We start from the raw sequence: 116,818 nt of genomic DNA, 5'->3' as shown, positions 1-116,818 counted from the left end.
TTTCGATGAGAACAATTATTCTATCCAAAGATTAACTATATTATATAGAAAAATAACTTTAGCTATAAAACAATTACTATATTATAAAAATAAACAATATGATATAGATGATTTAGAGGTCATATAGTAATTTTTTCTATTATATATCACATAATTACTGAAATATAAAAGAGTAACTATATCAAAAGTAACAGTAATTATAACTCTTGAACAATAATAAAGAAAACATTAACTACTTGGTTAGTTGTTTTAGCTACGACATTCTAATTCTTTGCATCTATTAAATAAACCATGTTAAACTCAAATGTTTTTTGAATTAAAAAATACTAATCGACACGTCCACGTGGACCACGTCTCTTTTTTCCACCAACACATCATGTCCTTCCTCTACCACGTTATTGGTTTCCATTGTTGTCAGGATTTTCTTCTTCTCCTCCTGCTTTTGTTTTCCTTGCAGAATTTATTCTTTGCACGATTTCAATTCTGGGTGCATCATCTTTGTATTTCTGAATCAATAATATTTAAACTAAGTTAATAATTTAACATTTAAATATGAAAAAATAACATAGTAACTATGTAAAACGTGTAGTTTCTATTATGCATCATATAGTAACTCTTACAATTAACGATGGTAAAATACTTGTAGAATTGCATATATAGTTATTGTTATTGTTATAGTCATATAGTTACTGTCAAAATAATATAGTCACTTTTATTAATAATAACATGGAGTACAAAGAAAGATCATAAAAAGAACATAATGATAAGATAATAACTATTAAAAACATATAGTTACTATTATACATGATATAGTAACTCTTAATATTAATAATAGTCATATACGAGCAAGGTTGTAGATATAGTTATTGTTATGATCATATAGTTGTTGTGATCATAACATAGTAACTCTTATTACTAATAACATAAAAGACAACAAAGAACATGAAAAGAACATTATAATATACATAAAAAACTATACCAAACATATAGTTACTATAATACAAGATATAATACCTATAAATATTATTGATGGTCATTTAGTCACAGAGTTGCAGACATAGTTGATGTGATAATAATATAGTAACTCTATCCATAATACAGTAACTATATCATTAAAAATATAGAATAACATAAAAACATGCACATAACATAATAAACTAACATAGTACCTATTTCAAAAATATAGTAACTATATAAAACGTACAATAACTATTAAAGAAAATAAACATATGGTAACAAGTCATGATAAAATAAACATAATATCTATTTCAAACATATAGTAACTATATAAATAATATAGTAACTATTGAAGAAAATAAACATATGGTAACACATCATGATAAAATAAACATAGTACCTATTTCAAACATATAGTAACTAATATAATAATATAGTAACTATTGTACACATATAGTAACCATTATAATCACACAACAACTAGCTTAACATATAGTGACTATTATTATAATATAGTAACTATTGTACAAATATAGTAACCATTATAATCATATAGTCACTATCTAAGAAGCAGACAAAAATATACTCGAAATAACATATTACATAATGTAATCGTATATTAACTATTATTTATCAAAAAGTCACTATAAACAGTTTTTAACATAGTAACTACCTTAAACACATAGTTATTGTTTTAAATTTATAATAACTTTCTAAAAAATATAGTAACTATTTTAAACACATAGTTACTGTTTTAAAGTTATAGTAACTTTTTAAAAAATATAGTTACTCCAAAAACTACTACTAACATAAACACAATGAATATTCCAATGACTATTAAAAACATTATTTCGCAACATAAATTAAAGGTAACTATATCATTTATATACTAACTATATGAAACACTAACCCGAATTTCACTTAAACAACAAACACTATTTCTACCTCTTGTGCTTTGCTGCATCAATTCTTAAAGTTCATAGCCTTTGTCTCTTTTTTCTAAATTTAAGGCATTATTTCTTCTTATACAAATGATATTGTAAAGTATTTTTGAAGATTCGTCACTAGATAGTGCAACTTTAGGACCTGGAATAACATGTGATTGATACTTCGTATTATTTTCTTATACAAATATCAAATATATAGTAACTATATAAACCATATAGTAACTATATAAACCATATAGTAACTATATAAAACATATAGTGACTATTATTAAAATATAGTAACTATTGAACACATATAGTAACCATTATAATCATATAGTCACTATCTAAGAAGCGGACAAATACATACTCTAAATAACATAGTACATAATGTAATCGTATAGTAACTATTATTTATCAAAAAGTCACTATAAACTGTTCATAACATAATAACTATCTTAAACACATAGTTACTGTTTTAAACTTATAATAACTTTCTAAAAAATATAGTGACTATTTTAAACACATAGTTACTGTTTTAAAGTTATAGTAACTTTTAAAAAAAGTATAGTTACTCTAAAAACTACTACTAACATAAACACAACGAACATTACAGTGACTATTAAAAACACCAATTCGCAACATAAATTAAAGGTGACTATATCATTTATATACTAACTATGTGAAACACTAACCCTAATTTCAACAAAACAACAAACATTTCGAATCACTCAACAAAATAATAACTATTGTACACATATAGTAACTATTAAAATAATATAGTAACTATTGTACACATATAGTAACCATTAAAATTATATAGTACCTCTTTAAACCATATAGTTACTGTATTACTCATATAGTTACTATTTAAAATCGTGAAGTCACTGATCGAATTCGCGAAGTGAAAACGATACTTCGGTAAAACACAAACATTAATTTCTTCAAAACAAAAAATATTTTCAATTTTAAATAAAAATAGACTTAAAATTCTTTAAAAAACAACAAACCGAGATGTGATCTCTAAAAATTCTTGCGAAGATTTGTAGGCGAGCGCAAATTCTTCGATTCGATTTCGGCAACGACGAACCTCCTTCTTGATCTACTACTTCCTCCAATTTTTCCTCATCAAATAGATCCAATCATAAGAATTATAAGATAATTACGGAAAAAATCGAACAAAACCTAGAAATTTGGGCTAAATTTTGAAAAACATAGAGAGAAAATGAAGAGAGAGAAAATGAAAGAGAATGAACAGAATGTAGATCTGAAATTTTGAAAAATAAAAAAGTTTAAAATGTATATAAAGTGGGCTAGACACAAATCGCATTAAAACTCTTCAAAACACATAGTAACTCTTTAAAATACATAGTTACTGTAATACGCATATAGTTACTATTTAAAATTACAAAATAACTGTCACGTGACAGTTACATATGTTACCCATAAAAATTACTCCGTTGCCCTGATCCACGCTAAGTTAGCATGGACCAGGTTTATATTAGTGTAAATAAAATTTTCTCCCACAATAACAAAATTTCTTTGTGACTCTTACATATTTGGATTCATTGTGTGTGGAGGATGATTTTGAATGAAAACCCATGACAAAAATGATACTTCCTCCGTCTTTTAATACTCGCAACGTTTGTTAGTTTCACGCATGTCAATGCACACCTTTGATCATTTATATCTTAAATTCTCTTTATGCAAAAATTATAAAAACTTGATATTTTGAAAATACACATTGAGACGAATCTAACAAGAGCTCACATGACTATGTTTTATCTTATACTCCGTATAAAAAGCACTAAGAATAGTCAAAGTAGATTATATGAATAGTGGCAAAAGTCCAAACGCTGCGAGTATTAAAAGACGGAGGAAGTATGAAATTAACAAAACAATTTCTAAACTACAATAAACACTCAGAAAAAAGTATTTATTAGCAAACAATAAGCAATGGCTAATTTTCAAACACAAAAACTAGCCGTTAGGCTTTAAAAAGATAATTTTAAGTTTTGGGCATTTGGTGAATTATGTTTTAGAATAGGAGTATTTGGTGAATTATGTTTTAGAATAGGGGTATTTGGTGAAATAAATTTTAAAACAAGGAATGGTGAATTTGAAAGAAGGCTAAAGGAGGACTAACGACGCGTCATTGATAAGGGTAGTTTAGGTATTAAGTCATTTGTAAGAGACATTTGGTGAATTTCTAAAAGTCGATTGGCATTTGGTGAATTCTGCCAAAATTCAAAAGTATTTGATGAAAAATCCGTATTTTTGTATCTTCAAGTGAGGTCTGAACTTACTAAGTTACTATGCATGGAGCTGAGTACACTGTAAATCAAGGCTACATTTTTCATTTGCTCATATAACTTGTTGTACAATAAAATTGCGCTTATTGTACAATAAAATTGCGCTTATATTGAAACATTGTTAACGTACTACTTGAAAGTTGAAACGAATCTCTTGTTGGATCAGGTCTATTTAATTATAAGCATTTCGCACACAATAATTATAAACCATCGTCCTTACATAGTTACATTAATTACGGTACTTGCATTAATTGTTGCATCGTCAAAATTGTACTACAATGAACCTATATATAGATCGAGTAAAGAGTACTTTCTCATTCATGCTCTACTTTCTCTTTACAAATAACTCTTACGTACTTAATTCTACAATTGAGAAAAAATAATAAGTTTGGAATCACGTACACATATCATACCATATGATATATGCGTGATTACACACACAATAGAATAAGAATAATACGTTACAGAGTACTACGTATATAATATTATAGGAGTATATATTGCAACTACTTTACTACTTAATTAAAAGGAGGAAAAACATTGATCATGGTCCGAAGAATTGGAGTCTTCGCAAGGAGAATGATTATGCCTGCCTTCATATGTTGTTATTACCATTCGACAATCTTCCGATAGCCTTTCCACTCTTTTCTTCACCCTACAATTGTTATGTGTGCATCGGTAGTAGCTCCTGTTAATCATACATTCATGGCAATACCGGATTATGATTAATTAATTAATTAATTATTTAATTATTTAATTAATTAGAGATTCCTACGAACAAACAATAATATATAACAATATTCACTAAATAGTGTGGATGTGTTGGCGAACCTATCACACGATAACACGTATTACGCATGTATAGAGTTGATATCGTCCGGGGTCACATATAGCCACCAAACAACGTGTAATTAAGCATCTATTGGTGTTCCATCAATAACTTAGGTTAGTGAATCAATCACCATTATGCATCATGTAATTAACATAATTCATGTGTACCAACTTAATGATTTAACAATATGATCATGATAACTTTAAGAGAGGATATTAGTTATGGGGTCATATAGCCTAAGTAAAGTCCTTCCAAAACCATTTTAAACATCAAGGGAAATTTCCCAAATCATTGTGCGAACTTTATCTCCCATTATTTGTTGGTACGTAAGTAAGTACTACGTAAGTAACATGTCTATTATACAACAAAGTATACCGTACTAATCTTTCATTGCTCAAAGAGCATTATTCCAAGAAAATCCATACGATGTTAGGGGTGATGGATGTTATCCCACTTTTTTTACTAACGTCATAACTGCTTGTCGTATGATCATGTCGTGTGGTCAAGTTGTGTCGTGTCTGTATGTCCTTACACGTCGCCTGGATTGGTCGTGAGTGACGATAGAAAGCATACGAAGGGATAATATGTTTAATGATATGGGCCAAGGGCCAAGCCGCAACGCCGCCTAAGGAGTTGATCAGGTCAAAGCAGTAACGGGAGACTAATCACTACAAAATTATGCATCAATTAGAGATGGATTTTGAGACGGATACAACAAACGTCTCAAAATTTAGACGGATTACTAAATTTCGTCTCTAAATTAAAATTGAGATAGAATTGTATAAGGAGTTTCAAAAATTCCGTCTCAAATTTGTAATGAATTTGCAAGAATTCCGTCTCAAATTATTTTGAGACGCTCTCTATAGAGACGCCCTACTTTCGTCTCAAATCCGTCTCTAAGCATCATTTTGAAACGGATTTGGATTATATAGAGACAAAATTCCTCGTCTCTATAAAATGATTATTTTGTAGTGAATTAAGTAAACCATTTTGCACGAGCGGAAGACGTGGAGGAGTTAGCTGCTCAACTAACCCTTATTCTCTCGGGATACTCTCAATTAACAAACGTAGTTGTTGCCCTAATACTATAAAAGGTCCCAGCCGACGCAGCGTCAAGCACAAGTTCTCTCAAGCATTCAAGCACTTTTACTCTTTCTAACATTCTAGCAATCATTGATAATCATTGCATTTAATTTATAATAACACTTAGTTAATTTTACTTAGATTATTCTTAGGGATTATAGTGGATTGGTGGGCTCATTTCCACCAGCGATTTTTCTCCCTATTCCTGGGTTTTCCGCGTCACTATCTCCTTGTGTCGTCTCTCTCTTTTCTTGCTTTCTTTATTCCTTTACTTAGTTAGTGTCGACACAAGTCAAATGTCGTTCCTTAGACGAAGTTTGGCATAAACAACGGACAAAAATATTGAACGACATCTAGGAGTAAGATGTAAAATATCACTGAAGGAAAACCTTAGACGAACGCATATATATCTAAGGAAAAACAAGTTAATTTTTAATGGTAAACATTAAGGGGGTGTTTGGTTAGCAGAAGTTTGAGGGAAAAAGAGCTTTCTGAAGTGACTTAGAAGTTTGACATTTTGAAAAAACTAATAGGTAGTGTTAGGTTGAGAGAGGTTTGGAAGAGAGTTTTGTGCAAAGTTAATTCTCAAAAGCTCAACACGAGAGTTTTTTGTAGTAAGAGGTTTGAGAAAGTGAATGTGAAATGAATATTTTGTTCTAACATTGCCTAAAACTACAACACTTACCAAATTTAGCATCCTACATTATTTCCCTCCTATAAAATTGCTCACGCCTCCTTCATTTCACCCATTTTGCTACTCGTTTTTTTTTAAAAAAAAATATGTTTTGAAGGGAACATTAATATCGTTTATTTATTCAATGCTTATTTACAAAATAAAAAAAAATAAAAAAAATTAACATAGTAAACTATTGTCTAATATTAATATGAAAAAAAGTACCGAAAACCAAAGTATGTCATTGTCCTTAAAGGTCACGTCATTTCACATATTAAACAACTAACGACTAATTTACCAAGCACTTTTACGCAGGCAGCAAATTCAACCGGACAACTAGTCATTCCAGCTAATACAAACAACTAACCACTAGTCAAACCGGCTAACAACTTATAACAACTCCTAACCAACAGGGCCTGACTTATATAATTAGTAGAATGATTTAATTTGGTTAACTAACATCTAATTATATCACTACAAGAATTTGAGTCATTAATGACAACTCAATAATGACAAGCAAAAATAAAATCGCAAATGTCTTTTGTGATGAGACTAACAACTAAACAAAGAAGGGAACAACCGTCGTAAATGCTTTTTACGATGGGGTAACGACGGGATTTCTGTCGATGACGGTCCTCTTTTATGACGGGTTTGCAATAGAAAATTCTATTACTATTGGCTTTTAGCGACGAAATTTCCGATTCGTTAATGTTAATATATAGAACAATTTCTTATTATGTATCTCCCTTAAATCACGAAGCTATGATAACAAGAGATTGATCGATCAATATGATATGATATATTGATATGATAACATATGCCATACGCAAATGCAAATTTGTAGACGTACTATTTAGTAACAGTACTGTTACATAAGAGTATCTTTATAAAAGAACGTACGAAAAACATGTACAGAATGATGATTAACCGAAGCTTTTTACGAAGAACAACACTGTCGGTCTAGATATAATGAAGTTGTTGACTGAAATGAAATGAGTAACATAGTAGTATATTCTGAATCAACAAACTACAACTACTAAAAGACGACTTATATATGGTTGCACCCACGCACACGCCCACTCCCACTCCCACTAATAAGCTAGGGTTACTACTTGAGTATTTCTACCACTTCTGAGTTCTGACACTATGCATGTCTCTCGATCAACTCTTTGGGTCTTTAAACAAATTATGAAGAATATATATAATGGGGGCTTCACCGAAAAGGCTACGTATACCCCCTGTGTATGGAATAGTGTCATACCCTGGGCTGTGATTGGTTTAGATTTATAAATTTCATGTGGGGTTGTTATTTTAGATTTAAATTTAAATCTCATGTGGGGTTACTTATGTAAAAACAACCAATAGGAGCCCAGGATATGGCACTATTCCATACCCAGGGTATATGTATCAGCTTCCGGGCTTCACCGTTCAATAACTCTCTTTTTGATCGACCAATTATTTTTATAATTTTCGATCCAATCGTTAAAAAAACCTCCCAGCTTTTCACACATTAAAACTCTATTATATAAGGAGCACGTTGTAGTTTTCTTTTTAGGGAGTATATCTCGTAGTATTGTAAGAGGCCATGCATAAAATACTTTCACGAATTATTTATCACTATATTATATTTAGAAAATCTAAATGATTTTCGGACCCTCGATCAAGACAAAATTAGGGATCACTCAAAGGGCACTTTAAATTGATAGATGGACCTTAATTAGTAGTCTCTTTCCAATCGGATCCAGGAACTTATATAGGGTATGCACATTGCTAGGCTTAGAATAAATTCAAATCGTTTATAAATACTCACATATCTCACTAAAACATGCATAGATTGGATTGCTATCAATCTAGATCACCTTGTATTTCATTAATTTGTATGCATCAGAATAATGCATGTACGTTACTAGCTTCTCTACCCTTATTTCCCCATGTAACGATCACTACAAAAAATTGTACCATTAACGATGGGAAATTCCGTCACTAAAGGCCAATAATTGTTGATTAATGACGGAATTTCCTGTCGTGAACCCGTCATAAAAGGGAGTCGTCGTTAATGGAAAATCTCGTCGTTAGCCCGTCGTTAACCCGTCGTAAAAGACATTGGCGACGGTTGTTCCCGTTTTTGTTTGTTTGTTAGCCCCGTCGCAAAAGCCTTTTACGACGGAATTTTTAATCCATCATAATTAAGTTGTCGTTAAAGATACAAATTATTATAGTGAACGTAGATACGCCTCCTCTTTCACTGTGTATAAATGCATAATGCGTATATTTGATAATTGATTAATCCCATAAAAGTTTTTTAGGTGTATTTTATTTTAAGAGAAATTAATAGTCGAAGTTAGACCAGAATAACTAACATTTTAAGTCGCCAAATGTATAGACATATAGAGTACTTTGCACACATCACCGTTTTGAAAGAAAACTACTCCGTACACTAATTTCAATGTATTTTTCCTTCTCAGAAAAAGTACACTTGAGGCATGCTAGTATGCACAAGTTAAGTGCATGAATAATAAGTTGACAAATCACAAGATTAAGCAACTAATTAGTCATCTTAATTGCCCGCAATAAAAGCAACCTAGCTAGCTAATTAGCTGTAACAATCATGCTTCTGTTGATTACACAGTTAGTTATTGAGTGGATCAACACTTCAACGGGCAATAACGTAACATCTCCATAAACAAAACGTCACAACCCTTTCATTTCAAGCTCCATTACTTTTATATATAGGGTGATGATAAAGGTCGCAAGTTGCGATAACATGCATTTAGTTGTCGCAATCCTACGTGTCAGGTTTTAAATGGTACATATGAGCGCCACGTAGGTCATGCGTTATCAAAATATTTTTACTATGAAAATATGTAAATAAGGTAGTCGATACAAATAAGCCGCTCTCCCATCCTCTCTCCCTCTCTTATTTTCTAGGGTTTATTTTCTTGGCCGCCGTAGGACGGAAATAGTCTAATTTCTTCGAAAATTAGACTATTTCCGACCATTTTCCTTCATTTAATTCAGTTATTGTCTCCTAAATTCAATAAATATTCACCATATGGCCGAAGTTTGTCCTTGTTCTTTAATCTCCCTATGGTGGAGTTAGTATTAGTATGTTTGGTTTGTCGTTCAGTGGATTTATGTAGAATTGATTCGTTGGTAAAGTTTTATGCGGGTTCGCAACAGATATCAATTTTTCGAGTACATTCAAATGAATCAAGTAGAAATTAATTTCGCGGCTACAACATATCGTTAGACCCTCTCTGTGAAAAGGCTGCATGTTCCAGCGTTATATACGGGAGACGTTCTACAGTGCAAGATTCATTCAACGACAGTAGTTTTGATGAAGGAAACATTATTTTGATTCAATTTGTCATACATTTGTTAGATCTATACAGATCTTGTAGATGCCGTAGGACTCTTTATTAATGAATAAATTTTCCTTTCAAAAAAAAAAAAGGCAGTCGATACAAAGAAGTAAACAAATATTTCCTATACAAATCATAAATAATTTTTAAAATAAAAAATTACATTATTCAATTTGTAAATTAGAATATTAAGATTTTCCTACCTTTTTTGTAATGTATAATACGTTATACTCGTATAAGTTAAATATTTTAGTTTTCAATTTAAATCATGACACATAAGCATGTCATATCATCATTGTAACATGACTTAAAAACCTTTATCAATTTCGTTATACATTTATACATATGTCATATGCCCTCATTTCAAACTCCGTATAATTATACTTCGTAAATAACTTTTATTAGGTCGATTTCATACATACTCTCTCTGAGGCCATTAGTAAGAGTACGGTATAAATCAAATACTACATACTAATCATCATTAGTTCATAAAATGTGACTCTTAATTCAGGACATCCTTTAAAATAGACGTACATATACTTACCTATAATTTTCGAGATGGGGGTATGCATATATAGGGGCTGTGGCATTATAGCGCGCAAGCAATGGACATTATTGTATATATAATATATGTGCTAATCCATCTGTTCCACTTTCTTATCAATACACAATATATGTATACCACATATTGTGGCCAAAATTGGCCACATGTTTGTACGAATGTTGCTCTTAATCATCTCTCTAACCCAATATATGTATAAATTCAGTGAAAATGTGATCTTGTAACACATAGGATTATTAGGCACCCATGATTTGAAACAATATATACTACATAGATGATGATCATGGAATGATGTGAATCTAGCGCAACCAATTACCTTTTAACCGATAAGAAAGTCTTACAATGATTTTATCTTGTATTCTAAACACTACAAGAAAAGTATTATTAACGATGAGATTTCCCGTCGTAAAAAAACAATTAACGATGGGATTACTTGTCACAAACATGTCGTAAAAGGGGCCGTCATAATTGACTACGCCGTCTCAAATAACATGTAGATCATTTGATTTTTTGGGTTAGGTTATGACGTGTCTAAAGCCCTATCGTACAAATTTTCACATAAAAGATAGGATTTAAGCCCGTCATAAATATCTTGACCGTTAATGAGATTGGTTTTTTTAGTGAAACCAAATTCCCAAAGTTTCCTTTATTTTTCAGTAGTATATATATATATGAAATATCTTATTTCTCAATAGATGCATTGCTTTGAATCACACCTTACATATATTTGTTGATTCACCACCAATATATCTAGTTATAATTTGATATTTAGAGAAATGAAGAGTGAAATTGAAGTATAATGCACACACATGTATATCACAATTATCAAGTAATTAACACATCAAAACATCAATAAATTGACAAAAACTCAAGCAAATTTAAAGCAAATCAAGTCAATTGAATTAAGTAAAGAAATGTGTGTGTTAGGTACCTTGGATGAAGACTATTCTTGACAACTTTCTGACCATATTTGCGCCACTTATAACCATCATCAAGGACATCGACATCACTCCTTGTTTGAAAACAAAACCTTGGCTCCCTTAACTTCCTCCTTATCTTCATCTTGTTCTTTTCTGAGCTTGAGCTCTTCCACCTGTCATTACGTACAATTATTTACATGTTATTGTTCAAACCGCGTCTTAATAATAATCTACAAAATAAATACCCGGCCGGTCCCTTTCAATCCAAATTTATTATCGCGCTTACAATGTTATTTCTACTAGTAATGCGACAACTACATAGCACATGCACGCGCACTATGTATAGCATTGCATTTTGTCACAAGGTTTTACTATTTTACAATATTGACAACTTAGGTAGATATGTTTTTTTTACTATAGCACTTTGGTAATGGATGGTTTTATAATTAGATCAATAAAAAATGTTTAAATTAATCAAATTTGATATATGTTCAAGCTCTACTTCTTAGGGCATTTACGTACTTAATTAAGACAGATCAATAAAAAAAAAAAAGTGGTATTTTTTTTTCTGCTTCTTGTACGTCCGTCATTTATTATCCTCAAATCGAACCAAACACGTAGTATTATTAATTCATTGATTCGCTAACAATAATTGTCTAACTTTTTTTTTTGTTTTCGTTAAACATTTAGCTGAGAGGGAATTGAAAGAAGTTGAGAAAGAAAATGAGTACCAAGAATGGTCATCAGCTCCATCGTTACCGCGACCATTACCATTGGAATTGTTCCCAGCAATACCTGATTTAGGATCTGATAATCCCTCCACCTGAACAATAATAATATCATCATGCAATTCATTGTTAAAAAGTATGTATATACACTACGGAGTACTAAGTATGATCGCAGTACGTATACTCGATCACATAAATACATACGGAATTATGGAGTACTTCGTTTGTACGTGGAAGTAATTAATGTTAATTAGTACGTAGTACTCCTTATCTAATACTACCTCCGTTTCAGAAAGTTCTTTACGGTTACTATTTACACACGGACTCCAATGCAATATTTAACTACTAATATATCCAATTTCGTATGTGAAAAAATCATTAAAAAATTGATATTTTGAAAATACATACCGAGACCAATCTAACAAGATCTTACATGTAACATTTTGATGTATATAAATAGTGAGAATTTACGGTTAAAGTTTTCATATTTTGGACACATATTCTAAAGCGTAAAGAACTTTCAGAAACGCGCTCCCAACTTCCTAAAGAATCGAGTTAACGATCTATATATAAAAGAAAACATATACTTAATTATATGAACTACGGTGTATTAACCTGCTGATCAGTAGTATTACTACTCCATGAGTGTCTGCTGGTGACATAATTATCAAAATGACTAACAAGCCCCTTGGTAGCTGTGGTGGTGGCAGTGGCGGTGTTAGGTGCATCGGAGACGATAGGTGGAGCTCGATGATCCGCGATCTGATACGAAGGCGGTGGTGGTGGCGGCCGTGGCGGTTGATGATGAGTCAAGAAGTTGGTGAGCATGACATGTTGGTTAGGATGATCCAAGCTTATTTGAGGAAACCCTTGTAAATTTGTACTATTATTATTATTATTGTTATTTGTAGAAGTGTTTTCATGGTGGTGAATCAAGGACATATGGAGGTCATAGTTTGGGAAATTGTTGTTGGTGCTTCTAGTATGATCTCTTTCCATTGTTTTATAAAAATCAAATTATCTTTTGATCTTTTTCTTGGAGAGAGAAAGGAGAAGTTGGGTTTTTTCAACTAGTAATAATAAAACCCTTGAATTTAAAGTTATTATGGAATATTTTAGGACACTCACAAATGACACAAGCACTTTGATATACTTGTATACTATTTCAAAAAAGTTACAAATTACTGTTTATGTTCTTTTTGCTTTTTTTTTCTTTACTATTCCTTCTTTTCTTTAAAGAAATAAAACCTAGCTAATACGTAAACACGGTATACATTTTTTGTCTTTAAATATTTATCATATTCAATTCTTATCACGTTTAGGGGTGCATTCTTTTGACCTTAAGTTCCAATCAAGTTGTATAATTAAGTTTTAATTATGTATGTATATAAGCTTACTACGTACTATGTATTTTGTAACTAATCAAGTCCAATAAGTTACAATAGTCTTATCAGATTTAATCAGGTTCATAAATCATCTACTAAAAATAACGCACCCAATAGTCTTAAAATATATGTTGAGTGCTTTTTTTCAGTAGATAAATGTAATATTGGGTGCGTTCTCTTCAAATTCAATAATACTATATTTACAACCATCATGAATCCCTTTGGACGCATATATATATGAAGCTAAAACTTTGGAGCTATTAAGAGAAAGATTAAGAAGGTGGAAAGGGAGCTAGGGGAATGGCAGAAAGGGATACCTGATGCTACAATGCTAGAAAAATGTAACTCACTGACGCGAGAGTTAGACGAGCTGCATAGGCGTGAAGAAACATATTGGTATGCCCGGGCAAGAGCAAACGAATTACGTGATGGGGACAAAAACACCTCATACTTTCATCATAAGGCAAGCTCTAGGCAGAAAAGGAATAAGATTGGTCGATTGAAAGATCCTGAAGGGGTGTGGAGGAGTAGTGAGGAAGACATGCTGACTGTTGTGTCGAACTATTTCACTGAGTTGTTCACGTCGAGCCAGCCTGACATGCTAGACGAGGCATTAGAAGGGATCTCCCCGCTTGTTTCTGATGAGATGAATTATGCACTGGATGAGGTACCAACGGGTGAAGAAATCTACCATGCACTCAATCAAATGCACCCGAACAAGGCGCCTGGACTTGACGGTATGCACGCTTTATTTTACCAAAAATTTTGGCACATCGTTGGCCCTGATATTACAGTGTATGTGCAAAATTGGTGGAAAGGGAACATTGATATATCGGAGATAAATAAAACCTGCATCGTCTTAATCCCAAAGTGTAAGGAACCGGAACAAATGGGGGACTTTCGGCCAATTAGCCTTTGTAACGTGCTATATAAAATTGTGTCAAAAGTGCTTGCCAACAGGTTGAAGGTGATACTCCCGGGCCTCATTTCGCACCACCAAAGTGCTTTTGTGCCGGGTAGACTCATTACCGACAATGCAATGGTGGCGTTTGAGGTTTTCCATGCTATGAAAAGGAAGGGCGAAGGTAGAGCGGGCACCATTGCTTTAAAGCTCGATATGAGCAAAGCATACGACAGAGTTGAATGGGTTTGTGTGGAAAGAATTATGCTCCATATGGGTTTTAGTGGCGGCTGGGTGCAAAGAGTAATGTGATGTCTGTGTAGTGTAACGTATGCTTTCAAGATAAATGGTAATGTGAGTGGTGCGGTGACTCCCTCACGGGGTTTACGGCAAGGCGATCCCATATCGCCATACCTCTTTTTGTTATGTGCAGAGGCGTTCTCCTCTTTACTGACCCTAGCTACAACGAGCGGCAGGATTCATGGTGCGAGAGTGTGCAGAGGGGCCCCCCGGATCTCTCACCTTTTCTTTGCTGATGATAGCATCCTTTTTGCTAGGGCGACGCTTCAGGAGTGTTCTGTGATAGCTGAGGTGATCAGCTTGTATGAAAGAGCATCGGGTCAGAAAATAAATTTCACTAAATCTGAAGTGACGTTCAGCAAGAATGTAGCTGCAACAAGGAGGGCTGATATTTTGAATGTGCTTGGGGTTCGAGAAGTTGCACGTCATGAAAAGTACCTTGGGCTACCAACAATAATCGGTCGATCGAAGAGAGAGGTGTTTGCATGCCTAAAGGAGCGAATATGGAAGAAACTTCAAGGTTGGAAGGAAAAATTATTGGCTCGCCCGGGAAAGGAGATACTGATTAAAGCGGTGGCACAAGCTATCCCCACATATATGATGAGTGTATTTCGTCTACCTGATGGGCTGATTGATGAGATTAACTCCATGCTAGCAAGATTTTGGTGGGGGGCTGACAACACGAGGCGCAAAATCCATTGGGTAAGCTGGGAAAAGTTGTGTCTCCCCAAATGCATGGGTGGGATGGGCTTCCGAGATTTGAAGGTATTCAATCAAGCACTACTAGCCAAGCAGGGTTGGCGAATACTCACCAACACGAGCTCTTTGGTGCACCAGGTTTTCAAGGCTAGGTACTTTAAGAGTTCTGAGTTTACAGAGGCTAATAGAGGGCATGATCCTAGCTTCGTATGGCGGTCAATTTGGGGGGAAAAAGCTCTATTACTAGACGGGTTGAAATGGAGAGTGGGATGTGGGGATAAGATCAACGTGTGGGATGATGCGTGGCTCCCCGGGAATCCTCAAGCCGCGTACCAACGCCCAATGTTAACAGCCCTGCGGATCTACGAGTGAGCGATCTATTGGATGCTCTGACGGGGGAGTGGGACGTGGAGGCTATAACAGCGCACCTCACTGATGAAGATGCTGCCCTGGTGCGTGATATTCCGTTGAGCGTGAGAAGACCGGCTGATGCAAGGTTCTTGTGGCCTGCAGGGGATGGTGTTTACACCACAAAATCAGGTTATTGGCTAGGGAGACTAGGCCACATTCGAAACTGGGTGCAGATGTTCACAGGGGTAGGTAGCAAAGTGTGGAAGGCAATATGGAGTTTAGGAGGACCTCCCAAACTCAGTCATTTCCTATGGAGAGCATGTACTAAGTCACTTGCCACGCAGGGTCGGCTCAAGGATAGACACGTAGCCAACGAAGGATTCTGTATGTTGTGTGGGGCGGACGAAGAATCAATTGTGCATACACTCATTGAGTGCCCGGAGGTACGGCTGGTTTGGGAGAAATCCCCGTTCGAGTTAGTCATGCAGGATGCCCCAAAAACTTCATTCAGGGCCTTATTTGAGTGGTTGGATACCAAATTATCAAAATCTGAACTGATGTCATGCGCTACAATTGCTTGGGCTGCATGGTCCTTCCGTAACTCCGTGGTGTTTCAGGAGCCTTGGAGCAATTTGGAGAGGGGAGTATGTGGTTTTTTAACTCTGGTAGAGGACTATAAGTCCTACGCTGCTGCTGTCTTTAGCAAACCAAGTCTTTCCCTTGGGGTGCTGTCGAGAACGGGTTGGTGCAAGCCGGTGCAAGGAAGTGTAAAGGTCAACGTGGACGCGACGATTTTTGAGGGAGGAGGTGTGGGTTTGGGGGTTGTGGTGAGATCGAGTGATGGAGACATACTGGCTGTAGGGGTACGAAGGTACGGGTCATCTTGGGATGCAATGATGGGCGAGGCGATGGCTGCTCGATTTGGGGTGCTAGTTGCAGAAAAGCTAGCCTATACAAATATTGAACTGGAAAGTGATGCTCTGATTGTGGTGAAGGCAATATGCAGGAAAGAGTTGGGAAGAACTCCAATGGACCTGATTCTGGAAGATGTGTTGTCAATTAGCATGCGTTTTAATTCCTTTTGTTGTAGTCATGTTCGTAGAGCCGGGAATGTTGTTGCCCATTTAGCTGCTAGGCTCTCCCCCTCTAACGGGGTGGAGCAGATTTTTGTAGACTCTTTTCCGCAAGGGATCACAACCTTAGCGGGTTTTGACTTAACTCCGTAATAAATGGCTACGCCCGGTCTTTCCCTCAAAAAAAAATGTGTCAAACTAATTTTTATGTCATCGGTCAACTCTTAATTTTATCATCATGTTGTATTTATTTCAATTTATCAAATCTATGTTATAGAAGGAACGTAAAATAATATTCTTGTTAAGATTTGATTTGTTAAAAAATATTTTTAAGTGATTGAATATTGATTGCATATACATACTCGATCCAGAGTTTTGAAAATGTTTCCACGCATTGTGCGCACCAAAAGCTAGTACTACTATGTAATCTTAGCTATATGATCACACTACAAGAATTTGTATCTTTAACGACAACCTAATTACGACGGGTCAAAAATCCCGTCGCAAAAGCCTTTTGCGACGGGGCTAACAACCAAACAATGACGAGAATAACCGTCGCAAATGTCTTTTACGACGGGTTTACGACGGATTTACGACGGGATTTTCTATTAACGACGACCCCTTTTATGACGGGTTCGCGACAGGAAATCCCGTCGTTAATCAACTATTATTGGTCTTTCGCGACGGGATTTCCCATCGTTAATAGTACAATTTCTTGTAGTGTGATATAAGATAGAAGTCTATATGACTTGGGAAATCTACGAAATGTAGATATCTAGGTTGTAATATAAATAGAGACGTACGCCCACGAATAACAAACCCAACCATATATGATCAAATCACGTCTATGTCATTTGCTCCTATACGACTCTCCGAGTCTTTCTACAAGCTCACACAATTACCAAGAAAGCATTAAGAAGATCTTCTAGATGGGAACATAATTAAATAAAAGTAAGAAGGAAAAAGAAAGATGGGATTGTGTATTAGGGCAGTCAAAATGCAATGTATGCGTAATTTGTTTTTGGTTTCAGAAAATCCCTATTCAAGACTTGTTTGTGCCTGCTGAAAGGACCATATATAAACAGGAACTACCACTTTCAATTATTTTGTATTTTACCACTATTACTATTAATATATATAGATCGAGATAGAGATATGATAGTGACTTGTATTCGAGTGAACCTATATTAGCAACCTACCTACGTTTTCCTCTTCGTTTTTCAACATAGACTCTAATGACCGATACACGAATTGCACCTAGTACTCGTATATGTTACCAATTGCATCGGGGTCAATTAAAAAGAGAGATCGGAGTATAATTTTAACTAGAGACATGTATCCCATAAAGTAAGAAACATCCATTAAGTTCGTCAACTACACAATAATTTTTCAATTAGATCATCTCACAATTTGTGTGTTGTTTTCTAGTGGAACTAATTGTTTCAAGTTAATAAACACCAAATTAGATAGATATGCAGCTATGTGGGGCGTTTCTATAGTTGATGCATATGAAACTTAGACATCATGTTTCTTCATTGTTGCCCTAATGCTTTAATTATTATTATCATTTTTCCAAAATAGTCCATAGAAAATAAAAAAAATCACATAAAAATTTAGTTGTTTTGGACTTCATGTTAACCTTTATTTTAAAATTAATGTGAATAAATAAACCACAATTAGTGGTTGATTAAGATGGTAATGAAGGAGTTTGAGCAGAGGCGGGGGGGAAGCTACGGGGGCGCAATGGCAGGGATGCGGCGGTGATGCGGTTTGTGCAGTGGTGCGGCGGTGGTCGGTGTGTGCAGTGGTTGCGGTGTGTGCAGTGTGTGCAGCGGTGGCAGTGTGTGCAGTGGTGCAGCGGTGGTGCGGTGGTGATTTGGTGGTTGACGGCAGGTGGTTTGGTGGTTGACGACATGTGGTTTTGTGGTTGATGACGGTGGTTTGGTGGTTTTAATCTGAACGTGTATGAAGGTTGAGGTGAGAGGGGAAGGTGAGGGATGGGGGTTAATTTTTACAAGGGTAGTGATGTACTTTCAGTATTAAAATGAAGGCGTTTTTAGCGGAATAGGACGTCGAATAAAAACCCCCAAAAATAATCACAACATCTTGTCCCTATTTACATTGTACTACCTCTGTTCCACTATACATGCAATTCATCTTTTTGCACGTATTTCAACATGATATATATATATATATATATATATATATATATATATATATATATATATATATATATATATATATATATATATATATATATATATATATATATATATATATATATATATATATATATATATATATATATATATATATATATATATAAGTTGATATTTGGGATCCTTGAATTTATGCGAATTTAACAAGATCTCACTTGACTATGTTTTCTCATACATAATGGTGATTTTGTTTGTCAAAGTTGATTGATGAATAGTGCGTAAATGAGAAATAATACATGTATTGTGAAACGGATGTAGTATAATATAGTCTTGGAAATGATCAAATTAATTAACTCTCTGTGTAAAGCTGTTTTTAAGCAATATATATAGTATGAATTTACACAATTATATTCAAATTGAATTTTAGGGGGGGGGAGTAAAATACACTACAAGAATTTTCACCCGGATGCTGAGCCCACCCTGACCATAACTAGGAATCGCCACATGTATATACTATTCCCTCCGTATTTTATCATGAGTTACACTTACCATTTCCGGCCGTATTTTATTAGGAGTTGCACTTCCATTTTTAGTAACTTAATTTTCTACCGCAGTACTTGCTTTAGGGACCACCACTATAAACTCCTTCTTTTCTTTGATTAAAATATTTTTCCATCATCTTTTTTCTATTTGTTTATTACTCCCTCCCCCACTTGCTTTATTATTTTTATTACATTCAACTCTACTTCCTTAATACGTGTGCCGGTCAACATGTGACTTGTAATAAAATACAGAGGGAGTATGTAGTACTTCGTATGGGGATCCCACTAGAAAAGGGTGAGAATCGATCAAACCTCTGTCACAAGGGTGAAGCAAGACCTCAAGTCTTCAACCACTAGGTCAACCCCTGATCTCTGTAGTACAAGTATATGTAATGTGTTGTAATAATTGTGTTTTCAAGGCAAACTACTAGAATAAGAATAAGAACGTGTTTAGAAAATCGTTGCGCCGTGGTAACCAAACCACTGCCTTGAAAACGAGATTCGGTGCAACCAGGGTGCACAATTATGTTCACTGATTCGTTCCCTAAGGTTTACACAACTCTTATCACACAAAGACACTTTTGGGTGATGAGATAGAGCCACATAAACTTATGCCCAAGAGGAGGAAAATGACAGGAGAGGAATAGATAACAAGTGTGTATATTTCTCATGTTGTTTTTCCAAAATGAAAGAGCATATATATAATACTCCAATCAAGAATTGAAGGAAGCTATAAGCTTTTAGGAAAACCAACCACCAAAGGAAGTCCAAAGATCTAAAGAGATCAATGACCATCAAGAATAATAAAATGACTCATAATAATGAGATATTTAATTATCTCCATAAACATGGAGAATAACCACAAAGAACCACTCATCAAAATCAGTAAAAGAGAGGTTACATATGACTTAGTGGAGGAATTAAAACAAACCAAGGAAGCCAAAGAATTCAAGGGAATCCAATACCCATCATCAATAGACTTAAGTATGATTATGAAGAGTTTAATAACCTCCTTAATCAAGGGGATCATCAAACAACTTAACTCAAAATGATTGGAATAGTTAAGTCACTCAAAATATCAACAAAAGGGTTGTTACAAAATAAATCCAAAGAGATAATACCGGACACAACCGAAGAGGTGTTCTCAAAACTGGTCGGGCGCGAGTTCAAACAAAAACCTTCATAAACTACTCCATTCTCAAAACCGGTTGGTTTTCGGTGCAATTTAAGAAATGCCTTTTAACTTCGATTTTCCACTTGTGCTCGAAACCTACCGGTTTTAGAAAACCTGACAAGCTGGTTTTCGACGCACTTTACCTTCTTTAAATTCCAACATAATGTACTACTCCAATTTGTATTCTTTACACTCATCGAGCTAAGGTACATATGATTAGAGGAGGATCTTTCACCGGGATCTGAGCTTGATTTACATAAAAAATATTGATAACGTATTAATTGAATGCATTTATATTCAGTAAGATGCTAAAGTTTTAAACTTTAACCCCCATAACTTATTGGTCAAAATCCACCACTACACACAATATAATAAGGTAATGACGGATTGCTTAGTTAGGGTTTCATCGTGTTCCATAATGGCTCTACGGTATATATTGTTCTTATAATCTCAAGTAATTTAAGCAATCATGAAAACATGCATGGAGTATATAATTATGTGGAAGAAGAAAAAGAGAAGGTGACAACGAAAGACAAGGAAACAAAGAGAATCGTCATATTCTACACTGATTACTGATCTTTTAAAAAAAAAAATCTACACTGATTTGGCCACGTGTAATAGACCCCATCATCTGGCATTGGTTAATGAAATAGGCAAAGCTGGCTATACATAACGGAGTCACTATTTAAAAGTTAACTAGTTTTTGGGTTCGGATTATGTCCTAGTCATTACCTGAAAAACTGTAATTATGCCTTTTTGCAAAATAAAAAAATTATCATACTTAACTCATACTCTTATTCAGTTACTGATTTTATCATCACTTATTACATTTCATTTGCAAAAAATAACACGTATCATGACATAGCCAAGTGAATAACGCATTAGCATTTGAATCAAGTGGTCATGAGTTCGAATCTTGTTAAACTATACATGTGCTGTCATTTTGGGATTTTGCAATATATGTGGATGTTGGAATGACATGCGTCAAATTAAAAGAGGAAAGCGCCACATAACATGGTAAACTTATTTACAAACGCCTTCTAAACAACTTTTTGCAACGTGAGCCCGCCTCCCTTGTATTGCATCCGTCATGGATATTTGGATACATGCGTTCTATCATTTGAGTTCCCGTATTTAAAATAATTTTATTTATTTACTCGTATTAAATGTATTTATATTTAGGTACCGGATCAACAACCAACCCTTATTAGAACTTGTTGCGATTGACATACATAAGTGAACGGGCCTTTAGATGTGAGATGCACAGGTACACAAAGCAGTACGCGTGGATTAGTAGAGAATCCACCTTAACTTACAAGTAGAGGAGGAAAAAGACATATGGCCCTACAATTTATCTTGTTATGGTAATGACAACACAAGTAATGATAATAACATTGGTAAATTTTGAAGACAATAATTGAAAGTTGTAACACTTGTTATTTTGATTATCGAATCATAGTAATGCCAATAAGTACCCTATCTTGAAAATGGCATATGATTTTAACTAGTTTTAAGACTGGACAAAGAAATAATTTTTTTTTTTTAAGTTAAGAAGTGTTTAATGAGTTTTGAGGGGTGAAAAGATAAATTTGATAAATATAGAGGAGTTTTAACAAAATACTAATGTGCATGGCATATGAAAAGAATATTAAAACAAAACTCCTTTGATCTTGCTCAGTTGCTCTAATGGGGCTCAAATCATTTTGACAGCAATAAATGTTTAAAAGTATGAATATCTAGATGATGCTAATAATCTTCTTTTCCAATAATTAAAGTTTTATTTTGTAGCCTATTAATACTTGTTTCAAAATAAAAGGCTTTAGGCTCTGTTTTGTTCGATTTATTTTGACTATTTCAGACAAACTAAGTTCAGTTAAGGTTGGATAAGTTTAGCTAAAATAATTTTAGAAAAATAAATTTTTTTCATACATTTTTCCACACAAATAAGTTTATTTTAGAAAAAATAAGTTTCTTTTCCCAGTTCAAATAAGATCAGTTAAGTTCAAATAATATAAGTTCAGACAAAATAATTAAGTCGAATGTAACAGAACCTTAGTAATTGCAAAATAATAAAAATGATGTGTTTAATTTGTCTTTTACTCCCTCTGTCCATTTTTATTCTTTACATATCCTCTTTTGGATGTCCCGTTTTAATCTTTATGTTTGTAATATTTTCGTTTATATTTAACATAAATGCCCCTAATATTCTATCAAAATCGCGTCAAGTGGTTATTTTAATCAAATAAATTAATTTTTGCATTTAAACTCTCACATTTTTGCAATGGAACATTAAATCTTTCACACTTTTCAAGTGTCAAAGTTTGGATAAAAGTAAAAACATTATAAATTGTCGTAATTTGTATTCTTTAAATAAAAAAATAGAAGAAATCTCAATCCACATTAATTAATCATTAAATCTCATGCATAACAAACGTAATAAAAAGGGACATAAGGAGTAATAAAATCATTAATTAAGAACACGGATTTAAATGCTCCTGAAATTCTCTTGGAAATATTATTCATCCTATATTTCTCTGAGAAATCCTACGTACTCTGTAAATGTTATTCATCCTTCCTAGAAGGTTTGCCCCGATCCTTATATTATTTTCATTGTAAATTGGTTCTGAAATATACTTTTTACTTAAAAAAAAAAATCTAAAGCTTGCTTCTTCTGTTTTGGTGGAAAAAAAAACAAGCTTAATTAAAAAGCTAAAGCTTGTTAAAAGAAGAAACTTTCGACACTAGTAACCGACACCTTTAGATTAAAAGCATTCGCACAGGGGAGTTGGAAATGGTAAGCCCCCGTGCGACCAAGATGTTCATGGTATAACCTAATTCGTTTTTTGTTTGCTTGGAACTTAATTTCGAAATGAGCAATAAACAACCCTGGTTGAATTTTATCAAGCATACGGTAAAAGTAATAAAATTAATATTGCTTTTCAATCAAAAGAAAAAGACTACCCCGTATATGTATAATATATATGTATATATATACATTTTACGTTTAACAAGATTGGACGACGACATACGATTTTTTTAATAATTTTAAAATTTTCTGGTTTTTATTACTAGTTTAGATTTCACAAATTCTTATTTACAAGTGGCGTACAATAAATATTGTATGCCAGAGTAATTCAAAATGCTTAAAAGTTACTCTTCTATGTGGATTAGTTATTTATTTTTTAGTGAATAAATTTTCATTTTAATAAAAAAATAATAATTCAAAATCACTAATAATGTATAAAATTATCCTTTAACGTTTTTAAAATCGGTTGTATTAAACGTTTTCTTCTCTCCCTCTCCTGAGCTTGGCGCGCGTTAAAGGTGCACACTAACGTACGTTGGCCTCCATTGAAGAAGAAGAAGAAGAAGAAGAAGGAGGAGGAGGTAAACTCGAATGTTATTAGCATGGATTCTTCGGGGGATCATTCTCAAGTGTCCTCTCCCATTGTTGATACCATTGTTACGTCGGAAGCTGCTCAAAACTCAAAAGCAAATGGTGATACTCTGGTTTTCGAATCTGAAGAGATTATTCACTCTCCTTTCGTCCATCCATCTGCGGGTATGATTTCTCGCCAACTCCATAATACTATTTTGGAATTGAAACGTGTTTTGGGTATTACTGGTCCTAGTTCATTGCTTGTGAAGTCACAGCCTAATCTGAGTAATGTTAATGTAGGTGGAAGTAATGTTGAAATTGCTAATTCAGTAGTGTTTGTGGTTGTTGATAAGCCTGTAGAGAATGTTAATAGAAGATTACAAATGGGGGAGGATGGGGGTACGGCTAAGGGGCCATGGAAAAGCTTGTTTACTGGTTTGAAAATGGCTTCAAAAGGGGTTTTTTCTGGATTTTGTAACCCCTATGTTTAAGGATGGAAAGAAGGTAGCTCAATTGCCGAAAACTGAACTAGACAAGTTGACAGATAAATGGCAAGCATCCATGGTTATGTATGTGGTAGAAGAATCCCCTATTATTGCTTTTGTGAAGCGATTTATGAATATTGTGTGGACTTTTGTTTCTTAACCTTAGGTGTTCTACCTTGATGATGGTTACTTCATTCTTAAGTTTGAGACTATTGAGGAGAGAAACCAGATTACAACAAGTGGGCCTTATTCTTTCTATGGTAAACCAATAATAGTCAAGCCATTTACTGCTGAGCTTAACTTCTATGAGGAAGTATTGAAGGTGATTCCACTGTGGATTAAGTTCCCTAACTTACCCTTACTTTGTTGGGGGAGTGATTCTTTAAGTAGAATCAGCAGTTTGCTAGGAGTTCCCATGTTTTCTGATGAGTATACCACTAATCAAGACAGAGTTTCCTTTGCAAGAGTGTTGGTTGAAGTGGACATCACTAGCTCTTTACCTGATCATGTGTGGATTGAGGACTCTTATAGGAAGGTTTTCAAGCAATTTGTGTTGTATGACTGGAAACCAGCCTATTGCAAGGCTTATTGTACTGCAGGGCATGATCGTACCAAGGTTTCTAAACCACCTATCTCAAAACCAGTGGTTAAGAAGAAATGGGTTCCAAAGGTTGTTCAATCAGGTTCCTGCCACACAGGTGCAAGTGGCTTCTCATATATGTCTCCACTAATGTTCATACGCCTCCTATGATGGCAACTACAGCTCCATCTAGTGATCCCACTGCATGGAAAATTGTTACTATGAGGAATAAAGGGTTGACTAAAATGAGAACTATGTGCCCTAGCAACCCTTTCACTGTGCTTACAGAGGATTTTGGATTCAAGAAATTAACTGGTGATGATGATGATATAGTTATGGAGGAGGTAGGACTGTCTAAAACCACTCTTTATGAAGAAGGTTAACCTGTGTACCTAGAATGTCAGGGGCCTTAATGATCCTATTAAGGCTTCTGGGGTAAGGCATTTGATTAGAATGAATAGTGTTGAGATTATTGCTTTACCATAAACTAGAGTAAAAGTTTCTAAATTCAATACTTTTGTTCATAAGTTTGTTTGACAGTGGAGTTAGGATCATAACTATAATTTCAATCCTAGAGGTAGGATTTGGGTTGGGTGACAGCATCTAAAGGTGGATGTTAATGTCCTCCTTATCCATGAATAATTTTTGCATTGTGAAATTAGGGACAGGTCTGGTAATGTCTCCTTGTATGTACCTCACTATGGTATATGGTTGCACACTATAGAAACTAGAAAGAGTTCGTTGGGGTCTTTGCTGACTCTTGTGACTAGCATGGGTTCTTATCCTTGGCTCCTTTCTGGTGATTTCAACTCTCCACTTTGTGAGGATGATAGAATCAATGGTTCTCCCATTTCTGTAGTTGAATATAGGGACTTTGAGGAGTTTATTGGTTTGGTTGGACCGTGTCCTATTAGGAGTGTGGGTCATTACATCTCTTGACACAAAGGGCTTGGGGATGATAAGACTGCAAAGTAGAATTGATTGGTGCTTAGGTAATGTTGCATGGATGCTTAAGTACAATAATGTTCATGTGGAGTACTTGAATCCCTCTATTTCTGATCATTCCCCACTAGCTATTGGTTAATTGTCTTCCTAACATACCTGAGGGAGGTAGGCCTTTCAAGTTTCTTAACTACCTTGCTGAGCATAGCCAATCCTTTCACTTAGTGAAGATGTTTGGAGAAGTAATAGAATTCCTGATTCCTTTACGTAAAACCCGTGGTGCAAATTAAAGCTTGTCAAAGTCAAGCTAAAAACCCTTCTTATAGAGGAATTTACTGGTATTTCTGAAAGAATTACCCAGGCCATAAGTGCTCTTGAGGTTGTTCAACATTCTTTAATGAACTCTTCTGATCCTAGTTTACCATTACAGGAAATTGCTTGTGTTGATAATCTAAAGAAGTGGTTGAGAGTGGATGAAATCTAGAATTCAATGGTTGCATATTGGTGATTACAATCATAAATAAATATTATTGGTCAAGTGGTTAGTGACTCCCGATATGGCTTCATTCCTGATAGACAGATTTCAAATAACATTCTTTTGGCTACTGAATTGATAAAAGGGTATAATAGGGCTCATCTTTCTCCTAGGTCTATGATAAAACTTGATTAGAAGAAGGCATGTGATTCGATTGAGTGGTAATTTTAACTAGTGTTATGATTGAATTGAGATTTCCATAAAGATTTGTTGCTTGGCTCAACACCTGCATGTACGTATCACTATTATATTAATTGTGTCATACAATATCCTCATTAATGGGAAGCCTAGTGTTCCTTTCTGTGCTAAGAAAGGTTTTAGGCAAGGGGATTACATGTCTCCCTTTCTATTTGCTATTGGGATGGAGTACCTCACTAGACATTTACAACAAGTGCATTCTCAGACAGAGTTTAATTTTCACCCTAAGTGTGAAAGATTGGAAATTACTCACATGGTGTTTGTTGATGATCTTCTGATGTTCTGTAGAGCTGATCCTATGTCTATTTCTCTCCTTTTTGAAGCTTTCTCTAAGTTTATTAATTATCTGGGAATTTTTTAGACTATGCATTTATCTCCTCATGTTATTCGTTAGCAAACCCTAAAAATAAGTACTCGAAGTCTCCAAATATAAACTCGTAGGATCAAATTAAAAATACACAAAGTATAATAAAAATCAATGTAAGTCTCAGTTTACTACTAGTACTTCAAAGTTGGATTCTCATTATCACCAACTTCATAATTACAAATGAAGTTGGATTCACTCGTGTGAATTTTTATTTTTTTGACAGCCATACTCAAGTCAAGTGTCAAGTGTCAAGTGTCAAGTGTCAAGTGTCAAGTGTAATTACAAAGCGATCAATCAACCAAAGAAAAATTAATCAAATGAGAACAGTTGACAACAACAGAATTGAAAGAATAGATCAAGAGAGAAAGATTGGCAATAAGTGGAAGTGTGGAACAGAACAAACTCCACTGAATTCCATGCATCAATTATAGCATTTCCAATTAAACCTCAAAAGTCTTCACAAATCCAATGATGCTATAGATTGCCACCAGATATTTTTTTTTGAAGGCCCACTATGTCAACCCTTTTTATATTCTAAATTAAATAAACATTGTGTTTGGGTATTCGATTATTGGAGAAAAATATATGAAGTATGAAAATCAAAATAATAAAAATATGTTAAGATATAATGACTACTCCGTAGTTTTTAACTGTTTGATGGTTTAATTGGGAAAATGACTGGAAAGAAAAATATTTTAAGTAATTTTTTAAAAAAAGGAATAGGAAAATCATTATTAATATATCGCCATACGGCATGTACAATAATAATTAGCCCTAAATAATATAGTAATATACTACATCAATATAGTAGTATAATCTAAAACATCAATATGAAATTCTTGATCCAAGTTACTAGTATGCACTCTTTGGAACCGCTTCTTGGATATGGTAGTATTCCAACCATACTCGACTTTTGATAACTCAATATCTTTAATGCGTGGTGTTAGCAATTGAAATCTGATCTTCATCTTGACGTTCTTGATCTTAGCCAGTAATATTTTTCCCTCATACACATAGATTTACGAAATAACCTAAAAAACAAATTTCCTCGAAGGCAAAGAAAAACGCTATCTTTCAAGGAAAAAAAAGTCATCACACATGAAGAAAACGTTATTATAACCTAAAGACAAGCAAAATTAAAATAGTAAAGCAACAAAATAACAAAGAATAAAACGATGAAAAACTGTTGTAATTAATAGGAGAATTTTAAATTTTCCTATTCTTCCACAGTTTTTCTATCAATTTAAAATGGAAAACTATGGAAAACTAAAATGATTCAATTATAGTTAAAATGATTCCACATAGTTCTACACATTTATTTTCGCATAGTTTTCTCTCATAGTAAGTACACATGGTAAAATTGAGGAATAATTATATTTCGATATTTTTTATTAGTTTTCGTTATTGAAAGTTATGAAACACAGTGTAAATCTCTGTCAATTTTTATTGTCTTGTTTGGAATCGTGTAAGTTTCAATGCAAATAAAATCTAGAAATTTTTATTTTTTACCACCTAAAAAAATCGAAAACTTATTGTTTACCACCTAATAAATTAAAACTTGTATTTTACCATCTAAAAAATTAAAACTTAATTTTTACCACTTAAAATGGAAAAAATAGATGAAACCGTTATATGGGGGGCAGAATTCATTCCCAACCTACTTCAGTATCTTCCATGAATTCACCTAATTTTTCTTCTCATTAATTCACAAAATTGACAAAATTCAATGGCAGTATAGAGAGAAGGGTGAAAGAGTTAAAGAAAAGCGCGGAGGGAGTGTAAAAAGTTGGAGGGAAAATAAATTAGTGAGCCCCACATAACGGTTTATCTTTTTTGCCGTTTTCATTGGTAAAAAAATAAGTTTTAATTTTTTAAGTGGTAAAAATAATGTTTCATTTTTTGTAAGTTTTTTAAAAAAATTCCTAAAATCTAATACTTAATATAATATGATAAAAATATATGTATGTGTAATTTTGTTATATTCCTCTCAATTTTATTCACCAAACTATTATTAGGAAGGCAAAACAAACACACAAAACCCGAGAAAGTAATACATACTAAGTGAGTACTCCATATTGGATTAGGAAACGAAAAAGAGAAAGTAGTACATAATCCGTAGTACTAAGTATGTTATATTATAGTTGAGATTTAATTTTCATTCACCAAACTATTGAATAGGAAGGAAAGATACTTTGGATATTGAAGTTTTTAATGTATGTGATTTATGATTTGTTATCTATTACTATAATACTAAAATAGACATTAAAAATGACACATGTCATTTTTTTGGTGCAATTTTTTTCCGCCAAAAACATATTCTTAAAATATACTACGTACTTTGTTTATTTATTTTCTTGCATTTCTTATAAACGGTTTATGTATGGAAAAAAATATATTGGAAATAGTTTAGTCAAATCGGTATATCATTAATGGAAAAGATATTTTCTTAATATTTTGATCAAAATAAGATATTAAAACATATATATAAATATGTAATGCATAGTAGGAAGAAAATTTTATATTAAATGATTATGTTCAAGATTTGTTAATTATACATGAGTTACAGGGGATAAATATTTAATTAAAAAATATGGTTAAACAATAATTTTAGAAATTAGAATAACCGTGCATGCACGGAATATAATCTAGTTATAAATAAAAATAAGATTGTTTTTTTTTTTGGAAAGTGTCTAAGATTGTGAAGTATTGATCTTATGTGAAAAAGGAGGGTAAAAGAATACAAGGTCCTTTTGAGTCAAGTTCCCATTTGGATTTGAAAAGAGGGAACATTGAAAGACTTGAGTGGTGGACTTATAGAAAGAGAGTTTCCATCCTTTCAACACATGACTCGGACATGAAAGATTTTATAAAATCCGCTCATGATTATTAAATTGTATTGACAATTTTACTCCAATGGATATCTTAAGTCGATACTTTCTTATATTCAAAATATAACTAAAATAGTTTTTTTTTTTATGATTTACTTTACGTTTGGAATTTGCACGTAAATTATGAAGGGTAATTATTTAAATTTTAGAATAAAAACGAGTGAATATAGACCCAAAAATAATTGTTGAGATGGAGAGAGAATCATGGTTAATAACTCAAAATAAATATAAAATATTAATAAATAAAACGCATGGGAAGTGAAGAATTTAACGGATTGACTACATTAAGGCAACGCGTTGATGGTGCAGGGGCCTGCACGTAGATCTACGTGCACCTGCACCAAAACACACAAAAATTAAAAGAAAACGCAAAACACAAAAAAAAAACGAAAAAGAACATGAAAAACTAAACAGAAAGAACTAGAGTAAACAAAAAGAACATTAACTAAACCTGAAAAGAACACTAATGTCAAAAACTAAAGAAAATATACAAAAATGAAAATAACATATTCTCTCTCCTGATAACTATAAAAAGAACAACTATTTTTCAAAAAGAACATCGTGTGAAAAATGCAACAGAAAAACAAAAAAAAACATATTATCGATAATATTATTAAATATTAAAAAACTGTAAAAAAGTTAAAAAGAACACAAAATAATTAAAAAAAGAACAACAACTTTTTTACAAAACACAAAAAACAAAATCAAAAGAAAAATAAAAACTCAAAAAAAAAAAACGACAACAAAAAAAGAAAAAAGAACAGAACACATGAAAAAGAACAGCATTTTCTTTTTCCTTATCAAACAAAAGAACAGAATGAAAGGGACGAAAAGAACAACAAATCTATGTTCTTTTATTAGTTGTATTTGTTCTTTTCAAACCAATTACTGTTCTAATTAAAAAGACGAAAACGACGATATTTTGATGCACTTAAAACTAGATCTATATTTTTATTTAAATGTATTTTTGTTTTTATCCCACACATCAGATCTATGTTCTTTTATTAAGTGTTATTTGTTCTATTCAAACGATTTTATGTTCTAATTAAAAAGACAAAGCGACGATTTTTTGATGCACTTAAAAGTAAATCTATATATTTTTTTAAAAGTATTTTTGTTCTTTTACCACGAATCAGACTATGTTCTTTTTTAAGTGTTATTTGTTCTTTTCAAACCATTATATGTTCTTTTTTAACAATCTATGTACGTTGATATAAAAGAACAAACTATGTTGATGACACAGTAAAAGTAAAGTTGTGAAAAAGAACATAACAATCTGAAAAGAACATTAGAGGAAAAAACAAGGAAATGTACCTTAAACACTTGATCAATATTTATCAGGAGCATCAACATTGAACTAGTGTTTTTCTTAATATAATTCACTCATTTTCAACAAACGAGAAACATTAAGAAGGAATTTTAGAGAGAGAATAAGGAGAAAATGTATTTTTTCACTCTTTCATTCACCATCTCACTCTTTCTCTCTCAAAAAATCTCTCTTATGTTGAGAGAATATAAATCCTCTCCCCTCTCTCTCTAAAATGTATTTCTAAAATGACTAATGGTTATGACTCATAAGTACAATTATTATATATATAGTTGCTGAAAAATAGAAAATGAACAAATAGGAAGTAGACTCAAAGAATTGAAGAACAGAGAAGGAGAAAAGAAAATTTGTTAAAGAGTGCATAATGAGAACCGTGCACGTGTTTTTATTTTGTTCTTTTAACAGAGTATTATAAAAAGAACAAATGAAAAGTCTTAAAGAACAAATATAGAGACTAAAAGAACAAGTCAAGTACTTTGTCCCATAATAACATATGATTCGGAATCATCATTTTCATCATTCTGTTTTGAATTATCAAGCACATTATTCATAATATCTGAAAAATAATAGGTTAATATGTATAAAAACAAGAAAAAGAACGCAATCAAAAGAACAAAGGATAAATAAAAAGTAAAAAGAAATATAACACAATAAAATAAAAAGAACAAGTTATGAAATGCAAAAGAAATTAAAAATAATAACAAAGAAGAACACAATAAAATAAAAGAAAAATTATGAAACGCAAATGGTCTATTTTTCTACTGTAATGAAACTGTTCTTTCAATACGAGCATAATGTAACTGTTCTTTTCATTCGAGCATATGTTCTTTTCATTCGGGAATATGTTCTTTTAATACGTAAAACTGTTCTTTTCTGGAAAAAAAAAATCGTAATTACATAATCAAAATCTTCAAAATCAACGATTTCAACGAAATCAGCGTGTTATTACATAATTTGATTCATTTAAATCATCAAATTCATCAAAACACGATTATTACAAAATCAAAATCATCAAAAACACAACTATTACAAAATCAAAATCATCAAAACATGCCATTTGTTATTAAAAAATTGAAAAATTACCTCCCAAAATCTGATTATCAGCTGTAGAATTCAGATTTGAAGAAGAAGAATCAATTTAATTTGATGTTGAAGCAGAAAAATCAACGAATTTTTGGGAATTTTCATTAATTTCTCTCTCTAAAACCCATTTTAGAAAACCTAGTTTACACATTCTCTCTCCTCTTCACAGTTTGAATTCAAAACATAAAACCCAAAAGAATATATATCGCAAAAATAACACAAATCAAATAAAAACGCGATAAAAATAACTGAAAAGAACAGAGCCTTTAATGTTCTTTTGTTCAGGGGAATTGTTCTTTTGTTCAAGGGCATTGTTCTTTTTTCTGGGTATTTTGATGAAAATGCGCGTTTTGTGTTTAATGTTGGTCGTTTTAATCCCGGTGCACCTAGAGCTACGTGCACACGCCTGCACCATTCAAATTGCGACATTAAGGGTGTTATTATTAGCAAATTTTTTATGCCAAATAAGTGTTGTTTCCGAGCTTTTAAACTTTCATACAAAAAGGATTTGAAATACCTCTATAATAAAAATGCATTATTCAATCCAACTCGAAAATTATTGAGTACAAAATTGACGGGTAGAACCATTGAGAAAAAGTATCTTTAAAAAAATGTGGGGTTGGCCGGGATTTTTTTTATAAATTCTTGTACTCCGTAAAAGATTTACATCATCCTTTTTATACCGAGCTAACATATTATTGAGTATAGCCCAATAAGAGTAATCAATAAAGGTCCAGCGATTTGATATATGTTGTCACCAGTTGAAAAGAAATAAGTTACTCCCTCTGCCTCTTTTTGTTATTTATATTTAATATTTTACACGCGTTTTAACAACTAATTAATTTGTATTGAGATTTCTCTATTTTTGTTATTTAAACAAAACTAATTAAATTTATTTATAATATTTTCACTTTTATCAAAATTATGATATTAGAAAAATGAGAAAATTAATGTCCCAATAAAAAAGTGTAATAAATTACATGACCCAGTGAATTTAATTGGTGAAAATAATCATTGGACACAAATTATAATAGAATATTAAAATATTTATGTGATAATATAAAGGAAATTTTGTGAAACACTCTCTTTAAGTTTGGTGGTTTTGTGATTTGCTACCTTATAAAAATTTTATTATATTTAACTACCTTATAAGTTTGGTTTACTAACACTACCATTTGACGTTTTCTGTTAATGTTTTCCGTTGTGTATTTCTTCTATGCTTTTAAATATCTATATTTATTTGTTGTTTTGTTCTTTGCAATATTAAATAATCGTTGTACTGGGTTTTAAAGACGGAAAAAATTAATGACACACGTCAAAACTCTCAAATGGTAGTGTTAGTCAAACAAACCAATCTTATAAGGTAGTAAAATTTAATTTTCTTTTTAAAATGTAGCAATTCACAAAATCCCCCTACTTAAAGGTAGTGTTTCACCAAATTTCCTAATATAAAAGTAAATGCAAAGAATATTTTAGAGCACCCCAAAAAAAAGTAAAGAACATAAAGAGACGGAGATATTACAATACAATGAAATCATAAGCACTTTCATGACAAAATGTAATACTCCCTCAGGTAAAATGTGAGCTTTTTTTCCAAATAGGGCTAGTAAAATGAATGTACTACGTATTAAGCGTACCTATTAGTACTGTACTACTGTGGTGGGGTTTTATATTCCGTACTTGTAGAAAGCCCAACAAATAGTGGTACTAACATTTAACACATTTTGTGGCTTTGGACAGTATCATCAACGATAACCCTCCAGTCCACTTTCCTCACAGCTACCCAAGCCTTTCAAGTTACATTACCACTTGCCATCAATTACCAAACTTTCCTTCAAAAAACAGCTAACTAATTTCCTCATTGAACTTGAAACATATACAGAGTTACCCACCATCAAGGCATCAATCCGTCCGTCCAATATCGAGGGGAAACATGACGTCGAAAAAAGGAAAGAAAATATACACAAGAAGTAAACCATGTTACAAAAGTCATACCGTAATTTACATAGGAGGAAGATCTGAGTCGTCTGACAACCTTCTCTTTACCTCAGTTTTACAGCGAACCTCTCTGAGTTTGCCATCCGTTTCATAATCTCTCTCCATTACAAGGTTGATCCCTTCATCAGAGTACCACCCGACTCCAATGCAAAGGATACCATCTTTGTTGACATCAACATAAGCAGTAACACCACCTGGGAGCCAAAGAACAGCCACGTCCTGCATGTCTATCATCTCTTCTTCTCCAAAATAAGCAGGAATCTCTGGCAACCTTCTCTTTTTCATGCTCTCCATGCAGAGATAAACATAAGGAGGACCGTTGCTTATCTCTGCTTCTGTCTCGTCGCCAAAGATAGGTGTAGCACTCATCTCAAACACCTTCCATGATCCTGTTAGCTCTGATGGCCGTGTTCTTTTTCTCTCAGAAAATGCATTCATATCAAGCTCAACCTCACTGCTTCAATTAGGTTTCAGGGCAAACTGATTATGAAAAGTTCAACGAGTATTCTGATTATGAAATCAACCTACGTTATATATACTTCATATCTTTTATACATCAACGCAACCATCATTATAAGTGTTAGAAAGAGTAGCAGAAAATCAACAATTCTACATAGCAAACCCCAAGTGCTGATGACAAATTCAAGCTGGAAATCTAGTGCAAACTCGTCACAAACTACAGAACAATTGAACAAGTGTCCCCATCTTTTTTTAAGGTTTGATAAAGTGATTGATAAATTTAAGAGTAAAAACTTTCCAGCTCTTATCTTAACACTGCAGATAATGCAAACATGACGGTGATATTCAAGAACAGAAGAGGTACATGTACCTGTGCTCGTCAATGGTAGCAGGACTGGCCCATTGTTCTTCATACACAGCAACCCTTAGTATCTGAATGTCTGCGCCACCATTGCTAAATTCAATAGTATGCACAATACGCAGTCTCTTGTGGCAGCCCTTAACTAAACACTAAGAAAGAAAACAAATTAAAACCAGTTAGGCACTCACTCAAAGATTATTCAGAGAAGCATCGTTTTTGAAAAACCATAAATCTTGGAACATCTAGATTCTGAGTCTAAAGGTTGACCAATGAACTAGAGAATTCAACTAGCAGTGTTATATTATGTACCAGTCACAAAAGATGGCAGTAAACTTTCAAAAGAAAATCTATTTCCTTCACAAAAGCTAAGCATAATAAATTCAACATGGAGCATATCTTAAGATGCTATGGAGTATATCTTAAAATAGGGATACATAATTGACGTAAATATTAATTGCCCAACAACCATATGTGCATATCTTAAAATGCTATACCAAAACCATATCAATCATTCCCAAAAGATAAAGAAAACATGCGTGAGAATACAAGTGTCATAAGAATTAGGCTTCTGGGTTCATGGAATTACTTGTATAAGAAACTCCCTACAAGTCTACAACTATAATTTCCAACTTTTACAATAAAGCAACACCTCAACAAGGTCTACTTGACATCACTAAACCTTAATGACAAAATGTACATGAGTATTTCAGTAAAATCAGAACCTACTTGTTCAAACTTGTATGTTGGTGAAAGAAAGTACTCGGACTCATCAACTTCACCAACAGGAATGTCAACCGGCCCTCTAGAATAAGATCCATCCTGCAGAAAGAACATATAGCTCATCTCCCAGTAGTAGTTAAGAACAAGAGAAAGAAAAACTTTTCTCCTGTAAAGCATCAATCCCACGGCGACATAATACAGCTGAATTCTAATAGCCTAATATACTCCAAGATGAAAGGAAATAAAAAAAAAAAAAATTATTAAAAATCTTGACATTCATAGCTTACTAAACAATACAAGTTTTGTACTAATGACATCCCTAATTGTGGATAAAGAACAAATTAACGATTTCATGTTCAACTAAACTAGTTCTTCAATATCATGCTTCTAGTTTGACGTTATTTTTCAAATTAATTGAGGTTGAGGTGGGTTGTAAGCAACGCGATGTGGTTAAGCTTCTTCCAGTTTCAAAATTGTAGCCGCATATATCAACAACTTCACAGACGATACTATAGTAACTTGGTGAGAAGAACGGATTAAGTGGTAAATATTATCAGAATAACAACAGATCTAGCATGGAAATCACATCCAACATGTTAAAAAATAAGTACAAAAAGATTTTACAGAGGATTGACTCAAAGTTGGGCACAATCATTCAAGAGAAGCGAAAAGGGGCACACATCACAAGGTGTGGGAAAAAGGCATGGCTCAGTTTGCTCTGGTTTGTGGAACAACACACTTGATGTTCAAAGACTAACAGTTATTTTTAGCATTGTGGCGAACTATTCACTAGAATTACCTCTGAACACAAGTGCTGTAAAAAGACTATGCTCTGACATCAACGAAATTTAATTTTAAAATGGTAAAGAGGCTCCTTGTGATTTTAAATTTATGGGTATTTGCCCAAGCAAAGGAGATCAACAAGCATAATTTAATGCCCTTAATTTTGTGGGTGACCTCTCATAGAAACGTGTAACCAATCTTCCCAGATGAAATTGAATACTCCTAACATAAAGTCTTAAACTAACATGCAAGTTCAGGACCAGTCAGGACAATCACGAAAGCTAAGAGGTCTTTCCCATATGTTTTCAATACTTTGCATAAAAGCCAAGGAGGCAAGGACCAGAACAAACTTCTGCTGTTCTGCCAATGGCTATCAGCAAGCAAGACATATAAAGTACTATAGGCAACTTCCTTAGGTGTAACCCAAAATTATATAAGGAACAGGGAGTCTGAGTGACCTTGGAATCCTTACTTCAATCTTTTCTCCCTTTGCTTTACTTTAAGCCTCGGAATGAACTTGTCAGAACCAATCTAGTAGAAGGTAGGATATGTAAACCACCAAACATGCAACGGACTGCAAGAAACTATACCCATATAAATAATATGTGATGATTTTCCATGAGGCTGCAACGGGTATAACAGTCTTGAGGACTATGAGGAGCCTTTACTGCTCTAGGGTGGACTTGCTGATGACTTCTTCTATGGTCCTTCTCAAAGTTGCCTACGAGATTGGATGCTAGCAAGCAGGGCATACTTACAAGTGTAAATGAAGTTCATGAAGGAATTCTAAAGTCTCAAACCCCAATTTAATCTATAGTCAATCTGTGATCATCAGAGTTTCCATTACGGGCTTAAAAACAACTATGTTATGCTAGCCCAACAAGTTAAGGAGGTCTCACAGGTATTTAACCACTTCTCTGCCGAGAATTTCAATAGAGTTCCAAAAGCTTGTCAGAACATAACTATGAGTTCATCAGCTGTTTCTCTGAAGCCAAGAAATAAAATGCCCCAAAAGCAACTAAAAATCAAGATTGTGATTTTCTTGTAACTAAGAGCATACTTCGTATGCAACTAATATGGATGCAAAAAAAAAAAAAAACGCTGTTATAGCCTTATAGGTATCTCATGACATTACTGTCTGGCACTCTGGCCTTCAAAATGAACAATTTAAACGTGAATATTCTGATGGAAAAACCTATCATCTCTAATCTGTCAAATAAAAACACAAATATAATTGTTATCAGGAAACCCATCACAGCATCTTTCAACGTCAGTGAATTTCCAGCATTTCCAAAAGTTTTGTTATCAATATTAATTGACCAGTGACTTGTAGCATCAACCTAGAATCTAATAAAAGAATCATATTTTTGTACACTTCTCTTCATCCACATCATGAGAGGAATGCATTCATTAACACAAATAGAACAAGAACAAATGGAAGTATCTTACATCAAGCAGTAACTAAACTACTAATGTATTAAAGGTGATACTGAGTGGTTTTTAAACATCATCTACTGGAGTACGACACTACGGCTATAACGTAAAATAAGGTATTTCTATAGGGTGAGGAAGGGGTAATGAGAATCTACCTCGAAGAAAACAAGTCCAGGCTCCAACCCCATGATATCTTCTTCCATCACATCACTCTTCAGAAAATCAAAAGACTCAAATTTCGGCATAAATTGATCTGCCTTGCCCTTGTGACTTTTTTCTTTGACACTGTTGCCACTTTCACTTTCACTGTCTCCAATCTCTTTTGCTTTCTCGCCATAAGGATTTAGTGTAACCCAATTGGTTTTCCTCTGGATTTGGGATGTATTCCCTCCAAATTGCGCAGCTTGCATACGAGAAAGAGTATAGCAGTCATACAAATACTCACTCTTACGTCCCAAATCAACTGGCTCCATTTCAGCAGTAATTGGCGAGAAGATTGCTCCAACTCCCTTCCAAATCCCACTTACACTACTCACAAATGTGTTCCATGCTGGTCGAATAACAGGCTCCTGAGAGAAATTAACCATTGAAAGGGTAACCAATATTCTCCAGCAAACCAACAAGAAAGCCAATATTGTTCGTCATCTAACACAGAAAAGCCGAATAAACAAGATAGCCAAAGTTCATACTTCATACTAATTTCCTAGTGCATATTTTATGCCTGGTAAGTATTGCAAGTCTGTAATTACTCTACTTCAGCACAAAAAAAACCTGATCCTTTCCATGTATGCCACTCCGGACTTGTTACACTTGCATTAGGCAAACCACACAATATGATTTTTAGCATACATATTGTCAATGTAAATTCAAGTCACTATTTACAGAATAATGATCAAATTCACCCTCATTTTAATCAAAAATCAACCTAAAATTCTTTGAAAGTCTCCCTGCCGATAAACGTGTGTGATGCACGGGGCGGAAATATATGGTGATCACGGAAACACACATGACATGAGTATTGCCCTAAAACACTCCTTCATAGTAATATTAAAGAATAATCCACAAATTCTAAGGACAAACAACTCAAATTTCTAAATTACATTTATAAATTGACATAATTATATGAAGAATAACAAATAATCACCTGAGTTTGCAAAACATTTTCAACCTCCATCAACATAGCACCAGAAACCATGACATTAGAATCTTTAGCAAGCTTCTTCACTCTCTTACCACTCTTCCCTTTTCCTCTGCTTTTCTCTCTCCTTCTCCTATGATTTTTTCTCTCCTTGTCTTCCACCTCTTTCGCCACCTCATTATCGACACTCCAAATATTGTCCTTCGCCTTCGCCTCAACCTTTACTCTCTCTCCTCTTCTGTCACCGAATTTCTCTCTCCTAGGGTTAGGGTTTGTACCGCTGAAGCTGCAGGAAACCCTGAGAGAGTTATTCCGGTGAGTGAGGCAGGAGAGATAATTCGGAATTGATTGGTGGTGGTGGTGATGATGGTGGGAGTGGGGGTGGTGTCGGAGGTGAAAAACTCCGGCGCAGTTGTTGAATGCGTCGAGAATTCTCGTCGGAGTTTGCATATCAACGGTAGGAGTGATTGAAATATTGACCGCCGGGGACAGTTTTTCTATTTTAATCGATCTTATCTTGGAATGTGGGCAAACGGGTCTTGCAATTTTGGGCTATTCGACTGTCTTCTAGACCCAAAAAAGTGACCCGAATTCGAAAAATCGATCTAATTGACCCAGCGCATCACCCGATTTGACCCAATACAACGGCCCAAAATCAATCAACAATTCAAATTGATCCAAAGCGAAATCAAATCGACTTGAAACGGTTATGTATTACCAAATACATATAACATACGTAGTATGTATTAAAAATAATATGGAAAATTAAAAAATTGTAATAAAATAAGAATAATGGTATACAAAAAGAAAAGGGGTATAAAAAAATAAGAACAATGATACTCCGTATATAGAACAACGGTATAAAAAAATGGTATATAAAGGTCAATTGGCAAATATATATAATACAATCTAATAAAGTTTCCTATTTGTTAATTACAACCTCAAACTTTTAATTTTGCCAATTACAACCTTGAACTTATACATCCATTTTAAATTACAACCCGAAATCATTTTCCGGCAAAAATCACCCGAAGATGATGTCATAATTTTATTAATGCAGGACCGAAGGTATTAACAGGCGGAAGACTTCCAAATTCAGCTCGCTTCTCCGCAAAAAACAATTACATATTATTTATAAAAAAATATATTTTTCGATTTTTTATCAGTTCTTTTTTTTCGCTTTAAATTGTTTAAATTTCTTGTTTTTGATATTTTTTTTACATAAACTATGTAATTGTTTTTTTTAATAACATTATGACATCGTTCTCTGATAATTTTTTCCGAAAAATGACTTCGGGTTGTAATTTAAAATGAAAGTATAAGTTTAAGGTTGTAAATAGACAAAATTAGAAGTTTGAGGTTGTAATTGAAAAATATGAAACTTTATTAGGTTGTATTTGCCAATTTCCGTATATAAAATAAGAATAATGGTATAAAATTTAAGAAAATGATGTTTTTATGTGATGTGAAATTACCAACATACCCCTGTGATGTATTTACAAAAAACATAATTGTGTGTCGTCTCTCCCTTCGCAATCTAAATCTCCATAGTTGCATTCTTGTAAGTACATCATCCAAGAATCCATATACTCCTAGTGTATGTAACTGGATTTTTCTTATACAGTTGGATTTAATTTCTTAAATCAATTATTAAAGCATAATATAAATGGATATTGTTTTAAAGTACTGTACTTTTTAAAACAAATAAAATGATGTCAAATTATGAATTCATTAGGTTTGTATTGAAAGTCACGGTTGATCGAAATTTATCCTAATAAAAATTTATCAGAACCTCGCTTATTTGTGGCAAATTTTTCTTAGTTATCGTGTATGAGGCACAACACTTTACGCAAAATTGAAATGCAAAATGTCGATATCTCGTGACTCTAGTTAAAACCCGACTTTACATATTAGTTACATCATATATGATAGCTCGGTTTATAAAAATAAAAAAATAAGTGTTTCTTTTATTAGTAAAGAAAACCTAGGTAGTACTTGCACAAGAAGCACTAACCTAAATCATCTGATCATATAAATTTCAAACTTTTGAGAACCATAATAAAATAAGAAAAGAGAGCACCATGAATTCCTAAAAATAGATTCGTCGTGATAACACACCTCGCCTCAAGTCCAACCGAAGAAAACTTCATGTACTTTTCACGGAAATTATACTCTAAGAGAAAGAGCTCACATATATTCTCACGAAACTTAATATTTCAAACCTTCAAATGTTCCATAAAAAATCTTTACTAATGCATCGAAGCAACCTATAAAAAAGTTTAAAAATAAAATAGAAGAGCTTATACTCAAGTTCACAGTTAGACAAACAAATCAAAAAATTTCAAGTCCCCGTGACGGGAAATAGTAGCCATCGAAGAAAAATGTGGGGTTGAATGTTGAATATAATGGTAGCCATCACCTAAGAGTCTAAGACTGAAATCAGAGAAGCTGAGAAAAGCCAATGGTGAAAGGTGAACAATGATCACTCACTACAACGATAGAGGATCCCATACAAAACCGACCAAGGAAAAAAGATCAATCCCGGTTAGGGTTACTAGGTTTGAAGAGACAAGGAAACGTCATTTCTTTCACAAACGAGGGTTTTGCCTGAATATACGGAGTAGTTGATAGGAATTTGTGAATTTTGATTATTAAATCTGAAATCTCTATTTACAATACAAATGGGGGCGTGGAGATTCGAACCTAAAATCTATTATACACAGACCCTCAGTCTTAACCACTAGGCCAAGACATCATTGATAAGTTATTTGACTTTTAAGTGTCCCTTCTAAAATTTGTTTACTATTCAGCCTTTATTTCCATTTGTTTAAGTTTAAGCAAGTGCTCCATGTATTTCTGGGAGGTGCCTTGAGTATTTTTTTTCTTCTTTTTAATTAAAGAATAAAAGTAAATAAGTATTGTTGTCATACGGAGTAATACTTTTCTCTCTCTTCGAACTCCAAACCTATACTCTGCATCTCCTTCCTCCTCCTCCTCTTAAAACCCTCTCAAAACCCTAACGATAAAAGCCGCGTCTTGTAGTTGTATCTATAGTCGGCGCCATCTCTGCCAACCACCTCTCCTGCTCTGCTACTGCTATTCTCGGTAATTATCTACAATCAATTTTTCTATTGATCTTATTTGTATTTTTATTGATTAAAAGATTGTAATGTTCTAAATTTTTAAATGTCTTTTGCTGGGTTTTTTGTTAGCTTTTATTTGTTGTTTTGAAATTCGTATTGTAATTTTTTGGTATGTCTCGGTTTTTCTGACATGATGGGTTTCAAATTGTTAATAATATATTTTGTTGGGTTTATTTTGATGTTTTTCATGAGAAATTCTACTTGAAATTCGTATAATCCTTTTTTATTTTTCGTTAATTTCTGGGGTTTGAATGATGCAGTTGTAGAAATGTTTGAAATTAAAACTGCAAAAACTCACAGAGGTAGAAGATTTCTTGAGAAACGAGCCCCAAAAATTGTAAGTTCTTATTAGATTTGCTATAATTTCTTCATTTTTTTTAGTATAGCGAATTTGTGTTTAATTTCTGGAATTTGTTGTTGTTTGGTAGGTTGAAAATGAGAAGAAGACTCTGTTTGTTCATGGTACAAAAACAAGCAATGTGCTAAATTCAGTTTTAACTGAGCTTTATCATCTTAAGAAGGAGAATTCGGTGAGGTATACTAGGAGGAATGACAAAATTAGGCCCTTTGAAGCTGGGGGCGAAACTAACTTGGAGTTTTTCTCTCAGAAGACCGATTGTTCCCTCTTCGTGGTAAGTACACGATTTGTCAGCTTCCAGTTAAATTAATGTGATTGCTGTGTGTTTATTTGATTTAGTTGGTGGCTAATTGTAGCATGTATTGTGGAATGTGAAATTTGTGGTGAGTGACAACGATTGAGGAATTGCGATGTGATTTAATGTGTAAATTTTCACGGGGTGTTCATCAGTTTACACCAGTGCTCAGAAGATGGGGACATTTTTACAATAGCCACAATAAATGGTGGCCACTATAATTGATTGAATTTCAACCTATAAGACTAAACTTGTCCATTCGTATAATTGACTTCAAATATATTAGAACAAAATAAGTTTAGCAATAAAAATAATGAATTAAATTTTCTTCACTTTCATCCCACTCGTCTTTTTGCACTCTATTTCTCTATCTCTCTCCCCTAGTCTTCATTCTTTATCTTTGCTACTAAACCTTACATTTGGAAAGTTATGAATTTAGTGCTCTTCGAGTTAGAGAACTTTTAGGTTCTTCAAATTACAGCACAGAAAATTAGATTTTACGTGACAATTCACATTTAGTACATAGAGAGTACTTTGTAGTTGTTGAAGAAATACAAAAGATCATAGCACGCTCCTATATATTCTTTCACAAGCACCATTTTATATTTGTAGCAAACATCAACGAATTTACGTAGCAAATTCAGAACACTCTCAGATCAAAACTGTAGCAATTGTAGATTACGTACTACTTCTATTAGTCGAATCACTGATAAAATGACGAGAGAAAAGCACCAAAAAAAAAAGAGTTATCTCAATTCGTTTTTCTTTTCCTTTTTTAAGGGAAAATTATTCTTTGTATAATGCCTCTTCTAGGCTTGACCATGGAGAACAGCAGAAAACCGCTCTTCATTCATAATAAATACCACTGTTGTTAGTCGGATCTCGGAACTCCTCCCAAATAAATGAAATGTTTTTTTTACCAATTAAAACAGCAATTGTAGATTATGTAGTACTTCTATTAGCCGAATCACTGATAAAGTGACGAGAGAAAAGCAGAAACAAAAATGTAGTAAGAGTTATATCAATTCCTTTTTCTTTTCCTTTTTTAAGGGAAAGTTACTCTCTACATAATGTATCTTCTAGGCTTGACCATGGAGAACAGCAGAAAACCGCTCTTCATTCATAATAAACATAACTGTTGTTTGTCGGAACTCCTCCCAAATAAATGAAATGCTTCTTTTTACCAATAAAAACATCAATGGGATTTCACTTTTATGTTTAAATGATTTCTATGATATTACAGTACATAGTATTAATTAAATTTTATTAGAAGAATACGAAAATGATAAAGTCTAAAGTCTAAACTCAATTTTGTAATAGTTAAGGGATGTTTAAGCAGATAAGGGGATAAGAGATCGAGAGAGAGACAAAATTCTAGATTGTTGGATTAAATGTGGGTTAATTTTGTTTCATTATTTATTGCACAATTTATTTGTTAACTAGTTTACTAATTTGTTCGAAGTCAACTAAATGAATGGACAAGATTAATCCTAAAGGGTTGAGATTTAAGTAGTAGTAGTGGCTACCATTTTTTTGTAGCCACCTAAAGGCCTCCTCATACGACGTGGTAATGAGTGGTAGTTGAAAAGAAAAAAAAATGCATGGTTGTTAGTATTGGTAGATATCTTGATCATATACATGCGACATTTCATGTTAAATTACACTAATCCCATTATCTTTCTTTGGTTCGTTGTCCCAACTTGCTCTTAGAGTTATGTCTACTACTTTTGTTGGTTTATGTCATTGGGCGTACTCCTCCATGTGTATGTCATTGATCTGTTTACTCTTGCATGTCTTTCTTTCTGAAAGTTACAACGTAATGAATTGGTAATTTCTTGATTAGTTAGAGAGGAATATCTAATGGAAGAAGTGCTTGGGAGGGAAGTCTACTTGGTGCCAAATGAGTTATGAGGCTAGGCAACAAATAAGTTAGTTCAGTTATTAGCAGGCCACGATAGCTGTGAAGGAATATGGTAACGCACAATCACAGAAATCAGTGTCTAATGTCTGATTTTGGCACATGGCCCACATCTTTGCCGTACGACCCAATGCTCATGTGTATGGTAAAATTAGCACTTCTAAGGCTGCTCTATAATGTGACATGACAAAGTTCCAGAAAGAATTTGGACCGTGCTGAATTAATGGGTTTGGAAGGAGCATATAACCACTATCCGGTCATTTAGATTAAATATTTGCCTCTGTAGTTGCAACTTGCAAGTCCTTATAGTTTGTACCCCCAAAGCTATGCACCTAGTTTGCTTCAAATTATCAACTTTTGAATTTTGAATGACATATAATACTCGGTTTAGAAGTTCAAGAACTCAAGAAGGCATCCTTATGTTGTGGTTTAGTGAAGTGATTACAGTTTTGTGGCTAGAGTATGTTGAGAATCTTGATATTAGTGGCTTTGTATTTGAATCGACTGATATAGAAAGAGTGACATTATTTTTGGGACGGTAGTATGAGTCATAAACTTGTTTTCTTTCATATTGAAACATAGGCATTGTTTCGTAAATATAGACTTCAAGATTATGCACTTTTGTTCCAAAAGTGAATGTCATTGTTTCTATATTAGGTCCTTAAAAAAAAGTGTTACAAGTCAAATTGTAGAGATTTGGTGCATTACCCTAATGCCTTTTGTTGGCATGATCGAAAGTTTTGATGCCATCAAACTCTTATGTCTCAAGAATTGTGCCCTCCAGTAAAAAATGGCAAACAAGCATTAGATCTCAAAAGACATGTAACAAAGAGCATTCAGTTTTTGAATAAGGACATGCGCGAATGTCAAAATGAAATCCTTGTGTTGTGTGTTGGTTAAGTGAGTGTAGCGTGGTTAATAGTAAGTGTGGTATGTCAACGATTCATGCATTTTCTTTTTGAATGAACTGATATAGAAATAGTGACATTAGTTTTTGGGACGGACTTATGAGCTATAAACTTTTTTTCATGCTTATTGAAACATAAGCTTAGTTTCGTAAGTGATGACTAAAAGTTTATGTCCTTTTGTTCCAAAAATGAATGTCATTGCCTCTATGTTAGGTCCTTAAAAAAGAAGTGTATCAAGTATAAATCATAGAGATTCATCCTAAGGCCTTATATTGGTATAAACGAAAGAGTTATTGCTTATTTTAAAAAACTATCAAGGTCTGCATAGTCATAAAGTTTCCATGGCATATCATGTCCTTCCATTTCTGAACTTTGCTACTCTCTATAGTCTCCATAAAGCTAAAATAAAGAATACTTGAATTACCAAGTGTTTCTTATCAGAACTGGATGCCTACGTTTATTATTTATCTTTTACTTTGTATATGATGGTGCTAGAGATGTCTGTTGGGCGAGGGTCCTTTTTCGACGGGTAAAGTTGATTGAATGTAGGTATGCTGCTATCTCATATCCTTGGGAACTGGAGCAAAATCACCAGTATGCTTATGGAGAACCTTAGAATTGGTTAATGCTTTCTTGTGTAGTTTTGCAAGGTCAAAGTACAATTGTTACTGAGATATGTTTGAATAGTATTGTTTTGCAAGTTACTATTACAGGCATTCTGTCATCAGCTTCTAGATTATTATTGCCACATAAACCCGCTAAGTCGTTTCTTTGTTTGTTTTTGTATTACTCGGCAGTTTGGTTCTCACTCAAAAAAGCGGCCTGACAATCTTGTTATGGGGCGTTTCTATGATAACCACGTCTATGATTTGGTAGAAGTCGGAGTTGAGAATTATAGGTCACTCCAATCTTTCTCATATGATAAAAAGATTTCCCCGAAGTTGGGGTCCAAGCCTTTAATCGCTTTCATTGGTGAAGGATTTGAGAGCGTTGATGAGCTGAAGCATTTAAAGGAAGTTCTCTTGGAACTGTTGAGAGGAGAGGTACATTAATAAGAACTTTAACATATCTTTTATTATATGTTGTGATCTAATAAGGTGGCGTGACATATGTGTTGAATTCAACTGTTTCAGGTAGTTGAAAATTTGAATATTGCCGGAATCGACCATATCTATGTATGCACTGCTATTACTTCAAACAAGGTGTACCTCAGTCACTGTGCACTGAAGCTAAAGAAATCAGGAACTGTAGTACCAAGAATGGAGTTGGTTGAAGTTGGCCCTTCGATGGATTTGGTTGTCAGGCGACATCGCCTTCCTAATGAAGGCTTAAAGAAAGAAGCAATGAAAATAGCTCCAGACCGCACAAAAAAGAAGGTTAGCTTACATTTCTGCATCATTCTACTGCCTTCTGCAACCTCTGATGCACGATTTCATTAAAAAAACTAAGTGGAGAGGAAAGCGGAGAAATAAGAGAAAACACAGCAGGATTGTGTTTTTTCCTGCTTTCAACACAGTAAATAACATCAGGTCTTGTATCTATTTTAAATGCAGTTGAAGAACGTCAAAGGAGATGTTTTACTGGGCAAGACAGGAAAGATCTATATTCCAGATCAGAAGGTTAGCCTTGCAATTAAATTTATAATATTCTGTTATGCAAAAACATTTGTGTTTTAAAACAATGATGCATTAATACCATGATCTTAATAACATGTGATATTTGGTGTTCAGCTTGGAGAAATGGAGCTTCAGACCAATGCCAAGGGAGTAAAGAGGGAACGCCGAGAAGCAAGGAAGAACAAGGGAGGGTCAGACACACAAGCTTCAAAAAAGCAGAAAGGAGAAGAAGAAGTATCAACCTGAGATCTATCCTATCCCATCACGCTTTCGCAATTTTGACTTGTACTGTAATAACAATTATCCAAACTCTAATCCAAATATTATGTTACTTTTGGGACGTGAAATCTTTCTTTGAATTACAGAGCATCTGGTACTAATTGAGGCGTGTGGACCTTAAGGAAAAGACTTTTTTGAGCTAAATGAGAAGAGATTTGTGATGGTGATGATGATGCGCAAACAAGCAGAAGCAATGTTTGAGTGGGGTAAAATGGGTGGGGTTTATTAGCATCATATCCGACATGGTGTATGCTATCAACAACCCATGTGATTTAAACCCGACGAACATCTCTAGTTTACTTTAAGTAGTTATGCTCTTTTGCATTGTTCAAATCTAATCTAAGGCAATCTCAACCTAACGAGTAACGATAGATCCTCCCACCATCATTTCTATACCAATGGTCCTAAATCTATCATGGGGCATGCCACATTTGTTCCATATTTAAGTATGTTTTATGATTGTTGCATCCCCACTAGGCCACTCTCATCAAACTAGGGGTTGGAAATTCGGAATCGTTGGATGGATTCAACTTTACGTCTTTGTCTATTCGGTAACAAAGAGGTTGATTTTAGTTCGCCTTTATGCTTATGTAGTTATGTGCAACTGATTTTTTTTTTTTTTTTTGACATGAGCTTAAACAAACAAACTAATGACAACTAGAAAGAGACGGAAAATTAATAAAGGACAGAAGAAGAGTAGAAGTCGCTGTCGCCAGGTCATGAGCATGTTGAACTCGTTTCCGATCTACCTTGTTGACGCAACACCAGTTAAAGTTTTTGGCAATCCTCCTAATTTCAGCAAGCGTCCAAATGAGTTGAATGTCCGTCACATCATCCGATCTTAGCAAATCAACCAGTCGTTGAGAGTCTGAAAAAATTGTAACTCTTCCAATCCCAGCCTCAGCAGCCCAACGTAAGCTAAGAAGACATGCCGTAACCTCTGTCTGAAGAGCAGAATCCGCATAACCAAATTGAGCTCCTCCCAGAATTCTATCACTCGGAGTATATTGGTTGTCAAGACACCAACCCATACCTGCATTCCTAGTGTTTTTGTGCCACGAACCATCAATCACGATGGTAGTAATAGGACCATGATCTTCCGCTCCAACTAAAATGACCCTCGAAAACCCTGGAGGAAAAACAGAAATCACCTCTGATGTATGCATAAACCTTAAAAAAGGTTTACGTTGATCTTGCAGAATTCCATGTTGATCCAGGCCAATCTTAATGAAAGCGAGAACAGCTGAAACAGTAGTAGCTTCCTTCCTAAAAATGTGGTTATTCCTAGATAACCACAAACCCCAAAGAGTACTAATAAAATAAATACATCTTGGGCTATTCTTGCCATCCTGGCGTTGGAATAGTCGGATATAAAACAGAAACCACTCTTTGAAAGACATAGTTTCGTTGAATTCTGAATGGATTACTAACGCTCCATTCCTCCAAACTTGTTGCGCTATTTCACAAAACCGGAAGAGATGTTGATTATCTTCATCCCCCATACCACAAAGATCACATATCATAGAAAGTTGAATACCTCTTTGCCCAAGATTAACCTTAGTAGCGATACCATTATGAAGAAGTTTCCACAAGAACAATTTCCATTTAGGAAGAATGTTCATAGACCACAAGGTCTTGAAATCACCATTCCCTATATCAAAGCCAAGTTCATTTGCAACTTCTGTTGCTAGCATAGCGTAGGCTGTTTTAACTGTTAGATTCCCCGATTTATGAAATTTTCAGTAAAGGAAATCTTCAGCCTCATCAGAAGGAAGTTCCATACCTACTATTCTTCGAGCGTCGGAGAACTCGAAACAGGAATTAATTTCCCCATGATTCCAACCCGAACCCACAGGAAGGATGAAATGATGAACCTTCCAATCCTTAGCCTGCCTGAGAGTAACCTTAGAGCTAAAACGGGTGTATCACCATTCACCCATTTATCTCTTCCTGCCACAATCTTCTTCCCATTACCAACTTTCCAAATACAGCCTCTAAGAATGTGGTTGCTGGCTCTTCCAATTCCTCGCATACCCAAAGACAAACCACGACCAACCAAAGAAGCTTGAATTCCAGTCTTTAGGGGTTTAACAAACTTTTTATTAACAACCTCAGCCAACATAGAATTGGGTTTACTATGTAATCTCCAGGCTAACTTCATAAGTAAAGCTTTATTAAGGCAAGACGAACTCCGAATTCCCAAACCCCCAAGCCCTCAAGGTAAATGTAGAATGTTCCTCTTCACCCAATGCATGCCCTTGCTAGCTTTACCAGCCCAAAAAAACCTAGTGATAATAGAGTCAAATTTCGTCGTAATCGACACAGGAACTTCCAAACAACTAAAAACATGAGAAGCCATAGCAATTAGAACTGAATTAATCAAGACTAATTTTTGGCTTTGAGATAGGCAGCACGAATTCCATGCGGAGATTTTCCCTGCAACCTTATCCACTATAAATTGGAAATTAGTGTGTTTTTTCCCCGCAAGATCAATTGGAACCCCTAAATGTGTTCCAAAATTCTGGACCAAATCCATTCTCAAAATGTCTTTTAAATTTTGCCGCTCAGCTGGGGGGGTATTAGGACTAACTTTAAAGAGGGATTTTTGCAAATTTAGTTGTTGACCAGAAATCCCACAAAACCGTTGGAGGATCTTAGAAACAACAGAACAACTATCCTTAGTAGCAGTGAAGAAAAGAAGAGCGTCATCCGCAAAAAATAGGTGGGTCATTTGCGGGGTTCCCCTTGTTATGTTAATACCTTTGAACTGCTTTAAATCATTTCCTAATTGAAGCATTCGAGACAAAATGTCCATGCAGAAGAGAAAGAGAAAGGGGGATAAGGGATCACCTTGACGAATTCCGCAATTTGGTCTGAACTGATCTGAAGTATGACCATTAATTAACACTTTGTAAGATACTGTTGAAATACACTGATAGATTAACTGAATCCAATGTTGCGGAAACCCATACGCTCGTAGAATTTGAAGAAGAAAAGCCCAGTGCACTCTATCATATGCCTTGCTCATGTCAATCTTTAACGAAGCACCCCCTCGACGATGCCCATTAATTTTTCCGATAACTTCGTGACTCAGAAGAATATTATCTGTCATGAATCTACCAGAGATAAACGCATGTTGAGAAGGTGAGATAATGCTGGGAAGAACCAATTTCAACCTTGCAACCATACACTTTGAAGCACACTTATACACTGTATTGCACAAGCTTATTGGCCTTAGATGCCCAGTATTTCCTGGAATATCCCGCTTTGGAATCATAACCAACAAGGAATGATTTCATTCTTTGAGGAGGTAACCTGTATTCAAGAAACTACGAACTGCTTCACAAACCGAAAAACCCACCCTAACCCAATGTTTTTTTAAAAAAACCAGCCGTAAACCCATCTGGACCTGGAGATTTTGAATCATCCATAGCAAACATGACATCCTTAATTTCTTTATCAGTAAAGGTGTGTTCCAGCATAGAGACATGAGCATCTGTGAGACGAGGCAAATCTAACTCCCTTATAACCATCTCAATATCGTCATTATGTGGCAGAACACGATCGCAATTGAAAACATTCTTAAGGGAATCAACCACTAGTCCTTGAACTTGATGTTGCCCCTCAACCCATGTACCATTTTGATCTTTAAGAGTCAATATTTCATTCTTTTTCTGTCTGACCTTAACTCTAGAATAAAGTAGCGATGTTGGCAAATCCCCTTCAGCCACCCAACGTTCTTTCATTCTTTGCTTCCAAAATTGAACCTTGATAGACGCTTCAGAGAAAGCATTGTCAACTTTGTGGCTCTCTCTGCTCAAAACAAAAATATTTACTCCATATTCTATACAATATTTAAAGTTAGCCTATAATGTTAAATTTTATTGATAAAAAACTTTTTATTTATTCTCAATAAAAATCGACATTTCAATTCAAATTCAATCACAATGTATAAAGGTAATCATGTAACCCTTTAAGAAAGTCTATCCATAAAAAATGTATTTCATAATATTCAAAATTTAATCAAAATATATAAGTAAACAAAAATTGAGTAATTTTTATATGAATGTAGAATAAATTTATTGTATATCGAGTGTCCAAGACCTACTTTAATAGCACATGAGCTATCTCACAACGAGCAATGTCATTTTATAATTGTATTTATTATGCAAAACATAGTGTTTTTTTTTTTTTGGTGTTAGCACCGGTTCACCCTTAGGACTAATCCGGATTTGGGGCGAGTTTTGGGTGGATAGGTTATGTGGGGGTTAACCGGTTATGGGTGGTTGTTATGTGGGGGTTAGCCCCGGGTTAGGGGTGGTTGTTAGGGGCGAGCAAGGGAAATTACTGTTGGCTTAGGTGAAGAGGGTAGCAGCTTGTTGTGAAGCAGTGACGGCCGAGGTAGAAACTGCTCGTTACGTCATTTTAGCATGGTCGAGTTTAGCCATGATGGGATAAAAAGTGATTTATGCACCCGGTGCACAATGCTCAATGTCCATTCTATTTGTAAATGGACATTTAGTTCAAATATAAAGAACATACAGTACAAATCCAAATAACAAATATAATTTTTTTTTCACTTGTATGCGTACATTGAAATCATTCTTCATGCTCATTAGGGTGCTCAGTGAGCACTGTGTACTCGACTACTCGAGTATATAATCCAAATTGCGATAAGGTGATGCGCTCAACGTGACTAGGAAAATCGATATGATAGAATACGAATAGTGTATATTGTAAATTAATTTATTTGTAATTAGTTTGTAATTACTAGAATAGGCGAATAGCCTTTGCTAGCTATTTCCTAAACTAGTTATGTATTTATTCTGTAAATTATCAATGAGAAAGCACGACAAGTATACTATCTTATATGTACTCTTTCTCCGATGTGTAATGTGTAAGAGTTTTTTCAATGCTTTTATTATTTCTCATGTTAAGAAGGTAGAGAAAACGCGGTAGCTCATCTTGTTGATGAGATACATAGACCCCGTTTAATTTGACGTAAAATATTTTCAGCTAAAAATGAACTTTTATGGAAAATCTTTTTCAAAGAAAAACACATATCAAAACTAGTTTTCCTAAGTTTGGTTCACTACAAGAGAATTAATAGAAATGAAAAATGGGAGAAGATGAGAGAAGATTGATAGGAAGAAAGAAGGGAGGTAATTAAGGAAGAAATGTGGAAAACTGTTGTCATATCCTTACAAATAGAAAAGTTTTCCACCTTTGAGGAAGTTATGAAAATTTTGTTTTTCATCCCTTGCCAAACAAAACAATGTAAAATGATTGAAAATGGGAAATCGTTTTCCAACAAAACGTTTTACACCAAATCAAAAGAAGTCTTAGCTCAAGGTAGTTTTGAATTGATATGGATAAACTGAGTACTTTAGGTCCTTAATTGTTTACTTTGGCTTTCACATTTGTCAATATATACACAACATTGTCATTGACCATTATCATTATTATTACGTATTACATTAGTCGTAGTACTCCTTGCGTTTCTAAATACGTGCAATATTTTGGCCAAGGCATTTGTCAAGTATAAGTTTGACATTGTGATCGACTGACTGATCGTACTGTTTATTCAACTTATTTCAAAATTATTTTAGGAGTAAAAATTTAAATGAGAAATTATAAGATCATATAAGTTTAGATAAAAATAAGTACGTTCAAAATAAATTCATACTAAAAATTTCAAATAAAAATAAGTTCGTATAAGAAAATAAAAATTCACATAAAGTACAGTTAACTCTGTAGAGTAATTTGTTTTATTAATTATTTTTACTTTATACTACGTAGTGTACTCCGTATAATTTAGATAGGTCAAATTCATTTCAATAAAACTCGCCCTTAATTATTAAATTTTACTCACATAAAATGAGAATGAAAATGAAATTCAATGGTCTTTTTTTTGACAGGAAATTCAATGGTCTTGGTTCTTAGGAAAAAGTCTTAGCCCACACTTGACCACCATTGAAAAAGACCATGGTCAACCATGTGGCCGTTGTCATGTGTTGAATTAGTGACTGATGCAATAAAATAGGTTACCTAAAGTTAGAGCACGTCTACCCTACCCTATTCATTTCTCTTCGTTTTGCTTTACAAATTACAAACTAGTTACAATAAATGATAAAGGTCGCAACATGCGACCTTTAAGCCGTGTCACAGTGGTGACATGGTACGCCTATGTGTCATAAGTGTATTTGAAAACTAAAATATTTAGATTGTATAACCTACATGTTACAAAAATGGTAGGAAAATCATATCTTAATTAATATTCTAATTTACAAATTGAATAATTTAATTTTTTATTTGGGAAAAATAATTCTAATTTGTATAGAAAATTAGAAAAAAATATATACTTTTAATTATTTATATGAAATAGGAATTAAAATGAAAAATACATTTACTAATTTATACTTGGAAAAAAAATTAGGAAACGTTGGTATTGTTGAATGGATATTGAAGGAACAGATGGTATTGTTGAAGTGTTGTTCTTCCTCTGTAGATGAACTTAAAATATGGTGCATGGCTGGGTGTAGTGAGGGTTGGAGATGAACGGCTGTTTTACTACGAAAAAACATAAAACTATATTTTTATTTACATAAAGTATATTATTAGATTATAAATTAGTATATTTTTTAATTAAATTGATGTATTTATTAATTGTTCAAAAATATATTATTAGATTATAATTTTTATTTTTTTAATTTGTAATTTATAAGATAAAAGGAAACATATATTTACTATAAATATAATAAATATATGTTTCCTTATTTGTATCGACTTCCTTATTTATATATTTTTACTGTAAAAATATTGAATTGATAGTAACAAAAAATTGATGACGTGTACCCTACGTGACGCCTACATGTACCAATGAAACGTCGACACGTAAGATTGCGACAATATTTTGTTAGTTATCGCAACTTGCGACCTATATCATCGTCCAAAAAAAATTACACCCTTGTCTGGAATTAGCCAACTCTAATTTCAAGAATGCTTGATGAATAAACTATAAAATTTATAGGCCATTAATCGAGTAATCCTAGATGACTCTCCATTTTTTTGCATGAGAACGAGTTCGAAGTCATACTCACACAACCTAAAATAAAACTAATCTTATAAAAAAAAAATACATAATAACAGCAACAACAACAGCAGCAACAACAACAACATATACAGTATGATATAAGGTGATAACCTATTAGTTATCAATGCAGTCAAAGGAACTTGGAATATCCCATGGAAAGTCCATTATATTATCAAGGACATCCAGGATATTCTCAAAATTTTCGTCGCTTGGGATATTAAACACGTCTTCAGAGAAGTTAATCGAGCAGCAGATTGGATAACAAATGTTGGACATTTAGTTAGCAACACTATGTATATTGAATCGTGTACTAGTCCCAAGTTACTTTCCATTTTAGATAGTGATTACTTAGGAGTATCCCTCGTGCATAGGGGCTCCTAATGTACTATTCTTCTTACCTTTATATATAAAAAAAATACAGTATGATATACATTGCTTACAAAACAATTGGATCTCGGAAGTCCAACAACTAATTGTACTTTAAAGTGATACTAGCATATTACTCCCTCCGTCCCGGAATACTTGCGCCGCTTTTCTTATAAAGTCGTCCCGAATTATTTGCACCGTTTTTATAAATGGTAAAATTTTATTAATATTATATCAACTACCTCTTCACATGTCATTTTGTGGTCTCATGCACTATCTCCCTACCTCCTTACCCCCTTTAAAAAGTTGACATATATCCCTATCTATATTAAAAAATACTCCACTATCAATTACCATCTTATTAAATAATAAGTCAATTACTTTATACAAAACTTTGTGCTGGTCAAAACAGTTCAAGTATTCCGGGACGGAACGAGTATTACATTAAAAAAAAAAAAATCTAATTGAACGAAGTATATTAATAAATAATAGAAGTTGCTTCTAATCTCCTATATACACCAATAATATATGTAGGTATATATTCCCTATACATATCATTATTAGTTTTATAGATACAACATCATTATCTTTTTCTGCATGTAATATAAATTAAACGTTACTAACATTATTGTACAAAATTAATATTTATTTGAATTTTCTTAACTAGACTTTTGGAAAGAGATTAAACTTATATAGTGATTAAGACATAAAAATGTTAATTCAGAGAATATAGAAATGTATATTTATTCAAAAATTAATAAAGATTATTTAGAGACCGATCGAAAGTACAACTTTGGATAATCGAGATACCTATTTTCTAAACCAATAATTGAATACGCTCGGAAAAATGTCGTGATAGAAAAGATCAACGTCGGATAGTGTTGTTGGAGTATAAAAGCTCCTATTTTTAACAAGTAACAACCATGTTGGAGAAGCTCGTTGAGTTATCGGAGAAATGGTCACATGTGATGGTTGTTGTCAGAGAATATGGGTCACTAATGACGGCGTTGCTGGATAAGACATGGCAAGTGATAGGTTGCAGAGAAAATGGGCACAGGTGATGGGTTACTGGAATCGGAGGTGGCCGGTGGCGGCGGCGGCTGGCCAGTCGCCGTTCAACTTTGAATGCCCATCTCTATCCTCATTTTTGTGAGTTAAGGTTTATACCTTGAATGAAATGGAATGTAAAACTTTGGGGAGAGGTAGGTATGTGATTCTATGGGTATTGGGTGGAGTTAGAAAACGTTAGGTATTAGATTCCATATCAAAAGGCTTCAACCAAATAATAAATTTGATGAGATAAATTCTACTCTATTTCAAACCATTTCAAAATGCCCAACCAAACTCCCTAAATAGTAAATACAATCAACTTTTTTGTATCACACCACATCTAGGTAGTAAAATACACATGGACCATAATATCCCCAACTCTTTTGAAGCATAATTATCACACCACATTTCTTTAAAATGACAAATAATGTATAAAATTAATCATTTAACCCTTTAAAATGTTTATCTATCAACTTTTTTATTACTAATATAAAAGTTAATCAAAACTAGGTTAAAGTTACAAAATATTGAGTAAAAGTTATCTTGGTGTACAATAAATTTATTGTACACCTAGTGCGCACAAGACCTTTTGTTTTTTGAAAGTTAATTATAATTATCATACCTTTTTCAGGCACGCTTTTTCACGTTAAAAAGGTAATTACCTTTAATAATCTCATATTAATTGAGCAACATAATTAATTAGGAATTTAAGATATATAAAAATTAAATGAAATATCCCACTTAAGAAAAAAGTCGCAAACTACTGCGTTGTCCCTTCCTAACAAACGCGCAACGCCTCCGGGATTTAGAGCGAGAGAAAGATAGCGCGAGGTTTTAGAGAGAGAAATCATATAGTTCAACAATGGCGAAAAAATTGCAGATCTCGAAACCCTAGCTTCTCTCTCCGAAGCTTATCTTTCTTTCTCAATTTTCTTTCCATTTCTTCAAGAAATCGTTTCTTGATTTCAGCGTCGAGTTTGCGTTCGAGATCGGCGTTTTTTGGCGGTTCAATTTCTTGGAGACCGTCATTTCCTTGCCACGCTTTACAGCGTCGATTCTTTGAACTTTCTTCGCATTATCTTTCTCTTCGCTCTCTTGCATTTTGATCGAACTCGCGAGTTTTGTACCGATTCCACCATTTTTGTTGGCCAGCGAAGGTTTTCCGGCAAAGAATTCTTACATATGAACTGAAAATTAGAATCCGGTTATACTGTGTTTTCATCGGATAATGGACGACCGCGGTGGTTCATTTGTCGCTGTGCGCAGAATTTCTCAGAGTTTGGACCGCGGCTCTTGCCATACGAATTCCGGTACTATCTCCTTCTCTCTCCTCTCTTATGTAGATACGATGTCTTCGAGCTGGAAATTAATAACTAACAACGATGCAGTATGACGAATTCGTTCAATGTTTATTTAATAATACGAGTAATAATTAATTGTATGAGCTAATTTGAGTTGCCGATATATTATTAACCGTATCGAGTCAATTTGATGGTAAAAGCTGTGCGTTAGCTGGAAATTGAAAGTTGAGAGAATGACCGGAGTATCGATTGATTATGTTTGCCTTCACGTTCGTCATTTACTAAGTCACCAAAAAAAATTACAGTATTATATGGTATTAAAATGAATTTTTGGTAGGCTACCTGCCCTAACAATTTATTGACACAAATTTATTTCGGAAGATTGGAAGAACTGTTGGTTGTTGTAATGATTTTTTCTGATAATTTGTCAGGAAGTTTGAGCAGGAAAAATATTGATCAACTGCACCCACCCATAGTCTTCTATAGAAATGGTGATTATTTGTTTTCTTTATTTTTAAAAAGAAAACGTTTAGTTTAATAATTTTGTCATTGTTGTGCCAAATGTATGCTAAATATTCTGTTGAGTGGTTGATATGATATAATTGGTACCATTGCTCGGAACGACCAAGTAAAGTTGATTCTCGATTAGTTTGAGAAAATGAGTTAGTTTAATCATCTGCTTATTATTAAGGGGTTTTGTTTTCAGTTTGTGAGGGTATTGTTGGACTTTGGTGCTTTTTGGCATTGTCTGACACCAGCTATTGATTATGATTTGCAGCTGAGGTGGTTGCGGGATCAACAGCTTGGTTAGGTAAAGGTCTTTCGTGTGTTTGTGCTCAAAGAAGAGATAGTGATGCTCGGCCATCGTTTGATTTGACTCCTACCCAGGTAATTAATTTGAGATTATAGCAGCTGACCAGTTAGGTTTCTCCTTTTTGTTATCTGTTAGAATCGTCCATACCTTTGATCTGTTGTTCCTTACATGACACCTTTCTCAGCTGATGTTTGTATGAATTTTTTGCGGAGCCTCTTCACTAGTCATGTTTTTTTAACCCATTTGCTTATGTGAGTTTGCAATGATGTTTCTTGCACTGATGATAGCAAACCTAACATTTAGTTTTATGCCAGAGGTGTTTCAGATATACATTTCATTGAGTTAGTAGATTAGTTCTCTATGTGCTTCATCTGAGGTTGTCATTTGTTGAACATGCTCATGTTCTTGTAGGATCTCTGAGTTTCTTGTTTTTGGTTCATATGTTTTCAGGAAGAGTGCTTGCAACGGCTGCAGAGCCGTATAGATGTTCAATATGACAGTTCAAACCCAGAACACCAGGTACATTTTTCCTACCCTTTCAGAGGATTTCTTAAAGATTTGACATGAGTAGCTTGTCATCTTGGTTGGTTTCTATATTGTTTGTCTTCTTAGTCTTCAAAATTATTAGCATTTAAATACAGATTAATGCTGCTGATGACTCTAATTTTCTTGTTGGTGATGTTGTGAAGGAAGCTTTGAGGGCATTGTGGAATGCTGCCTTTCCTGGTGAAGAACTTCGTGATTTGATATCTGAACAATGGAAGGAAATGGGATGGCAGGGGAAAGATCCATCCACAGATTTCAGGTATTTCAGCATTCCTTTGTTCGATTCTTCCTCTGTTTTTTCTGTGATCTTGGTACTTACTTATTCTGCAATGCTTTACAGGGGTGGCGGCTTTATATCATTGGAGAACTTGTTATTTTTTGCTAGAAATTTTCCGGTATGTTATCACGTTCCTTTCTTTCCACTTTCCCCTTGATGAATGCAATCTATATATCATATCTCTGGCACTCTATTCAGTTATAAAAGTGGCACTTTTTCATGTATTTCGTTGAACATTTATGTTTCTTTAATATTTAATTTTTTGTTGTCTGATTTTACTGAGTTTGATATGGTGAAGTTGTTCCCCTCCCAATTGCCTTGTCAAACAACAATGTGTTTGTGTGATGGAAACATTTGATGATTAAAATTGTTTGTATATATCCTGGTCCTCCTGGACTGTTCTGAATGGTTATGTACTAAATGCTATTTGACTTTTAGTCGTGGTGTTTTGATACATCATCCAATTTATCTTTGACTATTTGTCATGGTATTTTGGTACATCTTCCTTTTCGTCCTCTTATTCTTGAGGGAAAGAGGTTATTTCCATAGCATTTTTATGACGTGACTCATAATCGTGTGCAAAGGTAGGATATTGAGAGGTTCTTTATGTCAGTAAGAATAGGTGGGAATGTTGATACATGTTGCCGGTGTGGGCAGTGGAAACTAGGTACCTAACTTCAATACTTGAAAACTTTAAGCTATGTTACTGATTCTTCTCACAGGACTATTTGAGTCTTATTAGTTCATTGCCCTCTAGCTCCAGGGTCCAGCCCATGAATGAAATTGAATTTCCGAGTTATTTGATTGTGGAAGTATTATGGATTTATATTTGTTAGGCTTACTCGGTTATATAGAATTGATGCTTGGTTCATGCAAGTCACTTTAGAATTCAGTTACAAACTTGATGAGCATTAACTCGTGATGAATATGTTGCCTTGTGTTGAACTAGGTTTTCTAGAAATTTAATTCCCCTATTTGTCATCAGCTCTTCTCACTATTGTTTAGATTTACAGAGAAGGAATATCATTGCATGACTAATACACAAACCATTATTTAGCCACTTTGCAGCCCAAGCTCACTTCCTTTTCTGTCTGTATACTGCTTTTAATAGGTATACTAACATGCACGATTGGGTTGTGTTATCCAGAAATCCTTTCAGGACCTTCTGCGTAAGCAGGAGGGAGATCGGGCTATGTGGGAATACCCATTTGCTGTAGCAGGTGTGAATATTACCTTTATGCTGATCCAGTTGCTAGACCTTGAAGCAGGTATTCAACTTTTTTTTCCTAAGTTTGACTTGTCTTATTAGCAGTGCAGACTGCAGGTTCTTATTCTTGCATCCATCATTCTGTTACTTGAAGATGAATTACTCTGTAGTTTCATTTGATGTTTTATAGTACTTGACCTTAGAATTTAAGATGTTGTGTCTGATTTTGTGATTTATCTTGATGTTGTTCCAGCTTTTGACACTTAGAAAAGTCCCTTCTCCATTATTTTATTGTAGAAGTGTGATGTTGGTTTGGACTTTGGACATCTATAATTTTGTATCTTAAGATTTGGTGGTGGTGCCTCAAAGTCGCATCCTCTCAGCAGAGTTCTTTGAACAGATACATAAATTTCAATCTCTTAGTGGAGTTCTTTGAACAGATACTTAAATTTCAACTTGAAACTAGTCAATTCTTTTGGTTGTTGTCTGCAAAATTGTATTTCTTCAACTGTTTGCACATTGCATCTGCACTATAGCTCCTGAAACTATATAGATTCTTTAGTTGTGTGTGATGGTCGATCAAAGTAGGTTCTCAATGCATACTGACTGTTGTGCTGATAATAGTTTCAGTAGTTTGTTGGAGTTGGAATGAATTTAGTGAAGTTTGGGCATGCTAACCATGTGTTTCTGATAATAATTTCCAGTCAAGCCACGAACACTGATTGGAGCAATTTTCCTAAAGTGTCTTTCTGGTAATTTCACTTTCCTTTACAGATCATTCAATATTAGCAAGTATTGGTATCTTGTGTGATTGGCTTTTCTTAGACGACGTTGCCTTTTCCTTTTGCAGAGAATGAGTCAGCATTTGATCTGCTCTATTGCATCACCTTCAAGCTGCTTGACCATATATGGCTTGAGATGCATGCTTCATACATGGACTTCAATGTAAGCTCTCTTCAGCAAAAAGTTCCATAGTTGAATAGGTTGTCTTTCACATTTGTGATTGTCATCTCTATGTTTGTTTAGTTTGCCAGTTGTAATGACCTGTAGCTCTGTTTTTCTCCTTTTTCACACTTCTCCGTCTTTGGAGACAAATGTTTTTGATTGCTATTTACTAGTAGATCATAGGGCGATGGTCTTCCACCATATGAACTGTGGAGCAATTTATCAAGTCCTTTCTCTCTTCAACTCCTTAAACATAATGGAAAGATTTTTTTAATGGTTTGCATTCTTCTGTCTCCTATGAGGAATAAATTTCATTACCACTGTTTCATGGTCTTTGTCTCTTGGAATGTTTGGCTTTAGGTCCGAGTTTATGTCCTGTTTCTTTGTGTTATATGTACTGTATTTCGTTTCACACACTTCAGTTACTAAGGGTTATCTGGTGAATTTTATATTTTAGGTAATGCTTAAGCCGGTTGTAGTTCGCTGGATGTTTGTTATAAGTTTGCTTGACATGTCTTGTTTATTTCTGTGTAGGCGGTGATGAAGGCCACACGCCGTCAGCTTGAGAGAGAAATGATGCTTGAGGACATCATACGACTTGAAGACTTGCCATCATATAGCCTTCTCTTTAAATAGATAGCTTGCCGAGAAAACTAAGATGAACGTTAGATGCTGAGATGTTGGGAACCTTTATACTGTTGTTGAATTAGTCCATTCCTTCCACGGGGCAATTCTCTGGCTTTGATGCCTAAACTGGATGGCGCCTGGTCCCAGAAGATTTATTGAAACCCAGATTCATTGTCAGTTTGGTTTTAGGAGAGTGGCTTTTGTAAGTACACAAGGTCATAAATCCTGCAACTATAGTACCTAACTGAATTGATTTAGGCGTGGCCAGTTTAAACTTGTCAATGAAAATATGCCACTTTTTAGGGCTTGGGTTTTCTTAATTGCATGCTCTCATAGTTGCTACTTGCTAGTTAGTGTGTTTTTCTTTGCATTTTCAAGAGGCAAGAATGTGAATGTTAATCCCCTGGAAGCAGAAGCAGAAGCAGCTAGCCAGAGCTTCACTAATCTGGTTAGAAGACCGGTGGTACATGTTCTGCTACCTTTTGAAAATGAATAACGATGATGGAACCCAAGTGGTATGAAGATACTTAGCTCAATTTCGGGCTTTGATGGGGATGGTGCGGAATTTGGGTGAAAATGGAACTGTCAACCTCTTAAGTTCTAACTATTGGAGCATCTCTTGATTCTTATATTAGAATTGTTTGCTCATTCTGAAATACAGAATCCTGTTGTTTTGTTCAAATTGTCAGGCCATATTTTCAAGAATAGGATCATCTCAAATTCTCCAAGTACTGTTTTTTCAAACTCTGCGCATGCTTGGATTGCGTGTAATAAGGGGTAATAAAAGTCAAACTACGAACTGAAATGGTTGCAACTTGCAAGGAGTAGTGTGATGGAATTATGATGAGAAATGGTGGTGTTGTGAGAAGGGGGGAAGGGGGAAATTATTACCCCCTAAATGAGGACTTAATAATTACCCTAGTAGAATGATGGTGGCTAACTATTCCTTTTTTTTTTTGTTCTCTTTTATCAACACTAGTTTATTTTCTTTTCCACTACTTCATTCTCTCGTCATCACCTTCAATTACCTTGTTATTTTAAGTTTAATTTTTATTACCCCTTTGATGTCTTACTCTCAATTCAAGTATGCCCAAAGGATTATTATATTCCCATTTGGCCTATTGGTTTGTAGGGTGGGGGATTGAATGCATGCGCGTACTTTATGTGTTGGCTCGTGCCTTTGTACAGCTTGACCACCTTGACTAAAGTCACGGCTTGGGCCTAGGGCTTCAAAACATTGTCAAGCTTTGCAGAAAGACTACTAGGGGAAGGGCTAGCTTTTTTTTTCTTTTTTGAGGGAGGAGGAGAGACTATACATTCCAACCATCGACTATAAAAAGAAAGTTTCTCCTTGTCAAAAATAGTCAGAATCATTTTCCTGAATTTATGAGAAGTTACGAAAAGTTGATAATTTGAACAAAAGGTTTTGCGTGCACAAGGTGCACAATAAATTTATTGTACACCAAAATAACTTTAATCTTTTTATTTGTAACTTTAACCTAGTTTTGATTAACTTTTATTTAGTAAAAAAAAAAATTTGATAGATAAACATTTTAAAGGGTTAAATGAATAATTTTATACATTATTAGTTATTTTGAAGTAATAAGTTTTACTAAAATAAAAAAATTTATCACTGAAAAATAGTTAACTTTTACATATATATGCTTAACTTTTAAGCATTTTGAGTTAACTTTTACTCCGGTGTATAATATTTATTGTACACCCATTGTAAATAAGATTTTGTGTAATTTGAAAATACAATTTAGAGAAACTCTTAAAAGCTAAGATGTTTGCCGAGTGTATTAATCAACTACTCCGTAAAAATGTATGAAACATGCAAATAATGATCATTTTACTTCGGGTTTGATAAAATATGTCAGACTTTTTTTACCTGAATACAATATAATTTCGTGAAACATGTTTGAAATATAGAATTAAGAATGTTTTCATGCAAATTGAATAAAGGAGAAATTGTTTTTTACACCTATAAAAATCGAAAATTTATTTTTGAACACTTGAAAAACTAAAACTTGTATTTTACCACCTAAAAAAAAAACTTGTTTTTTACCACATGAATATGAAAAAAAATAGAAGAAACATTTATGTGTGGCTACTTAATTCAATTTCCCTCAAATTGTTTACACTTTGTTTGTGATTTCTGTAACTCTTTCACCCTTCTTTCGTTATTTTCATTAAAATTTGTTAATTTTATGAATTAATAGTGGTGAAAAATTATGTGAATTCATGGAAGATAAGAAAACGGTGAGAGAAAAGAGAGTTAAATACATGAAATCGTGAAAAAATAGAATATATCATAAATATTACCGTTATTGTAGCCCCGCACATAACATTTTCATCTATATTTCTATTTTGCAGGTGGCAAAAAATAAGTTTTAAGTTTTTTTTAGATGGTAAAATACAAAAAAAAATATTGGGACAATGGTATTTTTAAAAAAAGAAATGGTACTTTTTTTAAAAAAAAAAGAAAGAAATTGTACTCTTTTTTAAAAGAAATTGTATTTTTTTATAATAAAAATGATACTTTTTTGTAAAAGAAATGGTACCTTCTCTCTCCACTTTGTCACTTTCTCTCTCTATTGTCGTTTTCTTCTCTCTACTTTTTTCTCTTTCTCTCTCTTAATTTTCTATTCTGGTTTTTTTTTTTTTTGTCATTTAACTCTTACCCTTTATTTATTTTATCCTGTTGTGGGGTGTTATGTTTTTTCAATACATAACAGATATGCTCCTCGAAGCTCTTGGGGCAGCTTGATGTTTATTCAAGCTCTCAGGGCAACTTGGGAATTTGTATTTGGACCGAGTTCTATTCCAATATATAATCTCAAACAATCAACTAGACCTAATACAAAACTTTAAATGAAGTTCAATTTTCCAAACAATCCATAAGCCTATTAGCTGTATTTAACTGTATTGGTGGGTAGAGCTGGACACACGTCGGACCGTGTAAGCTCACATGTTGGTCCCCGCATTTCACTCGTGCTAAGATGTCGTGCCTAGAATGAGCCAAGGGATATTCTTTTCGTGTTGAGCTTGAATCTCTCTTCCATAAATGAGGCTCATGCATGATGCATGGCTCACTCCACATGTCAGGTCGGGCCGGATAATAATGTGCTAGTAGGCTCTCTAAACAATTTTAAGATTTTTTGTTAGTTGCTTAAAAATTAAGTATTGCAGGTCGGCCTGTCGAGCTCGTGCCATCCTAAAATGATGTCAAGGCACGACCAAAGTCCCATTGACGTGTCTCTTGTGTCGTGTCAGGTTTACAACAGGCGCTAGACCAATTTGGTGTCAGGCAAGGTAACTCGTGTGTTGGCTCGGCCATTGCCCTTCTATGGGGGAATGGAGAAATAAGAAGTAAAAGTAACTGCAGAGGGAGGGGATTTGCTTCTCTCACTAATCACTAGAAAATAAGCCAAAATTTTCTAGCGCCTCAAAGAAAACCAGAATAGCTAAATGTAAAGTTTTCTTCCATCATATTTCTTTGTTTTAAGGCTGTTCTTTATCTAACCAAGTCAAATGGTAAAAGATTTTCCTTATTTCAAGAATTTAATCGAACGCTATTGTATTTCCGTCCTTAGCCGGACCCTGTTGCTGCCATCTCGTCGTTGATTTTCAGTAGATCTTTGTTGTTGGCTCACATGAATGTCTCTCCGTAATCAAGCTATATAAAAATAATTAGATTTCAATTCATGCTTTTTCATTCAACTAATAATTGAATTATACCAATTCGATCAGTACAACCTATTTCTTTTTATATCAGTATCGATTTACGAAGGAGAATAATATAAAACCCAATTTTAAAAACAGAACACTACAATGGCGATCCATTTAAGATTACTTCGCTTTAAGGATAATAGGCCGCACCAACAACCATAAATTTCATTCAACTACTATAAATACTAGTCATCAAAACTCTCCTGCAAAACCCACCAAGGCAACAACAGTAAACAGAATTCCGCAAACAAAAGTGCTGTCTACTAAGTTTTAACCAACGCGAAAATAAGTTCTACTTTGCCAAACATGTTTCTTAAGGATGATACCAACTCTTAGCTAGTTGAGTTACAGAGGCTTGGCAAGTAAAATATTTCAAGCAGGTAAAGATCTATTCATAGATCCATGAGTGTAGGCTGCTTTGCCAGTGGACAACTCCATCAGGGAACCACAGAGCAATCTCCTTTGTTGCACTGTCAACAGCATCACTGCCATGGATGACATTTCTGCAAATAATTTAGATTCATCAGTTAACAATGTGCACAGAAACAATACAACAGGGTCAATAACCAGAGCCACCAACACTAACCCACATAAAAAAATGAAGGAAACACAAGTGTAGAACCTCTTTGAATTACAATGACCCAAATCTCTAACTTAACTACAAGCTGCAATCAAAGTTCTAAGTTGGAAAAGGAAAAGCAAGAGTCTTTTTGGATAGTTCAATGGCTAAATCCCAAATAAAAGGACAATTTCAGTGTTGATATGATCTTCGTTCAAGCATTTCAAGAACACTATGTAGATCATAATTTGGAAAAAAAGAATTTGCTACTACACCATGAAAAATTGAAAAGTACCAAAATCCAATGTTTCACGTTTGTTCACAACTCTTACTACACCTGTCTTATTATTCATGTAAAAGTGCAAAATAATATGCATTGTTTCACTTTTGTTCGAGCAATACAACAAAAGGAAAAATAAAATAAGTCATTTTATTGATCCATGAAATTATAAAGGATACTTGGAGAATAGCCTTAGTATACAGAGGTCAAGCCTGGACTAGTTTCAGACTTTCAGTGAGTTCAATTATTGAGATGTTTGTCCTAAATTATACAGGCAGCAATTAAGATGAAGCATCCTCTCATGAATCAGAAGTAGCCAACTACACTACACCTACTACATAAAGTAGAACAGGATGAACACAAAGTAATTCTCAATAAAATTTGACAATGGCATTACCCAACAAAGATAAGTGGTTGAAACATAAGTACCTGCCAATGTCGATGGCGAAATCACCACGGATGGTTCCTGGCTCTGAAGCAAGAGGGTTGGTGGCTCCAATGAGCTTCCTTCCGGTAGCAACAACTCCCTTACCCTCCCAGACCATAGCAACAACGGGTCCAGAAACAATGTACTCAACCAAACCGTTGAAGAAGGGCTTTGCAGACAAGTCAGCGTAGTGCTTCTCAGCAAAAGGGCGGTCCACATTCACAAATTTCAAAGCTACACATAGATCAAACACCATTCAATAGGCACCCACAACTAACAAAACTAGATCACCAAGAGATCATAATAAGTATATAACTAAATGCTACAAAAGGTATAAGTACTACTGCAGTGATCATTAGATGGTTGCTTTACCATCCGATTGGTTCTGGGTTCTAATTTCATTCATAGAGACAATCTAGACATCAAGTAAACACACTTTTTTTAAGCTAATAACTTATAATCTTCATAAATTATCTCAGCATATAAATTAACATTGTTAAATTAACCTCGAATCTAATCACATACTAATGAAACCAGATAAAATTATGTTTCCTGCACCAAGTTTTTGAAATTCGGAGCATACCTTTCAATGAGAAACCCTTCTTCTCAAATCTGCAGATAATCTCACCAACCTACAAAATTAAATAAAAATGATTTCAAAATCAAAACTCAACCTAGCATTAAAACCTTCATAATCTGAAAATTCACAATCAAATTAAGCAACAAGAGCTTGTTGTCTCAAAAAACCATATCAAAATTCACAGTAACCAATTGAATTTCAGATCGAATTGATGATTTAATCAAATGTCAAACCCAAATTAAGCAACAAAAAATGAGAAATACTGAGGGGAATCGGAAAAATCGAAGAACAAAATGGTGAAAATTCAAACTAACCAGTCCCCTTTGGACACCATCGGGCTTGATCATGATGAAAGTTTGCTCCATTTTCGAAATTGCTTTGATAATCTGTGCAAAAAGGAAGAAATGGAGAGTAGTATAAAATGGTGTAGAGTGGAAAATGACGGAAGGAGGAGTATATATATCGGGGGTTGTAGGAAGCAAATACAAAACCCTAACCCTAGTTTATACTTGGAATATACTTTGTGGTGTTAATAATTTTGTGAAGTTGCGCATCACCGTTAGATTTCCATTAACCTCACGACTCACGTTTTTGCACTATTAGTGCAATAGTGCATCATTGCATGCCTAAAACCAATATTTTTTTTGGTTCTACGAGGAGTTCCCAACGCCTTAGGCGAGTGGACTAATCTCCCGCGGGAGTTTGCATGGGTACCTCGATGGGCAGCATCCCTCCCAGTTGAGATTTTTTCCATTCTCAAGGCTCGAACCCGAGACCTTGGTTAAGGAGCAAGAGACCCTTAACCACTCATGCCAACCTCAGTTGGTGCCTAAAACCAATATTAACCCACACGATTGTAGGAAGTGATGCAACAGATTATGTTATTAGTGGTCAGATGGCTCCTTAAACTTGGTCTAGTCTAGTTAAGGGTAGTTCTATGGCGGCCAAAGAGCAAGCCCTGTCTTATATTCTTTTATTAAAAATTCAATATTTATAAATTCATTATTTATAAATTTATTACATATAAATATTGGTTTTATAATATTTATCGTTTTAATACTAATTCAATAATTTAATATTTTGAAAGAAATCGGACTCGAAGCTCAGGAAGAACGAACCAAGGAAAAGACTTAGCAAATCGCGGAATTGAGGTAACGACTATTGCTAGTACTCGCAATTCCCTTATAAATGTGATTATGAAAGTATGACGTATGATTGGATTTATGAATTAAATGTTTTAACATGTTTTATGAATTTCGGGAATGAAATATGATTTGATTGAATTATTTCTTGTAACATGATGTTTATGAGAAACCATGAAAGAAACGATGTTTTATTGATCTCGATCATGATCTAAATGAGTTATGTTATTTCAATTGAAATACAAAAGTCAAGTAAAGTAAAATTTAATATAACATGATAAATGAAAGTGAAAGACATAGTCTGTTTGGCAGTATATATATTATCGTATTTCTATTTCTCGGTCATGTATGTACCTAGCTATGGGACACTTGTCCACCCATGTTGAGCCCAGGCTCCCATTGATTATGAGTCCAGGCTCGGGCCGATGCCCAATGTTACCAGTTCGATTATGAGCCCAGATTCCTATGGGCCCAAACACTTTGTGGAATAATCTTCCACTAGTTCGTACTTGCCAACAACTAGCATGTTAATTAAAAAGATTATGAATGAATTAATACAATGTTTTACATTATTCTATTCTCCCTGCTTTATCAAGTAAAATGAGTTGAAAGAATTTACGTTACTAGAATAGTTCGTTACTGAGTATTCGACTCACCGTTTTGTTTTCTGTTTTAGGTACTGTTGTGGACGATAGAAACGAGTAGTGGCGAGGAATTTCACTTTAGTAATGTTCACCTAGTTTTTGTTCTGAGTTTTAATAGTTTAATTAAAGACTTTTAGTAAGTTACGTACTTTATTATGGAAATAAAAAGGATTATTATGTTAATTTGGGGGTTTAATAGATTATATTATGATGTTGTCATGTAATTCCCAAGAGGGGGTTACGACGGTAATGTCCCGACCGAATTAGGTAAATCCCGCTGCTTAATTCTTTAAATTAGAGGTCGGGGCGTTACAGATATACTTACACATTACTACTCACAACATATAAAATTAGACGAGTAAGCATAACCACGTAAATAACATGTTACACGTGTCGCTTGTACTCGTCAATCATATATAAAGTGTTACAAGAAGAGCACAAAGTAATCCATGTAAGCTCCAACAATTAACAAGTGCACACAACTACATCGGAACACATCACCCCATTTGCAATCTCCTATTCACATACGAGCATAGTCGTTCCTAACAGGGCTACCCATTTCAGGAATTGCATCCATCATATCAGTACGGACAACCCTAGTAGACTGACTCTTTTCAGCAGAATGAAGAGATTGGTAGACCTAGTTTCAGGAGCCTTCTGACCACTAAGAACACCCCCCCCCCCACCAACCCCCATGTGCAATCTCCTATTCACAATACGAGCAGAATCGTTCCTAACAGGGCTACCCATTTCAGGAATTGCATCCATCATACCAGTACAGACAACCCTAGTAGACTGACTCTTTTTAGCATAATGAAAAGATCGATATTCACGAATTACCTCTTGTAAACGATGCAAGACTGGATCAACACTGGGATGGACCAATTATGGGTCAGCCATGGATTCAGGTTCCTTCAGCAACTCCTCCGCCATGGAGATGCTATGGTGTTGCGTGGACTCCAAGCTAGCCGCTTGAGTACCAGAAAGGTGAGCCCTCATTCACCAAAGACGAACAACCATTATTATCGGACCTTAAAACCGTCGTTACCTTCTTCTTCCTCCCCATCAATGGACGTGTTGCAGGATAGTATGAGCCCTTATCGTGCGTCGCTTACCATGAGAGAGAATTTTTTTTTCCGTTTGACTAATAATAATAATAATATTACTATTATTAATATTGAAACTTATTAAATCGGATTGGAACTCATTTAATTTATTAGATTTGGTTGTAACTTATATGAACTTGTGGAAACTGATTTTTTTTTTTTTTTTTTAAGGGTGGACTAAACGCCCCATAATGCCCCTCAAAAAAAAGTTGCTCATAGCGTGAACTTCCTTTAACTATACCAAAAACATTGCTTGATATGGAGTATATTGTATTTGCATGACAACCTAAAATAAATCTATTTTTGTATTTCAATACATTTTGTTTATATATGGAGTAAAATGAAACAGAAAATAAATATTGTGAACAAAAAAACATGTACTCCGCACTTTACTCTGATTATTTACAGCAAATTGATCTCCAAAGAACACGATAAAATTCGCATTGTTCAGATTCTACTCCCAGACTCCCAGTCTCTCTCTTCATTCACTGTGGATTGCGGCTAGGGTTTTAGAGTCTCGTCACTCACTTACTCCACTCTCTCTCCTCTTCCTTTATCCCCTTTTGTCATCTCAGTTTATGTGACATTTTTTGCCTGCAAACATTCAACCGATCTGAAAAAATAAAATTCCCCAAATGGTATCCAAATCAAATTAAAACCTCCCCTTTTTTTGGTTCTTGATTTTGATTGCTGGGGTTTGTAGCTTTTGATTTTAGCTTTTGCTAAATACCCAATTCAAATCTTGAAAAAATGGCGACAATGAACCCTTTTGATTTGTTGGGTGACAACGATAACGATGACCCATCGCAGCTCATCGAGTCTGCTGCTCAGCTGCAGAAGGTTGCTGCTGCGACTCAGAAAACACCAGCTCAGGCTGCTTCTCAAACCCAGCAAAAAGCTGCGAAATTGCCCTCAAAACCCCTGCCCCCATCTCAAGCTGGTGAAGTTTTGATTGATTTTATAGCTATTTTTTTATATGAGGGTTTCTGGTAATCTGTTGGTTTTAATTTAGGTTTGAGCATCTGGGTTGTTGTTATTTGGATTGTCTACGCTGTTTCCGGTGTCTGATGACTGTTATTGTTTGATTTGAGCAAGTGGGTTGTTGTTAGTTTGGAGATTGAAGTGTTATTTTTGTGTGTTTGCTTTGAATTTATGTGTGGGTTGGATCCTACTTTGTGTTATCTTGGGTGGTTTGTATGCTTGGTTTGTTCCCCTGCTTGCAATTGTAGTCAGCGCCTTAAAAGTGGCGTTCTTGCTTGAGTTATAGACACTAAGCATGTTTCAATGCTAAGAAACATTTATGTTTAACTGAAAAATTAGTTTACATGTCAGGCTGAATTGTTGTAAGCAATCTTGACCTTAAAAATGCTTACTTGAATATCTCTTCGGATTTAATGTGTTACATTTTTAATTCAATGCATAATGAAAGGCATGTTAATATGCTGACCATCGTTAAATGATGTGATTCATTATTATTGATTTACTGTTGTTCTTCCATAGGTAGCTGATTCTCAGCTTGATGCCTTGCAGTTTTTTACACTTTGTTTGTCTTGATTAATATTGGTATATTATGCTTTTTATGAGCCTATTTGTTCTTCAGCACTCATGCCTACTTGCACTTTGATGTTTTATTCCTTATCTTAGCTTTAATTCCCACATGTTTGGTGTAGTTCGGGAGGCAAAGAATGAAACCCAACGCGGAGGAAGCCGTGGAGGAGGTCGTGGTGGTGGCCGCGGCCGCGGTGGATACACCAATAGAGATTATCCAAGCAATGAAAATGCTTTTAACAACACCGGAGTGACTGGCGGTCAAGGAGATGAAGGGGAAGGTGGAAGGGACAGGCGGTCTTTTGGTGGACCTCGTGCCCCTTACCGCGGTGGTCGCCGAGGTGGTTTCAACAATGAGGAGGGGAGAGATGGAGAACGCCCACGCAGAACCTTTGAACGTCGAAGTGGGACTGGGCGTGGGTAAAAGTTCTTTCCCTGCCTGTGTTACTGTTATCAATATGTCAGCACCTGTTGATTTAATGCTGATCATATTTTCCGTCTATTCTTTCCAGTAGTGAGGTCAAACGCGAGGGTTCTGGGCGTGGAAACTGGGGTGCTGAATCAGAGGAAGTTGCCCCGTGAGATTTCTGTGCACGTGCATTATTTCCTGTTGTTACTAGTTCTACACTTGTTCCTGGATTTATGAATTCTTTTTCTTCTTGCCTGGTTCGCCTCTGTGACTCCCAGTGTTAACGAGGAAGGTGTAGAACAAACTGAGAAGAATGTCAACTCTGAGAATCTTCCAGCTGTAGAAGATGCTGCTGTTGGCAACAAGGAGGGCCAGCCAGAGGAGGCTGAAGAAAAGGAACCAGAAGAAAAGGTAAATGTCATTTCAATGTTGCTATGTTCTTTTTATAAAGTTGAGGTTGAAAGATACTTTACGTTAAACATGTTGGAAGTTTCATCACTTGGCAATGCACATGACTTTACCTTTTTTTTCGCCCTCTACCCAGTTTGAGGATATGTTATTCACCATAAAGCTAACTGCGTGTTTCTGTGAAGGCTCCCTTTTCTTTGCTTCCTAAGTTCGATTGTTGTTTGAAGGCTGGTTTGCATTAGAAGTCATGTTTTTGTGCGATAATGCTTGGCGTCACTGAGTAAATTGTTTTTGAAAGGTGATCTATGATGACTTAATTGTAAACATCCTACTTCTTTGAGGATAAGTCATCTAATCGGATATTGTAGGAGCTGAGAATCCTCAAGTGTACTTCTGATCCAGATCCGTAATATCTCGCTTCTGGTTTACCAACACCTCTCTTATCAAATATGGTTCCTCAAGAACATCAAGTAGAGGAGTATCATACACATCTTAGTTGTAGATTATTTTCTCCTTCGTACAAGTGTCAACAATATAGGGCCTTGCAACGGTGAGGTAAGTTCGTACAATATGACAATTCAAGAAAACATAAGGGCAAAGTAAGAGTGATCTCTTAAAGTCTGAAATGACCAACAAAGATAGAAAAGACGATGTGTGTGTCTGTAGTTTCTGACTAGTTTTCCTGGTATTAGTACTATAGTAGTTAGTTTGCTGATCTTCCTTGGAAACCAAGATATAGCTGATTTAAACTTTTTCTCATGCCTTTTGGTCCTTTGGCTTTCGTGCTGTGAAATATTAGAAGTATAGAAGCAATTCATTGAAGAAACTTTTCAATTTAGGTTTCACTTGTTTTGACAGACAACACTTCAAGGAAAATGATTTTCCCATTTCCCGTTGTTTGTTTTGTTAAGGGGTGGAAAGCATTTTTCATTTTGCTAGGAACCCATCATCCTCTCCTTTTCACGTCCATTTTCTTTTTCTCTATAACTTTCCTAGTAATAAAACAAACAAATGAAAACTATCTTAAAATTGAGTTTTCCCTTGTAAATTATTTTCCATGGAAAATCATTTTCCAGTGAAAATGTTTTCTATTGAAACAAACGGAGCCTTAGTCAATAAAGGTATCGGAAAGGATAATTTCTTAAGTCTCTTTATTTTAGCTTAATGGTGCAGTTCAACAATAATTTGTTTGTATCTCATTACAATAATGTCCTGCATAATGCTAATTTTACTTGCCAATGGATTGCCTCTTATGTATGATTCATTGATTATTGGAAGAAAAATGATGTCTTTGATTAGGGTCTTTGTTGTTTTCATTATTTGCTGATTCACTTAACATATTGAGCTAGAGGTCCAAGAGGCTTATTAAATAAGGTCATTGCAGATTGCTAGCAATCTCCTTTTTTATTCTTAATTTCATTAAGAAATCTTTGTTAAAGTTTGAATTGTTATTGTGGCTACGTCTTGAAAACAGGAGATGACTCTTGAAGAGTACGAGAAATTACTGGAAGAGAAGCGGAAGGCTCTATTAGCCCTCAAGTCCGAGGAGCGAAAAGTGGTGGTTGACAAAGAATTAGAGTCCATGCAACAACTTTCAAACAAGAAGGACGATGATTCAGTTTTCATTAAATTGGTAAACTTCCTGATTACATGTGCATTGGTTTAGTCTCTCTAAATGTGTAGGATACATTTTAAATCTTTTCTTTTTCTCCCTGTTAGGGTTCTGACAAGGATAAGAAGAAGGAAGCGCTGGAAAAGGAGAAAGTGAAGAAGGTAATGTTATCAAGACATGCGTTTCATGTTTTCTCTGCAATATTCATTCTGACATGATTGCATTACTTTACTCTCTATGAAGCCTACTTAACTGTAATTTCTCTATACTTTACATTGTTCATCTTTCCCTTCACATCAAACCCCTTTGATTCATGTGGGTTTTTGGTAGAGCCAACGAAGTGGCTTGTAGCAAGTAAAGGTGAAGTATTCCTGATTTGTTCAAGAAGATCTAATATGGTTGTCGGCTTCTGTTCGAAAGGAGGGCCTGTCATGCATTTCTATATGTATTTTGTCCACTTCTATTGTAAGACTCGTCCTTGTGCATTCTGTCTTGCTTAGGCAATTTTACAGTAATCATGGGTTATATTTAGGCTTATGCAAGTATTGAATGCTACTGCCTTGATGATTAGGAAAGACGGTCTTGCCTGTAATGTGTTCGGCATTTTCAAATGACTTATAAGCCATAGAAATATTGCTCCATCCTTCTAGCTAAGATAACATACAAAGATGGGCTGGAGTGGGAATCTCTGGAATGAGCATATATCCGCATATTGGGTGGATAAGCTTATAGAATTTGCGTGTCTAGGAAAATGTGATATACTCCAGTAAACATCAATTTCAATATTTCATTGACTTTACTACGTGAGACCTTTCAGATAGCATCTCTTCTCAAGTGGAAAAGGACTCTTTCAAAATTGTATCCGGCTCGCCCAGATTATCGTTCTCTTCACAGACCTTTCTTGCTTTTTGCTTGTTTGAAGGTTATGTTATTGAATTTGACGTAGCTTTTGTCGTGCTGTTATGATGCAGTCTGTCAGCATTAACGAGTTTCTGAAGCCCGCTGAAGGTGAGAGATTTGGAGGACGTGGCAGAGGACGTGGTGGTCGTGGCTCAAGAGGTGGTGAATATGGTGGTGGAGGAGGTAACAGGACATATAGTGCCCCTGCTCCTGCAATTGGAGATCCCGGGGAGTTCCCAACTTTAGGTGGCAAGTGAGGCCTTTAGCTATAAACGTTGGTCTCTTTGTGGGATTTTACTTGTTTGCCCTTTGATTTTAAGTCTTTTGAGTCTAAGGAATGAACTTCCAGCTGCGAGTTTCCTGTACCAAATCCATCGTTAAGGAGAATTTTTATGTTTTTCTAATTTGTATATTTATTCTGTTACCTCTTTTTTTCCCCTTTTCTTTTGTATTTGATGTTTGATTCTTCTATTTAGTTGTTAGGAAGGAAATACGGTATGAAAACTGTTCTTTTTGCTCAATTTTGTTACTGAAATAGAATAGTCTTTTTGGTCAATCAATTTTTGTCAAGCAAGCTGTGACAAAAGAGTATTTCAAGAAGCATATGTGATTCCCATATTAGGTGGCAAAATATGCATCTTCAGTATGATTCCCATATTAGGAAGCAGTAAAAAATGATTCCCATATTAGGAAGCAGTAAAAAATGATTCCCATATTAGGAAGCAGTAAAAAATAATCATTTGTCAAAGAATGGAAGGCGAAACAAGTTCATGCTAAAATCTTCAGTATGATTCATCATTTTATACAAATCTGCTAGTAGAAAAGAATGAGAACCTTCAAAGTTAAACAAATTGCAAACCACTAAAACACGGGACCTAGATGAGACCGTGCCTATGAATGTTAAAATTTGAATAATGTTGCAGCAAAATCAGATTCTTTAATGTGGCATCAAGTATCATACTTTCCCTAGGTAGAGCAGCACCCACTCTTCTGTCCAACAGGCTGACCACCTCGGATCTGAACTGTTGGGGGCCTGGCATTGTTCATCGGCTGGCTAGCCATCCTGTCATCACAATGTAAATAAAAACTAAATTAATTACACAAAATAAAATAAAATAAAATAAAATTGAGGCATCACAAAAGCAGATACTTTATACCACACTACTTTCAAGTTGAGACCACTGATTGGAAAATCTAAAGGCAAAATTCCACTAGCATGTTATCCTAGTCCTTTAATCAGAATTTACTACCATTATTTCAGAATAATCAGAAAAAGACAAATTCTTGATACATCACAAGCAAAAGCTGATATTACACTAGCACTACCATGTTTCGTCACATTGAAGATGAGAGATATAAGGACAGAGGCAAGGGATGAAGCACCAAACAAGTTGGAATACTTAATGAATGGAAGGGTAGAAGAAAAGTAACTTCCACAATAACTTTATAATGTAATCTATCCTCATCACAAGTTTCCTATACTTGTTCAACTAAGTTTAGTGTTTATATGTCCATCAGATATTGATTCCATGTGCAAAATACAGTCAAGAGCAACTAGTTAAAGAAACCTTAAAATAACAAAAAAAAAATTCAATTCTTAAAGCATTAGATTCTAACAAGCTAATCACATGGTAAGTTTGCACAATAAGGGCTCAGTCCTGTTACTGGACATGCAACCACAACAACGAAGGTATGCTCAAGAATATGTATATACCTGTTTTTGATTGAACCAGTCATAGCCATGAAAGCCTGTTCTACATTAGTGGCATCCTTTGCACTGGTCTCCATAAATGGTATGCCAATTTCATCAGCAAAAGCCTGTGTGGTGCAAATAAAGAGTTAGCATCCATTGAAGAGCAGATCAATGAAAAGAATCCTATCACAACACATGAATTAGCTTGATAACCTTGGCAGTTTCATATGGTACAGCTCTATTTGCAGCAAGATCACACTTGTTTCCAACCAGAAGTTTGTTAACATTGTCACTAGCATAACGATCAATTTCATTTAGCCATTGCTTCACATTGTTGAAACTTTCCATATCTGTTACATCATAGACCACCTATGACGCCATACAGAAACTGAGTAAGCAATTCAGTTGGGGAATTGAATAGATGCAAAGGTCTAGAGGGAAGTTAGCAAAAGCATAAGCTGTAGTAGTTAAACCACTCACAATGATGCCATGTGCTCCACGGTAGTAGCTACTAGTGATTGTCCTAAAACGCTCTTGTCCAGCAGTGTCCCACTGGATATCAGGAAAAGCATTTAAATTATACATTTTTATAGGTGATAGCTAGACAAGTACATACATGTGAGGAAAGTCACTCAGAGGCTTTAATTATCTCCATATGTAAATATGATCCAAATAAGTTTCTTCAAAGAACTAAGAGATTACTGACATAGGAGGAGAGAACTTACAATCTGAAGTTTAATGGTCTTTGCATCTTGCTCAACAGTGCGTATTTTCTAAAGCAACAAATATAACTACGTAAGAAACGAGCTGGTAAGATTAAGAACTAATCAACTGGTAAAGGCTGGGTCAGAAAACACTCACGAAATCAACTCCAATAGTGCTTATGTAACTTTCCAAATATGAGTCATCCTGCACCAATAATGGAAGAGTGGATTATAAGAACATGCAAGCAGTGAGCTGTGCAATAAAAATAAATATGAAAACTACAATTGCCTCACAACAAAAGTTGGTAAAGCTGTAAACCACATGTTTGAAACTAGAAAGGCAAGGTCACATTGACTATAACACACGATGGCACTAAACACTTCAAATAAGAACCACAGACAAGTCAATACTAGGGAATCAGCTATCAAAAGATTGAGCATCCAAAGCAGCCTTAACCAATGAATAACTAGAATAGCTGAGTGACTAAAAGTTGGGGCTTGCAACAGCCTAGACACTTTAGTTCAAGGTCCAAAGGACAGGAAAATAAAACAGAGAAAGGTCTCAACACGGTACATAGCACACACCCAAGCATTGAATATCAGTGATGTGAAAATACAGTTCAGGGGGGTAATAACAGCTGGAAAGAAAATGAGGGAAGCAATTCCACGTTGACGATAAAATTCCATTAATGATCTAAAGAATCATTTCTACTTTACCAAGTTCAATCGTACACAACAAATTTCTTAATAATTACTGTAGCAAATTACTGCATAGTATAACTAAACATAAAAGCCCCACAGGCTTACCGCAAATCTCAGGAGGAGGCATGATTTTCCAACACCAGAATCTCCAATAAGCAAAAGCTTGAACAGGTAATCACTGCAAAAGACAATATCACATTCAGGGTAAGAAAAAACGTGGACTTCACAAACGAGCTCAAAACAAAAATAATAAAATAAAATCCCATGAAATTACAAAACTTCAAATAAAATGTGAGAGAGGCCCCGATCAAGGGAGTCATTCTACCCAAATTAGTAGTCAACTACTTCTACAGTGGAACATCCAATTATTTTCACACTCCAGGAATGGCATTTTCCATTTAATCTGATGCCTATCAAGGGCACCAAGGCATAATAAAGACTACAATCATATTTCTGTTGCAAGAAGCATGTTGGGGGGGGGGGGGGGGTCAATGCTTCCTCAAATCAGCAATAATGCTTCCAAATATCAGCTACAGCGCTTCCAAAAAGCAGCTATAATGCTTTTTCTATACCCAAACTCTAAAATACAAACAGTATGTAAATACCAAATCCTATTTCACAAAATGATTATAATTCAGCCGCGAAAGCTAGTGTCTACAACGATTAGCCTATCTTTCAAAAATTTCTTTGTTCTTACCAACAATTAACATGTTTCGCAAAGTGAATTCTCCCTACTTCAGAAGTTCAGAGTGTAGACTTCCTAATCAAAAGTTCAAAATTTCAACCACAAAATTCACGTTTGCCATCAACTAAAACAATCGATCCGGTAAAATTTAAACACGCTTTCTCGATATAATTTCTACACAAATTCCAACAAAAAAAAACAGCAATACCCAAATCCAACAGCTAACACCACAGATCAACCGACAATTCAATAACAAATCAAATCAATCAAAAACCTCAATCGATAATGACAATCACACAAACATCTCGGAACTCACAGAATTATCAATTAAACAACAACAAAAACACCGAATTTCGGATCAAATCAAGGAATTAAAACAAACAGAAAACTTACTACTCGGGATTCATGACTGAAACGAGAAGGTGACGGATGGAGGATCGAGAAGAATGATACGACGTGTGAAATGGCCGGGATTAAGGATTTCGCCGGCGAAAAGTTGACCGGATAATCGTGGATCTCCGACAGAATGAAGGTCAGCAGGGAGGAGAGAGAGATAGGTAGGAGAGAGAAAGGAAACGTGAAGGTGAGGGAGTTAATATAGACAGAGAGGAAAATGAAGAAGGCACGAAAGAGACGTTTTGTAAATTGTAATCCTAATTGTTTTGTATTTCTATTTTCAATTTTGTTTCTAGTTATGAAAGAGGACTTTCGAGGTGTGGGAGAAGAGTAGTTGCCTCGTTTTCCTTGTATCACACAACTAACTTACTTTCGACAAGTCGATTAGGAGATGTTTTGAGGATGTTATCTATTTTAGTTGGTTGAAGGGCTCGAGATTTGCTAGGATTATATCTCTATCACTTAAAAAACTAAGTAAATTATTCAATAGGTAAGAGTATGGACGAATACGGTGGGTGAATTCTACACTACAAATTTTTAGGAAAGACGGTCTAACCGTTAGACCACTTTTATGCACTAGAACCAAGTAGTTATGCATTTTAACTAATTAGTTAAGCACTGAGATCAATTAGTTAAGTCTGAAATTCAATTAGTTAAGCAACGAAACCAATTAGTTATGCAACCGAACCAATTTTTTAAGCACTGAACCAATTAGTTAAACAGTGAAACTGATTAGTTAAGCAATGACATCAATTAGTTAAGATTTTATGAGTTTTAGTTAATAATAAGTTTGTTCAAAAATAATAACTATTTGACTCATAAATTTAAGGAAATTTTGGTATTTACTACCTTTAAAATACACCACTTTTGTATTTACTACCTTATGAAATTTTTATTTTAAATTACTACCTTGAACTTCCAACTTTTTATTTATTTACTACCACTTTACAGTTTTCTCATTTTAAAATTAAGATATCTCTTTCGTTTCTTAATCGTTTAAAGTGATTCAAAGTTCATTATTTTCCTTTTTCTATAGGGATTTCATTGATAACGTCATTTCAAAAAAATTCATTTGATAATTCATAAATATTTTAAAATTTTAAAAATAATATTTAATTTGTTTAAACTTTTACGAAATGTTAATAAGTAGGATTCCTATGGAATCCTTACACATAAATGAGAAGAATAAGCTTTGAATCACTTAAAATGATAAAGAAACGAAAGAGATATCTCAATTTTAAAATGAGAAAACTGTAAAATGGTAGTGAATACAAAAAAAATGGAACTTTAAGGTAGTAATTTAAAATAAATTTTTCATAAGGTAGTAAATACAAAAGTGGTGTATTTTTAAGGTAGTAAATACCAAAAAATCCTAAATTTAACTATTTGTCTTTAAACCTTAACTATTTTGTTATTCGATTAGTTATGATTCACGACGATTCATGTTAGCTGACCCCAAATTATTTTGGGACTAAGGCTTTGTTGTTGTTGTTGTTGTTGTTGTTGTTGTTGTTGTTGTTGTTGTTGTTGTTGTTAGTTATGATTTTATTACTTTTAGTTATGTTTTACACTAGTTTAGTTAGTACCCAAAAAGTGGTCTAACCGTTAGACGGTCTTACACAAAAGCTTTTGATTCTACACATCGACGTGTAAGGTGCATGTGTTATTGACTTACTGCGTTTTTGCATGTGTCTCTGATACTTTGAGGTTGTTTAATTCAATCACAAAGTTGTTGTTGAGTTAGTTCAAAGTCTTTGACAAACATATGAAAATTTACCACATGACTTATTGAATAAAGAAATAACCAAAAAAATCTTTAAAACATAGTCTTTTCTATAGTTTCTTGAATATTACTTTTCTATATTTTTTCTAATACACAAGATGTATGATATACATGTCTTATATAGTACTTTCTCCGACTTTTAATACTCGCAAAATTTGTGATTTTTACACTATTCACATATTATACTTTGATCCTTGTTGGTGATTAATACATAAGGTAAAACATAGTCTTGTGGGATCTTGTTAGATTCGTCTTAATGTGTATTGTCAAAATATTAACTTTTTATAATTTTTTCTTAAAGAGAATTAAAGATATTAATGATCAAAGTTGTGCATTGACATGCATAAAAGTGACAAACGTTACAAGTAAAAATGAACAGAGGAAGTACATATTATGAGTCAATAAACAAGAAAAATAAGAAGAGATACAAACTATATCTGTATTCTTCGGTGTGGATTTTGTGTATGAATGAGCTCGAATATCTATTATGAGTTGTTATCAATTAGAAGACATAATATATTACTACGTATAAGACACCACAATCCACATGCAATACCCTTCTATCACATCAACGATATATTTCCTTTTATCTCGGACCTTCCAACATTGCTTTCACCAAGCCAAAGTCATAGTTGTTATAATTCATAATGGTCGCTAAAATGTTAAAAACTTTACTGAAAATATTGAAGTGGTTAAATCTTAAAAGAAAATTATTTCACACAAGAAGTCTCACAACTCAAATTTTGAAAACATATTTTCAAGGATAACATAATAGAACATTACGTAGTAGCGTAATAAACTCCTTTTATTACATGATTTAATTTCGGGTAACCCATATTTATTAAAACTTATTTTAATCCTATGTTGAATTCGGGTAACCTATATTTTTCCTGAACAAATATGAAATTAACCGAATTTATCCAAACTTATTTTTCATGAAATTAGTGGAAATAAGGTGATATGGCCTAGCTCAAGAATAAATAAAATTGTGCTCCGTATGAAATGTAAAATCTATTTTATTACATTATACTAAAACAGACACTAGGAGTGACACTTGTCACTTTCTAGTGCAATATTTTCCCGCCAAAAACGTTATCCTAAAAATATATCTACTTTATTTTATTATTTTCTAACCTTTTTATAAACTGTTTCTGTATGAAAAAGTTGGAATGTAGAAGACTATTAATAGATATTAAGTAATAATAATTTGATTTAAATGATTTGGTAATATTTTAGTCAAATACGTACAAAGTACATCAAATGTAAAATTTATTTACTTAACATTTTTGGTCAAATTAACATATTAGGCATATACAATATGCATTACGTAGTAGGACAAAAGTTGTATATTAAATGACTAAATGATTGTGTCCATGATTTATTAATTATGCATTTGTTTTATGAGGAGAAATATACTACTACTCTCTCCGTCCCTAAAATATTGTCCCAAGTACTTTCGTTCACTCTATTAAGAATTAATCATACTCAAAAGCAAATCGATAGGTAAATTTGTCTTTTAGTTAGATTAAATAATTGTGTGTGAGGTGAAATATGTGGGACATAAGGGGCAAACAAATAGGACGTATATTTAATCATTTACTGTATGTTATATGAGACAATATTTCAAGGACGGAGGGAATATGAATTATAAATAAAGTGATTAAATAATAATTTTATACACGTGATCTAATTTAGTTCATCACGCGCGATTAAAGATTTCACATATTTTTTGATAAAAAGATTTCACATACTTTATCTATTTCTTTTTGTTTTTTACGTTTTCCTTTTTTTGTGTCTCAAAAGGTTCTTTACATTTCCTTTTAAATTGTCACATAAATTCTTTCATATTTTATCGAAATTTTTGTCAAATGATTATTTTAACCACTTAAATTCATTTGATATTTAATCTCTCACACTTTTCTATCGGGACATTAAATTTTTCTCATTTTCCCAATATCAGAATTTTGATAAGAGTGAAAACATTATAAATAAATGTAAGTTTAAATAAAAAATAGAGGAATCTCAGTGCACATTAATTAATTGTTAATAAACGTGTAAAGGTCCAAACGTAAAGAATAAAAAGAAACGGGGTGAATATTTATATTTGGACAATATAAAAGAAAATTGGGTCAAAATTCACTGTAATAGTTCGTTGTATCAGCATGGTTGGACTCAACAACAACTTACAAACATTTGTGTTTTACCCAAAAACAAACCTCACTGAACTTGTACGCGCCACCTTCAATGGCTCCCAAATCAGTCAAATTCCTCGACAATTACGGTACAATTAATTAACTTTCAAAATCTTTACGAATCCACTTAATTTTTGTCAAAATGGGTTTTAATTATGTTTATCTTATAAGTTTGTATAACTTTTTCAAGGGTATGATCTGATTTTGGGATTAGTAGCTGCATTTTATGTGTTTGCCATACCTTATACGAAAGTGGAAGAAAGCTTTAATATGCAGGTAGTATTAAACTGAAAACCTAGAATTTTTAATTTGCGGGATTTTGATACATTTCCCCCATTTTATCAGTCTGCTTAGTTTAATTGTTGTTTTTGTTGATTTTATAGGCAATGCATGATATACTCTACAATCGGCACCATTTGGCTGAAGTATGTTTATTTTTGTAATTGGTTATTTATTTGGGTGATGTTTTGTGCATCGAGCTTACTATGATTATGCTATTTTTGTCTGGATTTTGGTTGTTCTTAATGGTTAATGGTTTATTTATCACAGTATGATCATTTGGAGTTTCCTGGTGTCGTCCCGCGCACTTTTATTGGTGAGATTTTATATTGTCATTGCCCATTGATTGACATTCTTTGTTGTGGATTTTGTGTATGTTTGGTATTTGAAGTCATGTGTTTGTGCAAGTGTGAACATTTTATTGTTTGTGCAAATAGAAATCGTATTACAATTAAGACTGCCAAATGATGGGACTGAGGAATCTATCCTCAGTTGTTGCAAATTCTCTAAACAATTAAGAGAGATCCTGAAGGTGATGTTCATGCTAAAGCTTGTTTCTTGACCTAAGTGTATCTATAAAGGCGTAGATCCTTTCAGAAGTTGTTCTTAAAAGAAGAATTTCAGCGTAGCGGGTAGGTGGAACCTTTGTTTGCAAGAGGAGGTGTCAGTATACTACCTCTTTTTTCTGCCATTCTCCTCAGGGCTTTTGATCATTCCATAATTGATGTTTTTAGGGTTGAAGTGAGCCATATTAAATCAAATTTGTGTTTGCAGCATGGAAAATAACGCTAAAGAGTAAGTGAATCATTGAAAAAGAGGAACCAGAGCGTTACTAAGGCATAGATTGTCCACAAATTCAAGTTACTTTTTGACACTTTCGTAAGGTTAGAGAAAATGTTCCATTTTGGGCTCACTTGGTACTTCATAATTTGCATAGACGATCACGAGCAATTCTATAGCTTGAGGGTCTCCTGCCCTCTCTCTTAGTCTCTGTTGATGCTGTCAAAGTTTGATGGTTGGCACTCCTTCGAGATGGAGGGTATGTTGTTTTTGTGCCAAGCCGTCCTAATATAAATAGGTGTTACCTTGTTGGCATCTTTCTAAGACATTTCCTTATGAACGTGTCAAAAATAAAAAAAACTACAATTTGGATAGTAGTTTTTGAAGATTAGCATCAGATAATGGCATATTCTCGGGCTTTGCATAAAGAAAAATGCCTAGAGGGTTCAGGGAGTAATGTTGTTAAGAGCTCAAAATTATGTGCTTCATACACTAGTTTTACTGATTTGATGTGTATGGCTAGGAGGCCCATGGAATTTTTGAACTGGCAATGATACTCCTGTGTATCATCGAATCTTGCACTTTACATGGAGCTTATTCTGTTTGTTTTTCTGTAACCCTGCCTCCTATTCATGGTGCTGAAAACAACAAACAATTTGGTATTCATGTCTATGTGTTTGGTTGCCATGGAAAAAGAGCCAACTCCACATTTTTAGTAAAATAATTTCATAATATTCAGTAAGAACCATCACTCTATTCAAAGTTTGCTTGTTCATTGGTTAACTTTCATGATGGTTTTTGTGATCTTGAAAGTGTCAAATGCAAATGCAAGTTCTCACTTTACACTGTTATCTTTCTCCGCTGGTAGGTGCTTGGATTGTGTCAATTTTGGCTTCTCCTTTTGTGTCAGCCATCAATTTCCTGCACTTGCCCAAGATATGTAGTCTCTTTATAGGTGAGATTTTAAATTATTTAACATATATCTGAAGCCCATCTTCTCTTTCTTACTTCAATTACTTTTGGATGATGTTGGTGCCCTTGTTGGTTTCCAATGGTTGTCATTTCTTCAGCTTAAATGAGTCACTATTTTACAAAACACATTAATTATGAAGTTTACTTGAGTTCTGCTGGATGGCTGGATCTGGGTGTGCTTGTCTTAGCGTAACTTGTGGAATGTTTGACTTTCTTTTATATCTGTCTTTTACTAGTCTTATATAGTTTATAACTTTTGCTCACAACTTTAATTTTGCAATTCCTTCTTTTCTGTCTAGTCCGTTTGGTGTTAGGCGGCATCATACTGTCCACCTTACGTTTTTTCCGGCTTCAGGTAACTTCTACATAATGCTGTTACATATTTCTAAGAAGCCATTTGACAATGTTTGTGTGCCTATTTTCTGTTGATCTTTGTTAATTGCTGTTGCATTTAAATCTAAATTCTGACATGTTTGTTATTCATATGGACTTAATAGCTATGCAGTGATAAAATTAAGAAGTGGTGGAAAGCCCTTTTACTGACTAATTCTAGGTTAAAATTAAGTGTGTATCTTCATGTAGTATTTTGAACGTTTCTTGAGATTTTTGTAAAAACATTGCATTTTCCTATAAGACCTTTATAAAATCTCATATAAAAAAGAATTATCTATCTTGGTTACCAATTGCTTGCTAGTTGGTTTGGCAATTTTATCATTTCAATTGTCTGGAGAAGGTGTGGAAAGATCTGTAAATCAGGTACTTGTAAAATAGATGAGAGCTTAACATAAGGTGAAAATTTTGAATGCTAAATAAGGTGCAAAGTTTGTTTCTGATACACCTTACTCTATGAGGTGATATTCATTGTGTTAGCACACTTATGCTTTACGCTTTGATTATTAGCTGAACTCAATGAATTTCTGTTTTTTGTTCAATATCTTCATTCTGCCTATAACTTACAGTGTGCCATACTTTTTTTTTAATCACAGATCCGAAGCAAGTTTGGTCTCCAAGTAGAAGCTTTCTTTGCGATATTAACAGCTTTGCAGTTTCACTTGCTATTCTACAGCACACGTCCTCTTCCAAACATATTGGCGTTGGGTTTAAGTGAGTACTTATACTTTTTCTCTGTCTCTCCTATTCTTCTTTCTATTCTTCTTCCTAATATCTGTTTTTGTATTAAATTTTTTAGCATCAATATATGAACTAGGCAAACCGTGTATTTGCTCGATTCTTATTTTCTTCTCATTCACTTTTCTTTCTAATAATGGATGTCTCAGTGTTCTGTTGCATATTTCTTTCCCTTATATGCAACCTAAGTCATCCTTTCTTCAGTTTTTTTATATCCTCTAGATGTTTTAGTATTCACATTATGGCATATAGTGTTGGCCTATAACTTTGAAGTCACAGCCTTCGAATTGCCAGTTCTCCATGATGTTTAGTATAGTATTAAAATAGTTATTCTTGTAAATTCTCCTTTCTATGCTTTAATAGTTGTTATGTTGACATTTCTTTTGCTGTAAGATCAAAGGGTAGAGTGTGTTCTCTGAAGATTCTGCAGTAACTGTGCAGTGGGCAAAAATTGACAGTTGCCCAATTCTCCTACCTCACATTATAATTTTGACTGCTGTGATTTGTGGTTCCCTGATGTCTCAATATATTGGGAAGTTAACATGAAAACTTCTAACTTCTAAGTAATAAATTCCTTTTCCATTGCACTTGGTGTTGCATAATTGCAAAGGAAAGAAAAACTCACCCCTTGGAGAAATTCTTCCGTGAAACTTCTGTGCAAAGAATTTGATTGTCATAAACAATTTAGACTAGGTGAACCTTGGATTGGAAAAGAGGAAAGTGAAGAGCTTATGACTGCTTCTTAGCCTCCTGTTAGTGTATATCCGTGAAAGTCTATTGCATCTGTGAAAAGGCCTTGAGGTTGTTTCTGCTACAGTATGGATTTTTTGTTTTTTTTGCATATGTTGCATGATTCCTTGCATGAGACAAGGAGCTTCCTTTGAAAATAAAAACTTTGAAATCTGAATCTGATTATGCTTGGCACAAGGGCACATGTGAATAGGTGATTACTGTTTCCTTCTACACTATACTGATGAAGTTACTAGCTAACTGCTTCCCTTCCTGAACTGATGTGTCATTTGTACTGCAGTCAATATGGCGTATGGTTATTGGTTAAAGGGGAGCTGTTATGCAGCATTACAACTTCTGGTGCGTCTTTCCTGCAGTGTGAACTTTATCCCGAGATACAAACCATCTATTGGTTAATGTTGGGTGATATAAACCTAACGAAGTTTTTAGTGACGTGAGTGACTTTAGAGAGGTCTATGAGGTTGCACAATATTTTAATCTAATTGGATTCCTGGGACAGAAATGCCTGAAAAACTTCTATGATACATGATTTTCAAATATCTGATAACATGCAGAATCCCTCTCTAACTACGTGTCTACGTCTAGTTCCATCTTTCATAGCAAACCTTAATTTATTGATTGATTGTTTCTTAATATGTGTAATTTTCTTGTAAATCAGAATGGTTCAGTTTGATATACATTCTGTATTTTGAGTGAATAGATCGTTGAGAAACTTGTTTTAAGAAATAGTCTCTCTTTTATTTTACACTATCTACAGATAGTGCATATGTATAGACTTCCCTAGATCTTATGTAAAATGAAGTCACACTAGAAGACTGTTTAGAGCTTTAGATAAATTTAGTGCACATTGCCCCATCCCTAAGGGTGGTCTTTGTTTTTTTCTTTTTATTGGGTCAATAAATCTCTCTGCTCCTTTATGTCAGGTTTTTGCGACATTGATTTTCAGATGTGATGTGCTACTGTTAGCCTGCCCTATCGGCCTTCAGCTTCTGTTGGTATGTCATTAATTTATTACAGACGCTAAAGAATATTAAGAACAGTTCATTAACTTTTGTGATTAACATTTTTTGCAAATATCGTGCTGGTGAAAATTTTATGGTCCAATAATGTTAATGCATCTGCAATTTGATCTAACTGCCTTTTTCACTTATTTATCAGTTATGCTTTCTTGTTGAAGGTCAAGCACTCAAGCACACACTTAATTACCCGTTTTTTATTTTGTCATGAATGTTCCTGCGTTGTCAGTTACATGTTAGAAGTTATCATCAATTCAACTTACAGTTTACCTGTGATCATGCGCTGATGCGCCTAAGAGAGATACTTGCTACCGTAATGATAAAGCTGAAACTTAAAAGAGTCTCTTTGCATTTTGTTATTCGGATGGAACACTACAAGAGGGGGGGGGGTGAATTGTAGTATGGAACTTGCTAGCCAATTTTTGCAGAATTATAAAGAAACTTAAAGCAAGTAGAGAAACAATGCAAGAGAGATTTTACGAGAAAACTTTCTAGGCCCAACTAGAAAGAAAACCTCGACCCACTAGGGATTTCAACTTAAAATCTTTTCACTATAGGGCAACAACTCAGTTACAAACCTATAAGGAACTCGGGCATTACTTGAGTTCCTCTACGAACTCAAGTTCCCAATAGTTGTTCCTCAAACAACTACGCTCTCACTGACTTCCCTAGAAGTCTCTCTTGACTCTTTTGCTTCACTCAAAGCCTCTCTGCTTCTTTCTCATAGACTTCACTCAAAGCCTACCCAAATACAACCGGAACTCGCTCAAGTTCCTACCCCATACACATCAGGAACTCACTCAAGTTCCTGCCCAAAACTTATACAAGAATTCACTCAAACCCTTGACAAATTACCCATTACAAGAGCTCACTCAACCCTTGAACAACTCTTAAAATATTGACATTTGATAATTGATTAAACTCTAATATGTAGAGAGTGAATAACTGTAAAGGAACTCGGAACTGACAGGAACTCGGAACAGCAGGAACTGACTAAAAAACGTGGAACAAATATATCTTCTTTAATTACCTTCCACGTAAACCAGACTCTGTGGAATGACCGAGAAGTCAGACACCTTTGAATGAATGACAAAGCTCTCCTTTTATAGAGGAAGAAACCTCAACCACTTTCTCCATAATCTTCTCCACTAACAACCACCAAGCCCTTCAATTAAGGCATGATCCCATTACTTTAGTCAGTAGAGAAAATCGTGGAGTGAGGGCCAAGCATAACCAGGTTTTCCATGATCTCCTATTCTTTCTCCACCAATGTAGTTTTTCCAAAACAACGTTTTTTTTTTAATTTTCTAAAACAAAACCTTTTAAATCTGATTTTAATAAAATAGAAAAATAAAGTTTATTAAAATAAAATAACTAGCAATCAGATTTTATTTTACCAAAAGATTAACTCTTATTTATTTATTAAAAATGAATTTTTAAACACATAAAAATACCAAAGATAATCAAAACAAATCCTAGACTAAGTAGGACATTGTTAAAAACGAAATTTAAATAATAATTATGATATTAAAATTAGAGTCCTATCCAAAATAAGATTTTATAAAAATTATCTTTTATTTTTAAAACATAAATAAATAGAGTTTTACTAGGAGATAAATACTCAAAGTCAAAGGTAAATCCCTAACAACTAGGAGTGTTAAAAGCCACGTTATTGACACTTAAAATTACCTTAAGACTAGGAGTATTCTAGGAAAATAAACTGACGTTATTTCTCATAAGTTCCGACAAGTTCCTTTTGGCACCGTGTTCCTCAATTATTCAAGTTTCTACATACTTACATGAATCCTAGAAAATAAACTCTTATTTTCTTCTTCATGCTTCATGATGCTCCAACTCAAGAGCCTCATGTTGATAGTTCCGCCTCTGGAACTTCTCCATGCTTGTTCCTATTCAGGAACTTTATACTCGTTGTTCCTCTTAGGATCTGCTGAGGAACTGATTTGTTTGTGTTCCTTTGAAGAACTCTGTTGTTGCTTGGATACTTGATTTATTGACTTGAACTCTTCATGTTTGTTTCTTCATCAAACCTATATTGACTTGAACTCTTCATGTTTGTTTATTCATCAAACCTATATTTGTTTCGTATACATATTGGAACTCAAACATAGGTTAGTCGTTTGCTAGTTATCATCAAAACCATAAAGTCGGTGATGACAACCAATACAAGCAAGATGAAGAAAACTAAACTAATAAACAAGTATGCAGTAGTTAAGGACACAAACTCTAAGTCTAATGGTACACTTATATAATTAGACTTCTCTTCTGAAGTTCCCTTCACTTCTTGAGTTCCTTTCAGGAACTTCACTTCTTCTTGTATATATCTTCAGAATTTTCCAACTAAATCATCTTTATTGACCTTCATTAATTGTCCATGCACATCTAAACAATACATTAGTTAGATAATCATCATTTGTTCATAATCATCAAAACACTATATTACTCAACACATTTGTATAAGAAAAGCTGTGTATTTCTGACCCCTCCCCTTACCCTGCCTTAGGCAGTCGTGTTGCTAGAGGTATGACGCTGTATGTACGTTCCTACCCAGGTTGAGAGGTTGATCCATCGAATTTTCAACTAGTGGAACTGGGAAAATGTTTGCGGCATAAAGGAAATACTTTTAACAATTTACTGAATAGCAGAACAACCATAAATCAAAGGGATAGAAAAGCAACTTAGAATATACTACGAGGATGATTTCATTTGGTCTTGAACTAGTATTTCTATATTGTTGTTGCTTCACTAGCCAAAAATGCAATACAGGTAAAGTCTTGAGTTGAACTTGACAAGAGGCCTCTATTTCTTTGCCTATGCTTAAATACTTGATTTTAGTGTTTGAAAGTTGAGTGTGGTTGTCAGGTTTCCGGTTTACACTATACTAATGGTTTTTAGGCCTTAGCTCTGAATTGGCTTCTTAGAAATGTTATGGAGTATTTAAGTTACTTCATTTGTCTTTTCAGTACAATAGGTTTAATGGTGTTTTTCTTTGTAAGGAAACGAGGGGATAGACAGGATGGGAGAAGTAAAGTTTTTTTAACAGTTACAAATTGTGTCATCCTATTGTCTTACTGACCCAAAATTTCTATTCAATTGCAGACCAGATCAGTCTCGTTGTGGAAAGCAATTAAATGCTGTGTTGCGGCTGCTTTACTTTCCATAGGTTGGTATAACTTGACATTAGAAAATACCTGATGTTAAAGTACCACAATTTATCGTCCCCTCAATAAAAGTGTACCATTAATCACCTTTTGTCACGCTCACACATGCTACAATATAGCTGGAAAAAATCCTGTCCCTGAAAAAAAGAAAGAAATACAAGAGCTATTTAACGATTTTCAATCGGTGATGTGTCTTTAATTTCAATGTTCTGGTGACCCTATTGATTTTTCCAACACATTTGCAGGTCTTACTGTTATTGTTGATTCAATAATGTGGAGACGGCTTGTATGGCCAGAATTTGAAGTTTTCTGGTTCAACTCTGTGTTAAATCGGAGCTCTGAATGGGGTGTATCCTTCCAACAGTGAAATTTCCTTGTCTCATCTCTTTATTTACTTTTATTATTATCTGTATTGTGGGTGTTAACCATAGTTGAGTCTTTATTATCTTAGTTTTTCCTTAATACTGTTGCATTAGGTCTCTCCATTTCACTGGTATTTTACTTCAGCGCTTCCCAGGTCACTACTTGCTGCATATCCACTTGTTATGGTGAGTGTTAATAGGATAAGTGCACTATATAATGAGTATGTAACATTGTAGCAATTTCTTCTTTTGTGTTGATTTTTACGATTTTCTCATTCGGATGGTGATGTCATAACTAGCTTTCGACGGTATCACAGGCATTGAGAAGAAGTCCTGTGATTGTTGGTTTTTTTACTTTTTCTAGTCCTTTTGATATATACCTTGTAATTTGGTATCTGATAGAAATTCTCCCCATCTAGAGCAGTAGTGATTTTCTTTTGATTCTATGTTCTTTTCCCCACCGTAATCTTACTTGATGAGACGCCCTTTTACAGCTTGGTCTCTTACTTGATAGGAGGACTTTGCATTATCTGCTCCCAATTTTATCTTTTGTAATCATGTATTCCAAATTACCTCACAAGGTACGCCTCATTTAGATGTATCCATTTGCTTAACTATAGCTAACTAGGTACTGATCCGTTTGATTTGAAATGTTGCAGGAATTGCGCTTTATAATTAGCTCTCTTCCAGTTTTTAACCTGACCGCTGCAATATCAGCAAGCAGAATGTATGGATTCCATTTATATCTCTATTATTGAGTATGTCATTGAGAGAACTTTACAGTTAGGATGTGTCTAGCAGATTGGTCTATATTTTTAATCCTGATTTATGTCGTTCAAAAAATGTTCTTGATAAAGCCTTTAGAGTTTTTCGTTGCTGTAAACTCTGCTTTGAAATTCATATGGTAGGAAATTTTACACTTTTGGGGAATTTTTGCTCATCAAAATTTTGTGATCTTGCTCATAAACAAAAAACCTGTGGTTGATTTTGTTATGGATTGCATGCTTGTTTGTCTTTTTTTCTTACCGGTGTGCTGTCTTCAGTCTTCACTACTTAATTAAGCTGTAATTTGTATGTTGTATGTATTTTTTAAAAGTTCCTAAGGTTTACCGTTCCTTTGTATTTATGATGATGTTTATTTGTTGCAGATACAATAATAGGAGGAAGAGCTTTTGGAGGTTGCTTTATATTGGAATGCTTGGCCTATTCTTAATCAGGTTAATTTTTACGATAATGGTGGCAAGTTGTTAGAAAGAAATGGTTGAATGTCCTTGCTTATTCTAATTTTAATCATCTAATCTGTAGTTTAGGGTGCACAATAATGTTTTTCATGGCATCATACCACAATTATCCCAGTGGTCATGCTCTAAGGAAGCTTCATGAAACGGGTTAGTTGCTCTTCCTGACCTCCCTTCCAACTCTCCTCCCTTTTTCATGGATGCAGTTGTTATAGAGGATCATTTACTCACATAAATATACAAAAGAGGAGATATTACCCTATTATCATGTTAATCTAACTGCTTTTTTTTTATTTGTGGCAACTAACTGCTTTTGTTAGGGACCCTTAAGTCCATATTACTATAATAGTAGCTTTTTCCCCCCCTTATCAACAAGCTGATCTCTGCTGGTAACAAGTTATTCATGTTTGTGGTGCTTTCTGTACTTCTGGATCTTATTGATTATTTTCAGCTGTTTACAGCTGGAGGAGAGAGGAGAGGAGAGTAAAGGTCAGGGGAGAAGGTTTGTGTGTGTGTGTGTGTGGGGGGGGGGGGGGGGGGGGGTGTAAAAGAAACAAAGAAAAAGGATCTGGAGGAAGCGTTTATGAAGGTTGCCGACTAGGATGTGTCCATGATAGGCTTGCTGTAGTTGCGTTTTAATTTCATGTAATCGATTCATTATCGTTTAACCTCATTCTGGTTACAAATACACCATCTTGTTTTTGGTAGTCAATCAAGTACAATTTTCTGATGAATGAATTTTGAGAAATTAAACTATAGGCTAATAACTAATAAGTTGTGGAGGTACCTGATCGTGTTATTTGGTGGCTATCAAACATGTTCAGCTATGTTAATATTACCTTAACTCCCATTGCTTCTAGAGAAAACATAAATGTTAAAGTTTGTGGTTATGTTGGCAGGTCATTTGAACAGCACTGGTGAAATTTTGACTCACATAGACATTTATTCAGCAATGAATGGAATTACCCGCTTCTGTGAAAGCGGTAATCCGTGGAGGTACACTTTGCTGAGCCTCTCATTTCAATAATACGTTTCTGTTAGGAGTGGCATATGGTTTAGACTTTATCAGAAATAGTTAGTACTTTTTTGTCTAATATCAATCCTTGTTTTTGCGCCTTATCAATTCATTTACATGCAATCAGTATTCGTTAATGAAACTTTATCCTCCTAAGACCTCAGCACTTCAGCAGCAATTAGTAATGTATTAAGAGGGGGTGCTCATTTGTCATTTGAAAGTTAGGCTTTTTATTTTATTTTTATAAAGACAATTACACATCTCATGGTATTTGCTACTAGCCAATAGCCATGCTTCTAGTTTCACGCTGATAGAAGGCCTCCATAGTCCTTAATTTTCAGCCTTAATTTTCTAAGAACTGTATCCTTGATCAGCAAATGCTATGGTTATTTAATAATATTTTTTTGTCATCTCTTGATTAATGTTGTTCCTGGCTGGAGTAACGAATGCCTATCGCCTTTTCAATTAACTTTTAGCGTGAACCGTTTTGTGACATCCTCTTCATACAGCAATCAAACATGTACTCTGTGCTCTATGATGCAGGTACTCCAAAGAGGAGGATATCACTTCTGAAGATTATTATCGCAGAAATTTCACCTACCTTCTCAAGTGAGTCACTGATTCTCTGGATTTCCCACTTTATTTAAAAGCATGATCCCTCACTCTAGATTTAGATTCTAAGACAAATTTAAGCATTGTAACCATCCCATGGAATAAACAACAGAACAGAAAAACTCAGTACAAGGTTACGCTACTGGTGAAATTTGGCTGTTACAAAACTGGTTTATGGCCATAACGGGCACAAACACATGGAGATTGTATGCATCCTATCTAGTATCTACCGCTGCCATTAAATATAGGTTTGAATTCAAATTCATTCACTGACCCTAATACAAGACTTTTCCATGACAGTGAGAACTCCTACATTGACGGATATCAATGCTTGTTCGTTGTGGATGGATTTTTCAGGGTTACTCTTCGAAAGAGTTTTCCACCGGTTGTATTGGTAGGAAACTTACAAAGTTATAGTAACACAGAAAAACTGTAGTTTGAAGGTGTCATAATATGATCCTTCTGTTCGTTGCAGGTGAAAGAACCCAAGGTGTATGTTCACGGATCAATGAGCAACGTGGAGATTTTGGGCCGAAAATTTCCAGGATGTTAAATTTCAATGGGATTCATTCCAGGAAATAATCCTCTCTAGCTCCCGCGCTTTCCTAAGCAGTACACCGGCCTTATGCTGCTTATGATATCTTGAGATGCACTACTGCTAGAGTTATTTCCCCCGAGTATAATGACTCTAGTGAGACCATTGTTAACTCAGTGTAAATTCATTTCGTTCTTGTTTTTTGTTGTCAAATTTGAAAGTCACTTGGGAAATGTGTCACCTTCACCATATTCGGAAACTCCTAATGAATCAAAGTAATGGTGAAATGTTGGAGAGCTTGTATTGTGGGAGTATTGGACTAGTTTAAGTCTACAAAGAGTTATTTCGAATGTTAAAGATGAATGTAAACGCATGGGCCCTGTTTTGTCAATCATTAATCATAGAGTTTAGAGTAGCCATTAGAAGTTTTATCTTTTTGTTTAGCACATTTGACTACAAATTTGATTAGTTGGTTAAATAAACATGTTTGGTAACACATAAAGGTTTGTTAAAGTTGATTGTTTTATCGTGTCAAATGCCATTTATGGACAATTGTCTTTATAGCATTTATTAATTTTGTTAGCTAATTGTTTTAATTTTCCCGATAACAATGAATGATCTAAAATGAATCCATATTTGATAAATCTCAACTAGCATCCTCAACGAGCCCACTAATCTCCCGTGGGAGCTGCCAAATTCGGTTCATCGAGTTGATCACCACCCAGTTATCACCTTCAATAATAAGATTTTTGCACCCCATCGCCACCGCACTTTTGATTCCTTTTGGAGTGTCGAAACTTCAACAAAAAGGATGAAGCCCTCCGGGTGAAGAGATTTGGCTCCCGCCACTAACAACCCTCTTTCATCATTGCGAATAATAAAACCAAACTTGTGGAGAAACTTCCTCTTTTGGCGCAATTGAAATTCAATTTGGAGAAACCAGAAAGAGGTTGAATCCACGACACTTGCTTTTTTTGCCTGAACCACACTTTTTCTTAGAATTGGAGGAAGGAGAAGCTTGATCTTCAATGTGGACCACGTCTTTATGTAGTTAATGATTAAACAACTAATTTTTGTGACTGAACTTGTTTCATTTTTAAACACTATGGCATTTCTAGTACCAAACATTCCACCAAATTGTAGCTAATTTTGCTATTGAATCCCACCCTAGGGAGTCCTTAATGTGAATTAAGTTATCAAGGGAAGGGATACACCAACCATGTGAATGGTTGAGATGGTTGAGAAGATCCTCTCCAAATGGGCAAGAGAGGAACAAATGTTCACTAGTTTCCGTATGGTGGGAGCAAAATTGACATTTTAAAGGAACCGAAACATGGCTTCTAAAAAATCTTTCTTTTGAGGGGAGAGCATCGCCACAAACTCTCCAAAGAATTTCTTTTAATTTTCGGGGCTACATTTAGTTTCCAAATCCAATCGAACGGAATTCTATTTTCCTTTCCCAGAGAAAGCCCTACACTAAGCAAGCAGTTGTTTTAGTTGAAAAGTTGCCACTTGGGCCAAGGCCCCAAAACATTTTATCTTCGTTATCATTCATAGGAACAAGGATTGTCATTATTTTAGACATTATAGTGGGGGAAACCACTCGTGTTAATTTATGTGCATCCCATTGCTTATCAGGGGTTATGAAATCTGAAACTTTATGTTTTTCATGGGTTTGATGACTAGTAGAGAAGTTTCTCGGTTTTTCCCAGGAGTCAATATTCGTTCCTTTCCCTACTTGCCCCCGAATTCCTTTTTCAAGGATGAGTCTCAGCTTCATTAGATTACACCATTGCCATGAAACACTTGAAGACGGGATGTAATCTAACAACGAAACACTTTTTAGATATTTCTTTTTAACAAGTTGTACCCAGAGATTTTTTGGGAAGAAAGAATCCTCCACATGAGCTTTAGTTGCATGGCTTTATTGTTTACTTTCGCCTTCCTTCTTGGAGCACAACTTATTCGTACTAGCACTTTTAGGCCTTTTGTTATAGTTTTGACATATTATTGGAGTTGTAAAATTGTTCTAGATGCAATTGTGTAGAGTAATGGAGTAAGGCTCTGTTCTGTTCGAATAATTTTGAATTATTTCAGACAAAATAAGTTCAGATAAGTGCAGTTAAGTTCAGATAAGTTCAGATAAATTCAGTTAAGTTTAGATAAGTTCAGTTAAGTTCAGATAATATAAGTTCATAAAAATAAGTTTTTTTCCAGACACTATCACACTGCCGTCAACTTTCCATTGTCGCCACCCCTCAAACCGCCGTCGCCGCCCCTCTAATTTGACCATGGATCCTCAATGAACAAACTGTCAAGTAGTTAGTTTTCACTGGTTCTTGCTCCTGTTCCTTTGGTATCTTACCTTTTCCAAATATAACAGGCCAAATTTGGTGTTTTAACGGTGTAATTCGGCCATAAGAACTTCAGATCTGGAGTTTTCATGGTCAAATTTCACCATTTAAAGACATTATTAACAATATGAATTGAAAATTTATTTTGTATTCTCCATTCCTATAATTAGGGGTGTGCAAAGGTCCAAAACCGGACAGGACCGGAACCGGATGGACCGAAATTTTCAGAATTCACAGACCGAGGACCCGACCGGAAAATTCAGGTCCGTTTCGATTTTGTACCGGCTTGGACCGATTTTTTTAATTTTTGCAATTTACAATCTTAAACTCAATTTGTTTTTACAATTTTATCTTTTTACAACCTATATTTATCTTTAAGTATGTCATACATCACCTCATAAGCTTAATTTAAAGGAGATAAAGACCAATGACATACAAAAAACTACAAAGGCTTTTTTTGTGGGGGAGATTAATGTATGTGAGCTACAAGTTGGGCTCTTCTATCTAAAATGTATATTTTTAAAATTATATTTCGGGTCAACAGTCCGGACGGGAAAATTTTGGGTTTTGACCGGATCGGACCGGAAAACTGGAATAGTATATTTTCAAGGACCGGGGACCGGACCGGAATCTATTGGTCCGATCCGGTCCTGCTCTGGTCCGGTTCTGGTCCAATTTTCGGTCCGGACCGGACCGTGCACACCCCTACCTATAATTGATTTTTTTTTTTGCTGAGATCTTGTGGTTGGGTTGTCGAGTGATATTCAGGGGTTGTAGATGGTTTGTGTGTGGCTTAAGGGGGATTTTGTAGTAGTTTCGAGTGGTTTATGGTGATTTTGAGTAGTTTCGGGATGGTTTCATGGTGTTTGGGGCAACTTACGGTTTTGGAAGGGTGGTTTCAGGGGGTATTGTTGGCTGTCTGGGAAGTGGACGATAGTGGGGTGGTGGGTCGACGGTGGTAAGGTGGTTCCAGGTGGGTGTTGTTGTGGCCTTGTAGGTGGATCGACGATGGGTGGGTCAAGGGTGTTGTAGGTGGTGGATGGTGTTTCAAGGCCGGTAAACATTTTTGCGGGTGTTGATCAAAGAAATAGAATGGAAATACCTGAGGGATGGGGTATCAATTCGGAGGCCTTTAGAGGAAGTTAAAAAGAAAAAAAGGGTAAAGGAAATGACAAAAAACGCCTAACAAATAACAACAAAGAGAATCATACAAGTTCTTTCCCTTACCCTTAAATGAATACCACCAACCAAACGTCCCCATAAATAATTGGAAGAGAATCTTTGGCTCTGCTTGGCAAGACATTTCATCCATTTTAAATGATAAGGTGCTTAAATCTTATGTCACCTTAAATTATTAGAGTAGATTGGCAAGCACCTTAAAATGTAATTTAATGTACTAAAATGGACGTAAATTGAGACATTACTTTTATACAGTTTCAATTTAAGGTCCTTAAATTTTCATGTAATCTACCTTTAATGTATGGTTTTAAAAAATTAATTAAATTTTTTTAGCTTCTTAAACCATTAATTCTAAAAAACAACTCATCTAACCAGACAACTTACCAGTTTTCAACACCTCGTCAGTTCACACTACGGAGCATAATCTTTTCAGTTGCTGCTGGAATTCAGTTAGTCTTGTTGAACAGAGCATATGTATTTCAAAGATGTTAAAGATGATGGTATAAAAAAACATGAAAATAAGGATTTTAGAGTTACATACTTTCCCTGTTCCATAAATATCGCACCATCTTGTTTTTTACACTAGTTATAGTATATATTTGGTTATCTTTTGTGATTCGTACATAAGAAAATTTATATTCATGTAGGATATTGTTAGATTTGTATCGATATATATTTTCTAAATATCGACTTTTTTTTTATAATAGTTACATATGCATAATTCGAGATAATAAGAGTAAAAATATGTGTTGAGGCGTAAAGTCTATCATATTGGTGAAATATTTAAGGAACGGAGGAAGTAGTTTTTTTGAAGTTATTGTTGGATAAACAATACATTTTTTTATATCCAAATGAGCAAGTATAATGACATTATATTACAAACGGAAGAAGGTGAGTCAAACTTGTAACTTTATTGTTGAAGGAACTATAAAATGTTCTAATACCACATTTCCCTATAAAAAACACTTTCTTTTGTACCTTTAAATCTACAGAGTATATAAGTTTATAGGTGGTGTAAGTGGATTGAGAAAAGTTCAAAGTCTAAAGTCTAATCTAGTTCAGTTCAAACTTGTTAGACTAGATTGTACTCAGACTCAAATTTTCAAGTCCAGTTAGTTTTGGACTGGACTTGGACTCAGCCTTTTGAAGTCCAAAGTTTTAAAATTTATTTTTATACAAACATATGTAACTTAAACTATTGTGTGGGTTTTCTGGGACTTTATTTACTATGTTCTATAAAAAACCAAATGTTACACTCCATACAAAACCTATAATCCAAAATTATTCTCTCACCCTCTTTCTCTCCCGCTTTCTCTTGTACGTTGTGATGATTGATTGTGGAGCTTAATATATTTAATTTTTTTTTTGTTTTTTTAAGAAGTTAAACTTTTTTGGCTAAGTATTTAGATGTGTAATACATATTGTTATTTTCAATTATATCTATTACTTAACTGGACTTTAGCTATTTATAGAAGAGTGACTTGTGGTTCTAGGCGTTAAAGGATCTCATAGCCAATATTTGATACTTGTATATTTTATTATATGTGTCAGCAAGTAGTTGTTAACAGTATTATTAGCTTTTATGTTCGAACCATTTGAGTTTTAAATTTTTTTTTTTAATAAAAATAAAGTTTGTTTTGATAAGAAACATCGTATCAGATTGGACTGGATCCAGACTCAAGAAAATTTATATTGATGGAATTGAATCGAACTCGAAAAAAGTTTGGATCAAATACGGACTCAAACATCCAAGTCCAAAAAAATTTGGATTGAATTTGGATTTGGAAAAGTCCAATCCATTCCATCCAATTTACACCACTACAAATTCACCTTCAACGTTGAAAAACTATGAAATCTTGAAAATTCTTTTGTTCGCTCAAAGAATGACTCAATGGTTAGCGAGCTTTTGGTCATGTCTAGGATGCCCATTTGAAATGTATTACGGAGTAGTATACACATATTCTTATTTACAAGTGGTGTACAATAAATATTGCACATCGGAGTAAAGTTAACTTAAATGTTTAAAAGTTACACTTATATATGTAACAGTTATTTATTTATAATGATATAGAAGTATTTTTTTATTCTTTTAATAAAATTTATTTATTTCAAAATCACTAATAATGTATAAAATTAATCATTTAAACTTTTAAAATCTTTATCTATCATTTTTTATAATATAAAAGTTACAAAAAAATAGGTAAAAGTTAAAAGAATTAGGTAAAAGTTGCGAAAAATGGGTAAAAGTTATCTGGTGTACAATTTATTGTATACCTTGTACATACAAGACCTTCTTATTTTTTATTTTTTTATTACTATATACTGAAAGACACAACAAAATTAACAATTAAATATCATTTTTTGGGTGCGTCATGACATGTTTTAACAAAAAAAAAAGATATTGAAAAAATCAATCTATTTATATACTATATTAAAAGAGAGTAAATCAATGTGAAGATGACATATGCCACTCTTTGATTTGTCTCTCTTTATCATATAAAAAGTAATAAAAAAAGTAAATATTCGATTCTATAATTATTTTGTTACCTTTCACCTCATAAAAAAATCGATTCTATTTTTCTCCAAAAAAAAAAAAAAAAAAAAAATCATTCTGCACATGGGAAATATTTTGTAAATTATCTTTCTATATTTTGGTAACAAATATAGCCAATATAAGATTATATTTTTATAAAAAATTAATCCATTATATGAAGTATGTAGTAGGATTTTTTAAAATTTAAGAGTAGTCTACTAATCAATAAGAGTATATCAAAAAATCACTATAGTACTCTAGAATATTTTAACAACTAAATTCGATAATTAATCAAATATGAATAAGAGGGTATAAAAAAAAGTGAATCATAGGATACATAGAAAATTAATTGGTGTAGGTAAGTGTTTAAAAATATATCAAATATGAATAAGAGTGTATACAAAAAATTACTATAGTATTCTAGAATATTTTAACAACTAAATTCGATAATTACATCGGTCATTGATTGAACTATTTTATATGTAGTACATTTAGCAACTAAATTTGATAATTATCACCCCTCTTTTATAATGTTTTGTTTATTTATTCAATTACTCTAATCAGACAAATGAATTGTCAAGACTCTACAATATAGTTTAAAAATCAAAACTCTCTTGCCCAAAAAGAAATTGAGTCCAGGGGTGAGTTTGAGGTTGGTGTGGAAACACGGAAGGGTGTGATGAAGAGGGGATGAATTTTATTTTGTACCTCTCGAGACGGGGATTGGGAGGGTGGGTATCGTTACCATCGTGGATGGAGGGGTTGAGGGTGAGAATTTTAGGCGGGTACGGGTGTGCACACCCACCCCTCATCAAAATCATATCTAACTGAATAAAGTAAGTGGTGTAGGTAGGTGTTAAGTGATAGGGTAATGAGGTTGATAAGACGATTGTACGAGCATTAATTAAGTGGGTATTACTATCGAAGTGACGGGTGGATGAAATAACTGTATGCTTTACACGAGTGCTAAATGAGAATGAAAATAATTTTTATCAATATACCCTTTTTTTTTTTAATTAATAAGACATAAAATGAGAAATAACTAATTTATCCACCATTAAATTTCATTTGGAATACATATAAGCTCTATTTTGATAATAATTGTCTACCATATTTCATTTTTCGTATAAATTTATATTTAGATTATAAACTTGCGTCACACAGGTACTATACTAGTTACATTATACTCCCTCCGTCCCAGATTAGTTGTTACATCTATCTTTGCACAAAGTTTTAGGTAATTAGTGGTTATTTGATTATCAATTGTTATTTTATTGAAAAAGTAGATGTGATAGGAGTTAGTGGAGTATTTTTTTAATTGAATGAGAGAGTGTGTGGGGACAAAAAAAAATTAATGGGAAGAGAGAGACAATATAATAATTGTGGGGTTATTCCTAATTTAGAAGTGTAACATCTAATATAGGACGAAAAAAGAAAGTGTAACAACTAATTTGGGACGGAGAGAGTACTAAAACGGATATCAGGAGTGACACGTGTCACTTTGTAATGCAAAATTTACAGCCCACGATCCGAGTCATCCTACTTTCAATGTGTGAACAAGTCCCGTCGCATGATTCTCCAAACCCACGCAACCCACCTCACTGACCATCTCTAGTTCTCTACTAGTCATGTACTAACTACCTGAGTCGTAGGCTAATAGAATTATTAACACTAAATCTTTCATCAACCATAAACCCAACGCAAGTTGGGGCATGATGACGTGCACTCTATCTTCTCCCCTTCTTCCATACATGAAGCTCACCAAATACACAACACTTTGCTTCATTTTTTTCCTCTCAAAACACAAACCCTAAAACCCTTAAAAAAACCCAAAATGATTCTGCAATCCACACTTTCACCCTCAACACCCCACTCTCTCTCCTCAAATTTATCATCATGTTCCCTCTATTTCCCATCTGGGTCTCGCCCCTTCATATCTTTCCCAAGTGTTAAACCCCTGAACCATTCAATTAAGTGCTCTGTTCCTCAAGTTTATAGCCATGATACTCTGGACTATGAGAAAAGACCAATGCTAAAATGGAACATTGCATATAAGAGGATTTCTTTGATGAAAAACCCAGAATTGGGGGTTGCTTCTGTGTTGAATCAGTGTGAGAATGAAGGCAAGAGGTTTACTAAATGGGAACTTTGTAGGATTGTCAGAGAACTCAGGAAGTATAAGCGATTCCAGCTTGCTCTTGAGGTAATTTTTTTTGGTTTAATTAGATTATATTATGTGTGATGAATTTTGTTTGCTTATTTGTGATAATTGATGAATTATGATACAGGAAATGGTTGCTGAAATTTACAATATATGTTATGACTTATGAGCATGTTGTTGGAGGAATTTCTCTGAAGTAAGAAGGATTATCCAAAATTGACAATTAGTTATAGATTATGATATGCCTTGTTTGTTGATAGGTGAGACTTGGCCGATGAACAACTAACGTTGCCTAATTAGGCACTTTATCCCTTTGTTGATTTGGTGTGAATGCAAACTAGCTTAGTTGGTAAAACATTTGTTGATAGGAACTTTATCCCCATTCCACCATTCGTGTGGACGCGAACTTCATTACCGTTTGTGGCTCTCTTTACTAACAACCACGCTTTATTTGGGTTCTTTATAGTTCAAAGATATAAGTAGCTCTCTATGTTGCTAAGTTCAGTTGTTTGATTAACTAAAAAGTTTTGAACTTGTCCGGGAAACACAAGTATTGGGATTTTCTCGTAGCCTTTCAGTGGGTTGACAACACCATCAAAGTATCATAATGTGAAACTTTTTTCTTTAAATACTGTTAACTGGTGTGCTGATATATCTTTAGTGTTGGCTTTCCTTATTGTTACTCGTAAAAACCTTACAGCAAGCACACATTTTTATTCTCTCCCCTTCCCTTAGAGGACAGGAGGAGAGCGAGGAATGTTTATCCAAGGAAATTTACGTGAGAATGTGGAATTTGAATAATCAAAGGCCTGCCTAAGAGGAAGGGGTTTTTGGGAGATTCTTCCTACTCTTGGAGCAAGCTCTTTTGATCTGCACTACTTAAGGAGTGGGAAAAGTCGAAAACTGTGTTTATAGCTCTGAAATCTATGTGAATCCATTTCCTACAGTATGGCCCAATTTTCCTATGCTATTGCTGGTCAATTGTCGCACACCATGTAGGCATAGCTGTTATTACTTGTTCTGTTCATGCTCTTTCAGCATGTAATTACTGAAAATTTAAAAATAGTAAGGGTTTTTTTTCAAATGTTTAGAAACTTTGCAGGCTAACTTTAACTGTATGAACTTTTGGTATGTAGGTCTATGAATGGATGAGTAACAGAATAGAGAGGTTCAGAATAACCAGCAGTGACACAGCTATCCAACTAGACCTAATTGCCAAAGTTCATGGAGTTTCAAGTGCAGAAGATTATTTTGGGAGGTTACCCGATACACTAAAGGACAATCGAATATTTGGGGCTCTTCTGAATGCCTATGCAGGGGTGAAAGAAAAAGCAAAAGCAGAGTCCTTGATGGAGCGAATGAGAAATAAAGGTTACCTTAATCACCCACTTCCTTATAATGTGATGATGACTCTTTACATGAAACTCACCGAATACGACCAAGTTGAGAAGCTGGTTTCTGAAATGAAGCAGAAAAGAATCCCACTTGATTTATACTCCTACAATATTTGGCTGTCTGCACGAGGCTCCGGTTCTGCTGAAAATATGGAGCAAGTTTTTGAAGAAATGAAGTTGGAACCAACAATTGTTCCTAATTGGACTAGTTTCAGCACTGTAGCTTCTGTTTATATCAAGTTAGGGATGCTTGAAAAAGCAGAAGAGTGCCTTAAAGACCTTGAGATGAGAATCACCGGACGGGACAAGATGCCATATCATTATCTTATAAGTCTTTATGGTAGTTTGGGAAACAAAGAAGAGGTTTACCGTGTTTGGAACACATATAAAACGACTTTTCCGAATGTTCCAAACTGGGGATATCATTCTGTGATCTCATCACTTATCAGGTTGGGTGACATTGAGGGGGCTGAGAAAATTTTCGAAGAATGGCTTCCAATAAAGGTTTCCTATGACCCTAAAGTTGCGAATCTTCTTATGGGGTGGTATGTTCGGGAAGAACCTTTTGAGAAAGCCAAGAGTTTCTTTGATAGCATGATTAAAGGAGGAGGGAAGCCAAATTCAGGCTCGTGGGAGATTCTTGGAGAAGGTCATATGAAAGAGGGGAGGATTTCTGAAGCATTATCTTGCTTCAGGGAAGCTGTATTAGCTGAATCTCCAAAATTTTGGAAGCCCAAACCTATTAATGTATCTGCCTTTTTAGAGCTCTGCGAAAAAGAAGGCGATCACACCAACAAGGAGGACTTTGTTGTGTTGTTGAGGCAACTCGGTTGCTTCCGAGACGAGTTTTACAGGTCGCTTCTAGCGGAACATGGTGGCATGGAACTTGGCGAGGGTGAAGAAGGACAGCTAAATAACCAAAATGAAGACACACAGGGTGGGGAATCTGAATTGCTGTTTTCAAATGCGGAGTGATTAGTCCGTAATTCTATGGCAAAAGTATGTGGTGCATGATGTGAATTGTAGTGGGAGTAACGCGATTTCAGCAGCTTCTACACGGGTAAGATGAACTGCACCATGAATCAATTACCTCTCAGGACCTCCATTTTGTCAGGGGGAATGCCGTTTGAATGTGTATCAAAATGGTGGAATTGTGAGCTTTCTAAAATGAGTTGTGTGCAACATAGCATGATGGATGATTGTGTAGTTTACTAGCTAGCCTTGTATATGAATGAGCTCTTTCTTTGGTGGAGATATTCGACATAAAAAGTACTGATACATTAGACTCCCAAGATGAAGGATTAGTTAAAAGTTGATCTTAACAATTTTGGCAATTTAGTAGATGTAATTCTTTTGTCAATGATTTATGTTTTGGATTATAATGAATATAAAGGGAAATGGCGCTTTGATCCACTCTAGTGTGTTTCTTTAACCCTCACCCTCACCCTCACCCTCACCATGCTTTCTTGTTCAGTAGTTTCCGTTTCTCATTACCCCCAACTTCACTTTTTCAATTTTGCATGTTTACCCTTGACATAACTTTTTACTTTTCTTGCTTCACGTTTCATAGACGGTTTTTTGACGATTCATGTTGGTCGATCCCAAATCATTTAGAGACTAAAGCTTTATTTTGTTGTTGTACATACAAAGCTTGAATGTACGCTGCCTTAATGGCCCTAGAAGTAGTTTGATCAATTTCTATATTATGTAGAACTCCGTGTTAACCACAGTTAAAAAAAGAAAAAAAAGATTTTCAAGCACATACAAAGCTTTTTAAAAAGGAATTGATGAGTCTCTTTAATTTTTGTGCTTTTCATTTTGCTAGAAGATCATGTAAGTATGTAACAGAGTTGCTCATGCCATAGGCCAAAACCTAAAACCTCTCTTACTTTTGTAGAGGCATTGGTTAGTGTCTTTCAGATATTATATTCTGGTAAAACGTTAATTGATTAATAAAGCTACAACATTTTCTCATCAAAAAAGGAATCCTTGCGTATCAACATAAAAGTTTAACCCTTGAGGTATCTTAATTTGGTTATACATATGTTTGTAATTGACATATCGTATTATTACATTCATCTTTATTTTGGAAGAAATAAGAGTCATTTAATTATAACCTATTTTCAGTGACACCTTATTACCAGCCTAACAAAAGTAACGAAATAATTACCTCGTGATTAACCCTAATTTTACCAATACTGTAAATTGTCTAATAATTCAATCCGGCGATACAAGTAGTAGAGTATTAGCTATGTCGTTTAGTATTCAACCATGAAAGCTATCTGAAAGAAGTCTCCTAACGCTAAATTGTAAAGAAATTCGATCTAAAATGTGAATTTAGAATGAAATTGTGAAAGAACATATCGCCATTTTTAATAGGTCGTCAAACCTTATGGCATTGGCGTTCATATTTCAAATACTCTATATGAGTATGACCCATATTTATATACACTCTTTAACGTGAAATAAAGATCAAAAAAACATCTCTTTGTCAAAACAAAAAAGACAACGAAAAGTTGTTAAAAATTGGATGAACCTGTCACGGTCCGAGTGTTTTGACACCGGATCGTGCGGCGCGCTCTTGTTTGTGGGGCGGCAAGGGTGCAAGCCTTGTGCGGAAAGTGAATCTCAAGGCTCGGGGCACGTGCGGGTGTTTGCTTTTGCTTTAGAATGGGTACTCTTGCCTATGAGAGAACAAGGAAAAAAAGTTGGAATTGAGATAGGAAAAATAGGTTGGTGTGATGGAGAGTGCGAGTAATTTAAACTTGAAAAGAAAACATGACTTTTCTCTGGGCATCCTCAAAAGGATAGTAGAAGTTAAATTTAGGACCATATTTCGAACACAAAAGTAATCCAATGAGGAAGAACAACCACTCCCCCTCCCCTCAACAAAAACGAAGGAATAGGGCTAAGTCTCATCTATCTGTTTGCCTCAGTTGTTCAAAATTTGTACAACAGTTTAGTTTAATACAAGGATCACTTCTAAAATCTAGGCGTATCTGCAACACTGAATATAATTTACTCGGGTAATCCCAATATAACACCAAATATCGGAAACAAGATATAGGGAAGGATAACAAACTACACAGGTTACCTAGCATTAATGTAATATTCTATGCACAATGTGTAGTTATTTCTTCCCTATATCTTAAGAGCCCAAAGGAATTACCCATTACCACACCAACACGATGCAAGTAAACAAGGATCGAGTAATCCAGAGCATGCATTATCATGCAGCCACAGATAAAATACTCATTAGCCCTTCCCGAGTTGTGCAAGGTATTCCTTGTCAGCATTTGCAAGTCGATTCTGGAACTGAGACCACTCTTTCTTGCATCTCTCACGGACCTGATAGTAACATCAAACATGAATAGAAGACAAAATGGAGAAGATATCAGTTCTCAACTTCTATGGAAAAAGAAATTTACTATTTTAACATTATACAACGGTAAAAAGGTCCGTCAACTACATTCCACATGCTAGCAAACATGACTCCATGATCAATGTGAGTTAAAGTAAACAGCAGATAATAAATGTTCACAGCAAAGTAATAGAGTACAAGTCCCTACCCCTTGCCATGGAGCCTTGCCATTCTCAGACTGACCCTGAAAATGGATAGATGCACCAGTCAATATAAAATTACATAATTTATACTTCAAATGATATAAAAGGGGATACAGAGAAAAGCTGCAGAATAGCATATTTGGATTGATAATAAACACAAGACTTTGAGAAAATCAGATCACACTGTGGAAATGGAGATATCGTTATAAACTAAATTGTGCAGCACTGTCTTCCAAATATCTTATAGTACACGAGAGGGTTCTTTTTTCTACTTAGAGGATAAAGCATTGCTTTACTGTTGGGAGATTTACATCAGCTAATCTCAAATAGAAATCTAAGAAGGTGAGATAAGCAGCTTTCTTGAGATCAATTATTTGCAAGGATATCAGCTTTCTTGTATCATAGCACCTCCAAGAATGCTGAAAATCCACTTGATAAAACCAATTTTCTATCAAGTAGAAGTCTCACTAGATACAGAAAGACCAATGACAATCTGGTATTGACCAAATAGAAAAGGTCAAAGGAGGTAGTGAAGTCCAGAAAGAATGTCAGTGGAGAGGAGTTGCTGTAGAAAACCAAGATTAAGATAATACTTCAGTTTCGGGCCTTTGACTAACAGGAATTCAAAATCTTCCTTTATGATATCAGAGGAAATTGCAGCAGTCTCTCAGACAACGCTTGGAGCTAAGGACTTTACATTCTCCGATTTCTGTGAGAGTTATTAGGTTTAATTTCTTTCATCTTTTGCTTACAACAAAATTCTGTTCGGCTCTTTGGCATCCCTAACTTAAAGAAAAACAAAAGACCAGCTGATAATAATTCAATGATTTTGAACTTTTTTCTCTCATTTCTCACGGACAAGATAATTTCCATATACATACACAAGTTTCTAAAGTCCAAGAAATTATCTTGAACCATCTGCTAGAGAAATAAAAGACGCCCTACCTCTACTAACAAAACATTATTGCAACAATATTACATATCATTAGCTTTCATGCAAAGAGCATAGATATACATAATTTTATCTACTGAAGCTCCCAATCAAGGGATATAACGATATTGATATTCTAAGATAATGACTTGATTCCTTTACAATCAGAATCAGGTTTTAAATATTTTCAGTAGGAGCCACCATACATCCCAAGTGATCCCCAAATACTGAAACCACCTTGCTTCTAGGTCCTTTACCCCTAGAAATAAGAAATCCTAAATTTCCCTCTCACTTGATTGTGTATGTGGGTAGCATTTTAGAGTACAGACATGCTATGCGCAGCGTAGCACCTCTACCACATTACGATCTTATTTTTGAGCTGGGTGCGGTGGGGGGTTCATGAAGTGACATTCATGTCTATTCAGTTTCATCTCAAACGATAAAAAAAATATCCACAAGAAATGCTATATAGAATATATTCTTACCTGATTCCCAAGAGAAGGAATTACTTGATGAACTATCCATTGCTGATCTACAACACCAATTTTCTCATGTGCAGGCTGAAAAAGAAATGTCAAGAACAGTTAAGTCATAGCCAGTCAACAAATAATTAAGCACTTATAAAATAATAATCAAACCACTCAGCAATTTTCTGAAGGATGGAAAAAGTGAGAACATTATAAGATAATAATCAGAGACAAGGTCATCAAAAGAGCTCAAACTTGAAGAAGCCTTGCAAGAAACAGAAATACAAATTTAAAAAAAAAACATGATAAACAAGAATGGCAGTATTTTTAATTTTTAATTTAGCAAAGGAAACCTGCAAGAAACCAAAAACGAAATGACGGTTGGAAACGAAAAACTTACTTCAACACATCTTCTCAGGGCAAAATCCAGTCCCCACCCATGAACCAAATCATTCTGCAAGCATGATAAAATGACAATCAGTTAGGAATCCAAGAACATCCAATACCGAACTTCAACTGTTACTATTGAACAAACACTTTGTTTCTTTGCATAAATATACATGTAAAATTTGCAAATCAAAACCATAAATAACAGATTACATTTTAAAAAAAAATCATACTGCGTAATACGTAAGCAAATACCTGAATCATATGCCACACACAGCGCCAAGCATCCCGAGAAAAAACAGGGGCCATAATTTCAACAAACCTGCAGTAACCCCAGAGCATAGTTTCAGTTCAGTGGGTATAGGAAAAATGTGGGCGAGTGGGTTGCTTATGCATTTAATCTTCACGAAATTCAATAATCGACTTTGGGTAGTTTCTTATCTAGGCATTCTTCTCATTATTGAATTATTCATACAGTAATCAAATTTTAGAGATCCTCAACTTTCCCTATCATGAAAAGAACTAAATTTGATCAACAAACAGAGATTCGTTTGCTTTAAAATTGATTCTTGCGCTGAATACCGAAGTATTTGCATGTTAACATAAGCAGCGCCAACACAGATTTTTGCTCCAGATTATGTGACTATTCATTGAATCAAGCTATTAAGGACCTAAAAAAGAATGCACAAAATGAACCAAGGGGTTCTTTTTATTCCCTTTTCCACTACATTCTTTCGTTGGTCATGCATATGCCATGTATGCACGAGGAAAAATGGAAGGAGAACATACGCAGCACAAGGAGGTAAGTGTGGGTTGGAGCACCAGCCTGGTTTCTCCTCTGTATCCCTAGTCCACAAACAAATTATTTAGTCCCAATAAGTAAAAAAAGGACAACGGATGTACCTTAGAAGGACGAAATAGGAATTGACTACATTATTTAAAATAGAAGGCATACTTGTGTACTTCTCTATCCCCTCTCCTCTTAGTCATCTCCCATGTCAAACCATTATTAGGCTCAAGACCAGGTTGAGAAATCTCCAGGCCATACTTCTTCACCAGTTGAATATACCTAAAAAATATTTGAACAAGTAAAAGATGTTTTAGAAATAATAGTATAAAACCTTAATATGGATCAAACCATTTGAACATTTTCAACTTACTTCTCTGCATTGAAATGTTCGACACCAAGATCTTCATCCCAGATAAAGATATAGTCATAAGCAGCAACGACATCAGGGTGGAGAAATCTTTTCGCATACCACCTGCAGATTATTAAGTCAGGGACAGAACTGGATGACCATATCAAAGATAAAGCAGTTTGATAAGTTGTACGTCTAAATCTTGTACTAGACTACTAGCATATTTGTTGCACCTAATGCTACCAGATATTGTCAAGAAACGTTGCAAAAAGGAAAAAGGCAACAATTGCTTGTCATTTGAAAACAAACTTGAAGGATTAGATGGAAATGAATCGTTGAACCCCCCAAGTATTTACAAAATTATAGGGTTCACATGTCACGAGCTCTAGAAATGGTTCCTTAACAAAAAAAAAAAACATTTTTTTTTAATATAGTCAACAAACTAAGATCAAGCAAAACTGCAAGAGAATTTCAAAAGGATCACAAAACCTGGCAGAGTAAAACAGAAAAAAATTATGTTACCGGGCGTACACTAAAGGCATCAGAACTCAGGACTATAAGTTATTTGAACCATGCATAATTCTAAAAAATATCAGCTTTCAGCATTTTTCCAAATAGATTTGTGAGAAATTTCAGATTGACTGAGAGGATAAGAGATGGAAATTTGTGTTCATGGATAAATGACAACACTAGTTAAACATACCACCACTCCTCCAATTTGTGTTATCTGACCAACATTGGCTATTTCTAAAGAGCTAAGCTATAAGCTATGCATAATGCTGGAAGATTTGTGCGAAGGATTCAAACCATTTTGTTTGCTTCGGAGCACTGACATGGATAGCTCGTTTGGACCATTCAAACTGATCCCATTCAGTAACCCGGCCATCATAATGGAAAAGCAAAATTTGGAAATCGTCAGAGAACTGCAACACAATGTCAAACTCATATCATGTCCTTGAATATAATTTGAGACTTTCAATGGCATTCTAGCATAAACTAACATTTCAATACCTTCTTCACAGCTGCATTGATGTTGTCCCTCTGAGCAAGTCCAACAGTGAAAGTTACCAAGTACTTTGGCTTCTTTTTCAAATCCTGCAAGAGAAAGTGAGAAGGTAATGAAAAATGAGGAGATTTTTAGGAGAAGGCAGGAGAAGGACAGAATAGTTTCAATGTACTCTTTATCAAGCGATCAACTACACCCCTCGTCCCTAAAAGATTGCCCCATATACTATAAATGGATGTCCCTATTTGTTTGCCCCATACCTTATTTGGTTTGTGGTCTTCACATATCTCTCCTCACAGGCTCACACTATTATTTAATCTAGGTAAAAGACAAATCTACCTCCCCAGTTGATTTTGAGTTTGCCCAACTCTTAAAAAAGTAATAAAAGCATTTGGGTAATCTTTTAGAGACGGAGGGAGTATCATAGTATGGCATCACCTTCAAAGGGGGAGGGGGTTATCAAATTCAGACGTAACAACAATTCCTGAAGCATAAGTTTGCTTGCTATTAGTTGTAGATTTTCAGGAAAAAAAGTAAAAACAAAAAAAATCGAAGTCTAATGATTAGGGGAAAAAGTGTACATAAAAGTTGAAATACATTATAAAAATGCAAGAACTTCAATTTCCAGATTATGCTTTAATTTCTAACAAGACTAGGCCATTCAACACAAACATATGATAGAAAATGTGTAATTCAATTATTATCATTCGGATAACAAAAAAGTAGTACTTCTTAGAGAATGTGAATGTGTTAGGAATTTAGTAATTACTGTCCCTTTCAAATGAGCCAAAGAGCTATGTATTTTATGTTTTTATAATTATAAATGACTAAATCAAAATAGTGCATTCAACTATCTGTCACTTCTTAAATACTGGAGGCAGTGGACGGTTGTTACATCTTTGATCAAGGGCAACTCAAAACAGCCTCTTTGCTAGTAGAAGGGCACGACTACATGCAAAAGTCCCCAACCTCTCAGAGGAGCTAGACGTTTAGAGCCACCAGGAGTCTGGACATTGCTAATGTTGCATTTGACTATCTAAAACAAAGAGTATCAACCTTTACTGCTCTCTCCGTTCCACAATAAGTGCAACACTTTCCTTATTAGACCGTTCAAGAATAAGTGCAACACTTGTCGTTTTTTAAAATTATATTTAACTCCTCTCTCTTTCCACTTACCTCACTTCCTATTCTTTTATTATTTCTCCTTCCTCCTACCTACCCCACTACCTTCTGTATTAATTTCCCTACTCTCTACGTGTAAATAAAACAATACTCCACCTACCTTTGTTCATTATATCAAGTACCCACTTGTTGAATTAGACAAATCAAAACAAATAAGTGCATTAAACTTCTCTTAAAACAAAGTGTTGCACTTAATGTGGGACAGAGGGAGTAAATGTTATTTATTTTCGAAATGCTTATAGTGGTAGAAATGATTGCAGTGGTTTCGGTATACCAGAGGAACCAGACTGGCAAACGGAGATCATGATATGAATTATTAAAACAAAATAAGGTAGGCAAGGATGGTCTGATTGTCTGAATTCTGAAGGAAGGAGAAAAAAGTACAAGAAAGTATTGGAACTCCCTTATCATACCATCGAATATGGTGGAAGAGAAAGATTCACATGATGACATGAGCAAATCACGAGGATGGCATCTTAATTCATATTAGCCAGTCCTTTCCTTTTGGGATGTGCTTCTCGTGTCTCAGAAGTTTATGTCAGTAGTGTGTAGCTTACGATAAGATTTTCTAAATTGAGGTGCTACTGTAGAAGTTTAATAATAACTGTTTACAAATAAAGTATTAACAGAAATGGAAGAACTCAGTAGGGTGTAATTTTTACTTATGCATTGCAGTTTCAAAGAGGTTAATTCCATTAATAACAAGTTTTTGGATAACCAGAGAGTAGAAATTACAAAAATAAATCAGACAACTTTTTTGCCAAGGAAAAGAGAATATATGACTAATTGATTGTTTTATATCACACAGTAATAGCAACAAGGTGTTTTCATATTGTTTGTACGAAAAGCATACATCACTGTCTTCAAATTTTAGTATAATGCTGCTTTGCATGCTTGATTTCCCCTCTTCTTTTCAGCGATTTTTGAATAAACTGATTGTTTTACACTTCGCTTGGTATAACATTAGTAAAGGAAGGGAAGGGAAGAGCAGGGAAAGAAAACTTAATTTATTTTCCGTTGTTTGGTTTGATGGAAGAAAGTGAGGGGAAAAGAAAGGAAACTTAGTTGACAGCTTTTAATTTTCTCTTTCCTTCCATATTCCCCCACTTTTGAGAGGAAAGTGAACTGAAAATTTATTAAAGATGCTTTCGTTCCATTTTCCTTCCTTTCCTATCCAATCCCATATGATTTTTGGAACCAAACATGGGAAACCATATTTTCTTTTCTCTTACTTTCTCTTCTTTTTCTTCCAATTCTTTTCTACCAAACAAAGCGCATAAGTAACAAGAATCGGAAAAGAGTTGGTTTAAAAAAAAGAATCACAATAAAGTTTTTTTTTTGATAAAAGGTAAGCTTGTATATTAATAAGCGCAAAAACGTAAGCGGAAGTTTATAACATGCAAACCACCCCCCCCCCCCCCCCGGTAGGGGGAAAAGGCCCTACTCGCCCTTGGAGGTGTCTCCCAAAGGAGAACTTTTTATAGTTCCGAACGGAACTACACTTCCAAGTCTGAGTTAAGCTCCACTTTCACTGTTTAGTAAAACAAAACAGACAACAAGGCAAACAATCATAAAATCATAAAATCAAAACCAAACAACCTAGAAAGTAAATTACAACTGAAGAAACCAACTACAATCATTGACATTCCACACAATAAAGTCCCTCCTATGAAAATTGCCACTACAATCAAATCAACCTTGACAAGAATATTGAAGAAGTATTACTGTATTAGGTTCTCCAGGGTGGTGACTTAATTAAAAAAAAGCAGCAACGGAACTCTACCACCCCCCATCCCCACCACCAAATCCACCTAGACGAGTCACAAGGTGCAATCCAAAACCTTCAAGTTCCTCTCCGCCCTTCCCTTACCTGACCTCCATGCCACATATAAACATAACATAATAACTTAATGGCTTGCCAACCTTTCTTCTAACCTTCTTCAACCTCCCTACTCCACAACCGGATAAGAATTCATCTTCACTTAAATTAATTATGAAAATAATGATTGAGGAGGTGTAACAAATCAAAAAGTAGAAAAGATGTTGGGCAGAAGGAAGGAAGTAGCACGGCAGGAGGGATACAAAAATCTACAGAAAGAACTTTTGGGTTCAAAGGTGAAGCTTATTTTTGGGTGAATAAGACAAAAAAGCAGAAACTTAAATTATTTTTTTATGCATATCTTTACACTGTAAATAAGAGGAAATTAATAATCTTAGTTAAATTAGTACGGATATGAATATATGATGATCAAACTTTTCATGTTTAAGAGCAACTATCCATGTTATTTTGCCACTGCCCACATCAAGACACAATCTTGTGTCACAGCAGCACCAATAATGACGATGTAGAGGGTAGCCTGAGTATAGCATAGAGAAGAGCAAATCAAACTGAAAACTAGACTCCATGATACCTCAACGAAATTTTCCTGTATTCTAATGGCGAAAATACACCAAGAATCTAGGTAATAAATTTTACTTTTTCTCTAGAAAAAAAACAAGAGGAGACTGGCGTTCAGAGCCACATCAACTAACTTTCCAACACATAACACTCAGATATTGTGATGTCAATTCAGTAATAGGTGAACTGGTGAAGCTTTCACTGCCAATCAAGAGCTCAGCTAAAAGATTGACTGAGTAAACAGCAACAAAACCTATTGTATTGAAGACAATGTAGTTATCCAATCTTATTGATAGCAAGTGAGCCAGATACAAATGAGACAGATAACTAGTTGAAAACATGTAACGCAGAGGCACAAATTATTCTAATACGATTGGTCTCACAAGCAAGTGAAAT

General features: G+C 34.5%; 11 protein-coding genes across 13 annotated transcripts in view; 5 read left to right on the top strand and 6 right to left on the bottom strand.

Annotated features, from left to right (window-relative positions):
• Positions 1-4,486: 4,486 nt before the first annotated feature.
• LOC110803942 (probable WRKY transcription factor 12) lies at positions 4,487-13,461 on the bottom strand. Its single transcript, XM_022009495.2, has 4 exons — positions 12,971-13,461; positions 12,359-12,450; positions 11,639-11,800; positions 4,487-4,883 (listed from the first exon to the last, which is right to left on the bottom strand). Exons 1-4 carry the CDS (start codon positions 13,352-13,354, stop codon positions 4,718-4,720), a joined length of 804 nt encoding a protein of 267 aa, XP_021865187.2. The 5' UTR covers positions 13,355-13,461; the 3' UTR covers positions 4,487-4,717.
• A 20,906-nt stretch (positions 13,462-34,367) lies between these two features.
• LOC110803930 (uncharacterized) lies at positions 34,368-40,147 on the bottom strand. Its single transcript, XM_022009478.2, has 5 exons — positions 39,623-40,147; positions 38,634-39,047; positions 36,268-36,360; positions 35,551-35,690; positions 34,368-35,175 (listed from the first exon to the last, which is right to left on the bottom strand). The coding sequence occupies exons 1-5, from the start codon at positions 40,064-40,066 to the stop codon at positions 34,725-34,727; spliced, it is 1,542 nt and encodes a 513-aa protein (XP_021865170.1). The 5' UTR covers positions 40,067-40,147; the 3' UTR covers positions 34,368-34,724.
• Positions 40,148-42,546: 2,399 nt separating this feature from the next.
• On the top strand, positions 42,547-48,300 carry LOC110803933 (ribosome production factor 2 homolog). Its single transcript, XM_056837457.1, has 7 exons — positions 42,547-42,721; positions 43,020-43,096; positions 43,188-43,391; positions 47,036-47,281; positions 47,372-47,614; positions 47,792-47,857; positions 47,969-48,300. The coding sequence occupies exons 2-7, from the start codon at positions 43,028-43,030 to the stop codon at positions 48,098-48,100; spliced, it is 960 nt and encodes a 319-aa protein (XP_056693435.1). The 5' UTR covers positions 42,547-42,721; positions 43,020-43,027; the 3' UTR covers positions 48,101-48,300.
• Positions 48,301-48,780: 480 nt separating this feature from the next.
• Positions 48,781-49,827, bottom strand: LOC110803948 (uncharacterized). Its single transcript, XM_022009500.2, has one exon. The coding sequence runs from the start codon at positions 49,825-49,827 to the stop codon at positions 48,781-48,783; it is 1,047 nt and encodes a 348-aa protein (XP_021865192.2).
• Positions 49,828-57,390: 7,563 nt separating this feature from the next.
• LOC110803932 (uncharacterized) lies at positions 57,391-62,679 on the top strand. 2 transcript variants are annotated; one of them, XM_022009480.2, is made up of 10 exons: positions 57,395-57,952; positions 58,375-58,434; positions 58,722-58,831; positions 59,208-59,276; positions 59,447-59,562; positions 59,644-59,698; positions 60,728-60,848; positions 61,492-61,539; positions 61,638-61,732; positions 62,267-62,679. In XM_022009480.2, the coding sequence occupies exons 1-10, from the start codon at positions 57,871-57,873 to the stop codon at positions 62,366-62,368; spliced, it is 858 nt and encodes a 285-aa protein (XP_021865172.1). In that variant the 5' UTR covers positions 57,395-57,870; the 3' UTR covers positions 62,369-62,679. The 2 variants fall into 2 exon arrangements, with proteins under 2 accessions (XP_021865174.1, XP_021865172.1); XM_022009482.2 differs by lacking the exon at positions 58,375-58,434 and having other exon boundaries at positions 57,391-57,952.
• A 3,493-nt stretch (positions 62,680-66,172) lies between these two features.
• On the bottom strand, positions 66,173-68,335 carry LOC110803934 (nucleoside diphosphate kinase 1-like). Its single transcript, NM_001426486.1, has 4 exons — positions 68,252-68,335; positions 67,941-67,989; positions 67,360-67,591; positions 66,173-66,594 (listed from the first exon to the last, which is right to left on the bottom strand). Exons 1-4 carry the CDS (start codon positions 68,300-68,302, stop codon positions 66,480-66,482), a joined length of 447 nt encoding a protein of 148 aa, NP_001413415.1. The 5' UTR covers positions 68,303-68,335; the 3' UTR covers positions 66,173-66,479.
• Positions 68,336-71,192: 2,857 nt separating this feature from the next.
• On the top strand, positions 71,193-76,262 carry LOC110803926 (RGG repeats nuclear RNA binding protein A). Of its 2 annotated transcripts, none has more exons than XM_022009475.2 (7): positions 71,193-71,769; positions 72,500-72,797; positions 72,893-72,955; positions 73,065-73,197; positions 74,669-74,827; positions 74,914-74,967; positions 75,778-76,262. In XM_022009475.2, the coding sequence occupies exons 1-7, from the start codon at positions 71,580-71,582 to the stop codon at positions 75,961-75,963; spliced, it is 1,083 nt and encodes a 360-aa protein (XP_021865167.1). In that variant the 5' UTR covers positions 71,193-71,579; the 3' UTR covers positions 75,964-76,262. The 2 variants fall into 2 exon arrangements, with proteins under 2 accessions (XP_021865167.1, XP_021865166.1); XM_022009474.2 differs by having other exon boundaries at positions 72,890-72,955.
• A 159-nt stretch (positions 76,263-76,421) lies between these two features.
• LOC110803927 (ras-related protein RABD2a) lies at positions 76,422-80,158 on the bottom strand. The gene is made up of 8 exons (XM_022009476.2): positions 79,884-80,158; positions 78,911-78,983; positions 78,261-78,308; positions 78,125-78,172; positions 77,880-77,951; positions 77,613-77,768; positions 77,421-77,524; positions 76,422-76,769 (listed from the first exon to the last, which is right to left on the bottom strand). Exons 1-8 carry the CDS (start codon positions 79,895-79,897, stop codon positions 76,673-76,675), a joined length of 612 nt encoding a protein of 203 aa, XP_021865168.1. The 5' UTR covers positions 79,898-80,158; the 3' UTR covers positions 76,422-76,672.
• A 3,652-nt stretch (positions 80,159-83,810) lies between these two features.
• Positions 83,811-96,263, top strand: LOC110803939 (dol-P-Man:Man(7)GlcNAc(2)-PP-Dol alpha-1,6-mannosyltransferase). The gene is made up of 20 exons (XM_022009492.2): positions 83,811-83,950; positions 84,052-84,137; positions 84,245-84,286; positions 84,411-84,456; positions 85,789-85,875; positions 86,192-86,247; positions 86,879-86,996; positions 88,051-88,109; positions 88,694-88,765; positions 91,904-91,967; positions 92,211-92,314; positions 92,442-92,513; positions 92,822-92,908; positions 92,987-93,054; positions 93,476-93,544; positions 93,633-93,715; positions 94,465-94,561; positions 95,124-95,189; positions 95,493-95,586; positions 95,668-96,263. Exons 1-20 carry the CDS (start codon positions 83,914-83,916, stop codon positions 95,743-95,745), a joined length of 1,485 nt encoding a protein of 494 aa, XP_021865184.1. The 5' UTR covers positions 83,811-83,913; the 3' UTR covers positions 95,746-96,263.
• Positions 96,264-103,495: 7,232 nt separating this feature from the next.
• LOC110803925 (pentatricopeptide repeat-containing protein At1g02150) lies at positions 103,496-106,761 on the top strand. The gene is made up of 2 exons (XM_022009473.2): positions 103,496-103,996; positions 105,091-106,761. Exons 1-2 carry the CDS (start codon positions 103,628-103,630, stop codon positions 106,321-106,323), a joined length of 1,602 nt encoding a protein of 533 aa, XP_021865165.1. The 5' UTR covers positions 103,496-103,627; the 3' UTR covers positions 106,324-106,761.
• Positions 106,762-108,154: 1,393 nt separating this feature from the next.
• Positions 108,155-116,818, bottom strand: part of LOC110803928 (uncharacterized) — an 11,642-nt gene continuing 2,978 nt past the window's right edge. The window contains exons 5-14 of the mRNA XM_022009477.2: positions 112,848-112,931; positions 112,644-112,759; positions 111,858-111,959; positions 111,653-111,766; positions 111,487-111,543; positions 110,953-111,019; positions 110,711-110,764; positions 110,329-110,403; positions 108,918-108,953; positions 108,155-108,696 (exon numbers count right to left, since the gene is read on the bottom strand). Coding sequence (XP_021865169.1) covers positions 108,604-108,696; positions 108,918-108,953; positions 110,329-110,403; positions 110,711-110,764; positions 110,953-111,019; positions 111,487-111,543; positions 111,653-111,766; positions 111,858-111,959; positions 112,644-112,759; positions 112,848-112,931 — 798 coding nt within the window. The 3' untranslated portion in view covers positions 108,155-108,603. The remainder of the gene's footprint in view (positions 108,697-108,917; positions 108,954-110,328; positions 110,404-110,710; positions 110,765-110,952; positions 111,020-111,486; positions 111,544-111,652; positions 111,767-111,857; positions 111,960-112,643; positions 112,760-112,847; positions 112,932-116,818) is intronic.

Source organism: Spinacia oleracea, chromosome 2, assembly GCF_020520425.1.
Source record: "Spinacia oleracea cultivar Varoflay chromosome 2, BTI_SOV_V1, whole genome shotgun sequence".
Taxonomy (NCBI): domain Eukaryota; kingdom Viridiplantae; phylum Streptophyta; class Magnoliopsida; order Caryophyllales; family Amaranthaceae; genus Spinacia; species Spinacia oleracea.
This window is presented reverse-complemented; position numbering and strand designations above follow the sequence as displayed.

What these genes read in the sequence shown, in the direction of transcription:
- LOC110803930 (XM_022009478.2), bottom strand. Translation starts at nt 40,066, where the DNA reads ATGCAAACTCCGACGAGAATTCTCGACGCATTCAACAACTGCGCCGGA. An exon ending in CAACATACAAGTTTGAACAA is followed by an intron (nt 35,691 to 36,267) that starts GTAGGTTCTGAT and finishes TTTCTTTCTTAG; the next exon opens with TGTTTAGTTAAGGGCTGCCA. An exon ending in GCTACCATTGACGAGCACAG is followed by an intron (nt 35,176 to 35,550) that starts GTACATGTACCT and finishes TAATTGAAGCAG; the next exon opens with TGAGGTTGAGCTTGATATGA.
- LOC110803939 (XM_022009492.2), top strand. Translation starts at nt 83,914, where the DNA reads ATGGCTCCCAAATCAGTCAAATTCCTCGACAATTACG. An exon ending in AAGAAAGCTTTAATATGCAG is followed by an intron (nt 84,138 to 84,244) that starts GTAGTATTAAAC and finishes TTGATTTTATAG; the next exon opens with GCAATGCATGATATACTCTA. An exon ending in ATCGGAGCTCTGAATGGGGT is followed by an intron (nt 92,315 to 92,441) that starts GTATCCTTCCAA and finishes CTGTTGCATTAG; the next exon opens with GTCTCTCCATTTCACTGGTA.
- LOC110803925 (XM_022009473.2), top strand. Translation starts at nt 103,628, where the DNA reads ATGATTCTGCAATCCACACTTTCACCCTCAACACCCCACTCTCTCTCC. An exon ending in GATTCCAGCTTGCTCTTGAG is followed by an intron (nt 103,997 to 105,090) that starts GTAATTTTTTTT and finishes TTTGGTATGTAG; the next exon opens with GTCTATGAATGGATGAGTAA.
- LOC110803948 (XM_022009500.2), bottom strand. Translation starts at nt 49,827, where the DNA reads ATGCTAGCAACAGAAGTTGCAAATGAACTTGGCTTTGATATAGGGAAT.
- LOC110803927 (XM_022009476.2), bottom strand. An exon ending in AGACCATTAAACTTCAGATT is followed by an intron (nt 77,952 to 78,124) that starts GTAAGTTCTCTC and finishes CCTGATATCCAG; the next exon opens with TGGGACACTGCTGGACAAGA. An exon ending in GTGGAGCACATGGCATCATT is followed by an intron (nt 77,769 to 77,879) that starts GTGAGTGGTTTA and finishes ATGGCGTCATAG; the next exon opens with GTGGTCTATGATGTAACAGA.
- LOC110803926 (XM_022009474.2), top strand. Translation starts at nt 71,580, where the DNA reads ATGGCGACAATGAACCCTTTTGATTTGTTGGGTGACAACGATAACGAT. An exon ending in AAAAGGAACCAGAAGAAAAG is followed by an intron (nt 73,198 to 74,668) that starts GTAAATGTCATT and finishes TCTTGAAAACAG; the next exon opens with GAGATGACTCTTGAAGAGTA. An exon ending in AAAAGGAGAAAGTGAAGAAG is followed by an intron (nt 74,968 to 75,777) that starts GTAATGTTATCA and finishes GTTATGATGCAG; the next exon opens with TCTGTCAGCATTAACGAGTT.
- LOC110803932 (XM_022009480.2), top strand. Translation starts at nt 57,871, where the DNA reads ATGGACGACCGCGGTGGTTCATTTGTCGCTGTGCGCAGAATTTCTCAG. An exon ending in CTCTTGCCATACGAATTCCG is followed by an intron (nt 57,953 to 58,374) that starts GTACTATCTCCT and finishes ATAATTTGTCAG; the next exon opens with GAAGTTTGAGCAGGAAAAAT. An exon ending in TTGATTTGACTCCTACCCAG is followed by an intron (nt 58,832 to 59,207) that starts GTAATTAATTTG and finishes ATATGTTTTCAG; the next exon opens with GAAGAGTGCTTGCAACGGCT.
- LOC110803934 (NM_001426486.1), bottom strand. Translation starts at nt 68,302, where the DNA reads ATGGAGCAAACTTTCATCATGATCAAGCCCGATGGTGTCCAAAGGGGA. An exon ending in GAAGGGTTTCTCATTGAAAG is followed by an intron (nt 67,592 to 67,940) that starts GTATGCTCCGAA and finishes ATCTATGTGTAG; the next exon opens with CTTTGAAATTTGTGAATGTG. An exon ending in TTCGCCATCGACATTGGCAG is followed by an intron (nt 66,595 to 67,359) that starts GTACTTATGTTT and finishes AATTATTTGCAG; the next exon opens with AAATGTCATCCATGGCAGTG.
- LOC110803942 (XM_022009495.2), bottom strand. Translation starts at nt 13,354, where the DNA reads ATGGAAAGAGATCATACTAGAAGCACCAACAACAATTTCCCAAACTAT. An exon ending in GTAATACTACTGATCAGCAG is followed by an intron (nt 12,451 to 12,970) that starts GTTAATACACCG and finishes ATTATTGTTCAG; the next exon opens with GTGGAGGGATTATCAGATCC. An exon ending in AAGAATAGTCTTCATCCAAG is followed by an intron (nt 4,884 to 11,638) that starts GTACCTAACACA and finishes TATGATTAACAG; the next exon opens with GAGCTACTACCGATGCACAC.
- LOC110803933 (XM_056837457.1), top strand. Translation starts at nt 43,028, where the DNA reads ATGTTTGAAATTAAAACTGCAAAAACTCACAGAGGTAGAAGATTTCTT. An exon ending in AGAAACGAGCCCCAAAAATT is followed by an intron (nt 43,097 to 43,187) that starts GTAAGTTCTTAT and finishes GTTGTTTGGTAG; the next exon opens with GTTGAAAATGAGAAGAAGAC. An exon ending in CCGATTGTTCCCTCTTCGTG is followed by an intron (nt 43,392 to 47,035) that starts GTAAGTACACGA and finishes ATTACTCGGCAG; the next exon opens with TTTGGTTCTCACTCAAAAAA.